The sequence below is a fragment of the Limanda limanda genome, chromosome 8, assembly GCF_963576545.1.
Source record: "Limanda limanda chromosome 8, fLimLim1.1, whole genome shotgun sequence".
Taxonomy (NCBI): Eukaryota; Metazoa; Chordata; class Actinopteri; order Pleuronectiformes; family Pleuronectidae; genus Limanda; species Limanda limanda.
Window position 1 is genome coordinate 16,566,391 of NC_083643.1, and position 139,764 is coordinate 16,706,154.

At 41.1% G+C, this 139,764-nt stretch overlaps 15 protein-coding genes and 1 non-coding gene across 21 annotated transcripts in view; 7 read left to right on the forward strand and 9 right to left on the reverse strand.

The window, feature by feature from the left end:
- Positions 1-30,587: 30,587 nt before the first annotated feature.
- kif23 (kinesin family member 23) lies at positions 30,588-40,186 on the reverse strand. Its single transcript, XM_061076884.1, has 24 exons — positions 40,132-40,186; positions 39,366-39,429; positions 39,031-39,159; positions 38,811-38,916; positions 38,244-38,380; positions 38,030-38,142; positions 37,762-37,932; positions 37,556-37,600; positions 36,494-36,606; positions 35,642-35,763; positions 35,418-35,520; positions 35,031-35,110; positions 34,831-34,950; positions 34,590-34,749; positions 33,955-34,116; positions 33,687-33,853; positions 33,435-33,608; positions 33,116-33,319; positions 32,392-32,736; positions 31,903-32,136; positions 31,328-31,416; positions 31,161-31,239; positions 30,801-30,871; positions 30,588-30,716 (listed from the first exon to the last, which is right to left on the reverse strand). Exons 1-24 carry the CDS (start codon positions 40,143-40,145, stop codon positions 30,701-30,703), a joined length of 3,018 nt encoding a protein of 1,005 aa, XP_060932867.1. The 5' UTR covers positions 40,146-40,186; the 3' UTR covers positions 30,588-30,700.
- LOC133009926 (Z30 small nucleolar RNA) lies at positions 36,342-36,438 on the reverse strand. Its single transcript, XR_009680624.1, has one exon. It is a non-coding gene; the product is annotated as a Z30 small nucleolar RNA (small nucleolar RNA).
- Positions 40,187-40,927: 741 nt separating the features above from the next.
- On the forward strand, positions 40,928-46,025 carry ddb2 (damage-specific DNA binding protein 2). 2 transcript variants are annotated; one of them, XM_061076788.1, is made up of 11 exons: positions 40,928-41,008; positions 41,083-41,223; positions 41,316-41,431; positions 42,336-42,527; positions 43,010-43,176; positions 43,396-43,495; positions 43,614-43,791; positions 44,331-44,476; positions 44,705-44,860; positions 45,461-45,506; positions 45,607-46,025. In XM_061076788.1, the coding sequence occupies exons 2-11, from the start codon at positions 41,091-41,093 to the stop codon at positions 45,849-45,851; spliced, it is 1,479 nt and encodes a 492-aa protein (XP_060932771.1). In that variant the 5' UTR covers positions 40,928-41,008; positions 41,083-41,090; the 3' UTR covers positions 45,852-46,025. The 2 variants fall into 2 exon arrangements, with proteins under 2 accessions (XP_060932771.1, XP_060932770.1); XM_061076787.1 differs by having other exon boundaries at positions 40,928-41,223.
- A 143-nt stretch (positions 46,026-46,168) lies between these two features.
- Positions 46,169-46,953, reverse strand: LOC133009690 (protein FAM180A). Its single transcript, XM_061077226.1, has 3 exons — positions 46,887-46,953; positions 46,621-46,694; positions 46,169-46,516 (listed from the first exon to the last, which is right to left on the reverse strand). Exons 1-3 carry the CDS (start codon positions 46,951-46,953, stop codon positions 46,169-46,171), a joined length of 489 nt encoding a protein of 162 aa, XP_060933209.1.
- Positions 46,954-48,312: 1,359 nt separating this feature from the next.
- kbtbd4 (kelch repeat and BTB (POZ) domain containing 4) lies at positions 48,313-51,859 on the forward strand. Its single transcript, XM_061076714.1, has 5 exons — positions 48,313-48,380; positions 49,387-49,856; positions 49,958-50,099; positions 50,231-50,337; positions 50,427-51,859. Exons 2-5 carry the CDS (start codon positions 49,392-49,394, stop codon positions 51,285-51,287), a joined length of 1,575 nt encoding a protein of 524 aa, XP_060932697.1. The 5' UTR covers positions 48,313-48,380; positions 49,387-49,391; the 3' UTR covers positions 51,288-51,859.
- Positions 51,860-53,140: 1,281 nt separating this feature from the next.
- rapsn (receptor-associated protein of the synapse, 43kD) lies at positions 53,141-58,796 on the forward strand. Of its 2 annotated transcripts, XM_061077199.1 has the most exons (8): positions 53,141-53,365; positions 54,034-54,372; positions 55,475-55,633; positions 56,872-56,970; positions 57,063-57,185; positions 58,254-58,307; positions 58,417-58,616; positions 58,724-58,796. In XM_061077199.1, the coding sequence occupies exons 1-8, from the start codon at positions 53,141-53,143 to the stop codon at positions 58,794-58,796; spliced, it is 1,272 nt and encodes a 423-aa protein (XP_060933182.1). The 2 variants fall into 2 exon arrangements, with proteins under 2 accessions (XP_060933182.1, XP_060933183.1); XM_061077200.1 differs by lacking the exons at positions 57,063-57,185; positions 58,254-58,307 and having other exon boundaries at positions 53,174-53,365.
- Positions 58,797-61,099: 2,303 nt separating this feature from the next.
- Positions 61,100-64,551, forward strand: LOC133009848 (zinc-binding protein A33-like). The gene is made up of 6 exons (XM_061077390.1): positions 61,100-61,492; positions 62,096-62,191; positions 62,346-62,576; positions 63,692-63,714; positions 63,796-63,914; positions 64,001-64,551. The coding sequence occupies exons 1-6, from the start codon at positions 61,100-61,102 to the stop codon at positions 64,549-64,551; spliced, it is 1,413 nt and encodes a 470-aa protein (XP_060933373.1).
- Positions 64,552-64,609: 58 nt separating this feature from the next.
- On the reverse strand, positions 64,610-71,969 carry ighmbp2 (immunoglobulin mu DNA binding protein 2). Its single transcript, XM_061077391.1, has 16 exons — positions 71,770-71,969; positions 71,273-71,355; positions 70,543-70,712; positions 70,254-70,449; positions 70,069-70,166; positions 69,804-69,967; positions 69,449-69,649; positions 69,214-69,364; positions 68,190-68,364; positions 67,683-67,865; positions 67,464-67,582; positions 67,284-67,378; positions 66,936-67,059; positions 65,995-66,819; positions 65,398-65,597; positions 64,610-64,989 (listed from the first exon to the last, which is right to left on the reverse strand). Exons 2-16 carry the CDS (start codon positions 71,347-71,349, stop codon positions 64,792-64,794), a joined length of 2,976 nt encoding a protein of 991 aa, XP_060933374.1. The 5' UTR covers positions 71,350-71,355; positions 71,770-71,969; the 3' UTR covers positions 64,610-64,791.
- A 719-nt stretch (positions 71,970-72,688) lies between these two features.
- On the forward strand, positions 72,689-77,956 carry chid1 (chitinase domain containing 1). Its single transcript, XM_061077392.1, has 12 exons — positions 72,689-73,053; positions 74,249-74,392; positions 75,373-75,505; positions 75,594-75,638; positions 75,737-75,843; positions 75,932-75,993; positions 76,099-76,188; positions 76,277-76,378; positions 76,474-76,623; positions 76,859-76,939; positions 77,024-77,066; positions 77,174-77,956. Exons 1-12 carry the CDS (start codon positions 72,946-72,948, stop codon positions 77,270-77,272), a joined length of 1,164 nt encoding a protein of 387 aa, XP_060933375.1. The 5' UTR covers positions 72,689-72,945; the 3' UTR covers positions 77,273-77,956.
- Positions 77,544-80,872, reverse strand: gatd1 (glutamine amidotransferase class 1 domain containing 1). Its single transcript, XM_061077393.1, has 7 exons — positions 80,692-80,872; positions 80,433-80,509; positions 78,812-78,917; positions 78,603-78,710; positions 78,423-78,514; positions 78,228-78,321; positions 77,544-78,105 (listed from the first exon to the last, which is right to left on the reverse strand). The coding sequence occupies exons 1-7, from the start codon at positions 80,738-80,740 to the stop codon at positions 77,990-77,992; spliced, it is 642 nt and encodes a 213-aa protein (XP_060933376.1). The 5' UTR covers positions 80,741-80,872; the 3' UTR covers positions 77,544-77,989.
- Positions 80,873-82,843: 1,971 nt separating this feature from the next.
- cd151 (CD151 molecule) lies at positions 82,844-87,861 on the reverse strand. The gene is made up of 8 exons (XM_061076137.1): positions 87,707-87,861; positions 86,766-86,850; positions 85,695-85,886; positions 84,732-84,806; positions 84,023-84,127; positions 83,745-83,900; positions 83,580-83,666; positions 82,844-83,462 (listed from the first exon to the last, which is right to left on the reverse strand). The coding sequence occupies exons 2-8, from the start codon at positions 86,847-86,849 to the stop codon at positions 83,403-83,405; spliced, it is 759 nt and encodes a 252-aa protein (XP_060932120.1). The 5' UTR covers position 86,850; positions 87,707-87,861; the 3' UTR covers positions 82,844-83,402.
- Positions 87,862-89,754: 1,893 nt separating this feature from the next.
- cracr2b (calcium release activated channel regulator 2B) lies at positions 89,755-100,065 on the reverse strand. The gene is made up of 18 exons (XM_061076676.1): positions 100,030-100,065; positions 96,865-97,115; positions 96,677-96,788; positions 96,418-96,565; positions 95,536-95,682; positions 95,348-95,438; positions 94,830-94,925; positions 94,559-94,746; positions 93,722-93,793; positions 93,517-93,571; positions 92,120-92,199; positions 91,907-92,027; positions 91,542-91,668; positions 91,382-91,463; positions 90,806-90,920; positions 90,441-90,548; positions 90,275-90,351; positions 89,755-89,984 (listed from the first exon to the last, which is right to left on the reverse strand). The coding sequence occupies exons 2-18, from the start codon at positions 97,111-97,113 to the stop codon at positions 89,900-89,902; spliced, it is 1,953 nt and encodes a 650-aa protein (XP_060932659.1). The 5' UTR covers positions 97,114-97,115; positions 100,030-100,065; the 3' UTR covers positions 89,755-89,899.
- A 1,028-nt stretch (positions 100,066-101,093) lies between these two features.
- On the forward strand, positions 101,094-103,948 carry tmem138 (transmembrane protein 138). The gene is made up of 5 exons (XM_061076995.1): positions 101,094-101,158; positions 101,715-102,168; positions 102,837-103,008; positions 103,130-103,205; positions 103,308-103,948. The coding sequence occupies exons 2-5, from the start codon at positions 102,041-102,043 to the stop codon at positions 103,418-103,420; spliced, it is 489 nt and encodes a 162-aa protein (XP_060932978.1). The 5' UTR covers positions 101,094-101,158; positions 101,715-102,040; the 3' UTR covers positions 103,421-103,948.
- Positions 103,949-104,266: 318 nt separating this feature from the next.
- tmem258 (transmembrane protein 258) lies at positions 104,267-106,761 on the reverse strand. Its single transcript, XM_061076717.1, has 4 exons — positions 106,685-106,761; positions 106,285-106,394; positions 104,513-104,641; positions 104,267-104,417 (listed from the first exon to the last, which is right to left on the reverse strand). Exons 1-3 carry the CDS (start codon positions 106,685-106,687, stop codon positions 104,515-104,517), a joined length of 240 nt encoding a protein of 79 aa, XP_060932700.1. The 5' UTR covers positions 106,688-106,761; the 3' UTR covers positions 104,267-104,417; positions 104,513-104,514.
- A 2,818-nt stretch (positions 106,762-109,579) lies between these two features.
- myrf (myelin regulatory factor) lies at positions 109,580-128,134 on the reverse strand. Its single transcript, XM_061076976.1, has 27 exons — positions 128,089-128,134; positions 119,822-119,912; positions 119,341-119,670; positions 118,711-118,772; positions 117,973-118,183; positions 117,732-117,832; positions 117,468-117,582; positions 116,439-116,634; positions 116,270-116,346; positions 115,275-115,385; positions 115,071-115,176; positions 113,818-114,018; positions 113,453-113,561; positions 113,126-113,235; positions 112,857-113,017; positions 112,662-112,734; positions 112,492-112,574; positions 112,329-112,391; positions 112,135-112,218; positions 111,836-111,897; positions 111,675-111,749; positions 111,376-111,603; positions 111,099-111,192; positions 110,712-110,774; positions 110,345-110,450; positions 110,040-110,114; positions 109,580-109,660 (listed from the first exon to the last, which is right to left on the reverse strand). Exons 1-27 carry the CDS (start codon positions 128,132-128,134, stop codon positions 109,580-109,582), a joined length of 3,114 nt encoding a protein of 1,037 aa, XP_060932959.1.
- A 10,690-nt stretch (positions 128,135-138,824) lies between these two features.
- Positions 138,825-139,764, forward strand: part of eps8l2 (EPS8 like 2) — an 18,039-nt gene continuing 17,099 nt past the window's right edge. For 2 of the 4 annotated variants that reach the window (XM_061075888.1, XM_061075889.1), the window contains exon 1: positions 139,125-139,392. In XM_061075888.1, the coding sequence (XP_060931871.1) occupies positions 139,299-139,392 (94 nt within the window). In that variant the 5' untranslated portion in view covers positions 139,125-139,298. Of the gene's footprint in view, positions 138,875-139,124; positions 139,393-139,764 lie in introns of those variants that run through there. The other 2 variants (XM_061075890.1, XM_061075891.1) reach the window with 2 other exon arrangements.

Sequence of the window (139,764 nt, forward strand, 5' to 3'; positions counted from 1 at the left end):
TAACCTAAGAGGGACAGTTCACCCAGAAATGAAAATGCACTCATTATCTACTCACCCTATATGCCGATGGGGGGGATGTGTGAAGTGTTTGAGTCTACAAAAAAACTTTTGGAGTATCAGGGGTAAACAGGGTAGCTGATAATCAGATCAGATGTAATAAAACAACAGAATAAACACAACATGCCACCATACTGCTCCTGTGGTGTGTCCCCCCCCCCCCCCCCCCCCCCCCCTATCGGCATAGTGGTGAGTAGATAATGAGTGAATTTCCATTTTTGGATGAACTATCCCTTTAATGTTACAGGTTCTGGCATATAGGTCAAAATTGCAATATGGCACCATGACATTGTGCACTTGCAAATGTGTACAACTGAGTTTATTTTATAGGATAGTTTATTTAATATTTGTATGGGGAAAAGTATATAACCAATGCTACGTACTGCAGATAATTAGCATTGCTCAAAAATTACTATGCTTATAGAACTATACAAGACAAACCATTGACAAACAATTAAAACAGAGACAAAAACACTGATTAAGTACCTACAGTCTTAGCTCTAGTCTCAGTTATAGTCTGTTTGACTGTATATTGGAATAGTGATGATATTTACTTTTTTTAAGAGTTTTGTAAGTCAATGTAAAGCATTTTCCAAGGTAATTGTTTATAAATGTTTGACTTCTTGCTTATTGTGACTCCAAAACATTTTTTACAGGAGATTGCAAAGTCCAAATCAGAGTAAGGTCCTTTTGTTTATATTTCTGACTTTTTCGCATTTTTTCTGGCACACCTCTAAAATATTCAAACAAATAATATGCGATAGAAACGTTTTTCTTTTGATTCATAGACGTGCAACATATGGAAACAGTGTATGAGTACAATATGGCTACATAGTAATCGCTCACAAGCAGAAACCATCGATCCGCTGCATCCAGCACATATAAAGAAACACTATATATATTATCTACTTATTAGGTTCTTAATGTGTTTTGGCTCAACCGTTTAAAGCACAACAGTCCTAGCGTTCACATTAATTATCAGGAACCTGTAAACAGTGACTTTTAACCTGGGCCTGGCTCTATTACTGCTGGACCAACTGTTCTAACGTAGACACAGACAGGGCTTTGCATATTCACTTAAATGTACACATGCATGCACACAGCTACACATAGACCCAGACACACCACACATATGACTCCTCTTTTGGACAAAGCCCCTCTCAGCTCCTCCAGGGGCCGATTTCTCGTCTCACCTTCAGAGTGAAAGGCGTACTGTATTAGTTCACATTTACTGCAGCTTGGAGAGAAGCGTGCTCTCTGCCAGCAGAGCAGAGATTTACCACATACGAGTGTGTGCCACCTGTCTGACCTGTCTGTCTGCAGCCACTGCTTCCCAGAAGGAACCATTAGTAGAGCTCTCTGCCACCGTCTCAGCTCTCAATGGGCAGGGCAGTTAACATGGCTCAGGTAAAATTACATATCATAGACTTTCCCTTCAAGGCTTCATCATGAATTAAGATATAATATTTTGTGATCTAAGTTAGCTTCTGTCAGGAAAATATTATATTGTTGAAGCTCAAATAGCTGCTCCAAATAGTCAGATAAATCTCAATAATAAATGACTTCCTGTAGCAGAAGGACGTCTCTGTTATATGTGACAGAAATGTGTTAGTAATGTAGCTGAATAATCACAAGTGTTGCTGTGGAGGAACAAGTCCCACTGGGAGACAGATGGCAGTGGCCACAGAAGTACGAGGCGTGTGCTGGCTCTGCACATTCACTGTTGGGCCAGATCTCAACACCTCACCCTTTTCGATTAATCAAGCATGCCTTGGTTATTTAAGGCCTCCGATTAATCATGCAGGATAACTGAGGTGATAGATTAAGGTTAAAGGAAAGTTTGGGGATTTGGAGATAAAGGGGGTTTATACAGGGTTAGTCTGGCCAACTGTCATTTGACCGAAAGGCTGCAAATCCGGGTTTCAGGGGCTTTTCTTGCGGTGAGTTTAGTCATCATTAGTAAAGTGATATTTTGACTTAGTGATACATGTCAGTTATGTGTGTTCAGTAGCAGACGGATAAAGGTCACAGACCACAGAATGAATTCAAGTTACCTCTCTTTCTTGGGGAAAAATACTTCTCAAATTCTTCTTCCGAGTTGGGGTGAGTGTTGATGAATTCAGTGGAGGAAGTGAGGCAGTGAGCCTGAGAGGCCTGTACTTCAGGCTCCTTGACTGGTAATTTAACTGCTGTATGTGAGAGGATATGCATACATCGACACTCAACACCTCAACACTCTCAACTGGCAGGGTCTGAGGGAATGTGTGAGTGTTTTGTATGAGTCTTTCTGCAGCTCAGCAGACTATTGGCATTGAATCAGCAACACCAGCCGTCAGGAAAACATATCAGTCCTTTATTATCGGAGTGGTAGAGGATTTTAAGAGAAGAGAAATCAAAATTACTTGTGTTTATGAAATTGTGTTTCATGCCTCATAGTGTGTCAATTATAGGCTCCTTTAACCAGCAGGTCGATTAGCATAATCACAGTATGGGGTCATACTGAAACAACTTTATTCATGAGCAGGCATTCCCTCTACACTGCAATAACAAGTCCTTGGTTTGCTAATGACCATCGAAAGTGAGACGGTCTGGTGTGCTGTTAAATGGCAGAGGGAGCTGCGAGGATCTTACTTAAAGCTGACTTGATCTTCTTCGTCTTTACTCCTGCCAGCTGCTCTTTGCTCTGACGGACACGAGCACATTCCTTGGAAAGAAGACTCTGGTTGAACCATTTACCTGCCAATCAAAACCGAGGGGGTCAACCCCCCGGATATAGCACGCTTTCTCAGCCTCCGCCGGTCACGCACCGAGGGTCTCCAGATGAACTGTGACGCATGTGTGTTGATGTAGGATCATTTGAGCATGTCGGCGTGTCGGCCAGCACACAGAGAGTACACCACATCTATAAGGGGCCACAGTTAAGTTTACACTAATTAATGGGGCTGAACTTCTCAAGGCAATGCATAGCTTTCCAAGCAGCAGGACCCAATTCTATATTTAAATCCTGGATGCAGCAGGGTTATTTAGAGAGGGGAACATTATCCAAATCTCTTTTTGCTGAATCCAAATGAAAACTGCCACCTGAGAGAGATTAGGAGACTTAAGGGACGCTTGTTTCTTCCCTTAGTATATATTTGTATTAAGTATAACTTAATTAAAACTACAGTAATATCTCTAGAATACACATCAAAATTTTTATTTAATATTTTTAGATTTTATTAATACAATAACTTATTATATTAAATATATAGTAGGTAAATGTGAAAAAATATTGTCTGCATATTTTAAAAGCTCTGCATCTTAATCTGCAAAGCAGTTCACCTTGATCGATAATTGACTTGCCAACACAATTTTCAGATATTGGCTTAACACAGATTTTATGAACATTTTACAGATTTATAGTTTCAATGTTTTTTCTAAACCTCCTACCATCTGTATTTATATAATATGTATATATATATTTAACTACTGTAACTAAATGGTTAAAATTATAATATTTTTTATAATTCTCAAACATTGACATAGGCCTCGAAAACCCATTTACTATTACAGGAACAAAACAAATGTATTTAATTACATAAAATGGAAATAATCAAGGTATCTCAGAATTAAAATTTTTTGATTTGTTTGTGAATAAACTAATGTTTTTGTTTTCTAAATGTTTTTTTTTACATTTTTCCTATTAGACAGCTCCTGGTTTGTTGTATTGTTCCATTTAGGTTGTATCTGTAATTCAATCTTTTGTGTTTGTATCAGAACCATTGTTATCATTGCATTTCTGTGTATGTCGGACAACTCTTGTGTTATCTTGTCATGTTATATCGTGTCGTCTCATGCTGTTTCTCTGCAGCACATTGTTTGTGACGTCTATCTTGGCCACGACAATCTCAATGGTTAAGGACAGGTTATATAATTTTTTTTTTTAGTACAGCACATGAGTAAATGCACTTTCCCACCACTGTATTTACAATGTGTACTGTATATATGTATGAACGGAAAGACACACAAGCGGAAGCACACTGTGACATTTCACAATAGTGGTCTAATCTGAGCTTAGGCTCTTAAACAATGTGGCACCTGATTGTTGGTTTACCGTGGGGCCTGCTGTCACTGTTGTGCAGCTGCACTGGGAAGCACTGTGGGAGGGAAGGGACTGGGGAAAGGTCTGCTGCTGTGAGGGGTGGAGTATACAGCAATGTAGGGGTGCTGAAATCTGTGCTGTCACAAGACTCTCTCCCTCTCCCCTTCTCAGCGGGGCCCTGTTGCCACCTCCCCCTCAGCCTGTCCACCTGCCCTCCTCCAAACCGCCCCCCCGCTGTACTCCCACATGACAGAGGAGCCGCCAGAGCAGCTGGGGTTAGGGATACTTGTCAGCAGGGCGATCGTGTGTCCTCTGAGTCTGTCCCCCGTCTGTCTCACAGCCACGTCGACTGACAGCCAGCATCAGCTGATTATCGCCACCGTGGCAGTAAAAGAAACCCACTTTGGCAGTGACAGGCTTATGACCTGCAAGACATGCTCATATTGAGTAACCAACACATCATCCAGGGGCTCAGCCTATGTTACCCTAGCCTTGAGAACACACTACCGGGCAGATAATCTGACACATTAGCAATCTGTTTAAGGTTAAAGGATCAAATCATAGCCACGGTCATAAACTGCATCTGTTACTCGTACAACATGTTTATGTGTTTGAACGCTGTAATTGAACTTTATTGCCTCTTTGATACACAGAGCTGAGCCATTCTCACAGGCTTAATGTGATTCTAATCATATCCACAAAAACAAGTCTGAGAGATCATTAAGCTAAAAGGTTTGCTCATCGTTAAATCAGACCTCTGCTATGTTTGAATAAGTTATATTGCTGACCGAAGGCAAGTGTGGAAACAACAGTATATGAGCATTGCACTCATAAAAGTTATTTTAATCCCCCCTGGCCGGTCGTGCTTGGTGTTTGTGTATTTTGAGAATCTCTGAGAGGTTAACACCCCCTGCGCTCAGAGGCTCAGACAGACTACTGGTGTCTAGTATCAAGCTGAATTAAAGCTATGTCAACACATTCAGTCAGCCAGGCTTACATTACAGAGGCACCCGGTCGTCTCTTATCTGAGGCACAGACATACAGTCAGCTACATTACACACACACACACACACTTTGAACATTAGATATTCATGTGTTCCTCGCGTTCATTCTCGAAATTTATTTTTGTGTTGAAATATAAATGAGTTTGAAAATCTTTCTGTTGTCTGCCGTGAGGGCTTATTTACCGTGTTTACATCACGCAAAGATTAGAAAAGCACTGAAATGTATTATTTATTGATGGAATCAAATTAAAAGGCTCATATTTGAAAGCAAAAGTATCAGCATTGAATTTTTTTTTTTTTGCGGGATAGTTGGCAGGCTGTTGTTCCAGAGTGGCAGACATGGTAACTGTCCTCTCCGACTGAGTGTATTTTTGTGTCTCTAGCCTCGGGCCCTCCTGCTTCACACTAACAGTAACTGACTAGCTGTGGCTTATGTTGTTATGTAAAGAAGCCTGGCCCGATGGGGAAGGCGGACTCTCGCCCGGTAAAGTAAGCATGAATGATGTGAAGTTGATGCTGTCCTCAGATTCTTGTTGTTCTGTTGACTGCCCGTGTGTGCGGCTTGTTAGGTGGCTGAACGCATTGTGTTTAGCCCCAGAGACATCTGTCTGGGAGGAAGAGGGGAAAGGAGAGGAGAGTTGCTGCACCATGCTGCTATAAATACGCTGCGGCCATGACAGCTCACAGAGGAAGCAGCTGAGAAGAGGGGCTTTGCTGGGCTGCATGCCTTCTAGTGACCCTGTCACTTCCACAGAGGTCTTAATTATTCTGCTCTGGCTGCTCCCCTCTGCTTACTGCTGGAGCCGTGACACACGGCCTGTCACACTGTACTCTCTCTAACGCACTGCACTCGCACAACAGGTAAACAGCAGTTTGGCTTAGTGTGGTGTCATTTCTACACAAATCTATCATCATTAGTATTAGAAATACCTTTTGTCGCAGCCTGATGCCACCTACACTGCCATTATTACTATAATGGCGGATTTAATTAATTATCTTATCTCTTAATTGACTGAATAACTTCAGTTATTCTCAAATATATTTTCTTTTCACCCAAATTTTTTATGGCCAAAAATTATATCAATATAATTATTTTCATTGCAGTGAATAGCGATACTTATTAATGTTACATTTTTGTTTCTTTTATGTTTAAAAACAAAGATGTTTATTCTTTATGGGCAGAGACAACATATTTTACTAATCTTGCGTACATACCTCTTCACTCACTGTGCTAGCACAATGCAAAACAACTACTATATCCATATGGGCCATTGATGGAACTTATATTGCGTTAATTATTGATATTGGTTTATTGCCCATCCCTATGTTTACACCTTTTTTTAATTGCTCTTTAGACGGTACAGATGTAACCCGACAAATTACTTAGTTTGATGTGCAGATTCTAATCTTATACTCGGGGTTGCAGTCCATAAAACAAGTCATATTTTAGCATAGTGTGAATGACCTTTGTTGCCCTGCGAATGACGCTCGTGGCTTAAACGGCTGGTACTGGAATGGAGGTACATCTTTATCACCTTTGCAGGCTTAATGGCAACTTATAAATGGGGCTAGAGTTTCCATGCTCCAGTTTCAGTGTAGCCAAGGTCAAAAACTAGTTCCTGTTACTCATGCACACACACACACACGTACACACACATACACACACAACACCAACACACACACAGAACAGAATACATCTTTCAATTTACAATACATACAAATTAAGTATGTGTTCTGATTTAAAATTGTCCTTGAAAATTACACATTATCATACATCACATAATACCAAAAAGCATTTTTGCTGCACTTTCAGTTTTACTCCACGATAAGTGCCCACCACTCACCCTGAAATAATTCCGCATGTTGTTCCTGCAGAGCCATAACCAGCGCTCTGCCCTGACAATGACTGATATTGTTGTGTTGCCTTTATCTGGACCCAATTGTGTGCTTATGTGTGAGGGTGTGTTGGTGTGCGACACTAACTGGCACCAGTGGATAGATTACCTAATACAGTCCAGGCACGTTATTAGACCTCAGGGCGCTGGCCAAGTCACTCTGAGTTCTGTTTCTAGCCTTTTAATTATTCATCAAGGTATTGCCTGGGATGTAACCTCAATTACTGTGGGCTGCGGGGCCAGGTCACGTGTTGTTAACACTGCGCCGTGATCAGAGCCACCACAGGGAAGGCTGCCAACGGGTAGAAGTGCTCTGTGGCTTGGCACTCCACCCACCGCCACTGATTGGCTCACATTTAGCAGCATGCTGGCTGCACTGAGGGCAGGGAGGGGAGGGGCATTCCTCAGATTCCCTTTTGCCACAATGGGAACAGGAGGATGGTGTAAATACTGTAAATCAAAGCTTGATTGGTGTGATCAGCGTGGCGTGAGCAGCCGCATGAGGCTGAAGGAGAGAGGGGAGAGGAGAGGGAGAAGGAAGGGGGGAACAGCTGAAGGTCTGAATGAGCCAAGAGGAGGGTGAGATATGAGCGCTCTCTTGGGCCCACCTGTAGTGAGCAGGCAGGCTGTGCACCTGCAGTCCTGGAGCCCTCAGCGCACACACAGCGGTGGGGGGGTGGGGGGGGGACTGGCAACCCGGCAGCTCTTGACAGGAGGACGTAAGGATGAGAGCTCTGATTGTGGCTGGAAGGTGACAAAACTAAGGGCAGTGATCATTAAATGTCCTGTTTGTTGTGTTGCCACATTGAAAAATTCAGGCATCATCCCACCTTTATTTTTTGTCCTTAAAAAAAAACTAAAATACATTCAACTGAACATTCGTGCCTCCCAGTTTGCACCCTAATAAGGCATCTGCATTTCTATGTGTAATATCCAGAGAGTCAAGCAGTCAGATCCAAAGTACTCTGTCAGATTCGGTGAGAGCGATCAGACATCCCATTTCTCGGCTGTTTTGTGGCGATCATGTGTAGCCATCCCCCTGTGCCTGCATCGCTCCGACAACCATGCCATGCATATCCAGGTAGTGATAATGAGAGATGCTGTCATGGCGATCTATGACTAACAGCAGTTTTACGCTGTGTTAAATGTGGCCCGCTGCCATGTTAGAGTCTGCTCCCTCAGGCCACACCTAACTTAACCATCTGATACCAAGGCCTCCAGATCCCATGAATTAGGATATAAAAAGCTGGTTATTATAAGGTGACAAATGTGCAGATATTTTTTACTGACGGTGTTATCAACACGTGTGCGTCCTCACAATAGAACAAATAATCCATCATGCCTTGATGTTTCATCACAGTGATCCGGGATGACACCTGCTACTTCTGCCCCTGTGAACCCTGTGCACTGGTTAGACAAACACTTTAATGAACAGCATCACAAAGCTAGTTATTAGCTCAATTGAAAAGTAATCAAAATAATTATAATAGTTTGTATACGTTGATATGATATCATCGTAAATTGATTATCTTTGGATCTTTGGTTTTGTACTGTTGGTTAGAGAAACATCTCCTTGGAGACACCATGGACATTTAGATATTCTGACATTTTGTAAATGATAAATTGATTCAGCATATTATTAATTAACAACACACAATTTGTAGTTTATTATATATCTAAAAAAAGTATAATTCGTGTTTACATTTCACTTACTTATACTGGACTGTTTCTTGACCAGGACCAATAATTTCTATACTTTATACAAATTGGATACATCATGTTAATGAAGCCATTTTCAGATATATGAAGAATGCAGCAGTAGATTGTCTGGGTCATATACAAGTTCACAACAACAGGAAAATGTTTGGAACATTCATGGGAGGGTTGGTGTCTGGTAAGAGCATGCAGGAGGAAGGATATGATGTATAAATTCTGTCTTTCCTTGTCGACATCTTTGGCTGCATCTTCTACGTTTGTGAAACCAATTTTTCACCGGAGATGTTTGTTTTTCCAGTTTTTGGTCCATGGCGCCATCAACGAAATGTCATCAACACACCAGCTCGCTTACTCTGAATTTTCTGGACATTTATTGTGGCTTTCTCAAATAGGCTCCCTTGGGACCTTTTCCGGATATATATGTTAATGTATTTGTATATATATGTAAATGTAGGATTATATATATATATATGTGTGTGTGTGTGTGTGTGTGTGTGTATTAAATAGAAGGAAATAGCAATATTCCATTATTGTTAGAAAGCTCTTATGGCAGCAAATTACTTAATTTAACAGTAAACCATATATTTGTGAATTATTCTCATATTGATATGTAATTTATTAACTAATCATTTCAGCTCTAAATGAAATGGCCCAAAATGCTAAATAATAAATGGCTGCAGCAAAACATCACATCAGCATCTCTGGTGACTGACGGATTTCTGCTGCAGGCTTTATTGCATTACACCCAGAGGAGAAGAGCAGATGTCCCAGAGAAGTGCTACTAGCTGCAGGCAGCCTGTCCTCAGGGGGCCATGCAGACAGGATGCACCTCCAGATGGGACATCCTGAGTCATAAATATTGTCTGAATTGTAGTGGCTATAATGGCACATGCCTATTTCTGCTATGCTTACAAGTAACCTTGACCGCAGATTTACAAGTACAGTCATGGATTGCGGAGAATGATTTAAAGGCTGTGAGACTATAAAGTGAAACACGTGGACAATGTGTAGAGTTACACCTACTGTATGCCCTGTTAATGGCATATTATTTTTTGATATTGCTACATGTTGTATTATGTACTGAATTGAAGATGCATCTTTTTAAATTTGATTAAATTCTGCGGATATAACGAGTGTCTAGGTGAAACTAAAATGCACATATTAATTTACTAGCTGACAGATTTTCTCCTCTATTAGTTTTTATCCGGAGGTTTAATAACGTCTTCTCCCTAAAGGTCTTGTTTAGATAATGTAGTAGTTGCTAATTAACCAGCTTGCTCTCCCACTTGTAGCTAAGGTCATGCTATTGCTTTGTTCGTGTTGATCCAACAGCTAAAGCCGTAGCTCTCTGCTTTCCATTACGACGGAAACTCCAGCACACAAACCTACAGAATGAATTCTGGGGCAAGAAATGCAAACGCTCTGCTAGCTCGTGAGCTGAGTGGATTATCTATAGCTGCAGTCCTGCTGCTTCTCTTGGATACTGCCTTTTATTATGGAGTGTTTTATTGCTGCCAGGAGTAAAGCTGACAAGGAAGAGGCAGCTATAAAATGAAAGCTCCCATTCTTGGTCGTCTGCCACCTCCCATGAAAGCTCTGCAGTCTGTATGCATGTTCATGTGCACTGGATGTGCATGCGGGGGATTGTTGTGCATTGTGAGCTTGCTTGTTTGTTCAGTTGGTGTAAGATGAGAGGCTGAGTTTCCAGAATAAATAAGGCATCATCGATTACGCGTGTCTTTGTAATCTTCGTGGCTCTGACACCTTATCTGTCCTTTACTCCAACCACAGAGTGCACACAGAAGATAATGTGCAGAACAACACGAGGGAGAAGTTTGAGAAATTATTAATTTTAATGTGTAAGTACATCTGTTTTGGGGTTTGACAGATGTTTGGCCAAAATGAAATATCTCAAATATTTTTCCAGGACCTTCAATTACATAATGCATGAACCCATCCATTAAACAATATGTGTTTGCTGTTTGTTTCAGTGATCAGTGAAATGTGTTTGATTTACTCCACATATCTCAGTCCAACAACATCAGGATCAGTAGATACAGCTTCCCGAGTGGACAGTGGGACACACCCTGGGACATTTTTTCCAAGCTGTGTGTGAGTTTGTGTGTGTGTGTGTGTCTGTGGAGGACCATGTTCACATGCCTTGCAGTGGGCAGCAGCAGGGATCAGTGGAAGTGGAGCGCTGACAGGTTGACCCATGCCAAAGCCCTCTGTCATTACAGGGATCAAACTGGTCAAGGCCACAGACTTTCACTTTTACCCCTCCCACTGCAAAAATGCTGCGCCTGCCCTACTCACATAAACAAATACAGTGACATGGTTAAAGGGACCATATTGGTGTAATTCTGGCTTCTCGCCATTAATCTAGATGGTCCCTGTTCATAGAAAATTGTTTGTGGATAAGTGTACAGAATGCATGCTTAGAAGACCCTAGATGCCCAACATCTATAAATCTGCCCTTGGGAAAATGATGCAGATACTAACATTAACATAATTACTGTTTTGCACATACTGTAAGTATTAAATCTCTTCTACTTTTATGCTTTCAAAAAAATATAATTTTTCTCCTTTCCTGCATTGCCTTTGGCCACTGCCTCTGGACTCGCTATCATTGTAGGTTCTACGCAGGAAAATAAACACAGAGAGAACTATGTAAATTTTCTGAATCTCTTTTAAAACCCCGTCTTTTAGAAATTGCACTAACATATTATATATACTTTTTGCCAAATTTGTTTAGAATGAAACATAATTGTTGCCTGGATTATGTTAACCGGCAACGTTTTTTCTTATAAAGGAAGTGGCACATATTTGTACCACATAGAAGTCATGATGAGATGGATTGTGAACACTGTGGTTCGTATCTTATCTTTAGCACCACGTGTGGTTATGTTTTGGCCTCCAAAAGATTGGAGTTTGGTTCAGTATTGTGAAACTACATGACATGTGTCATCCGTCTTGAATTTGTCTATGTAAAGCCCCAGATCATAAGCTTTTATATAACTTAACCAAGCTCTTTGAGAGTGTAAACGTAGGCAGGGTTGGTGTATTTGCTGGTTGAGAAAACAATCTCAATAATTTTACTCCGTAAAAGTGGATTCTGCCACAATAATACTGATAAAGTGATCAGTTATTTTCCATTTCTTTTGATCTGGTCTATATTTGGGTCAACAAAAGTTAACATGATCACTCTTGTGCTCAGTGTATGACAAATTATCGATATTGTTTAGTATAAAAAGCATTGTAATGATTTTGCTATATCACCAAACATTTTTTTGGTCGCATTATTGACATCCATGTTTACTTGTTCGCGATTTTCTTTGAATGCACCGTGTTGCCTTTCTTGTCATATTGCGGCATCTGTATGCAAGAATGCACATAAAAACACTGCTCCTTAGCACTACTAGTGGTCAGAAACGGCAAATGGTGCCTTTAACACATTTCCTCATTATGTTGTTGAAAAACTTAACTTTAGCAGCACTACACATTTCTTAAAACATATTTTGCGAATGCAGATTTCTATCATGTGAAAACATGAACATCTAGGGGGGCCTGTCATGTTTGACTGTTGCTAAACGATACAGCAACCTCAATGATGCGCCTTTGTTCAAAATGAGATGTGCGTGACTAATTTAACAGGGACATTCTCCAGTCAAGGGAATATGTCAAAAATCACACCAGGCAGTTCATTTTAAAATAATGACCTCAAGAAACCGACCAACCCATGAGTTGTTTGAGCAGTTCATCCGGTGCAACAACAGATAAGTTACATGTGTACGTGTGTGCTTGTGTTCTCCAATAGTGTAGGGAACAGGAAATTGTCTGTGGTGAGAAAGCGTGTTTTCTCTACGCTCTCCTTCTCTGATTACTGCTGTTTTGGCAGCTGACGCCCAGTAATGGAGACCTGGCTGTCAGGGAAATTTGTAGCTGTCTGCTGTAGCACAGCTCTTCATTCCAATCAGCAGCTGTCATCCCAGCCTAGGCCGTTATTAATGACGGCCACTAACTGCCTCACAAATTCTCAGCACTATTTAAGAGCCAGCGTGAAATAAGGTTACACTCTCCCTGTGTGCTGCTGTGGGTTAATGGAGAGGTTTCAAATATCAAACAATTGTAGAAACTACTTCTTAACCTTCTCTCATTTCTAAGGAGCTCAGACGTCATACGGAGATTAAGTTCTGCGACGGTTGAATGTAAACAATAATAAAACATTAAAAGTTTTGTCCTTGAGAACAGCTCCACAGTTTGCTTTTGAAGTGATTCTTATCGTGCTGTTGGCTGTCGTCATGCCACTGGTGCATTGTTGAAGTAGTCATCTTGCTTGATTAACCGAGATAACAGCATCATAAAAATGTCTTTATATCCTTGTATGGTCGAGGTTGCACTAATAGAACTGTGTGTGAGGCCATAAATGTGACCATGACAGAAAAAGCATGTGTTTGTCAGCTGTTGAACATGGGACATGGGCATTCTGAACGGCACACTGGGGAACAGCTGCCATATAAATCACTCACCTTTGAAATGCTGCAATAAGCTCGCCGCCCTTACCGTTACTCTGTGGGCGAAGAGCAGAGCAATTCATGGCGTTGAGCGGCTGACACCCAGGACGTGACACCCCCGAATGTCTGCCTGGCAGGCAAGGCGGTAGGGAACACCACCGGACACCTCTCGTCAGGTTGCTCACCAGTCACCACTTAAACTTTGCTGCGCCACTGCTTCCTTTTGTGCTCAAGGCAAAATGGTGGGGTGCAGCACCACCCAGAAAAACACAAAGAATTTGACCACGAGCGACTTCTCGAGCTGGCTCCTTTGACTCACACGTTTTTCTCTCTTATCTCTCATCTGCCAGATCACTTATCCACCCAGTTAGGGTGATGAGTTGCACCACAAAGAGGATCGATGCTCTTGGCTATTATGGGCCTTGTAAAAGAGGGAAGATTCCTGTCCTGTGACAGGTAGCAATTAAGTGTAAAGAAGGTGTAACAAGGGCCTGGATTATCCTTGTCAGAGATTATATCAAAGAACAGTATCTGTCTTTGTGAGTTGCTATAGAAGGATAAAATAGATGGAGTAGAGATTGTTGGGGATTTTGTTTTTGCCTGACCTTTGGTTCACAGGTAATCCTTATCTCAGGAATCTAGCGCCTCATAGGTGCGGCGGTTTCCTACCCTCATTCACAGGACAAACTTAACATCCCTCCCTGTTCTGTGAAGGAATGCTCACACCTGTAACACTTCACCCAAACGTGAAGTCTGTTGTGAGAATGCAAACCATCTGCAAGCACATGCTGATCACTCCTCAGATAACAAGCTGTTGTTGTGACCAACACCAGACTATCTGAGAAATGATAGAGCAAAAGAAGGAATGATGATAATGATAATAATACTAATAATAGTCTCTGTTATATGAGGAGCTGGCGCCCTGGAGTCCTGCGGCTGTTTGTGGTTCATTAAGACCTGCTCACCCCCCCCCCCCGGCTTTAGTGTTGAGCCACATTCACTAGCACGTTAAGTTGTCTGTAGGAGGCTGTGTCAGTTCACTGGAGATCGCAGAAAGAGATATGTGTGTGAGTCAACAGCTACACTGATGTGGGATTGAGGAGAGAGCTGCATGACATACAGCGATCTGCTCAATCACCTGTCAATCCAAACTCTTACCACCCTGCCCTCCAGGTGCATCACTGGGAAACCACTGACAATTACAGGATGCCATAGATACTGTTTCTCTAAGAAGAGGCGTGAACAAATATTAAAGTATTCTGTGGTATTTGACCCACACTGTCAGGTTTATGATTTAAGTGCCGTTGCGTCAGGTTCATGCTGTTCTGTGGAGTCATCCCCCTCGGGCTGCAAAGTGATAGAACAAGAGTGGCTGGCAGTAGACAGATCCAGATTGGAGATAACCTAAAAGTTGTTCTCCTGGCATTGATTTAACCTCTAAAAACACATCTGTGTTCCTCAAAATTAAGTTTTTAAAAGATTTTTCCGTGGCAAAAATCCCTTTATGGCCTTTAAATGGCCTGAATGTGACTCTACACCTTTACCTCATCTTGTCTTTGCAAATCTATAAATATATTTAATTAATTATTAATTAACTTCACCCAACCCTCAGCCGCTCGTCTTCTGCTGTGAGTTTGCTCATCAAACACAAACATGGTTTGTTTTCTGTTTTGCTAGCAGCCCCGGATGGCGTTAAGGCGTTTGTCAGAAGTCAGGCGTTAACATTTCAACGGTTACGCATTATAAAAAGTGGATGTAGCATTATTTCACCATGAATGAAACCCCGGCAGTCAGGCATGATGTCTTGTATCATATAAACATATTAAGAAGATGTACATTTTAGCCTGAGGTGGTTTTAAAATAATACTGTAGTGGCTTTGGGTTACTAACAGCCCTCACATTTGCCAGGACATAATCAAGACAGAACACTTTCACAAAATGTTGCAGGAGCATTCATTCACGCTCATTTGAAAAGAAACACTAGGTCTAGTTTCTCTTATGAGTTTATAGTTGTAGCTAATTCTCTGTCAATCAATTTGATTCATTGTTATTGTGTTACCAATATAAGTGTCTGAAGTTGTATGATCTGCATTTTGCTTGGGGTGTAAACACGGTCAGACCTGTAACATGATCACACACGTGAAGAGATGAAAGAGGCGATGATGTGAGAGTAGGTCAACGAGCCTGAGGCCGCTCTTGGTGGGTCACTTGTGATGCTTCACCGTTGCACCCTGTAATACCAGTTCCATGAATGTGGTGAACTTTGTCTTCATGACTACACAGTCATTACTGTGTCTTCCTCTGGCCTGTGTACAAACAGACAGGTAGTTAACATAACTCACTTATTTCTTTGTAATGTGGGGCCTGAATGATTATTGACATGTTAACGACCACTGGCTATTATTCTATACTTTACTTAAGACGCGTCAGCCTGCCAACAGTTGCCAATTTGTTAGAAACACAAAGGCTACATATACACATGAATACTTTTTTCATTTTAAAATGCATAATTTTCTACGTACACACCTGTCATCAACACTCCTCCAGACTTTTCCAGACCCTGAAAACAGAGACTTTTGGAAAAGCTGCCGGCCCGAGTTTAGTTTGAAAACTCTCTGACTGCGTCTGATAAAAACTAAGATGTTTGGAAACAATGACGCAATCACCTGCATTTGCTCCCTGATTGGTTTCACCATTGCTGTTCCTCATTTATATTATTTTCTGCAAAGAAATAATCTGTCAATCTCCTTCCTATTTAACATCGGCAGGTCCATATTACAAGATACAACCTGTGCCCACATTTTGATTAATGAATAACATGACAAATGTATCAGTTGAACAAGAGAAATTGTTAATATAATCAAATTTTTTTGGTCAAATTTCAAGCATAAATGTAAGAGGTTCTCTGCTTTCAGCTTCTTATATGTGAGGATTTGCTGCATTTCATTGTCATCTGATGGTGTGAATTAATCAGACAAACCAAGCAGTTTGAAGACATAAGGCCTTTAGAAAATTGCTAAGAAATCACTGTTTTCTGACAATATGTAGACCAAACAAATAATTGGTTAATCTTGCATAATCGTGCAATTATGCATTCATAATGTAGAAACAAGATGTATTTCTTTGTTCATTGATGATCTCGGTTCTGCTAAATCCATGAACTTTGTGAGCGTACCACGAGACAGGCGAAATGTTACACCTCACTTCTCTAAAACTAGCAAAACATGATGTTGCACAACACTAGAAGTTCATTTTTCCGATGTCTCGCTGCCACAGAGCAAGGCATCTCTGCAGAACTACAAGAGCATAACTCATGCGTTCTCTATAAACCTATCACTAGCTGGATTTCCTCACTCGGAGGTGAGGTTTCATCTGTGAATTTGCACATGAGCGGTTGTGAAATTTACACTGACTCGTATCCGTTGACACTTGAATAGTTGGTGAACCAAAAAAAAGGGATTTCATAAGGGAGCCGTTACATTCCCAGAGGCACTGTTCTTCGGTGCACTTTTATGGATTTAGTTTCAGATTCTTGATATAAGGTGTCTCTATCTGCGTGTAACCTAGACATACAGTAGGTCTATAGGTGTCAACACTGAACATCTGTGTGTCTGGGAACAACTTCCCAGACACTCACTTTCTCAAAGAGAATGGCCTCAGGAATAACTGCGTCAATCCTTCCATATACTCACATTTAAATTTGTTAATTTAATCACACAAATTGCACCTGCTCCTTATAGGGTTGTTTTCATCCAAACATTATTTTTGAACAGGATTTGTTTCATCTTACAAACCTTTGAATTTTCTAGAAACAGCTTCATTTCGAGAAAGGGTTTCTGCTGTCATTCATTCACCAGAGCAAAATGTGGGTCATACTGCAGATTATTCACTCTACACTAAACTATTCTTATGTTCAAGAACAATTGGAAACACCAGGTCACATCATTATATTATGCTGGAGCCAGGAGGCTCTAAGCTTCTTACCCCAAACGAACAAAAGTCTACTTACAATGCTCTGAGGAAATTTAAACAACTTCAACATTTATAATGTCTATTAGGTACACTCTGTTGGCAAGGATCATAGGATCAGACTTGGAGGTGAGATTGTTTAGTCAAAAATTCGGTAGCGGAAAAGTCAATAAAACTACTCAAGAAAACTAAAAAGCCCAAATAATAGGTCAAAGCCTAAAAGAATTAGAAAAAGTGAGGTTAAATCAATACAAATCACGAGTCGATCTCCATGATGTTTCCCCTCATTTTTGTAGCATCAACTAACTAATTACACTTGGACATACCTCTGTGGGATAAGAACTACCTAAAATGACAGAAACCACCATTTAAAATATTTTATTTAACATTTACTTTGACGTTTTAGTTTGTTCCATGTCCTACCTGCGAACATGGAGCAGGCAGAATTTTCTGGCCTGTACTGCAGCCAGCCACAAAGGGGCAATTGTATCTTCATATAGAATCTATGACTCGTTGGGCCGAACAACTTTCACTGAACATATAATTAAAGTGTTTTATTCATTCCATAGACTTGAAACAATTACTAAGTTATTTTAATCAGTGTATTACCCACAAATGTTTACAGGGATGTCCCATAGAAGCATGAAATGCACTAGACGGTGGGTTATTTTTCTCAAACTACCAGCTTCCATTTCAAATCCACTGCGGCCAATATAAACTAAACTGACTGATGGATAACTGCCAGATCTTAAAATCAGATGACAAATTAACAGAAATGGGTAATGAGGATAATGAGTCAGCTAATATATCTCCTATTTCTCGTTAAAAGTCTGGTTGTGATTAACCTTTTTACAGCCAAGTCGTTTCATGGACAGTATCATATCGTGGCAGCCCCCATTTTAAGTCACTCCTGTATTAGTTTTTTACAGACACATTCATCATAGATGGGGCGCTGCTGCAAATAAGCTGGTGTCCATGATGAAGTGTTGTGCTGAAATAGGCTTTGCAAAGAGGCCCCCTCCAATGTAGTGGCCTGTTTCCCTGACAGACAGTTTTGGGGGTGATGGAGCTGCTAAATGTGGGTAAGAAAATGGATCTTGTGCAGCACAGCATGCTGACAGGGTGACACTGCGGAGACAAAGAGGGATATCTGCACATTTCATACACCGAGAGAGAACTTTCCAACAAGCAAAGGGAACCATGGAAATTAACAATTTTGTGGCTAAGCTATTAGTGGCTTTTTGGCTGGCAATGCTAAAGATGGATAGCTTATCTGACTTTAATAGCTGGCACAGCAGCATTAGTGCTGAGCTGGAGCGAGGAGAGGAACAATACGGCACATTAGAGGAGCAGCCAGCACACGCCAGAAACTGCTCCAGACTTCTAATTAGCATTCATTAACAGTAGAGGAAAGAGCGATTATGGTCTTTAAGTAGTGCATTAGCTAATGTTGCTTTTTCTCATGTCAGCAGATTTAAATAGGAGGGCTGTGCTGCCACATCAGAGCCACTGCTTTGTGCTGACTGGGAGGTTCTTGTTGATGTTTGTGATGACCTTAAAATACACCACTGCTGTTTGTTTACACTAGTTATTACCACTAACAAGGCCACAGGCTCAGTCAAACATGACTGACTGTTTGCTGCCATCACGGCTGCTGCAGGAGCTTAGGTGAACGTATGACAGCCATCTCACTGTTTTCATGTTTTTAGCTTGACGGGTATAGATGAAGTGTAGCGGTGTGTGATGTATTAGCTTGATTCCAGACCTCTGATACATAGATCACATCTCAGGTTCAAATCGTAAGTAATAAAAGGAAAAAGACAATTCAATCTAAATAATCAGACTAGTGATTACAGTATAGTATATAATTAAACGGTATATTTTTTATGGAGAGTGTCTTATTTTTCTAACTTTTGCCATTATTGATATCACGTATTATAAAAATATTCCTTAGTTACCATATAAATGCTTAAAGCAGTGTTTAATTGTATAGTTGACTAATTTCACAAATCAGTTTCTCTGACAAATCTAAATCCAGTTTTCACTTGTAGCCCTGTTTAGGGTCTCGGTCTCCTCACAGAAATAAATGTGTTGGAGCCAATATGGCAGTTTTTTGGTATTTCTATTTGGTATTAGTATGCCACGCCACAAGGGGGCAATTAAACATGTGCTCACATCCCACAATCAAGTATTATTTAGGCACTGATGTGTAGTCTCAGTTTGTTTGGACATGGGAGAGGTCATGGTTCTTACCTAAAATATGAATTACACAATTACACACCACAAAATAATAGTCTCTAAATCGTAAAGAACATTTAGCGTTCATTCACTGCCATGACTATCGGCATTTGGCCAGTGAGTCACAACAGTTGTTAGCAACTAAATCCTCAACTATGTTGTCCAGGTAATTGCTAACGTCTGTTTGGTGCTCTGCAGGTGGTGCACAGTGAGTTTTAGATTTATTTCATTTATTTATTTATTGATGAAAACAGCTCCCTGCTGTCGCTGGAAACACGGCTGATAAGAGTAGTGAGAGTGTTCAAAAACAGTAAAGAGGAGGGCAAGAAAACCAAAACAATAAATAGAAAGAAACTATAAAGCTGCGTAGGGCAAAGGGGAGCTGCAGAATCTGGTGATAAAAACCATGAAGTGGGAAGAGCTGCTGGTCCTGGAAGTGTATTTCTCTGTTCTGTATTCCTATTTGAGTTGTATATTTTAATTGTGTCATCAATGTTGCTTAACACAGAAAGACAGGACTCTAAAAAAGAAGTATATACACTTATATTTTAGGTCCATCACCAGTTTAAAATTTGAAACTTTGACTCTGGGAAATCAGATATCTGTCAATTTTGTCATAACGGATGAGTCTAAATACTACAATCCCCATGAGGCAAGTAATGGAGAAGAATCCAGTCAGAGGTGAGAATCTGAGCAGTGGTAAAAATGCTCAATTGTTGCAGAAGCCAGTGTCATCGTTTGCGAATTCAACCAAAGTTTACACAGCAAATTAACTGATTTAATTTACAACACTAAAATCTTTAGCCTCAAACACTAATGGCACATTGGACATCATTTTAACATCAGGGATTGGATGTTTACTGCTACAATGCACCTAGTGAGTAGTTTAGTTCTATCTACCTATGTTTGTGCAAATAAAGGAACTGGATTTTTCCAACGCAGTTAATATTATTGACTAATAATTGAACTGAGTTTTAAGCTTAAGCTAATACGTGAGTCATGCAATACTGTCTGTTTATGTACAAACCTTTGACCATATTGTGACCCCCCAGATTGTTATTTCGCGACCCTGTGGTGGGGTCGAGAACCACAGGCTGGAACCCACTTAATAAGGGTAGCTGTTTGGTTGGTGGCAGGTTGGTGATCGATGCCCTTAGAACACCCTTCCTTATTCGAGACAGAAATGCAGTGCAATTCACCAGCCTTTTGATCAATTACACAACATTATCAGATGCGAAAGCTCAATCATTTTTTTTTGCTTCCCAGAATCTTTTGTGGATTAAACCCTGCAGAGCAAACAGAAGGTTCTGTTGACTGATTAGTTTATAATTTCCTCTTACTTCATAATTGCAAATGAGGCAGAACTCAAACATGATTCAGCTGCCCTCTTTAATTAAAGCTTTATTCAGCCACAAGTATGCTTTATGCCGCTGCATGTTTTATGTAGAGAAATCACAGTTAATGGCTTTTAGTACTGACTTTCACTTTGAGTTTATTCAACCCTACAACATTTATTACATGGAAGAACAAGTGAAGTGGCTGTGCAATCTGATAGGGACAATATCATAATCAGGCTGTTGATATTGGCAGCTGTTTGACCCGGAATATACCGAAACCAACTCTCCTTCAAGACTGAGACCTTCAGCTGAAGTGTTGAGCTGTTCATCCGGGACTGTCAGCAAGTGTTGTTTCCACTGCTCAGGGCGCCCTGTGAGGCCAGGAGAGTGTGGAATGAGAGAGGCCGACTGCAGGAGCTGTGACGTCTAACAATAACATCCAAGTTAAAAAACACACCATGAAAGAAACGTCTCCCTTGTCAAACATAGAAGCCACTGAGGCAATGGTAAGCTGGAGTTTGTGTCCTTCCCTTTTCTTATTATCTTTATTGTTGTTACTGCACCGGGAGGTCAAGGTTCACTAACAGAGCACACTTAACCATGTATCCTGTCACATACACTCCACCTATCACGGTGCGCACACACACACACACACATACACACACACAACTCTCTGTCTCTATCCCAACACCAGCCCTGTTCTGTGTGCTCAGCTAATATTGACTCTCCTGACTAACACTGCCTCTATTGAGTCAAACACAGAACTGTTTGACTAGAATTAGAACATCATTGAGATAACAGCCATGGACCTGTCCAGGCTGGAGCTGTGGTGCTAATGTAAAGCAGAGCAGGGGAACTGCTGCTGACGTTTGTCACTGAGTGAGCTGAACTCGCAATCTGGTCCCTACACAAACGTTTTCTCACCGTGCGACTTTTATCACCAGTGCACAATAACAGCCACTTGTGAAATGTCTTCTTGTGAAATCGCACTCAGTGTTCTTCTTCCGTGTGGGCAAGGCTGTGTTTATGTGCTTGTGGTTTTTTTTCTGTCATTAAGCTCGTTGAGTCCTCGGGGTTGTAAAACTGGCTTGTCACTGGGGCCATTGTGTTGTTTGTGTTGATTGTGTCTGTGATGAAACAAACTTGTTAGCAACAGGAATAAAAGCTTGAGTTGTGTGCCAGAGCACGTTTTTAATTTGAATGCAGGTATTAAATCCTTATCTTAGATTACATATTGCTGTTGTAATGTTATAAGCTTTACCTGATCATAAAACACACACACACACACAAAGAACACACAGATAAGCAAACCTACTCAACTTCTTACCACATGGACTCACTCACCTTATCTGTCTGACTCTCACAGTTCACAGACACTGAAATCACACTATATAGTCCTTTATCACTATGGAGTGCACTGTATCCACTATAGTTCCCTGAAACAAATCCATGACGGAATAACAAAATTAGCATAAATGGCATGTGCACTACTCTCTGACATTTTATACATGCAAATAGAGGCGGCGTTAGCATCCAGAGGCCTGTTTAAAGAGCTACCCTCCATAAAAGAAATGTAAAAAAGAGAAGGCAAGGATTTAAGCTGATTGCCTTCAGAAATGTTTTATTTCCAGATTTCAACTTAAATGCATCATGTGCACTTTTAGCATCATAGCCAGTTCAACATAATCCAATCCCCATTTATACTTTGCAATGTGTCCTTGTCTGCAACTGCTATTCTGTAATGAATAACACTTTGTGATCAGCTGATATAAAACAATTAAAGTAACATCATAAGAAATATTCTAATACTTATAGTCCAACACTACTAATCCTAATACTAGTCTCACTAGTTTTTTGGGACATTTTTTGTATTGTAGTGTAGAAATAATCCCAATTATATAACATGTTTGTATTTTTCCAAATCTTTTCAGCTTCTTAGCTTAGCTTGCCAGCTAAGCTGATTTATCAATCCTGACACTATTTCTGGTCATATCTTACAGCATCCAGCACTAGCTTCCATGAAGTGGGGAAAACTCCATTGTGGATTCAGTTGATGTTGACCTTGAATCCTGTAAACTAACAGATAGTAATGTGTTCCTTGGTCCTGCAAGTAGGCTAAGGCTCAGTTACTGCTGTAGATAAGCTATATAGCTTTGTGGTTAACAATAGAGCAGTTAAACAACACGTTTAACCCACTCCTTACATTTTCGTTCTTCTGCTCTTTGTCTAGATCCTCTGAACTTTACCAATTATTTCTCTTTCCACAGCTAATGCGCATCAACACATGAGGAACTCCAAATTATGACAAGGCTGATGCCAGTAATAGCTTAGCAACATCGTGATTATTGCTCAATCACCATCCGAGGGAGTTGTTTGTTGTTTAGGAAGAACAACAAAAAATTCCGCTAAATATTTCTTCATGTTCTTGTAAATCATCTCTGACTATGTTTAACTGACAACTGTTCTGAGCTCAGTCGTGTGGGTCATGGACAGACCGTGTTTGTCAACCACAGGAAAGAGAGAGGGCTGAATAAAAGGCTGCTGCAGATGGCAGTGCTGCCCATGTGGTTTCATTTTATCCCTACAGACCCTCATGGTATTTTAGATTGCCCTGGGTTACTCACTCGGTCATGTAAGCTAAATGAACCATCCATAATGTAAATGAGAAAGAAAGGGAGATTGAGAGAGAGAGACAGGGATGCAAATGCGTTGCTGCCCCTGGTGCTGGAAGTGAAGTAAACGAGACGTCAGCGTTTTACCACATTTCACTTTCAAATGAGCCACAGCTGACTGGAGATTCAAACCTTCGCACTGCTTACACCAAATAGTGCAATTACTTAGCAAAAGATTCAACAGTGCGTGAATTAAAAAAGTCAAAAGCATCGCAAATGTGGTTTAGTCTGTAATGAAGGTGAAAAGCTTCTCATCCTTCTCTAGGATTTGCATGAGGAGAAATGATTCAACGGTCCCTGCTCCATCATTTACAGAGTTGCTGACTCTCCTTGACTGGCTGGCAGGAGTTATATGCTTTTGTGTTTACTGTGGATTAACCTCCACCCCCCACCTCGTCTATACCCACTCTGTCCCACGCAAAGTCCCAAATGCACTGTTTTCCCATTTAGAAGACAGAAAGCACTTTTGTAAATAGTTAATAGCTTCCCAGGGACACAGGTCGTGTTTTGAGTGCAGAATAACCACGGCTGGAAATCCTTGTCTGCTCGTTCAAGTCCCAACACAAGGTAACCACATACCAGCACTGCCGCTGTCTGCACCCCATCTCATTTCAATCAGTAATTACCCAGCATATTTGCACTTGGCACCGAGAAACATGATGCAAGTTATTTTGTGTCCTTGATGAGAAATATTTTCTGGCGTTTCCCTGCCTCCAAAATGTTACAGCCAATTTGAAATTAGATAAATATTTGAGCTGGCATGCAATAAAGCGTATGTCCGATGAGCAAAAAAAGCACTGGCACTATGGATGCATTTAGCTGCTTAAAGGGAGGAAAAAGACATGGGAGAGGCCTTGTCTGTTCTCCATTAGACTCCACTCAGTTCTTCTACAAACAGAGAGGATGTTAGCCAAACAAGCTTATTCAAGGGGGTTCTGTGTGGACCGTGTTAGCTCAGCAAATCCAGCTCCACAAACATGCTTCAAAGAATCCTGCTATCTCCACAGAGCCTTTGATGTGTGTATTGATCATGCAGTGGTCGGTGAGAACGAGGGCTGCAGTGGAGGTTTAGTATTCTGTTCTGGCTCAGACGGAATAGATAATAGCGAAAACATGCACTCCCATCACGCCTTGCTGTGCTTAAGTTGTGACAGCTGCACAACTATTCTCTGAGGTGGATGCGATTATGGGTTAAAGAAAGGAAGAGCAGATTATGTTTACCACAGCGGAAGAGCCCTATCAGAATTAAAAATAAAGTCAAAACATGAGTTGACAGAGAGGAGCACTGCACCTTCAGGTTGCGGTGTCAATTTTGTACAATTTATCCACCCACTTTCGAAAGCATTTATGCGTTTACGTCTTGTAAAGGCCGCCTCAGTCACAGGAAGAAAAGAAACACGTTTTCAGATCGTTCCTGTTGTCGCAGTACAGTGGCAAGAACAGCAAATCAAACAAAGACAAAGCCAACACTTCCAGCATTACACAGTCACGCTGCACGCTATAGAAAGACAAACAAAGTCTGTTCTTCTAAGCATGGTAAAACAACCACCCACAGCCCTGCTCCTGTCTCACACTGAGACCATTAGTCACAATGATTTCTCTGCCAGCTGTCCTGGTGTTTGCTCAAGCTAGCCTCACAGGCAGGTTGAGCCTCATTTGAATTCTCAGCTCAGTTTATTAGGCATGCGCCGGATCATTAGTATCCAGTAAGGCTGACGCCGATGTGTTCCTCAGGTAATGTTCAAATGCAAATCTGTGCAGCCATTTATCATTTGGATAAACACACCATGAAAGTAGCATGCTCGGTGAATTATAGCAACCCACATTCATCCAGTGTGTTTTTGCTTCTTGGAACGACTGTCCCTTTTCACCTTGTCAACAGCAGTCTCAGCCAGCGCTCTAATCTTATTTGTGCACATGGCTGCTGTAATCTCACCCTTGATACTCATACCTGGTGTGGTGCGATAAAAGTTGCTGCTTTATTAAAATGAATGAACTTTGCAACTTAGCCATATCTAATGAATTAAATAACAACTCCCTAATGCACCGTGTGTAATTGCCCACCATTTATAAAGTGCAGTGTGCAAGGTACCGGATCAGAACAGCGGTGTGGCGGACTATTTTAAGATAAACAGCTGATGTGTGCGTTCAAAGCGGCTTTTGTGTTTCCTTTTTTTTTTGGGCAGTGGGAGTACGTGTATAGGGACCTGACTGAGCATTCTGAAGATATGAAAATCATGTGGTGCTATTTCACCCTCATCCAAATGCCACCTATGATTGTTCACAGATAAGCTGGTTCCAGTGTGAGTAATTTGCATGAAAGCGTAGGCAGGACAAAGGTTTGAAATAACATTATCCTTCCCTCTGTTGCAAACATGGCCTCAGATATCAGGTAAGCAGGTTAATAGGTGTTTATTCTTTCATGCGATGTGACATGAAAAGTTGAGTCAATGTCCTCTATGTCCAAGAACCATTTAGTCATTGTACACCATGCTACATTGTACCAGTGTCAGTACAATCATTTCTTGCATCTCTTCGCCTTTCATTTAATCAGCAACTGCTTGCAGCGCCACTTAAATAATCAGTCAACTGCACGCAAAGCCTGGTTACGCCGCAGCGTTAATTAGATGAGATCAACGACTTGTAAAAAAAAAAAAATAAATAGAAGAGAGCAAGAGAGAACGCGGTCCGATGTTTCTACGACGGAGACATTGCGGTTACAATGAAAGTGAGTCAACGGAAATCAGTCATGGCATACTGTCATCAGGAGTAAGGACGCAGCCAGCTTAAAGTGCAGCCAAGTCACATATACTGGGCAAAGAGAATACACTCAACTGACAGCTGCAAACACTTAGTGGGATGTCAAGAACAAAGACAGACAGGAAAAAACACCATCCAGCCCAATTTGGCTATAATGAGCCTACACAACAATGGCTTCCAATACTTTCAATAAGAAGTCAGTCATGACCCAATTGTGTTTGTCAGAGGTCGACTCTCTGTGTTGGTGTGTAACCACAGCAACAAGCCCATAGACAAATGGGTTCCTCATTACAAGTTGAGCTCGATATCACAACTTTGACACAAGGAAATTAAATACATAGAAACGACTCAAACATCTGTTGAAGTCATTTTTGTAAGAAGAAAAAAAGCAACTGCATAAAGTAAGAAATCATGAAGGTGAGATGTGTCCCTTCTGATCGCCCCTTTTCCACTTGTGAAAAACCCACTAACACCCACTAACATCTGGATTTGGTCTGCAATGGAAACAAATTCAATCAGCAGTCGCTCCCGGGTCAAATGTCTCTGCAGTAAACACGGTTTTTAATCTGCACTGATGGAAACGTGACACCCAGGTGAATGCGCTATTTTGGCAAGACAGCAGGTGAGAGAGTGAATCAGTTGTGACATAATGCACCGGGCGTTGGAGTGTAAAAAAACATTTTGTATACTTAATATTCTTTTTCATCTTTCATATCATGTGGAACAGGGATTTTTTTTCTTTTTCTTCATATCCTGCAAGATGCAACACTGGCAAGACAGCCAAGTGAGAGAGTCTCAGCTTCTAGCATGCTTGTGATGTCGAACATGATGCACTGGGGGGGAATCTGAACCCAAATTGAAGAAACCCTAGATACCCGCAAAGTTTGGTGTAAGGGAGTTAATATAGACCTGAAAGCAGAGCAGCAGGAGGAGGAGGAGGCAGCAGATGGGATGAGGTGTTCTGAACAACTAATCACAGGTGCCTGAGGGTCAGAGCAATTCTCATTCAGTATGCTTCTAAACAGCAAAAAAAAAAAAACACAACTAAACTTTCCCTTCGGGGGTCTCTGAGGGTCTGTGGCTCTTTGACCCATCTGCTCATCACCACAGCACCGGCAAAAAATGAGCGTGGGATGTTTTACTTCTTATTAACACTGAACACGGAGCCTTGTGCCGGCGCTGGTTGTGTTAGCACGCATTAAGGCACAGGAGCGTGAGGTGAGCAAGCAGTGAAGAGGAGCTTCACAAAAAAAGAAAAGACCAGACGAGTCCCAAGAGGCTGGGAGATGGGCTGAATGACAATTGACTGGCTGTCAACACTCATCTGCATTCGCATATCTTTCTGGCCCGACACGTTTAGCTGGCAGACAGCCACGGCCTTGACATATGAAGATGTAGCCGCACAGCTCCTGCTCTGAGCTTTGCTTTGGAATAGCTCTGCTCTCATGCAGTATTTACTCGTGTTTCCCCCTAATTGACTCATTGTCAGGGATTGTTATTGTCTGCACTAAGAGACGGCAGAAACCCTCGTAATGGACTCTGATTTAAAGGACAGCTGTGGCTGGGATTGGAGCGCTGGCTTCGATGTGCCCTTCACCAATCACCAACCGCTCAGTTGATATGGTGCAGCCCTGGAAGCAACTGAAACCGCCATCACCACTCAGATGCCACGGCCAAGTACAGAGCCAAGTATAGAGCGCTGCAGGATAGGGTTACACTTTCATCACACCTATTTAAACTCATGCCCGCATTTCACAGCCGGACTCAGCACAGCATGTAAATCATGTAAGCACAGAGAGGTCGTGACCCTGCGGCTCAAGTCAAATTTATCATAACAGAACGGCTACTTTAGAGCTACTTAAAGAGACTAAACAGAGCTAAAAACAGACGACTGTTGAACTAACGCCAAATGAATACTGATGATCTGTGTCTGCAGGATGTTTACACAGGCATCTGTTTCTAACAAGTTCACCATATCAACTTATGTTATGTTCAACACTTGTTTTTTTATGTTATGAAAGTAGAAAATATAATAATCATAGAAAACTCAAACAGATTTTTTGAAGTGTGAAAGAGTGGACAGTGTTATTGTGAATGAAAGAGGTAAAATGCCCTTCATTAGCATCATAAATTGAAGGGAAAATGATTTCCTCCTGCCTGTGCGGAAAGGCAGCATAAGACCTCTTAATCAGAGTCATTCAAGCAAAGAGTCAATAAAACATTGCAATTATGCTCGCTCTTTTAAAATATGAGATGGTCTAATTGACTGTGTGCATTTGAGTAGAACATCAGAATTCCCTCCAGCAAGTTTATCACTGATAAGCGGCACGTTGCATAATCATGAGCCTGAACTCCTGCATTGTAGAATGATGTATTCTTCCTGAGCGGCTGGATGAGTGAGCGCTGTTGTTTTTAAGACTTGGATTGTGCCTCATGCTCACCTTTGTGTGCAGTTTTCATTTATTTCTCTCAAGTGTCTCTTCGAGTCTGGTAATGTTGATCAGAGGCTCGACAGCAGCTCCATAATAACATCTTCATAATGCCCGTGCCGCTCGCTGGTGGAGGGCTCGCAGTGAGAAGCTGGGGATAATAGTGTGGTGCAGCACATCAAACAGAGGCTGGTCAAAAAGCAAAGCACTCAATATCTCATAGGAGTGAATTTAATGGCCACTGGTTGCTCTGGACTCTTGACCCTCTCCAAGAGGCTCCATGTTAGTCACTCTCCAGTGCTTTCCAATTGAAAGCCAGCCAGACTGGTGGTGGATGAGATTTCAACAGTCTACTCAAAGCCTGGATGACTGGACCACTATCAGCTGCTCATTCTACGAAAGTTATAATGAAAACCATAGAAAATTAGGGCAACGTATTTAAAAAAATCTTAAATTTAGAGAAAATTAATGGAAAAATACATTCACTATACAATAAAGCAGCAAGTAGAACCTGTGCTCCGCTCATTCTGGATACAGATTCTTCATTACCAATCGCACTGTAACCTAAGAAATGACAAAAACGCCTTGAATATCACACAGGTGATACCAACTCCACAAAAGTGGCAATTTCCTCCAAGTATGTGTCGTTGTTTTTCCAGAAAAGACCATTTCTCCCATATTGTTTTCAAAGTCCTGACACTAGTGATATTTTGGTGCTGACACAAAATTATTTTGTCATTTGTGAAACCCTTTACTTACATATCACTTAATAAGATGCTCCCCCTTCTTAATTTTAAAGCAGACAGACTGACCTTCTGATATCCACCCTCTAAAATGACATAATATAATGATCCTATCCTCAACATTTCTCATTGTTTCATATGAATGCCTAACTTTAGGAAAAAATGTATGGGTAATATTGCTACTTTAACTGTAATGATAATTATGAACAAAATTAAGCAGAGAACCACAAAACATTGGATGTCAGGACATACTGACATTTCAGTGTCGGGGATCTAGCTGACACTGCCTGATAGCAGCCAACCACACAAATTTAATATGGGTTTATATACAAGGCGTCTTGTTTAACATAATGAATATCTAATCAAGCATGAGCACAGGAAAACAATTTCAGCAAAGTAATTGAATGCAGAATTTGTTTATACGTGACAGATAATATCGCTGCAATCTTGGCACAGGAGAGCTCCACCTCAACATTAAACCTCTGAATAAGAGTGTAGTCGCCGCTTTGTAGCCTTATAACGCTGCTCACCACTAAGGATTGCATCGCAAAGTTAGTTCTTGTTCCTTATTCCTTGCAACAAATAAAATCTGCTATTCTTTGTAAACATTAATTTCATTAACATTTATCGTTCTAATCCCATAAAGAAGACGGTCCAAAGAGGGCTCTCTTCTTATTGCTGCAGGTCATCAACTGCCTGTTATTCCTGCAAATCTACTGAGCCCAGGTTCAATATTCATAATGTACTGCTATCCTCTGCTGCCATCTAGTGTTCAAAACAATGTTGCATCCTTGTGTTTGAATATATGCATACACAACAGAATAGAGTTTGGAAGGAATTTTATTCCTGAATATACAGCGATGACAGTTTTATATATTAGGAAAACAAAGAACGGGATTTTTCAAACTTGACGATCAATCAAGAGACAGAAACCACATGTAGCAAAGAACAGAGTCATGGCAGCTTTACAATCACAATTTATGTGCCAAATAACAAAAGTAACCACATCACACACACACATATGCAGAGACTCATCAGCCATTGACTAAATATGCCACTGTCCTCGATACAATCAAGTAGCACTTGTTTTCTATTGGTTCACATATAAAATATTTTACAAAAAAAGCTTTGGTGGACAATGTTTACACACTTGTGCATATATAAAAGGCATGGAAAATGTTTAAATATTACTAGAGCTAAATATAAAAAGGTATAGACTATTGCACAACAGCCAGGAGAAGATATAGAGGAAGGGAGTGATCATTGAAGCAGCGGTCAGCTGTGTTCAGGGTTTTCTGCGCCTGTGAGAGAGAACAGGGTATTATGAGAAACTCTACTATGTGTTGTAAAGGAAAACTAATGTATCTGTATAAGCAAAGACTTACTTGGTGATTCCCTGGTGCTCCAAACCTGGACCCATGTTGGATCCAGCCCTCATCTCCATCCCCACAGCACACTGAACAGAAAAGACAAATTGGTCAGACCTGGGAGGATTATAGACAGGATCCTCCTACATCAAATAGCAGTTTCTCATGGTTTGTTCAATTCTAAATGTTAGAAACACTTAGTATTACATTTTATTAAATTGTGTAAAAATATTCTACGTATCTGGATGTGTTTTAGGGCTGGACACATTTATCCTTCTAAATTATGCAAAATTGAATTCATCTCATTAATCCAGCTTTCGAAACCAGGACACAAATGCAATAGAAGCTAATGGAGATTTATCAATATTATCCTTTTACCCTTGTCTCCACATCAGTCCAAGCTCCATCTGATCCATTGCCATCGCCTGAAGTGCCTTCTGAAGATTTCCTCTTGCGTCTACAGGGACAAACAGTGATAAAGATGTTAAGCATTTTTCTGTAACATCTGGTGAATCAACAGCTATTAATCTGCAGTGAGCATCTACCCAGGGCCTCCAGCAAGCTCCTGTTTCAGAGTCTCGATGTCAGTGAACTGGACACTTTGTCCTCCTCCCCTGGTTTTAAGCACATCACCCTAAAAACAAAACAAAAAATAACATGCATGTTATATGGTGTTTACTCTGTCAGTTGATAAAAATGACATGAGGTGAGTGAGACAGGTTAAGCGCAGTATGTAACATTTGTCTAAAACAGTATAGATTGCAGCCAATGAATAGCTGCATATTTTGAAAAACCAAAGAAAACAATTTTATCCACTTTAAAAAGACAATCTGCAAAATATTGTAACCAATATTTAGGAGGGACTTCACATGCATGATAAAGACTGGGGACATCATCTCCATGTCCCAGAACCAGGAAAATCAATGGCAAAATGGATGGAGATTGTTGCAGTAATAAAGATTGGTTTAGTGTAAAAAACATCAGCTGATCGTACAACTAGTTTTCCTTATCATTTGCTAGTTCCCTCAAAAGAAAACAACTAGAATGACCATGATGCTTGACTGAGTAAAAATAATCAAATAGCAATTAGCAGGCGGATAATGTTCTGTGAAAAGCTTACCTTAATCAGTTTGGTCCTGATCTCGCCATCAGAGGCGATCTCCTGATGCGTTAACACGTATCTGTCGCACTTGGACAGGGCCTTCTCACTGGGTGTAGACACTTGAATAGCATTGGGGATGACGGGCTGCAGAACTGTCCCGAGGTCCAGGCTGGATGCAGGTTTATGATCGACCCACTTCTCCCCACCAGCAGAGTGGGAGCGACGGTGCATTGGGCGCACTGGCGTCGTTGTCTATTCAGATCAACAGGTGAACCAACATTAGAGGGGGCAGGGGGGGGGGGGGGGAAATCATGCATCTTGATCCAATGATTTCATAAAAGCTAACAAAAATGTCATGAAACTGGTAAAAGACTGACAAAACTGAGAAACCGTGTAAAATGTTCCACTTGATAATGAGAAAAATCTGCATAATACTAAAAAACGTGATGAGAGAAACCAGCTATCATTCTACAACTTCATGCTGCTGCCTGTGGCCAAATCACTGACCCTGTAGTTTCTCAGCATTAGGTCTATATCAAGCGTAGTGGGTGGGGAGTGGACTTCTTCCACCTCCCTAGCCCAACACAGAGCTCTCCTCTTGGCCCGGCTCACTGGAGGGGCAGCTGGAGACTGTGTTCTTGTGGGCGTACTAGGTGAAGAGTGACCCTGCCTGCCGTCCAGAGAGGAGAAGCTGCTAGTCACCAACAAAGGGCTACTGTTTCTGGGGAGGGGAGAGGTTGGTCTTGGGTCCATCTCTGACTCTTCAAATCTAGTGGCAGTGAAATGCTGAGGCCGCTGCACTGGGCTGACATGAGGAGAATCAACTGGGAAATGGGGAACCAAATAGCAAGACTGCACAAAGGCAAAGGGTTAGTTAGATTGAGTTAGTAATGGAGACACAGAAACCACATGAAGATTACATGTTACCATAAATGGTAGTAAAGTGCACTGCATTCATTCTACCAATGTGAGGCACTGAGGATTATGTGGCATTTTGGTTGCGACTGAAAGTTATTTTCAAAGCTCAACTAGTGTACTTATGACATTGTATTTTCTTCAAGTCAAAACATTTTTTCCTTAAACTGAGTATTTTTGTGACATGCAGCTGTTATTGGGTTAGGATTAGTAATGTTCGGTGTTGTGTATTAGTGCACACAGAAATATTTAAAACTATAGCTAACATGTCATTCAACTATGAATAATACGGAGCGCATCAGTCAAACCAACTTACAGGGATAGGTGAAGGTGAGGCCGATCTCTTTGGACGCTCGTCTCTGGAAGGGCGCTGAGGATGAGGCTGTGTCTGACGAGGTGGAGGATCAGGACGACCTGGAGTCTTGCCCTCTGTCACTATGGCCTTGAGCTGCTTGAGCTTTTCGTCTTTCACCCACAGCTTGTTCTGCATCTCCATCTGCTTCGCATTGACGCGTCTCTCCTGCACAGTCAGAGTCATAAAATACATACATGACGACTGGGAAAGAAAAGACAAAAAACCCAAAAGCCTGTAAACAACAGAGTGCTTGATCTGTGTTGTTAAAGGACCAACTCACACATTCTTTCTCCCATTTATGCTGAGTGTCTGAGACGACACCATGAAGGCGCTGCTCCATGCGTCGCTTCTCATTCAGCTCCCTCTGCAGCCTCTGCTCCCTGGTTTCAAGCTCCTGCTGCAGTGAGCGCTTGTCGACCTCATAGGTCTTAGTTGTTTTCTGCAGGATGTCAAACTGGAACAGAAGCATGTCGGACATGTGAGAAACTATTATAAATAAGCAAGCACCGAGGTTTAAATGTTGGTTTCTCACCTTGTGTTCTAGCAACTTGTTTTTCTTTTCCAAGCGTTCGATCTCTGCCTTGTTGGATTGGACGACTTTGTCCTTCTCCATCAGTCTGCCATTTAGTTCATGAATAAAGGTGTCTTTGGAAATGAGGTTGCTGTCCATGTTCTGAAGCGTAGACTTCATCATAATGGCTAGAACAATGTAGAGACAAAATGTGAGTTACGATAACAAATCAAACTATGAGTAAACCTGAACCATCAAAGCCACAAGTTGAGTTAGAATGAGGAGACACCTGCTTTGTTGTACTCCTCAATCATCATCTGCCTGATCCTGTGTCTGTTCTGCAGAGCTTCAATCAGCCTGGGCAGGGTGATTTCATCATGAGGGTCGGTCACCTCAGAGGAGGGCAGAGGTGGGAGACTGGACACCAGGTGGTTTAGAGCAGAGGACAAATCTGCAGAAGTCAACACAATCCATAGTTAAATTATTTTCAAATATCCCCAAGCTTAATTAAATACAATAAACAGCATTCTGTTAATTACGACTGCAATTAGAGAACTACATTAAATGTGAATTCATACAAGCTGCAGGTGCATGCATAAACGTCCATAATGAGGTTGTGAACATGAATCAAGGAAAGAGTGTAATGTCACTTATTCAGCTGAATAATGTTAAAGTAAATCAAACAAGTCAAAAAGACCTCACGCTGATTCTGTTTGAGATAATGTGATTAAAGCCACAAATATTCATGGGCTATGGTTTGACGTGTGCTGTGTTTATTTGAGATATGGTTTTCATCAGCTCAATCTGACAATGCACTTAGATGTTTTCTGAGTGTAAATATTACCAGGCTCATCTTTGAACACAAGAGTCTCATAAATAACCAGTCTTGTTTCGCATTTGACTTAGGACCATTAAGACCATTACCTCTTTCTATCGGGCCACCGCGCTCTTCCAGTTTGCGAGAGAGCTCATCCTTGAAGGCCTGGTTTCTGTTACGCCTGCCCGGAGTGAAGCCCCAGATGGGCTTGTCTGCTGGCCGAGCCACCTCCACCTCCTGCGTCATCTCTGCAAACCGCATCACCAGCTGCACAAGCAGAGCATTTGTGTGTCAGGCAAAATTTCTTTAAAAGAGTAAATGAGACAGTAAAATGTGAGATGAGCCTACCAGGGTTTCCTCGTAGTCGTCAGCCTTGGGATTAACATTAACCACCATCCTGACTTTTCCCTCTCCATCAAAGTAGTTCTTGAACAGATGGGTTACTTTAGAGTCTCTGTAAGGGACCATCTGTAAGATAAAACTTGTATTACCTAGATGGTCCATCAGTGAATAAAATGAGTGTTCAGCTTCAGTGTGACAACTCGTACCCTGTTTGTGCCACACATCTGGTTCTCCCGAAGTATTTCAATGCAGGTTCGCAGATTCAGCAGAGACTGATTGATGTTTCCTGCAAGTGGAGGTTGTTAAATCTCACATGACCTCTCAGCTAATATTAAAACCAAATATTTCAGGGATAGTTCACCCAAAAAGGAAAATTCACTCATTATCCACTCACCACTTTGGCGATGGTAGTGTAAATGACACCGTTTCAAGACGAATTTGAATGTTGGGGCTTACAAAGTGTTCTCCATTTACATTTATTTATATTCGATATGGCTGCAATGCTGTTTACACCTGAAACTCCTAAACTGTTTTGTGGACTCCAACACGTAGATAATGAGTGAATTATCCCTTTAATGTTCAGCTGAACAAACCTGCTTCACGGATACGGGTGCCTTCCGCCCCTGTCCTTCCAGTGCGCTCACTTCCTGCCAAGTCCACCAGGCACAGCTGACTGACAGTCACCTGGTTCTTATCCTGACAAATAGAATAATTTTAAATTCTTAGACTATCACCAGTGCTTATAGTTTATATAAAATATTCAAACAGAGCTGCACTCAACTGTAAAAAAAGAAGATCAGTTTCAATTTGAACTCACCTGGAGGATGTTGTCACCATCTGCATCCAGAGGAGCCTGAGCCAGTTTAATGATGAACACACTGTGGGAGCGGCTGGACTCTCTGTTCAGCCGGGTGTTCGCCACCTTTCTCTTCTTCTGACCTGTAAAAACATGGTAAAGGCAAAATGTCAACCATATTTGCGGCTTTTCTGCAGAGTTCACCAAGTAAAAAATGCATGACACTAAGAAATTCATACACAACGTATTTGAGATCCGATCACTCAGACCACAGTAAGGTGGTCTGGGACACATTCTTTAAACTGTGTAAACGCACATGTGCCATGGGTCTCACTGAGAGAATGTACTCAACAGTCTTCCTCTGACCCACTAGAGCTTCATAATGAACTGAAAATATTGGTCCACTTCTCTTATGGCCAATACATTGATTTGTTTGTGGCCTCCACCACAATATCCAATCTGACCACTTAATATTAATTTTCTATTTTGGGACCATTAGAAATGAATAAACTTATTTGTAGAACTGTGCACAGAGGATTGTTTCAATCTAATGTCAGGTGTGAAGTGATGTACTCAGCGCTGTCCACTTGTGATTGGATCTCTCCAGTCGGATATGAATATGAGGTGTGAACAGGTCCTTTCATAATGTATAGAATGCACAATGTGTTGATCACATAATGCATCTTCATATACAATTCAACTACTTTACTTTTTTAGGCTGTTGCTCAGAGAGAAGATTAACTGAAGTCATTTCCTGGTCAGAACCGACCCGGAGGCCAGAAATACCAGGTCAGTCACATCTACGGTCATCAGTGCAGTGTTTCCCTTCTTCCCTTAAATCTGACCCAGTTCATGTCTAAATGCAGACGTTACCTCTCCAGAACACTTGAAACGTCTCCTCAGCAGACTTGACTTCCACTTCCATACATCCAGCCACGTACATGTTGTGGTTCTGATCCTCTCTGAGGATTCTAGACTGAGGTGGTCTACAGTGAGAAAATATATGCGTTAGTCATTGAAAACACAAAACTGCGTCTTTCATGCAGTAGATTTGGGGGAATGGGGGCTACTATAGCTTGGGCCAGCCAGAGGAAGTAATCAGACAGTTCAAATCATGAAGCGACATTAGAAGCAACAGACAGCAGGTTTAAAGACATTCAGGGGCTTTGCCATAACAAGACTATGAGCAGCAGCAGTGGGGGGGGGTATTCTGATGATTTTTAGAAATTAAGAAATGCTCATCAACACTGGAGACATGACCTGGTATAACGAGCAGCTCTGTGACTCAACGTTCGGTTAGGGCCAATAATATTATTAATAATATTTATACTTTTTGACACTGACTGAATGTGTCAGTTCTATGCCAGACATCTGGCATTAAATGAGAAAATATTTTTTTAAGCCAATCACAAATTTCTTAAGCTAAGGTGACATCTTTGAATAACTTGTTCGTCCATCAACATCCAAAATCTTAAATATAATCACTTTACAGTTACAAAAGAAAAAGAACGATCCTCATCATGAATTGACTTGATCCAAAGAATATTTGGCATTCTGCCTAAATATACTTAGGTATACATTTAGTTAAATTGGCCTGACATTGCCTGGATTTCAGTTTCACAAATGATACATAAATCGAATTAAGTTACCTAGATAAAGGATTTGTTATTGTTATCGACACTGGTTGTCAGAATTTGAATTAAAAAAAAGTTATTCAAACCATACAATGCCCTATGTTTCAGGAATTTCTTAGTTTTAAACTGTGTTTTGTTTGGTTCTTCGACTACAAGGAATAATCAAAACCACACAAAACATATCTGTATGTTTGTCTCCAGTGTTGACAACATTTCCTTTACACTCTATTTGTGTGTTATAGGGAAAGTTAATCTAAATCAGGCTTCTACTCTGATATTTGAGTGTTCACTGGTCACATACATGAACTCAGTGTTCTGGCGCACAGGTGTGCCTCCACCATTCCACCTGGTAAAAAGAAAAGATAACAATTGCATCGTCCTGCTACTCTTAAAGAATCTCCTCTCAAAACCTAAAACCTGACAGTTCTTAACAGTTAAAACATGACACTGACTTCATATACAGAATTCTGAATTATATTCTGTCCAGTTTACACTGTCTGAACTCACTTTGGCTTGATAACATCATCCTGAGTTTCCTCAAGAAGATCGTAGATGTAGTTGTTGTAGATCTCTATGTAGGAGACGAAGACACTGTAGCTGCTGTCCTCGTCCACACCATCGGTTTTATAAGCCTCCTCCGGCTTAATCATGTCAGCAATCTCAGGTTCAACTTTTTGTCTGAAATGAAAATTGTGAATTATATGTTACATGTCATACTATAATGAGAAACATGTCTTATGGCAGTTCACTGCTGTTTTCCAGACAACAGACTTACCTGGAGGAAGTTGTTTTAGGAGCAGGCAAGTTGTTTTCCCGTCTTTGGCGCTCCAACAAAGCATCAACTTCATTCTGGATCTCCATTCCATTTTTATCATCAGTCTTAAAAACCTGAATTAACAGGAGGAATTAGATAAATACATGTACAGATTTAGTCAAATTATGATGCTTAAAAAGATGGATTAACACGTTCTTGAGTACTTCTCTCTTACATATCGTTTTGTCTGGTACGGGCTTATACTGTTGAAGATCATGTCGAGTGAGCGGGGTAGAAGTCCCCCCTGGCCTGGAGAGCCAGTCATGGTAAAAGTCTTCCCGCTTCCTGTCACGCCATAAGTGAAGAGCAGTCCTGCAACAATCAATCAAAAAAATCAGCTCCCCATTATAGTCTACAAGCTAAACAATTCTTGAGCAAATCAGGCAGAGGGCTGCAGCAGTGGTCTCTGAAAACGTATTCTTATGTGCTGCCTGATCACATAGGCATCAAATGTGTTTTTACTTTTACTGAAAGGCAGAGTGAAAAACTGGCCATGATGGAAGATGGAGAGACATATAAGACTTGGACGACAGCTCAGATTTCTCAATGATGATCCAACGTGCAGTGAATGTCAGATTATCAGTTTCAGGAATGTTCAGACAATGGTTGGACACAGACCAAAACAAAAGAGGTGTGGTGGTAACAGTGTTCCAAACTCTAAATGCCAATCTGAAGAGCTGATCAGTATAAAAACAGCTTTTCTGTTGCTTTTAAAATAAGATCAGTGTGCCTTTGTTCTTACCATTTTTTCCATGGATGAGGTCGTCAACAAGAGGTTTGGCCACATGCTCAAACAGTTCCATCTGAGATATTGAAACTCCAAAGACTTTTTTGAAGGAATACTGTGTCTGGAAAATCAAAGGAGATGGAGTTGTATAATTCATTAAAGACTGCAAACAAAACTGCTTGTACTTGTAAGAAATGGGGAACGAAAAACGTCTCCAGGTACATGGTATCATTACCTCTTTGTACTCTCCATTGCGGTTTGTTTTGAAGCCTTCGGGCGCGTGCAGCTGGATGGTGGAGCTGCTGATCACATCGATACAGCACTCCTCATCCTCCACACCCAGAGGACGGACACGACAGTACACCTGAGGAAGAAGTTCTGTTAAATGTACTCCAGGGGAACCCAGTGATTTTTTCCATCATTGCAACTTTTGGATAATTAAGATACAATCATTAACAAGCTTTACCTTAAAACTACAACTTTCAAAACACTCACTTATCATCTCACAAGTATAATTTAAGCATCAGTTTGCATTGTAAGTTCATTTTTAAACATCTCATTGACACTCACACCAACTGGGTCTTTCTGGCTGCTGGGAGGGTTTCTCGGAGGCCTGCGGGGGGTTCTCCCCTTCCTGAAATCAAAATATCACATTTATTAACGGTTGAGTTTTTGACTGATGGAAGTTCAAAGAAAGCAATTTGAAGACCTCTACATAGGAAGTGGGAGGCTTTCAACTATTTCTATGCTAATATTGACTTTCATAAACTAAACAAATGATAACAATGAAGAGATCTATTTATTCATTACTAAAGTAAAGTAACCATTAAGACATGGTTAGTTTTTTGAAAGATCGTCTTATGTTTTCATTTATTATTTTGAGTATTTTAATACATAAATACTCCCTTCCAGTAATATACCCAGTGACGAGAACCACACTATTGTTGGAACACATGGATTCTACATGTAAAGCTATGAGTTACACACAGAAACCATCATCTCTGTCTGCAGCAGACACGATACACATTCAGTTTAACATTCATTCATTCATTCATATAGACATTTAAAAGAAAGTTAGAATGCTTCTTGGGGACTTTGAACAAAAGCTTTCGGGGTCTTTAATACCCAGAGATCGGCTGTTGGTGTTAGCATTTTTCGAAGCCACTAGCTAAGCGGCCAGTTAGCCCCCGGCTAACGATACGAGCTAAGCTAGGTAACTTGTTTGTATTGTCTGTATAAGCTCGTAAACAGTGAATAAAACACTCGAGTCACTAACGAGTTCGTGTGTGAACATGTTTCTGAAAAGACATATTAGAAACAGGGAAGGTTTACTCACGCTTGTCTGTTCATCGTGATCCGGTGCTTGTTATGATTTTCTACCGGTTCTGTTGCTAAAGGTTTAAAATTTCCCTCCGCCTCAAATCAAGGGACCTTTTCAAAACGAGCCGGCAGTAGCCAATCAGATGCCACTACGCCAAATACGTATTTCCGCTTCCGTTTCACTTCCGACCCTTCTACGGAAATTACAAAGATGACGGATGTGTCTACAGATAAAGTGAAACATATTTTTTTGAATTGATGTTCGGTTTATTTTCGAAGTTGCCTCCAAGTCATCTAGTTTGTTATTATTCCAATTAATTATTTTTTATATAAATGGTATTTGTGAGCTTATCATGTGATCAGGTCTTAAATTAAACTAGATTCAAAGTAAACGTAGTTACTGCAACTGGCAGTCACCCGCACTTAATACATCATGTTTGATTATATGTGCTCCTTAAGAAACTTAAAATTCACATTTATCATCATCTTCTTCTTCTGATTATTTGTAGTAATATTATTATTATTAGTGTTTACAATGGTTAAAGGAAAAGTAGGAATATCTTTCTTTATTATTTATTAATTTATTGAGTTATTTTTTCTTCTGATAACCTTTTATTGGTTCCTCACTCTCCATTAGTGTCATAATGTCATAAATAAACCCCCTCAACTAATAGCTGCCCTGCCTGACGTCAGTTTGTAGTCCTACTAAGCACCACACATGGCGCCCACTAAGATGTGTTGTTAGATAACCACTGCCACCTAGAGGCCACACGGTGATACGCACAAGAGTTACAAAACATTTGCAGCCATTAACATGCTCACATGTAGCGCTGCGTTATGCAAACACTGAAGTTCCTGCCTCCACACGGCAGCACTGACCACTGAACACCACGGTGAGGAACTGCTGGATTAACAGTCTCAAAGCTCCCTGTGTGTAGCTCTGTACAACCAGGCTCGTGTTTTCCAGGAGTGGAAATGAAAAGAAGAGCTGCGGACTCAGAGGCATCTCAATCCAAGGGGAAAGGGAAGAAGAGACCCGCGGAGAAGTCTGCTCCGTCCCTCTCCAGAACACGACGAGGCAAGAAAGATGGAGAAACATCTAAAGCAGGTGTGCAGCTCTGAAAGTACAGATACAGATGTGATACATGTGAGCGACACTCCTCTGGTGACAGTTCAGATTGTGTGTTGTTGTTCCTGCAGGATCCCCCCCTCCCCTCAAGGCTGCAGGAGTCCAGAGGAGAGGCGTGCACGGGAGCATCCTGCACTACATTTATAAGAACACCCTGGGACAGAGTCTCCACTCACAGATGAGACAGGTGAGACCGCTGCAGGTCACAAATATGCTGCACAGGCATCACATATTGACACTAATATGAACAAAATCCATAAGTATATTACAAATACATGTGAGTAAAGGAAACTCAATGGACAGTTTTGACTAGAATAACACTCAGCAGAGGATATAGCTCTGCCAAGGTCCGACAGTCCCCTTATGAAACCACATTTGATTTTATCAGATCCAGATTTTAATTTGGATCTGCCCCAAATTGCACAAGCAGCTAAATATCAGATCTTTGAACATGTCTGATTTGTTTTATCGGGAAATCAAGGAAAATTATGAAAAACACACTGTTACAAAAGTGAATCTGAATTTGCTCCCTGATCAGGAATCTGGACCAAATGTAATGGATTCTCCTTTGACCCGTACAACATCCTTCCACCAAGAGTTGTTGTATCAGTCCTGTAGTTTTTTTGTTTAATCTTGCTTACAAACAAACAAGTCAGCCTAAAAAAAACCATACGATCCCCCAAGAGGAATAACCACATCCTAATATATGATAATGGAAACTCAGTGGACTTTCTAAAAAATACTTTGTCATCTAGAAGTTTCTCAAAAATTCACTCTTCTTTTGGCACTTTATTATGTTCAACTTTTCAATTTCATATGCAACATATCTGCCACAAATTCTACTTTTAGGAGATAGATGCAAAGAAAAGCAGCAAACAGGAATAAAAATGAAATATGAGGTTCAAACAAAAGTATAAAAAAACATGAATTACTAACATTAACATGTGTTATTTGTACCTGGCGTCAGAGCCACTCCTACCTTTTGTACCAGGTCAAGTCATCAGTCAGGTGTATATTTTATATCTTTAAATATAAATTATATTGTCATGACAAACAGACAGTGAGCAGCTTTACATTCATTTCTCTTTCAGTGTCTCCAGGAGCCGTTCATTCGCTCGCTATCGTCGTATCACTTCCACAGCGCCACCAGCCCCTTCGACCGCAGGATCACGTGTCTGGAGTGGAATCCTGTTCACCGCACCACTCTGGCCGTGGCCTCCAAGGGTGGAGACATTCATCTGTGGGACTATAAGGTCCCAGAGAAAAAGACTTTCATTCAGGGGGTGAGTTACTGTAAGCTGTTGAGGATTCTTTCACCTGATGCTTGAATGATAAACAGTGTTTATCTAGTTTTAAAATGTGCCTTTTAACCCTGGCGGCCAACAAATATTTCATTTTCACTCTAAACTGTTTCATTTCGGGTTTATGTGACTTCAAACTTGTATTGGTTTTCTTAGATGGGGCCTGGAGACTCAGTTACAGACATGAGGTTCAACCAGTTAAATCCCACTCAACTGTTCATATCGTCAATGAGGGGTACGACCTCACTTCGAGATTTGAATGGGGCAACTCTCACAGTGTTTGCCAACATGGACACGAGGAAGTAAGACTGAATAAAATATGAATCAAAACATAGTTCTAGTTCTTAGGCCTCATCAATCTGGCATCAGTCTTCTTCTCAGGTGGCCCTTATTGGTTTAGCAGTGAGCATGTGTGCGATGGTGCTGATAACTGCCCTGTGATCAGCTGGCGTTTGTGTGCACAGAACGGTGCAGGAGACTTTATCGGAGGGATAAAGTTTTGCCCAACAGACTCCTCCAGAGTGTACGTCGCCTCTGGGGAGGGAAACCTCACCATGCAGAGCTTTGAGGGTCTCACACCCACCACACTGTCCACAACTCAGGACTGTGGCCACGATCACCACAACGTTTGGTGAGGAAACTGCAAAGAAGACTGGTGCCCAGACAAGAGAGATACTGTTTTGTTCATTTGATGCTGACTTATATCACAGTTTATCTAAAATGTCAACACATTTATCTACAAGTTTATCTGTTGTTAATTTAAAGAAATATTTATCTCAACAAAGGTTTTTAAATAATTTTAACCAGTTCATTTTCTCTACTTCACCTTGTTCCTGTTCGTCTTCCACAGTTACTGGTACTGCTGTGTGGATGTGTCCGTGAGCAGGCAGATGCTTGTGACAGGAGACAATATGGGACAGCTGTCACTCCTCGGATTGGATGGACAAAAGGTGTGTGTCAGTTAACATCATAATTAAAGTGCTCAGAGATGAATCATGTGTCTGAGACGAATCAGAGCAAATAACAAGGACGAGATTAACAGGTTTTTCTATTTGTTCAACATCGTAGATTTTCAGCAACAAGCTGCACAAGGCCAAAGTGACCCATGCAGAGTTCAACACCAGATGTGACTGGTTGTTGGCGACGGCCTCAGTGGACCACACGGTGAAGCTTTGGGATCTGAGAAACATTAAAGACCAGAAGAGTTTCCTGCACGACCTGCCTCATGAAAAGGCCGTCAACTCAGGTAACACTGGCTTAGAGTTTGCTCTTCCTTCATATTTGGGGGGACCGATGCTGATATTAAGTACTAAGAAATTTCCAGCTCATGCATATATTTTAAAAATGGCACCAATTCCTAAGATGTTTGTATGTAATTGAGGCCTGATAATTAACCAAAAACTTTACAATGAATAAGTATAAAAAAAGAAAATAGAAATGCACAACTACGACCAAATGTAAAGAACTTGATAACATTTGACATCGAACTAAAATCTAATAAATTATTTAAAATGCACGTCCTTGTTTATTCAGTAAAATAAGTTTTCATATACACATATGAAAAGTACGCACACATATCAGTCAACAAAATAATATGTCTGTAAATGACTCTATATCTAACTATAATGTCCTGAATTTTGAAGGGACCTCAGTCCAGTTGTCAAAATATATAAAGTGAAAATAGTAGTTATTTGTATAAAATTCCATGATTTTCTTACCATTAAGCCCAAATCAGGTGGTAAAGAATTTTTTTTTGACCAAACTGTCTCTGTCGTCTCGTCACAGCCTCTTTCAATCCGTTCGACTGCTCCAAGCTTCTCACCACAGATCAGTACGACCAGATCCGCGTCTACTCGTCCAGTGATTGGTCGACGCCTCAACATATCATCCAACATCCTCACAGACAGTTTCAGCATCTCACACCCATCAAGGTTTGTTCAGTCTGTGTGTGTGTGTGTGTTGTGTCTCTGTGTTTCCTAACGAACTAAAGAATAACACCGTTTACAAATGTAATGGAATCCCTGTGAAACACTGTGGAGAGTTTTGATATTGACAATGCTGCAAAGTGATGAAAGGAGCCTAAAGCAAACTTGTTATCATAGAAAATAAATCTATTTTCATGTGACAGCCATCTAACCAAATTTCTAATTGTTCTGAAGGCAACATGGCACCCGGTGTACGACCTGATTGTGGCCGGCCGCTACCCTGACGAGCGCGTTTGCTCAGGTGACCAGAGAAGCGTCGACATCTACGACGCCAACACAGCAGAGCTGGTGTATCAGCTGTACGACCCCACGGCGTCAGGGATCAAATCTGTGAGTACAGCTATCAATCGATTTACCAATTCCACAAATCTCTGTCTCTCTGTCTGTCTGTGGCTGACATACAGTTTGTCAAGAGCCTCTTCATACTTTTGACTTCACAATTTGCATGTTTATTATTAAGGACCCAAGGAAGTGCAGTGTCGAATTTGATGTGATTTGGAAACATCCGATGTGTTCAATATTCATAAACTTTGTACAACAGCAGCAGCTAGGACCCCTCAACATCAGTGACGTTCTCCATTGTTATAAAACCGTGTTTGTGACAATTCGGCACATTCACCATTCAACAACTACTCATTCTACAGTTCAGGTTCCTGCGAACTGCGCCGAGCTTCACTGAACTATGAATAAACAGGCGACCGGCTTCGTGCAGAAGCAGTGGTGCAGCCTCAGGGTTCTGAGTTCCAATTCCTGCAGCACATCTTTACTTGCTCTCGCTCTATTACTGCAGGTCACTATAGTTTCAGATAGGCCAAGAAAACCAACTATTCCAAACAGGCATGATTAGATAGGGCACTGCACTAGTGTTAAAAGCACCAGAGAAAAATGTTAAGACACTTAAACTAAACACCTTCTATTTTGTATTTCCAGGTGAACAAATTCAATCACATGGGTGATGTGATTGGAACTGGAATGGGTGAGTTTTTCAGATTTTTCAGTTATCGGATGGTATGATTTAAATCACGATGAGAAACTGTTGGATTGTTTGTCTAAAGCCCCATGTTGTCGACCCGCAGGCGTGACGGTTCTAGTCTGGGACAGGAACGAGTCACTGATCAGCGATGGGGACACGCAGCCGCAGGAGGACACCTCAGCCTCCGTGGACAGTCTGAGACGGCCGAAGAGGAGTCGACAGAACTCCAACAAGGAGCGGAAAGCTCCGGCTTTGGATGCAAAGCTGAAGAAGAAACTGGCTTCTCTGGAAGAATGTGAGACCAAGACCAAGACCAAACCAAAACTGGCTCAGATGAGGAAGAAGTGAACTTTCAAATATTCAGGACTTTAAAAAAAACTCACGTTCACATTCCTTTGTTTACTGTTTGTTGTGTCTAACTGCAGGGACTGTTTAAATGTTTCAGGTTATTTCTTACAAACTGTTTTAAAACAGGAAAGTTTGTGTGTTTTTCAAAGATGTTTTTCTACTGTTTCGCAAATAAAAATTTACAGGTTTCTGTAATAATTATGTATTTTGGTTATACACACTGAGTAAGTTATAAATACACAATAATATAAAAGAAGAATAAAGGCAAGTGGTTTATAACATGCTCCTTTATTTCATAAACACTGGCAGTCGGTGTATTAAGCATAACTGAGGAGATGATTTCCTCTTAGCTCGTGGACTGTAACGTTGGCCAGCTGGAGCAGCACCTCTCCCCAGGCTGCCTGTTCCTCTCCTCTCTCCTGGTGCTGGGCCTGGTGGGCAGAGTACACCATGCTCAGGACCAGACTATCAAACTGCTTCTGAGTCAGTGGCCTCGTCCTCCGCTCCTCCAGCGCGTCCACCATCTGCACCATGGAGTCACGCTTTCTGGGAATGTTATCATTGATCTGAGACAGGAAGGCGCGCCCCGACCTCATCGATGCCATCTCCTTATCAAGCAGGAGGATGTTCTGATCCTGGTCGACCTCCACCCCGCCCAGCAGGAGCTGCACGTAGGAGAATAAAAGAAGCATCCGGCACTAAGTCAAGTAGAAGTTGCTCAGATATATAAAATGTATCTGCAGGTCAGGAAGATGTTAGTGCAAAGTACCTCAAACATCAGGTTTGCATCAGACACTTGTGAGTCAGTCATTTTAGAAGTTGGCGTTGTGCCTGCAGCCACATCTGAAGTAGAAAGTACTGAAGTTTAAAGACAACCTAAATGAAAGTACCTACTGCCGATTATCTATCTAAAGTGCTAAACACATGTTTTGAACTGTAATGCATAATACACAACATTTGCAGTTCTAAATGAAAAAAATGACATTTAAACTTTTTATCCACAGCTCTGTTAGAAAATCTTCTGTTTCCACTCACCTCGCAGCACTTGTTCAGACCAAAGCCACAAAAAGACCTGGAGGCAGATTTTAAGTTGCAGTTTCATCGTGTTTATTCTTCTTGATTATAAGCGACAGACGATCCACCACATCGCTCTCACCTCTCGCTCCCTCAACCACCTCAGTGAATCCAGGCAGAGGCACATCTCACTGAATACCGAGCATTCTTCCTTCTTGGAAAAAGGGAGCAGAAGCCAGTTGGCTTGTGATGCAAAGCAGACGATATTAATTTTTTGAAAAGGTCTCCTCCTGCTTTCCACACATTTTAGTTAGTAGGACAAGAAGTTCACAGAGGAAACTGACATTTTCACCCTTTACTGCTGTGGCCCAGGGGCTACAGTGGTCGTCTTCTAACTAGAAGGTCGGCAGTTTGATCATCCCCAAATTGCCCCTGCTCATAGAGAAAGTGCTGCACACAGATACTCTGTTCTAATGTGTGTGTGAATGGGTGAATGTAAAACTGTAATGTGAAGTGCTCTGAGTGGTCATCGGGACTAGAAAAGTGCTACATAAATACAGGTTGTACTTGAAGGAGAGATTTCCTGTGTATGCTCATAACAAACATCAATGAAAGTGATTTAGCTTAACAGAGTCTTTCTCAATCACCACAAATAAGTCAAAAAAAGAAAGAGAGTTAAGTCAGCAAGTATTATTTGGTTCCATAATTTTATGCAGAGGATAGAATTTAACATTAATAAATAACAATAAAATCGAATTATTTCTAACCAAATCCCCCATAAACACAGACAGACATTCAGAATGTGATGTCAGCTCTGAAAAGAAAGAAGCCTGCACTAATATAAACCTGGTAAAAAAAATACGTTTTACAATCTTACTTCGTTTTTCACTGAATCTGCAGTTGTCAGCTTCACAATTTAATATTTTATATCATGATTGATTAAAAGGATAACTTTGAGATTTAAAGATTTATTTTGGATTTGAATAAGACAATTATACAAAATCAAACCTCCCAGTTGGTGAATATTATAAACAGTATATACTGCAACAAACGCATTAGGTTTATGTGTCAGGTGCTCTGTAGGAGAACTACTTCACGGTATTCACCTTCACTGACTGCACAAGATTTAATTCTGCATTTTCTATATCAAGCTGGAGAAGTCCGAGAGGATGAGCTTTGAGCTTTCATGTCATTTCTGACCAGAACATTGACAAATTTATTATCGAAGAAACCTTGTTACTTTCTTGGAAACTCTGATTTTGTACATATATGTTATTGGACAGTGGTTTTGGAGAAGCAGTATTTTTTTTAATTTCTACCAACTAAATAAAGTCACTGGTGTATATATTTATTTATGTACTTTACGTAGACAAAGTAAACATTGCCCCCTGTAGTAACACAGCTCCGCCACACTGGGACGGTAGCAGTAGTGGATGACAGTCAGTGGAGTTTATTGACTTCCGGTGCAGTCTGTGGTCCTGAGTGATAAACTAGTGAAGAGAAAAGAAGAAGAAGGTAACTCGTCTTGTTTTCATTTCTCTGTGAAGCTTCACTTCTCCTGATGCTTGTGCACATTAGTATTAAAGTTTCTACTTCCACGATGTGACTGAACTTTCAGGCGAGAACGAGCGTTAGCCAGTTAGCTTCAGCCTGTGCTAACGCTAGCTAGCTAATCATAACATCAACATCAGTTCATGTTTAAACTGATACAGTCCAACAGTAAATCCTTCACTTATGATGAATGTATTCACTCTTATTTAAATAATTTCCGTGTGCTATTGATTCAACTGCGTCTCGATGTTAAAGGTTGTAATGTTGGTTTGTTATTATTATTATTACTACATCTAGTTTTACTGATCGATAATAGTTGGTCTCTCCCAGTTGATACCAACGGACAAATGCTTTATAACGCAATATGATTTAACAGCACCACGGACAGTAGCTTCAGTAATAAACCAACAACAAAGCAAGAGGCATAATTCAACCCCACCTACATTCATTTAGGAGATTTGCTTTGTTATATCAGCTGATAAGCACACAGGAAATTGTTAAAGATGGTAATAGTTTTCCCATTAAAGACCACAGGCAAATTCATTGTCTTCTGGTTAAATGTCTTCTTCATCCCTGTGTTTATAATTAAATTAGATTAGATTAGATTAGATTCAACTTTATTGTCATTGCACATTACAAGTACTTATACAACAAAATGCAGTTTATCATTTAACCATAAGTGCAATAAAAGGCAGTAAAAGTGCAGAGTATTGTGCATATTTAAAGTGGAATATGTAAATAAATAAGATCTGTACAGTAAGAAATATATATGGAATAGTACAGTATTAAGAGGTATTGTATGATATAAGAACGATGAATACACTATGAGCAAGATGTATATATAAATATGAATAAAACTGATTGTAACCTTAATGATTAGGGGTTTTTCATTTGACAGCTGTTTCAGTTCTGTTTCTCTCTCTGACTTAAGACCTGACCGGCTGTGTGTTGTTTTTTTCTTGGGGAGCAGTAAAGATGGAGTCCAGCGAGGAGGGGGGCCTCAGTGTGGGCGGCGGCTCTGTGGGAGAGGAGAACTACTTCCTGGGATACACCTTCACTGACCGCTCCCACTCCAGCCGGGTGGTGAAGAGCATCATGGACCTGTGCCGGGAGGACGGCCTGTTCGCTGATGTCACCATCAACGTGGACAGCAAAGAGTTTCACTTGCACAGACTGGTGCTCTCCGCACAGAGCAGCTTCTTCCGCTCCATGTTCACCTCCAACCTAAAAGAGTCGCACAACCGCACGATTGAGCTGAAAGATGTGAGCGCCACCGTCTTCCAGCTTCTTGTTGACTACATCTACCACGGCACCATTAAGCTGAGGGTGGAGGAGCTGCAGGACACGTATGAGATGGCCGACATGTACCAGCTGACTGCTCTGTTTGAGGAATGCTCCCGATTCCTCTCGCGGACGGTGGAGGTTAACAGCTGCCTGCAGGCGAGTCACTGTCACTGTCACAGATCCAACCATATTTAAAATGCAGCAATGATTCTGTCAGATCAGATTTATAATTACCATTTTTTTTTTTCCCTGTACAGGTGATGTGGCTGGCAGACAGACACAGTGACCAGGAGCTGTACACCGCTGCTAAGCACTGTGCTAAGATCCACTTGGCCCAACTGCATCAGACTGAAGAATTTCAAAATCTGCCTCTCTGTCTCCTCCTGGATATACTCAAAGGTATTACTGCCCGTTTGTTTGTTCAGTGGGTTTACTGGGTTACCTGTCTCAAGTCAGGTTTTCTACTTTTTGCTGTTAATTTAAAACGAGGAACTCCATGAATAAGAATCTGTGTTTGTGTTTGTGGTCAGATGGTGTTCCGAGCTCCCAGAAGCCAACACTGGCAATCGAGTCGTGGATAAACCACAACAAGGTGGAGAGAGAAGAGTTCTCTTGCATCCTCCAAGAGAATCTCAAGGTGATTTTTATTTTATTTTTCTTAAAGAAAATGCTTTAAATGTTTGTCTGTTCAAATAATTGATATCCCTTCATCTTCTGTGTCCACAGGAAATTGGTGAGAATGTCCACATCTACCTGATCGGTAAAGAGGAGTCGAGGACTCACTCCCTGGCTGTGTCCCTCCACTGTGACGAGGACGATTCCATCAGCGTCAGCGGCCAGAACAGTTTGTGCCATCAGATCACCGCAGCCTGTAAACACCGAGGAGACCTGTACGTGGTGGGGGGGTCCATCCCTCGCCGCATGTGGAAGTGCAACATGCACACCATGGACTGGGAGCGCTGCGCCCCCCTGCCCAGAGACCGCCTGCACCACACCATGGTGTCGGTCTCCACAGAGGACGCTATCTACTCCCTCGGAGGCAAGACACTGCAGGACACGCTCTCTAACGCCGTCATCTACTACACGGTGAAGGACAACATGTGGACAGAGACCAGCCAGCTGGACACTGCAGTGTCCGGGGCGGCCGGAGTCAACTTGGGAGGAACCATCTACCTGCTCGGAGGGGAAGAGAACGACATGGACTTTTTCACAAAGCCATCCCGTCTCATTCAGTGCTTAGACACCTCCAACCAGAAGTGTCAGATCAAACCCTACATGCTGCCGTTCGCCGGCTGCATGCACGCTGCTGTTCACATGGACGTGATCTTCATCGTGGCAGAAGGAGACTCCCTGGTGTGCTACAACCCTCTGCTGGAGAGCTTCACCCGCCTGCGCTTCCCCGAGGTGTGGAGCTGCATCCCCTCTCTGTGGAAGGTGGCCAGCTGCAATGGTTGCATATATGTCTTCAGGGACAAATGTAAGAAGGGGGACGCAAACACACTCAAGTTTAACCCGGCCACGTCTGTGGTCTCTGTCATCAGAGGGATCAAAATCCTGCTCACAAACTGGCAGTTTGTTCTGGCCTGACCTGTCCTCTGTATGCTCAGACTGTGGTCCACACTCTGACCGCAGAGAATCAGGCAAGACTGATGGATAACTGTCCATGACTTCACCGTTCAGACATCCTGGGTGAAGACCTGAGCTAAATGTATTTCCTCAGCTGGTTTCTGTGTCACTCATTCCATTCAGCCGACCAGTAAGAACCAGTGCCGTGCTGGGTGTCCCTCACAGTGTTTCTCATTGTGGATCTTTTAGCTGAGAAGATTGTGGCTGTGCTGTAACCAGTGATGATGTCATCAACATTGTTTCTCGTGCACTGCTCGTTATTAACACGCATGAACAACTTCAGCGTAAAGAACTTCACCGAACATCAAACATCCTTCAATGTATTCTGTGTGTGAACAGGTGTATCTTGATGTTGGCTGAATATCCTCCCATTTCAAATTTGAAGTCAACGTGCTTAAACGTGCTAACGAAGGATTTTCAAATTCTTCAAATGTTCACAGTTTCCTGTTTTAAAGATTGTATATTTTTTATGTAAAACGTACAATGTTCAAGTTAAGCTGTCGATGTTAATGTCAAATATATGGCTGTATCTACACGTTGCTCCTGTCCGATGATGTTTATGACCCTTAAGCCTAAATGCATTAACCATCTCTTACTATTAATACAATGTTTATTACCGGGGGTTTAGCATCTTTCATTGTTGCAATTGTACAGTAATGAATTTTTCGCCGTTTGGCTCGAGAGAGAAACAAAGTCACAACCTCCAGCGGTATTTATCTCTGGATTGCAAATGCAACTTGTGAATGGAGGGGGGGTAGAAAGGTGCCTGTTTGTGTCCTTGGGCGTGGGGGGGGTGCGATGGGGATGGGGGTGGGGGGGGGGGGTCTGTTTGAAGGAGAGAAAGCTACTACAGACAGGCACACACTCTGATCCCATTGATGTGTTTCAGGAGGCTGTGGAGACTGAAACCCAAACCCGGTGACATGTCAGACTTGGTGAACTATTCTAAGCATCAGTTGCTGACGCCGAGATGAGGGGTGGAGGGTGGGGGGGGGGGTGGTTCTGGGGGGCACATATGCGCCTCCATAAGAAATCCCAATTGGAGTTGACGGTCGCTACCAGCACCGTCTGACACGCACTAACGCCGTAATGCTGGGACATGAAGCCGTTTAAAGCCCCGGGTATAAAAGCCCTCAGTCCCACACGTGTGAGTCTGCTCAGATCCGGTTGTGGACGAGTGTTTTTAAAACGCCAGAAGGTCGAGATGTAAAAAGTTGCCGTCCAGCGTGTGGCCAGTGAGTGAGGTTTAGTGGGAAGGCAGATCGCTAGGAGCTGTAGTGACCTTGGGACGGCTTGCTGAGGGCAGGACGGAATTCCTGAAGGGACACATGGTCTAGAGTGACAAGGCCATCTGCTGTAGCGCCAGCAGTAGGAGGAAGGTGGAGGGGGGGGTGCTGAGATTCCTTTCGCTGGGGTGTGGAGGGAGGAGATATTCTGGGATATCACTGCTAGCACTCCGCTGGGAAACGTGTTTCTTTGGCGTTTTTCGAAACGGAAATCCGACGCAGAATTTTTGAACACTTGCTGGTGAGTAGGGATCGCTGCATGGTTAAATGGGGAAGATATTTTTCTGGCCCTCCAGCTCCTCACAGGGCGATTGGTGATAATGATCTTGGGGTGTCGCCGTTTTACTTCAACGGATCCAGTTTCCTTTCCACCTCGGCCCAGTCGGAGCTGAGCGAGCGGGACCCGGTCGGCCTCCTGGCAGCGTCCTCTTGCAGGATCATCTTCACGGAATCTTCGTTGGGAGTCGCGCTGTGCATGGCAAGGATCTACTTTCTTGCTGCCTCACTGAAATTGCATGGCCTAAACGAATGAATATTTTTATGAGGCGCCTTGCACCAGAGATGGGCCAGGACCAAACCAAGCAGCAGATAGAGAAGGGCCTGAAGCTGTATCAGTCCAACCAGACGGACAAAGCCCTGCATGTGTGGACTAAAGTGCTGGAGAAGACCTCGGATCCTGGAGGGAAGTTCCGGGTGCTGGGCTGCCTGATCACAGCCCACTCCGAGATGGGGAAATATAAAGATATGCTCAAGGTAAGCCTCTGGAAAAGCTGTACAATACAAACAACTCCATGCAATGCAATCAACCAAATAACAGCCGATGGAAGTTTCCTGTCGCATTTCTTAAAGGGTTTGATTTGGGAATTAAGCAGTGTTTGAATAAAACCTTTATTAACATCCTTACTCTGAAAAACTGGAATCTGTAAAGTCATCCCAGTCACAGTTTTAGTACTCCGATCATTTTTCCGTGTTGTGCAAACAGCAGTATTGCGTGTGTGTGTGTGTTTGAGTAAATGCCACTGCACATCTCCACAATATTATACGTCATCATATCTGCCTGGGATCGCTACGGCCAAATGCTGTCGTAGCAATATTTCTGCAGCGTCCAAGTGATAACAGTCGGAGAGGAGGTCGAAGGTCACTTCTCTTCGTTCCATTTACAATGATCTTGTGCAGCATGGGTTCATTTGTGGCTTCCACACGATGCAGAGTAAATAAGTGCCCTGCAACCTGAGTATCAGTGTGGGGTGTCTTGTTGACATAATCATCCCACAGGATTTTATAAAGTATCGTCCTTCTGTCTTTGACCTCATTAGACCAGTTGAACAACAGATATTTGCTTGAATTTAAGACTAAGACTGATTATTATTTGCTGAATGTTACTTTCCCACCGCTTCACACCTGATCCCCTCCCTCCCCAGTATGCCCTGGATCAGATCGACACTGCCAGAGAGATGGAGGACCCGGACTACCTGACGGAGGGCTACCTGAATCTGGCCCGCAGCAACGAGAAGCTGTGCGACTTCCAGAAAACCGTCTCGTACTGTAAGACCTGCTTGAACATGCAGGGCACCACCGTCAGTCTGCAGCTGAACGGACAGGTGTGCCTGAGCATGGGCAACGCCTTCCTGGGCCTCAGCGTCTTCCAGAAAGCTCTGGAGAGCTACGAGAAGGCCCTGCGCTACGCACACAACAACGACGACAAGATGCTGGAATGCAGAGTCTGCTGCAGTCTGGGGAACATCTACGTGCACCTGAAGGTACTCCATATCCTGCTTCCACTGATATGACACTGGTTCCTTGGCTGTAAATGTTAATTGGAGGATCTTAATTTGTGCTGCAACGAGAAACAGCCCTTGCCTTTGTTCCTGGATGAGACTTGTTAGGTCAGGAAGCGGAAGACAAGCTGGTTAAAACCATAGATATATATAAAGACTAGATGTCTCGTTCGACGGAGCCGGACGTCACCACATGGCGGCCATCTTGCCAGAGGTTGCTCGCTCACCCATAACATTGTGTTGGTAGTGGTAAATAACCATAACTTGCTCAATTTTCAACCGATTTTGAAACGGTCTGGATCGTTATAAACGTCAGAGATGTAGTTATGACACTGCATAAATTATAAAAAATGTTTAGAAAATAACATAATTATTCATAAGTATGCAGTGTCATATCTACATCTCTGACGTTTATAACAAACCAGACCATTTCAAAATCGGTTGAAAATTAAACAAGTTACGGTTATTTAACACAGTTGAGCGAGCAACCTCTAGCAATATGGCCGCCATGTGGTGACGTCCGGCTCCGTTGGCCGGCAACGCAGACGAGACATCTAGCTTTTATATATAAATCTATGGTTAAAACAGTCTAAAATCCTGGGACGCTTGCAGACGTCTGAGGTTTGTTGTTCAGGCTGCACGTGGGACCTGATCGTGCGATTGGTTCTGATGTTGCCAGTGGATTTGCAAAGTATGATAACACTGCAGAGCATCCGAAGCGAACATCATCAATGGTTAGCTCGTGTAGTGCAGGGCATTGTAAAACAAAGGCGGAGTGAGTGAGTGGGCTGGCTGCAAGGGGAGGAGGGGGGGGCTTTGGAGTACCCTTGACATCAGAGATTTGTAAGAGTAAGCCCTCGACTTCCCGGGGAGGATTGGTTTCAATGGGATTGTGATGAAGTGGGTTTTGGAGAATGCACTCATGCGTCACATTATTTAATGAAACAAAAAAAAACAAAAAATGCTTGTTAGTGATACTTTAACAAACACATGTTCTGCTCAGATTCTTTATTTGAACATTGTCAGTGTTTGACTCGTGGTAGTGGTATTTAGACTCTTACTCGTTGTTCACATCTGCCAACAGGACTATGAGAAAGCTCTCTTCTTCCCCTGCAAAGCAGCCGAGCTGGTCAACGACTACGGGAAGGGCTGGAGCCTCAAGTATCGAGCCATGAGCCAGTACCACATGTCGGTCGCCTACAGGAAACTGGAGCGCCTGCCAGATGCCATGGAGTGCTGTGAGGTATCGTTTCATAACCGTCCGACACACGACTGCCGTCCTGGGAGACAAACCTGCATAATGTGCAGGAGAATGTCACAGTTTTGGTTTCCTTTAGCAAACTCGCAGTCTCCCAGGACGCCGGAGCCGCAGGTCCTGTAGATGTTGTGCTGCCAACAGGTGCGAGCGCCAGCTGCTGTGTCGTACGAGGCCTCAGATCTGGACAGAAATATGCTCACAGAGGCGCTGGTTTAAAGTGTTAATGAAGAGGGCGGCTTCGGGCCCCACTCTGGTCTAATTCTGGACGCAGGGTGAAAAATAACTTGATGTCATTGCCTTGGAGCGCAGACGTATAGTAAGAAGACAACAGGCCGCGGTTCTGCTTTATTACATCTGCCCGACACATTTAGACAAACATCTTACACATCTTGTGATTATAGAACGGAAGAGTCCGACATCCCCCATCACTTCTCACTGTGGCTTATATGGAAATATGCTACTGAAAGTGCAAAATAAAAATTACTGGATGACATGTGTAACTATCGTTTATTACATTACATGTCTTATGATAAGTAACAATTCTGTTCTTAAAGTGTAAACAAAAGCATTTGAAGAATCGTTGCTTTAAGTAGAACAAATCCGAAAGGTTAAAGTCTTTAAGTAAGACTAAATTAAGTATATATTGATATTTTATAAACAGCATACCAACACCAACGTACAACAGTCGAAAACCACAGTTGAAACTACATTTAAATTCACTGCATCCAGACTTTTGGGCGGATCTGCACACACACTAATAAATATTAGTCCCCTAATAATTCAAGATCCATGAACTATTCTCTGAGAAATCAAAAAATAATCTCACAATGTTAAAGAAAGTGGAAAACTATTCCTGGATCTAATTCCCCGGATGTGGATCCAAAACAATACTTGATGAGATCTTATAGGGTCATGACCTAACCCTACACAACATGTGTCATGGAAATCTCTTATGTAGTTTTGTGTAATCCTGCTAACAAGCAAACAAATACAGGCAAAACTTGAGCTCCTTAGTGGAGGTAATGAGAAATCAAATTCAAATGTTTGCCAGGTGCACAGCAGTATGTGTGTGTGTGTCTGACTGTGTGTGTGTGTGTGTGTGTGTGTGTGTGTGTGTGTGTGTGTGTGTGTGTGTGTGTGTGTGTGTGTGTGTGTGTGTGTGTGTGTGACTGAGCTCCACTGTGATTAGTTTGTATCACATCTTGTGTCTCCTGCTTCTACAGGAGTCGATGAAGATCGCTCTGCAGCACGGCGACCGTCCTCTTCAGGCTCTGTGCTTAGTGAACTTTGCAGACATACACCGCTGCAGGCAGGACTCTGATGTGAGGAGCCACTCTTAGTGAAAAGTTCTTTAGGTCATTCGTCCACACGCAAATGTTTTTTTTAATTTGTTATTTATCTTCTTTCTTTCCAGAAAGCATTCCCTCGCTACGAGTCTGCACTGGGCATCATGACTGAGATCGGAAACCGTCTGGGACAAGCACACGTTTATCTGGGAGTCGCAAAGTGTTGGCTTCTGCAGAAGGAATTTGACAAGGTAGCTTTGATTAAATAAAAATAAAACTGGTTGGGTGTATATCAGGGGTGGGCAAACATTTTCACTCGCGGGCCACAATGGGTTCTAAAATTTGACAGAGGGGCCGGGCCAGGAACAGATGGATGGAGTGTTTTTGTGAACTAATATAAATGACATGGAAACATGAAAGGATTTGGCCTTTTCCAAGTAGCAAAGCACTTATTTGCAAGGCCATTTAACAAAAACCCGCCTTCAGAAAAAGGCTTGCTAGCCTTTGCTATTTCGAATCTCCCCCAAAAAAAATGCCTTGGTAGATGACTCTTTAATCGCAATTTGGTGAAAAAACTGTTGCTGAGTCTGTAAATTAGTCGCAAACCTCTGAGCTGCAGCCACCTGTTCTTGCGTTGACTGCTTGCTAGCGTAGTTAGCATGCTTCGTAGCAAAGTGACGGCTGATGTTGTACTCCATGAAAACTGCGACAGTTTCTCGGCATATCAGGCATACAGCCTTCGATTGGACATCAGTGAAAAAGTATTTTGTTGTCGACTCTGTGTTAAACACTCAGCACTCATTGGTCACTTTTCGTTTCCTTGATCTTCTCATTTTACAGAAGGGCTCACAGGGCAAAGGGAAAAAGTGAAGGGAGATCATGTGCCCTTTCGAGCCCTATACACCACACTCCCGGGCAAATTTAATTTAGCTGACGCTTTTATTCAAAGCGACTTACAATAAGTGCATTCAACCCCGAGGGTTCAAACCCAGAACAACAAGAATCAAGAAAGTATGATTTCTTAAAAAATAAAGCAAAACTACAAAGTGCTGTAAGTTCGTGCCATTTAAGTGCTACTAAAATGTTGGTTTCAAAAAAAAAAAAATTCAATTTTTTTTTTTTTTTTTTTAATTTAAAAAAAAAATAATTATTTGGACAAGTTCGGCGGGCCGGATTAAAAGCCCAACGGGCCGTATTTTGCCCATGTCTGGTGTATATGGTACAACGTTAAGAAAATATCCGTGTTGATACAGCTGTTTGAGTTGTTTCCTTGTATTTATCAGTATCTTTACAGTGCCTCTCTCACTTTGTCGTTCCAGGCTCTTGATTCTTTGCAGCGATCTCAGGAGCTAGCTGACGGAATGGGAAACAAGGTATCTGATGCTCTTTCATTTCAACCTATACAGGACAAATGGCTCAGGTTCCTTTCTGATAGCACAGTACGTGTCCTGTTAACAGTCTTCTTCCTGTGCTCACGTCCAGCTGTGCACACTGAAGGTTCACTGCCTGAGCGAGGGCATTCATCGGAGCCGGGGGCAGGAGGAGAAGCTCCGGGAGCAGGTGGTGAAGTTCCTGCAGTGCGTGGAGGAGCTGGAGCTCTACTGTGGCATGTGTGGAGAGTCCATCGGGGACAGGGACCAAAAGCTGCAGTCCTTGCCCTGCTCCCACATTTTCCATCTCAAGTGGGTGATCTTGCATTACGTATTCTTGTATTATTTTTGACTTGTGCATTTCGCAAATAGCTCAACCTCTTGCCTTGGGTTGACCCTTTGCTCTGTTATCTCCTCAGGTGTCTGCAGACAAACGGAACGAAAGGTTGCCCTAAATGTTTCAAGTCGTCCATGAAGCCTGGATTTGTTTGATTGGTGCAACGTGTTTGTGCGTTGGATCTGCAGACACAGCGTGAGGCCTCGCGGGCTCCTGACTGATCTGAGAGCAGCAGGCAGCCTCGGGATGTGCTGAAGATGTTCGAGGAGTAATGACGATTTGCTGCTCTGAAGCTGAACTGAACCCAGGGCGTCCCGGACTGCAGCTCTGAGGTCACGATCCAGGCGTCCATCTTACGTGCAGACATCACAGTCTCTGAGAGGCGGAAGCAAAGAGTTATATTTCAATATATAAGCAGAGGAAGAAAGAACCTACACTACCACATTGTTTCTGATGACTGAACATTTGGAGCATTTGTCCAAAGAGCATTTATAACTTAGTGTATTTGCTATTTTGTGTATTAGATTTGTTTTTGAAAAAGTGAGATAAAAAGATCTTTGGAGGAATTCAGTGAAATCTCAGTAATCTTTGTCGCAGGGTTTGTTGTTAAAATCTCTTTTTACACCACTTCATTTCTTTCTTTACACAACAGATTTGTTTTTTATCCAGAACACAGAGACATGACTGATTTCATACTTGTTATATTTATTATCGTATTCGTGTACATACTCTTTTGTAGTACATCTCTTTGTAGTATATTTTGTGTGTAAAAATCTGTCGTTGAATGAGGTGTTTTGTAAAACCTACAGCTAACTAAAATCTCTTAACCATTCAAAAACTAGTATGTCTTTACGAAACGTGTCCATGCAGCTGTTTTTTTTTTTTTTTCCCTCCTTCACAAAGAGTGAGGAGCAAGATCAACACACATTGTGTTCAATGAAATTCCTTTTCTGGAAACTAACTAATCAACTCTTAACTCTCACATCAACTGTCATAGTTTAAGGAGAAATACGGTTGAGAAGGAAACCTCTAAATAACCGAATATTCAGTGGAGTCACTGTTGTAATGGTGTGTTTTCATATTTGTAGTCGTATGTAAATATGAATTATTTGTCAACAGATCTCCGTCGTCACATCGAGATCATTTTCTTGCAAAGGCATTTTGTGATTTTGAGGGCGAAAGCCAAAAAGCTGAGCTATTGTGTTAAAATGTGATATTTACAGCGCCGAGCAACAAGGTTGGATTATATCGATCCCATCCTGTATCCATGTAACTGTATTTATGTAACTGTTTGTCATAGTATTTCATAATATTCAGTGGCTTTATCCTCCATATTCCTTTTTGTGATTTGGTTAAAAAGACGAGATCCCCGCTGCTTAATCAAGGTTCTTCATATACAAAAGGTTTTCTTGAAAAAGTGAATTACACTTGTATAATCAGAGAGTTCATGATACTAAATTTCTTTGTAGTACTCTTATAAAACATGCAATATTAAAATGCATTACTGTAGGAACAAAAAATATTTAAACAAACTATAGCATTTTTTGATTTATTGGATCAGGCAAAGTTGAGAAAAACAAAACTTTAGCTTTAAAATTTGACACGTATTGTTTTCTCTCTTACAGCCTGTGAGTCAGTCCACAGCTTTAGAGAGAGAGCGACACAGACACATTTACCTTTACTGCACCAGCACTTACGTTTCTCCCGCTAAGAACACAGGAACAGGGCCTGGTTCTCAGTTCGGGGGGGTCAGTGCATCCAGGTACTACGACTGTGTGTTTACCTGTCAGTGTAACATGCGGCTACTTTCTTTTCACTGTTTTTTCTTGAGGTGCTGAAAAGATTTTTACCGAAAGCACAGCCGCTCCTCTTTTAACAGTTTAAACTACCTCTGTTTTTAAAGTCCTCCTCAGAGGACTAATGCAGTAATAACTCAGTTTAATTCATGTAGAATTGTTGTTGTTTTTTTTCTAGACACATTGTAGCTGATTTCCATGATTTAGAGTCTTGACTAAAATGCATTTGTTAATATATTTATGCATCGAGTCAAACCATGTTAATCCATGTGTCGAATGTGGAGACATTTCAATATGGGAAATAAAGTACAAGTGAATTTAAGTGTCACTACTTTCTGATTTTAATGCCCTTTATTATTTGCACTTTGTTGTTTTTAAACATTCTTTATATAAACTCAAATATGTATTCATTAAGCATGTAGAGATGCTGAAATATGTTAATTCTTGAACCAAGCAAGTGGCATATGACGTGTCTGTTAACATACAGTATGTGGCAGTCTTGATGCCTTACTAACCAGTCGTACAAGTTCACCAACATTTAGGGAGGTTCCAGCTGAAGGGTTCGAGGTAGGACTAGTACCTGTCACTACACCTGAGGAGCAGGAAGTCCTTTTTGTTTCCGATAACCTCACTTCACAGGAACTCTTCGACTCCTCACCCCGATGGCAGCAGCGGACCTACTCTACGAAGAGGACCTATTTTGTCCCCAGTGCTCTGAGATTTATTGTGTTCCTGTTCGGTTGAAATGTGGCCATAATATTTGCAGAGTTTGTTTACACAAATTCTGGGAATGGAAGGGATGTCGAGAATGCCCGGTGTGTCGCACTGTGTGTGTCCCTGGGAGGCCTCCTGTCAATCTGACTCTAAAGATAGCAGCAGATGAATATCAGCTGCGACGGAGCAGCGGGGACCAAGACGTCTGTTGTTTCCACAATGAGAAGCTCACACTTTTTTGTCAGAACGACGAGGAGCCTGTGTGTGTCATCTGCCAGATGTCAAAAGAGCATAAAGTTCACGAGTGCGGCCCATTAGAGGAGGCTGCTAAGGAGAAAAAGGTAAAGTCAGAACAGAAGCCAGGGAGTTAATGTGCACAACAGAAGAAACCCAGGATTTAATTACTTGTTGGATGTAATGGTGGATTTGCTGCTACTGTGATTGTAGTTTTAATTTATAGTAAACAATTACTTTCTTTGTTATCTTCAAAATATGTAATTATCTTCTCAATGAATGTAAAATGTCAGAAAGCAGTGAGAGGTGTCCATCACAATGTCAGAGTGGATCTTCAAATGGTGTGAAATGGTAAATAGTCCGTGTTTATAAAGAGCTTCTCTAGTCCTGATGACCCCCCGCTGTGCTTTACAGTACAGGTTTACATTCACCCATCCACACACACATTCATACAGTGCATCTATGTAAAGCTCTTTCTCTATGAGAAGGGGCACTTTGGGGTTCCGTATCTTGCCCAAGGACACGTCAGCATGGGGACTGAGGAAGACCGGTAACAAACCACCGAACTCCTGGTTAGAGAACGACCGCTCTGGCCCCTGAGCCACAGCCGCCCAAATCATTTTGTTGAAATGATGTGATTGATTATCAAGTAAGTTACTTTTCTGTCAACAAACTAATTCCTTCAGTTCTCTGTTCTGTGACCATGCTAGACAGAAATTTCTACCATGCTGGAGTCCGTCAGGAAAAAGCTCAAAACCCTTAACAAGACCGAGGAGCAGTGGAGAGAGACAAAAACCTACATACAGGTAAGAAATGAACACATTCACTAATTTTAGCTTTCTGGGACCTCCATGTTACAGTATTTGGTCTAACTGTTCAAATGTGGAATCCTAGTGTGACCTGCTAGAGACTTTCAGCATCTTTCCCTGCTATAAACAAGACGCTTCCTCCATATCGCAGACCCAAGCTCTTCAAAACGAGAAGGCGATAAAGGAGGAGTTTCAGAAGCTGCACCAGTTCCTCTGGGAGGAGGAGAAGAAGCGGCTGAAGCTGCTCAAACAGGAAGAGGAAGTCAGGACCCAGGTGATGTGTGAAAAGCTGGAAAACATCAAGGACCAGATCAGAGGCGTCGAGTCCATCATCACTGACATTGAGGGAGCTCTCAGAGGGGAGGAGCTAAAGTTTCTGAAGGTAGAGCTACAGAAGTTATTAACAGAATATCATCACAGTTTACCTGTTCAGTCCTGGTGTAAAGAGAAAGGTCGGAACTCAGACTCCAAATCATGAACTGATCCAAGTGGACAAAAGTTCACCACACCAATGTATGTATGTACAAAGAAGCTAGAGTGGATTTGAAGAGCACATACATCTGAAATGACCTGATTGTGTCCTTGATGATCTTAAATATTCAAATAGTTTGAGATTCTGGACTTAAGATGTAATCATAACAAAATTAACTAATGAATCTAGATGACACTTTTAGAATTGAATTACAACTTTTTTTTTCATCAGTCCTCCTTCCAAAGGCTTGATAAGTAAGTCCCCTGAATTTCAATCAAGCTGCACTAAATACCACACACACAGATATCTGCTCTCTATACCTGTCTGATGTGTTTCAGTAAGAGCGATGAATTATTTCCACTCAGGTCGAGGAAAAGAAAAAGAAGTAAAAACGCCCTGTTTCGCAATGAAATAATAATAAAAAAAAGTATTTGATGTACTAATTTTGAGATATTGATTAGTTTGGGATCCTTGAGATCCTTGATATATTTTATATCTTATAGCCTCCATGCTCCCTTTCTTTGGGACTTTAACAATTGTGCAACTTTCCATTGTGCACTTCTTCAAATGTTCATAGCCGTGACATGTTTACCACCAATCATGTGTGTTTGATTTGATCACATCAGTCATCAAACATCCTTTCAAGCCTGTAGGTGTGGGGAGTTCTCACTCAAACAAATGTAGTACAAATCAAGTTTAATTAATCAAAGGCTTAACGTTAGCGTTGTAAACACCAGAAACAACAACAATGCCTTTGATTAACATTTTTATTTTGTTTATTTTAACAAAATAAAAATGTACATGAAGAATCCTCCCTTCATGTAGCTTATATATTCACTTTGGAGGCTGTTGATAAACTGCATTGTGTTTACACTAAATGTTGTTCCTGTCATTTTGTCCAATTGGATCACTGAGGGAACACTCACACTTACGTCTACATGCAATGTGGATTCAACTGTGCTGCCAAGTTTTTTTTCAAAGCCACGCTTAATTAACAAGAAGTATTTCTCTTTGTTCACATAAAGGATTACAAGAAGACAAAGAAAAGGTAGGCACACCCTACGCTCTGCTAAAACCAGCTCCACATCTCCTTTAGACAATCATCTGTAAAATCAATGTGATGTTTCAGGGTCCAATTCAACATCCGAGAGCCGGAGTGTATCAGAGACATCCTGATAAACTCTGCCAAGCACCTGGGGTCGCTCAAGTTCGCGATTTATAAGAGCATGGCCAAGCTAGTCGAATACGGTGGGTGAACAGACAACACGTTATAAAGTTGAATTTGCTCATTCTGTATCAACTTTCAATCTACTGAACTTTATTTACACTTTCAGTTCCCATCACTCTGGACCCCAACACGGCCCACTCCAACTTAGAGTTGTCTGAGGAGCTGACCTGTGTGCAGTACAGCAGGAGGCAGCTGCTCCCCGACAACCCGGAGCGCTGCACCAGCCGCCTGTGTGTGCTCGGAGCCGCCGGCCTCACGTCCGGAAAGCACACCTGGACCGTGCAGGTGGGCCAGAGCAAAGAGTGGTACATCGGAGTGGTCCGAGAGTCCGTCCAGAGGAAGAGCACCGTCTTCCTCAACCCCGCCGAGGGCTTCTGGGTGATCGGCCTGTGCAGCGGAGACGGGCTCTGGGCTCAGACCCAGCCTCCCACCAAGCTGGTGCTGAAGCAGAGGCCTGACAGGATCACGGTGCTACTGGACTGCGACAAGGGAAAGGTGGTGTTCATCAACGCTGCCGATTTGACGACGATACACACGTTCAGAGACCGATTTACAGAGAAGATTTTCCCCTACGTCTCCACAGGATTATATGCAGAGGACAAAATCTGCAGCCGTTTGACAATCTGTCCTCTGACCATAACTCTGAAATTAGAATAGACTCGTACAGGAGACACGTCTCTGTACAAGCAATGAGGACACTGTGTTTCCCATTAGGAGTGTGACAGCTTTAATATCTCACAAACAAGGTACATACAAATCCATGATTCACACACAAAATCCAGTAGCAAACTGAATGACACCAGATCGTATCCAATGTGAGTGATATGTATGTAAAATTTATAACACAAGATTCTTTCAAATATTTGAATCTTGAATTAGAGTTTTAATTCTGTGACATTAACTGTCCTTTTCTTTGGTTTTTGTTTTCCTGTCTGATGCCATATCTTTCAGTTTAGAATCCAGTTTTCTATGCAGATAAGCTTTTTTATTAGGGTCCATGGATTTGTCTTTCTTCCCGCTGCCGGCATAAAGGACGCCTTCTCTGCTTATTCTCATCCGGGCATGAGCCTTGGCTTTGTCTCCACATCCGTGAACCTGAAAAAAAAGAGTTTACAACCCGGTGATTAGATTTGCGGAGAAAACGCAGAACTTCACAATTTTTTGCATTAAAAACTGTTGTCGAGGTGGTGAAATATCAGTATCATTATGGATCTTGTTTTACAAAAAAAAAAAAATCTGAAAAGATGAACATTTATATTTACATCATATGTAAAACAAATCATGTTTTTCCTGATTAAAATAGTAAATATTTGGTTGTATTTGTGTTGTATATCTTATTTTTTATTTATTTATAATTTAAGTTTAGCTGTAAATATCCAGCCTCCTCCAATGTTATATATACTCATATATCAGCCGATATATCAATATCGGCTAAAATCCTCATCAGTCGGTCTCTTCTTATCACTCAAACACCACAACCTGGCTGCAGTTTGTTGCTCTTACCTCTGGTATGTGATGACTGAGACAGTACTGTCTGTTACAGAAGCTACAGAGCTGTCCCAGCATCAGCACAGATGCTTTACACCTGATGAAGCTACACACTCTCTCAGCCTTCACCACGGCGTTGATCAATGTGTCGAAGTCGCCGTCAAGAGCCGCGGCCGCAGCGATGTCACAGGCGCCGGCCTTAGTTTGCTTCTTTCCTGGAAGAAGAATGACAAAGATGGCTTGTTACTCCTGAGCCACAACAATCCAGAGAGAGATGCAAACTTATTGTTTTTTATCATCTTGCAAGCACAATATTTAAAATATCGACTATAATAACATAATAACGACTTCAGATACACACAACCACTGTGATTAATAGAACTCAGCTAATCAAGTTGTGTTTTTACTTTGGACTCTCATGTCATTGTCATTAGGGGGAATCTACATTAACATCAACACAAGGTTATAATCTCGTGCAACAAATTATTTATCTTGTGCACACAAGATAAAAACACATCACCTGTCAGGACTTTGGTGGCTCAGAATGTTACAGAAACAAAAGAGAAAGGTTTCATTTGGCACATGTTAAAAATGAGATGTTTCTAATCAAACCTTTGCTTTTCTTGGATGTTTGGCTCGGAGCTGCTGGGATGTTGTTTTGTTGCTTTTTCTGCTGAGCGTGTTCGTTTCTTTTCTGCTGTTCCCTCTCCATTCGATCTAAATGTATACTCTTCAGATCTAATAGAGGCGGAGCCTGCCGCTCACTTTGGGGATTCCGGCTCGTCTCCTCCTCCTGGATCGTTTCCTCCTCTTCTTCTTCTTCTACTTCTGCGTGTGTCGGCTCCTTGGCAGACGCTGAGTCAAGGGCCCTGGACACACTGATGTACCGGTCCTTTCCTTCACCTTTGCTCTCATGCACAAGGCCCAGTTCCTCCGCGATCTGGTGGACCAGCAGGCGGTCATGGGAGTTGAAGGATGCTGGGAATTGTACTTCGCTCTGATTTGGGTTCTTCCGAAACTTCTCCACTTGCTCTCTGATCTCAGCGTCTCTGTTCTTGTTCTGTTCCATCTTTGTCTGCGTTGACGGGAAGGATTTTGGGTGCTTCTCTGAAGCAGCAGTATTTTCCTTCTTGCTGCTGTTGCTGGATTTCTTCTGTCCTTGCTTCGTCTGATCTTTGACCCTTGGTTTGGTTGATGCGGAGCTGCTGGTGGACACGTTTGTGTCTTTGTGGTCACGGGTGTAATTCTGTGGCACGATATCCTGGAGGTACTCAAAAGCCGTCCTGACCTCACCAAACTCAGTCATATGATCGATCAGGGACTTCAGGAAAGCATGGTTCTTGACGGTCTGTGAGTCGCACACTACAGTGATGTGGCGTCTCGCACGTGTAACAGCCACATTTATTCTTCTGTCCTCCGCCAAAAAGCCAACTTCACCTAAAATTTAAAGAATGAACAAAAAAACGAGTATAAATGCAGATTGATGTTGCTTTGGTCAATTGTCTGAGGAAAAAAATACAACTTTACAGAAAAAAGAAAGAGAAGGAAAATACCTTTTCTATTGGATCGAACTAATGACAAAACCACAGCCTCTTTCTCTCTGCCCTGAAATCCATCCACGGACTTTATCTCCAGCTCTGGATGCCTTGCAGACAGCTTCTGACGCAGAAGATCCACCTTTACAGAGAAAGAGATCATATTTTGCATTATTAGGGCCCGAGCACAGAACGGTGGGAGGCCCTACTGAAATTGTAAGGATTCCGTTTGACTGATCTGATGTGAAAATTAAGCTGTTGTAACATTGTCCAATTGAGTGCTAGTTATATTTATAACATGGGTCCAGTAGTATCAGTTGAGAAAAGGTATACCTTAAAATGCAATTCCTCAAGTAGGTGACTTACTTGTAAATTGTAAGCGGCAATAACAGCTATGTCTCTTGCTTTAACTCCAGCTTCAGTCAAGGCCTTAATGTGCAGATCAACAATGTCGACCTCACCTGAGGACACAGTGCGCTCAGTTAGATCCCATACAAATCAAACAGTTTAAATATTCTGTATTTCTACAATTAAAATAAGACTTACCTTGGTTTCCTTTGGACTGCTCATCAGGGTTCTCCATCTCACTGAGGCCGCAGCCGGACGTGTCGATCAGGAGGAGCGGCGTGCTGGTCTCCTCAACACAGGTCACTCCTGCTAGATCTCTGTTTGGTCAATGACAGCGAATTAAAGAGTTATTAGAGTGAGTTGTTATAAACTGGAATAGAAATACGAGATGTTTTCTATAACTATGCTGCTTCTTACTTTAAGAGATGTTTCTCCACAGAGCTGTGAGCAGTCAGCCTTCCCTGGTACATCTCTTTGGAGGCCCAGTCCATGATGGCGCTGTTCATGCGGTACTGAACCGTCAGCATGCGCACCACCGAGTCCCCGTACATCTGGATGAGTCTCTCCATAAGACTGAGGGACAAGCCTTTCGATGCAGCGCTGCTCGAAACAGAAGGAAAAACGATACAAGTATTTTAACAAAATCTAAAAGCCCTGAAAACAAGTGATATAGAGTCATATCTTTCTCTTCATTGACTTAACTTAATTAACTTGATTAGAAGTGAAAAAGAAATATGATGACAGATGTGGTTTATAGTCCTTTCACCTGTTTGACTTCAACCCTGGCAGTTGCTTTTGAAATCATAAATACTTACAGCTAGGAATAATTGAAGAATAAGATAAATGCTTGAGATCCCAAACTGCTGTTGACAATAATAACAACTAAATCTAAAACGTATAAAAACATAAAAACCTGATCTTTACGTTTGTGATTTGATAGTCGGTGGAAGCTGCTTGTAGTCGCCGGCCAGGACGCACTTTCGAGCTCGGAGGAGAGGGATCCAGCAGCTGCTCTCCAGGGCCTGAGCACACTCGTCTATCACCACCCAATCAAAATGCTCCGCTGGCAGGTGCTTCAGAGGGCCGTCACTACAGGCACCTGAAAATGCAGACAAGTGCTTACTGATTGCCGTTCATCATCACTGCTATGACCAAAAGACATTATTGGGGCCCGAGAACCTCTGGTGGGTGGATTTCTATTGTATTTTGAAGGATTTCTATTTCCCTCTTTATTTTTTTTCAGGGCCTACACATGCTCAAATTCCGACCAAAGTTTGCGGGAAATTCAATACCCCAAAAAGTAATTGTATTATTAATTTGAAATGGGCGTGGCAAAAAAATCTATCGTCCGTCTGTCCGTCTGAATTTTTTATTTTTTTAACAAACATCTATCTGTCTGTTTGTATGAATATTTTTTTTTTTTTTTTTTCGTTGTTCTGTCTGTCCGTATTTTTAATTTTATTTTATTATGATCACAATCCTGACCTGAACAGCTCCATATATTAATATTAGTTCAGGGTCATAGGGCCACCTACTGATCAGTGTGATAATTAAGTTGTTCTAACATTATCCAATTGACACAAAATTACTCACGCTACATCAGAGCCCCTACTTGGACAGATCTATTAGTCTGTACGTAATAATAGTGATGGCGCCACCTACTGGCAACAGGAAGTAAGCTTTGTTTTACAACTATCATTCGATTTATGTAAAATGTTCACAGTGTGATGTGCAATTGATAGCGTGAACCGTAATGACCAATTAGCAGGCAAGGATCGACATCGCATGACTGACGCAGGAAGTGAAGTGTTTTTCCTTGCTGTAGTGCGCAAAACACATGCAACGCAGAGACTTGTGCTTGGTCATTGATCGCTCTCTCCACTAATCTGTGCTCGGGCCCGTTAGTGCTACAACGTAGTTCTAGTCTTCACTTGAGTCCATAACTAACCTGTGTTGGTTGATAACACGACATCAGCACTTTTCAGGATCTGGGCCATGGCTGTTGCTTCCCTGGTTCTCAGCTCTTTTCTCAGCTCCCCTATTTCTCTTCGGAAATTAAATCGCTCTCCTTTCTCATTTTTCTTCTTCTTCATAGTGCTCTTGAAAATAAATAAATTCATAAAATATTACAAATCAGTCGAGGTGGCATAAACAATAGAAGGAGAGCACAGTTAAATACTTACAAAAGCTTTATCCATGTCTTTACGAATGTCAGTGATGATGTTTGCGTTGTCGCTCTGAGCGAGGATGGCATCCAGTGAATGTTTCTGAATGGACTCTAGCAGTCTGGCAGGGTGACCCAACCTCAGGACTTTGGCCTTACACCTTGCCAACCTCTCCACCAAATTATCCACAGCCACGTTGGATGAGGCACAGCACAGGACCTGCACGGACACAACAACCAGATGAAAATAAACCTGTCTAGACGGAAATGCTGCATGGCAAATACAGAAACCCTGACCTGGACACATAAGTATAACTGACTGATCAGTGGAGAAAAAAATTCTTATTCACACTAACACATTTAACTTCTCTTACCTTTTGGCCTTGTTTGACTGCTTGCAGGATTATTTCCACCACGGTGGTGGTTTTCCCAGTCCCAGGGGGTCCATGAATCACAGCTACCTCTCTCTGAGACAAAGCAAAGGTCACAGCTTCTCTCTGGGATTTATCCAGGCTCGGGTTGAAGAATTCAACTTCATCTGATGACGTTTAAAAGAAAGGCAGCAAGAATTAGTCTCATTGATTTGCAAGGTTTTGAAATTATTGTTAACAGAGTGCAGCACAAGGAGCGACCACTTACTTGGCTGTGATTGAGAGGAAGGTTTGGAATCTCCAAAAAGAACATAGATCAGATTGGCCGCTGGTCCATTGCTATATCTGTTTAATGAATTCAAGGCCCTGCGAGCACAAAAAAAACACTTAAGTTGTTTCAAGGTTTCTCAGCAAACTTTTAACAGTATGTGCTAAGAATAGACTCTAACTCACTTTTTCATTCGTTTGTAGGTGACGTCATTTGCTAACTTTAAAAGGCTGTGAAGAGCATCTGTGTCAAAACTGAGCCCATCATTTGAATCATCAAAAGCCACACTGACAGAGGCCTGGCCGACCCTGGTCACGATCCCTGTGCCAATCTGAGAGGCTGCGGTGCAACCACCCGCGTCATACAAGCCAACAATATCACCTGTAACAAAAGACATTTGCAACACATTGAACTAAATATGAAACCAGAGTCACAAAAAAGACACGCATAAAATGTTGTATTTTTCCCTCTCACCAGGCCCAAAGCTGTTGCTCGGTAGAGATGAAAAACCAAGATGCTTTCTTGGCTCTAGGATGACGACTGTGCGGCCGTACAAGCCGGTGGACTGACTTCCTATCTGCAGTTTCAGCAGGCAAACACCTTTGTTTTGAAGATCCTTGAGAGAGATGTTTTCCCGCCATAACCTGGCAGCACAAAACAAGAATGTAATTTTAGAGTGTCAACTGTCAATAATAAGGTTTTGTTATTTTATATTTTGTGATGGAAACATTGTAGGTTATGGTTTGTGTTTAGTATGACCTCTGTCAAGATATTCACCAACATTTACAGTAAGGTCAGTATATAGACGACTTTAAAACAGACATGAAACATCCTTTATGGCTCTGTCTAAAATCTGATGCTTCAATTCTACCGACTGCATCTGAATGATGCTGTCATGTCATTTGCTAAGGCAACCTGAAATGCATGCAGCCCAAAACCCATGACTCTGTCAATGTAGACACCTGCATGTCCATGTCAGTTTTGTGTCTTGGACTTAATCCAGCTTTGGATAAACCAGCCTTGATCATGTCAGGCTGATGATGCATTACAAACTCCAGCTGTGAAGTTTTAAAGGCCTTTTTTATTTGTCAGGGATACACTAAGGAACGGTATTATGGGAAGCGTGGATTCCAATATCTATGGAGATGGATTCGTAGGAGGGAGTAATATGCTCATCGATATTACAGTCTGTTATTTGTCTTACCTGGTCTCCTCTATTTCAGCTTCCCTCTCCTCCTCTAGAAGCTCAAGTGTCTTTGACACAAATTCTTCAACCGCCATACCTCACTGTACAGATCAAAATGATTACTAGTGTAAAAGCACGGTTCCCAAAACATGTCACAAATAGTAATGTATAAGTTACAATTATCCACTAATATAACATTACACTGGTATGATTCTATATGAAGTAATGGCTGGTTTCTCTACTTGTGCAGTAAAATACTATTTGTAATGTATTTTAGTATGAGTATATTTACATTAGTATTACAGTTGACCTCTGTGATACTTCTAGCACCAGTAAGAGCCCTAAAGTAACATGGTACACCAGGTTATAGACGGCTCCAGGTTCATCCTCTCATTCATTCTCATTATGTTCATCTGTAGATACAGTGACACACATGCTAGCCTGTTAGAATGCTAGCCTTAGAACTCTCAGCCTTTTAACTTTAGCTTCGGTAGGAGCTCGACAGTGTCACTCACCTGTTAGTATTTATCTGAAGAGAGATAGACAGAGAGGAACAAGCGACTAGATCATGGTGGTGGAACTCTGTTGTTTCCTCTGGTCCCGGTGAGTTTGTTTACTAACGCTGGTCTCTCTGGCTGAAGAATAATCTTCTTCTACTTCTTTACTCATGGAGGGAGGTAGCCGACGTCAAGAAGCATTACCGCCATCTACTGGATCTACCTCCTCTTCCTGACTCCAGCTGCAATTCAAAACACTTGATTTGTCATCAAAGGGAAATTCTAATGCACAAAGAGCAAAACAAGAGTAAAAACATTAAAGAAAACAAGGATGACATCAGTGCAACGTCCACAGACAGTTAGATATCAGGGCAGTGTACTAAAATAATAAAGTATAAGTGTGTATGAAAGTAAAAGGACGGTGAACAAGATAATGGCTGTGAGAACATAGATAAACACTGAATGATTAAAGGAACAAAGCTCATTAATCCACTTGGGTGACACCACAGGAGCAGTATGGAGGCATGTTATGTTGTTTCCTTATTTTTGTTGTAAGGAGTGGTCACCATTTACCTGAATTGTATTGGATTTGACTGTAACCCTGTTTACAGCTGAAACTCCAAAAGTGTTCTGTGAACTCAAACACTCCACCCCCCCTCCATCAGGTGGTGAGTGGATAATGAGGGCATTTTCATTTTTAGGTGAACTATCCTTTCAACTTCTATGGTTCTGATGAATGTTTCACAATAACAAACCTTCGTGATCACCTTGGAAATAAACTCGCGTGTAGACGAGTAGACTTTATTTGAAGGTGCGATACAACTTGAAACAGTCTGTGCGCGCTCCCGAGGCCGGCAATCAGTTTCTTGCAGACGATCACTTTTTGCCACAACACCTCCCGGAAGTCTCCTTCGCTCCAAAACGTTTATTTTGAAAAGACCACAATGCGGAAGACGCCCAGCTCGGCTACAGAACACGTTGGACAAGTTGTCAGTGAGTCTGGCTCCAGTCGTTTGTTATAAGTTCGTGTTGACTCCGTCCGTCGGGATGAGTGGAGCCGGTGTGGCTCGTGGTTCTGTGTGATTCCAGAGACCATGCTGCCTTTCGATCAGTCAGTCCGGGAGGAAGCTGCCAACCTGCAGAGCTAAAACCCACCTACCACTCTCAGGGATCATTTCACTGCCTTCATCAGACATGAGAGCCACGTTGGTGCTGCTGCAGCTCGTCTCCTGCTGCTGCTGCCTGGTCACCGCCACTCTGTCAAAGACCGATGCCAGGAAGTCTCACAAATCTGAGGCCCAGGTGAGTAACTTCAGCTGCTCAGCTCCACACTGGCTGTGAGCTGCCAGGTCAGATCCTGCTCATGTCCCTGTGTCCACCTGCAGGTAGGACTGCTCATGTTCCAGTGTCCACCTGCAGGTAGAGACTGCTCATGTCCCTGTGTCCACCTGCAGGTACTGGTAGAGACACTCGCGTCTCTGTGGTCAAATCAGCCGACACAGAAATTCTACTGCGCGCATATACTGACATTTTTGGTAAACGCATCCAAAACGTTTTTTTTTTCCAAACTGTTGATATGGAGCATATACAAAATGCATAATTGAAAAGGAAATGGATTGGATTATATTCACAAGAAGTATAAATCGTCTCACGTTTCATTTTTTATGATAAGCATTTTGACTGTATCAATTTAGAGATTTTACAAAATAAGTCACACATTTTTAGCTTCAAGTAGCTAATTTCTATATATTTCAAAGTACTGTTAAAATACTTTGATCAATAATTCCAGAGAGGGACTGATATGCCTGTGTTCAAGACCTCTAAAACTATCAATGTCCTGAATATTAAACATTTTTACTGTATAGATTTGGAGATTTTTCAAAGGAAAGTCCAACATTTCAACTGTGGAATATATCATTTCTGGATATTTCAAAGTACTGTAAAAACTCTGATCAATAAGTTGAGAGAGATACTGATATGCCTGTGTCCAGGACCTCTCTGACTACCTACTTACTGAATACCAAACATTTGTACTGTATAGATTTGGAGATTTTTCAAAGTAAAGTCCAGCATTTTCACTGAGGAATATATAATTTCTGGATATTTCAAAGTACTGTAAAAAAAAACTTGTACTGCAATTAAATACCATTTGTATTTTGTTATGTATATGAGTATTTTTACAGCGTGTTATAGGTAACGTCTGTGATGATTTAATTTAAGTTAACTTTATAAATTAAATTTAAATCAACAACAAACGGTTCCCCCCCATTCTTTTCTCTTCTTTATATTTGTGTCATATGTTATTTTATAATGCCCTTTTTTATTTATCCTAACGAATATGTGTTTATCGATATGTCTGTTTATTTAACTCCACTGTTGCGTTAGCTGATTATTTCCTGTGTTGATCACATGCTTGTAATACTTGGATGTGTACATGTTTGTAAATAAAGTTGTTCTGTGTGCTCTCCTCTCTCCTCTCTCCGACCCGACTGTTCAGACGTCTGCAGCTGATCTATCTGTGCTGGACAGAGGCCTGGTTGTGTCGGACACGCAGTGGAAAGACATCGTGAAGGAGGAGAAGAGACACTCTGCTCTCATCAAGAAAACATTTCCAGGAGCGGTGCTGGGATATGTCACACCTGTAAGTCTGAAATCCATCTGCCAACATAAAAGTCTGACTTGTTACAGTCCTCACTTGTGGCCATGAAAAGTGGCCATGAAAAGTATCATTTCATTTCAGGATGAGGATATATCGGAGGAGAAATCCTCAGTACTCGTTCGGTGCAAAATGCATTTAAAAGTTAGCAAAGCTTCATGATTTAATCATATGACTTGGCATTTATATTAAAAAGAATGCAACATTGATAAAGCTGAAAATAGTCGAGAAATCTATTTTTTTTGGATCATTTCATATTTGCTGATTTCAGCGTCTTCACTGTTTAGAGTGTCGTGGCAATTTCTACAATCCCACTACCAACGAGGAAACGAGACACATAATTCTCTTACAGTATTGTCACACTTTAATGCTCAGAGCATGGTACATACCACAGGGTTGAGTCTGTAATATGCAAACCGATAGAAACCAGTTCACAGTCTTTATACATTTGGCTGACCACTCCCATGCTGGACGGGGTGTGTTAAACAGGAAAGGTTGAGATTCTTTGATCACATGAATACAACAATCTAGCAATCAGGCCAATATGCATTCAGTAGTAAGGGGCTGTGTCGAGAGGAAATCAGGTAACAGTGTCTATGTTATCAGGCCAATAAACATTCAGTTTCTACAGGAAGGACGGCATGATCAAAGAGAGGAAGCAGTCTAATGAATTTAGTTACTACAGGAGACATAGCATAATCAAAGAGAGAGAGGAAGCAGACTAAATGCATTTAGGTACTTACAGGAAACATTTAGTGTAGGGATTTCTAACATGATCAATCAAAGGGGAAATAAACATTTTATTATGGTCAATTGTTATATTTCCTTTACAAGAGCAACCACGTCTTTCATTGGAGTTGTTGGAGGAGGAATAACCGTAGCATCTAATACCTGAAAAGACGTGCACCCGTCCTCGAACGTTTGTCTTGTATCTGAACTGCATGTTTTATTCTCCTACCCTGCAGTGGAATTCTCACGGTTATGACGTGGCCAAAACGTTCGGCCCCAAACTGACCTCAGTGTGTCCGGTGTGGCTTCAGCTCCGCCGACGTGGACACGAGACCTTTGACGTCACGGGGATCCACGATCACGACACAGGTAGACGGCCCACAGCACTGACCTCACAGATACTAAACACTCCTGTTGTCTTCAGCACTTAGTAAGGGATTTTTTTTGGTCTTTGCAGGATGGGTCAAAGCTGTGCGCAAGTCCAACAAAAAAGTCAGGATGGGTCAGTAAATATCCAACCCCACAACTCGTATCTGTTCATGTGGGTCAGCCTGTGTGCTTTAATAACTCATTGTAACGCTCCATGTTCTGTGTCGTCAGTGCCTCGGCTGTTGTTTGACGGCTGGTCTTACCAGGACTACATGAGCGTGCTGGGGAGTGAGGAGGAGATAGAGGAGCTGGGCAGTGAGCTGGTGGATGTTGCGAAGGTGATAAAAGTGTCACATGTATCTATAACTCTCATATCTCAGTGTGCAGTGTTTGTGCAGTTTATCTTATGATGCTGTGTCCTCGCAGACTGAAGGATTTGACGGCTTCACCTTGGAGCTGTGGAGCCAGCTGGGCGGCAACAAACGAAAGTGAGTTATTCTAACAGCAGCACAGTATTCTCAAAAACTGTAATAACACCTCTGAGGAAGCGTTAGGGTTAATGACACTAAACGTGTTCAATCTTCTCCGAGCAGGGAGCTGGTGCATTTAGTGAAACACATCTGTGAGACTTTGAAGGCTAAAAGATTGGACTGCATCCTCGTCATCCCTCCTGCAGTGACAAGGTGAAGGAAAGAAGTGTATTTTCATTGATTATAAATGTTAAATTCTCGCCGAATAACCGTTGCATTTTAATTGTTCCATCCTGATCAGTGAGGGGCAGCCGGGTATGTTCGGCAGGGAGGAGTTTGAACAGCTGGCTCCAGTAGTGGATGGATTCAGCCTCATGACGTACGACTACTCCAGCGGTGCCAGGTGAGCGCTCATGTGACGTGGGTTCATGAGGGAGAGACGGAGATGTTACTGTAACTGAGGAACTGTTTTTTCTTATCTTTTGTTTTTTTCAACAGGCCAGGGCCGAGTGCTCCGATTGCTTGGGTGAGAGACTGTGTTCTCCAGCTCGCACCCGACACCCAGTGGAGGCAGAAGATCCTGTTGGGACTGAATATGTACGGACTTGATTTTGGAAGTCAGGGAACAGAGCCCATCCTAGGAGGAAGGTAAGAAAACACAAAGACTGCTGGAATAAGTTGACATACAAGCAATCAACATGTTCAAATCTTAAAAATGTAGAATTCTCCACTAATTTGCACTTGTAAAACAACAAACTTTTTCTTCTAAACCTCGTTCTTCCTAGTAAAAACTTGACGTCTACATTATTCACATGGTAAAAGGTCAGAGATGAATAACAGATGCCAGAACAGAGGCCCAACAATTCTCTTTGATTTTCCGCAGGTTCATTGAGCTCTTGCGAGAACACAGGCCCAAGCTTCTGTGGGATGAGTATTCTGCAGAGCATTACTTCACTTACAGGAGGTAGTAATAGTACGAAACTTTGAATGTGCACATCTTTGCTTCTGGCATCATTTAACAATATATGTCTCCATTCTTTGACTTTAGGAGCAATGCAGCTAAACATGTGGTTTACTATCCCACACTGAAGGTAAAACTCAATCTCATTTACTTTCTGTGTAAACAGTCGTAACATTATGTCAAGACTCAACAATTTAACTTGTGTTGGAGGTTAACAATACTTTATTTATTTTACAGTCAATCTACCTAAGAATGTCTTTAGCCTCTGAACTGGGAACTGGAATTTCCTTATGGGAACTGGGACAAGGACTGGATTACTTCTATGATCTCCTATGAGAGTTTGAACTTGTGAGTGAAGACTGAGGCAACTCGGATCATCAGCACGAGGATTTTCTTTCTCGGGAACACGGTGCATCAGAAACACTCTTGCTGGTGCTGGTATTGTTTTTCTTTTTTTCCCCGAGCAACAGGAAATGAAATGAATCCTGAAATGAGCCGCTAACAGGGTTCAGTCAACACTCTACCAGTACTGAAAGTGTTGACAGGTTCTGCCTTTATGAATGAAACATGGGTTTGTTTATTAAAACGGTACAAGCAGCAGCCGATAGGTACTTCAGTATGTTTTATTCCTGTTAATCTGTGATGGTGCGTAAATTAAATCAAATCGTACAGTTCAGTGCAATAACACATCTCCATCCAGCAGAAGGAGCATGACCATCAGTCTGTACAGAATTTAAATGAAGGGGTCTATTTTTGTTCAGAGACCTGTGACCAACCATCCTGTGTCATGCTTTAAACATCCACCATCAATAAGCATCTGCTTCTCAAAAAAGTTTTCTGTTGTTTCAAATCTTCAGATCAAAATGTTTAATTGTGCAAATTTTAATAGATTTATAACGACAGCATTGACAAGTGATGAAGTTGTATTTACAGTGTGACCAGACGTCTGTACTGACTCTTCCAGTATTGGTCTGAGATGAATGTTTGTTCAATGACTTGAATATAAATGTGAAACAATAAGCTGTTGTCCTCCGGATCCACATGTTTCTGTTTTTACTTGGCGCTGCAGAGCAGGATCAGATTGTGGACAGCGAGTGAGGTGGACTGCAAGTTCTGACCCGTTATCAGGTGTCTGTCTATGACCACATGCACAGCGTCTTCTTGACTTGCTGGAAAACAGGAAATAAAGAAACAAGAGAAGGGGGAGGGGGGTGTTAGTGTAGTTTTAAAAAAAATGCAGATTAAGTATTTTACCATGTTAGTTTAGTGTTTGCTCTGCAGGTCAGTGCACCTGTGTATGATCCTCCACTGTCTTTCACAAAGTCCTCAACGATCAGGGGCAGGTTGGCGAAGTCAGGCCTCCGCACCAGCTCAAACACTGATGGCTTCAATATAAACAGTTTTTGTTAATTATTACACTGGAGGCATATATATATATATATATATTTGAGTGTATAGTCTTCATGTTGACTTATGGAAAACGAACCCCTGTTAAACTGTAACCGTCGAAGATCCACCTCTGTCCCTCTGTGGCACAACACAGAGCCGACACTCCCTGTCCCACCGCACAAACAGGCTCTGCACACACACAAACAACAACCAGTATCTGAACCACCATCTCTGCAGCAAACCCACAGTTTAATGCCTGACTGAGCCTCACACTCACTCTGTTGAGAGATGAAGTGGGTGAGGATGCGGTGCAGGGAGCCGCTGTGTGCCAGGTCGTTCAGCGCTCCGGGGCAGTCTGGGATGAGCAGCGCCTGGTATCGGGCACCTGCAACAAGGTCATGTGATGACATGTGAGTGAACTGAGTCCAACCAGCAGCAGCAGCAGGAATGAAAACAGACACGCGGCCATGGAATGAATCTTCTCACCATCTATAGATTCAAGTTTGGCCGGTGTTGCATAAGGTTTCACGTTGAAATCCTGCACCCATCTGGCAGTGGTTTCATCCACTCCAACAAAGTCTATTGGCTTCCCCTGAAGGTCAGAGGAAAACACGGATATTCATCACGTCAGTAAGATCGATGATGTCCAGGTCTAAAGTCTATAATGATGAAATATTTACTTGAGGTGAAACTACTGTTTAAAACCAATATTTTATTTATCTTAGATAAGATTAGTGTTTCTGTAATAGAAGTACAAACATGGATGCACTATTCTAATATATTTAAAGGCTATTCAGTTTTCCAAAAGGGATTTAAAGGGAAGTAGATTATTTTAGTAAGACGATAAAATTGGACCCTAAGCGTGCTTGAAAATAAGGCAGCTTAAGAAAAACTGCCAGACTGATATTTTGAGCTCCATTATTTTTTAACAGTTTAATAATAAAACTACTGGTGCTGGTGACATATTTTAATATCATTCTATCAGAAGTATATTTACTGGTAACTCTTCTGATTAAGGATTTCCTGCCTGGTAAAACTGGGTCAAACTACAAGAAACCCAGCAGGAAATGTCTCAGTAAACGGTGACCACAGAGATCAGCTTAGTGTGCAACCATCCTTATTTACACACAGTATGTAACTTATTCATGTGGATGTGAAGAGCTAAGACAATTATTTAGATAATCCAGCCTGTTGAGGTCTCAGTACAACAGAGGACGCATTAGAAGAATTTACTAATTAAGCAATACAATTATTAACTAAAAATATCTGCAGAACAATCAATGAGTACATTTAAAAAAGCAAATAATTAAAAAATACACATAAAACTCTTTTTGAAATAACAGTCTCTACAGAAATAAATAAATAACTGGATTCACAAATTACATTAAGAATAAAGATTTTAATCAGGCCTTCAAAGGGGAAATTTACTTTCTTTTTCATTTGCATTCATTATCCTACTATCTATCTGATTTGCTCACACATTGAGCATCTCCCTTTACATTTACTCCTCAGAGATAAAACTAAGCAAATGAACCAAGCACAATGGATATGACAGCTGGTGCATCTAGCAAGTGCAGCTCTCTAACCAATCAGAGGGCTTGTTACTGATTACAGATTGTTATTTTGTAATTCTTTAAATTTCCCATGAAATATCCAAAAATTAATAACAATTTAATATACACATTTACATAGTAATATATTATATTGTTAACAACTGTCTTGAATCTTATTTTTCTTTATGGTATGAGGAGCAATTTTTGGGACAATTGTGGCTTCAATACATGTTAACTCAAACATTGCTTTAATAATGGCTAATGACTGATCTATTAGACTTAAATTATTAAATACATCCATTAATTACAGCTTATAAACTCTTTGAGACAGCGGTAACCCCGTCTCACGTTAATCTCCGTATTCTACTGCCTGTGTGTTAGTGTTAATTTCTTATTTGACACCTAGAGAATGAGCTACTTTATTTTAGGTTTTTCATATTTTTTTAATCTGCACTACAGACACACATCCCTGAACATGATGAAAAATAGATTTAGCAGAAGTTAACATCTGGTGACTCTGTACTGTTTTAAATAAAGTTATAACTGAGTCCTACCCCCGGTGTGGCAGTCTGGAGGTTAAACACCGAGCTGCAGAGAGTGAAGCACTGATGGAAGGACTTGGCGGAGACTCCTGAACAAACAAACAAACAAACAAACACACACATCAGCATCAGGAGGACATCTGGAAACATAAACAGCTGCAGACTGTTCAGCCACATGTAAACAAGTAATCACATGAAGAACAATTGATATGTGGCAGTGTCCGTTTGGTTTCTCTTCCTCATTGTGCAACACGTAAGGAGACCCACTCACCCTGAGGAGAGGAACTGGCCACGATCAGACACGTTGGCTTTGCGGACATGTCGATGATCTTTATCTTCCCTCCTCATGAAATGTTTCTGTCTCTTTGAAATGAATAAGAAGAGAAATGTCGGGGGAGTGCTGCAGGAAATAATTAAAACACACGAGGAAGAAGTCCTGTCAGCTGACAACAACATCCGCTCATGGGATTTCAGAATAAAAGTCAAAGGAAAGGGAGTAGATGAGATGTGACCCTGACAGGGAAGTGGAAACAAACCTTCACATGATTGTCTGATTATTACAGCAGAAATGTAAGACAAGTATATCTGATGATTTATTTGTCTTTAAACATTGTTAACCCTTTGATACACAACATGGGTCAAAAGTGACCTGATGGAGTTTTAATTGTAAATATCTTTGCAATTAATTAGTTTCATCATTCAGAATTCCAGGAATTCCTCAATTAACTTCTTTTTGATCATCACAAATTCTTATTTTCATTTGTCCTTTTTTAACCCTTTGATACACAAACCATGCAAACCCCTTCTAAGGCACAACATGGGTCAAAAATGACCCGTATTGACCTACTATGTTATTTCATTTCACGGCTGAGTGTTTCTTTGATATATTTTTGGGAATCAATTTATTTCATCATTTAATATTCAAAGTATTCATTAAATATCTTTTTTTGATAACCACAAATCATTATTTTCATTTTATCTTTCTCAATTTATGAACTAAAATATTTATTGTATTTTTACATAAAGTTTACGCATGGGTCAAAAATGACCGAGGTATGCAAGTGTGATAAAAAAAAGACATTGTAATAATTATTTTGTTAAAAAATATTATTTAAGCAATGATTTGGACCAAAGAAATAAACATTTTAAATGTTTAAACTGACCGTTAAAAAGCGGCATGAAAAAGGACAACTTTTCTGCCGTTAAAAAGCGGCATGAAAACGGACAACTTTTCTGCCGTTAAAAAGCGGCATGAAAACAAACAACTTTTCTGCCGTTAAAAAGCGGCATGAAAACAAACAACTTTTCTGCCGTTAAAAAGCGGCATGAAAACGGACAACTTTTCTGCCGTTAAAAAGCGGCATGAAAACGGGCATTTTTTCTGCCGTTTAAAAGCGGCATGAAAACGGGCATTTTTTCTGCCGTTTAAAAGCGGCATGAAAACGGGCAACTTTTTTGCCGCTTTTTAACGGCAAAAAAGTTGTCCGTATGAGTTTATTTAATCAGTTTTCTTTCTTTTATTCATTCATTTTATACATTCACCACAGTTCAACATCAGTTTTATCAATTGTATGGTGTATGTTATGTGTAAGTACGACAAAGTGGAAAATAAACATTTAAAATATTAAAATTCTTTGGTCCAAATCATAGCTAAAATAATATTTTTTAACAAAATCATTATTACAGTTTGCCTTTCTTATCACACTTGCATACCTTGGTCATTTTTGACCCATGTGTAAACTTGAATTAAAAATACAATAAATATTTTAGTTCATAAATTGAGAAAGATCAAATGAAAATAATGATTTGTGGTTATCAAAAAAAGATATTTAATGAATACTTTGAATATTAAATCATGAAATAAATGTAATTCAAAAAATATAGCAAAGAAACACTCAGCCGTGCATGAAATAACATTGTAGGTCAATACGGGTCAGTTTTGACCCATGTTGTGCCTTAGTAGGGGTTTGCATAATTGTGTATAAAAGGGTTAAAGAAAGAATTTTTTTTCATTTTTAATTCCCTATTGCTCCACTAAGTTTCTCAGCATTCTATTAAGTAAGTTTGGCACAATCCTTCTGACAAACAAATAGACACATGTGAAACTCGAATGACAGTTGAGCTCTACCTCTGCCAAGTTCCAACAGTCCCCTTATGAAACCACATTTAAATGAACTAGATCCAGATTTTTATCTGGATCTGCAATAACATGTCAGATTTTTCATCAAGATCCATGAATTATTCTCTAAGAAATCATTGAAAAAGTTGGAGAAAAAACCCTGACTAAAAAAGATAAATAAAAAGTAATTCAGGTTCCTACCCTTGATCCTGACCTTCTTCAAAATTGAATGGGTTCTTCCCTGAACCAATAGACACACAAACGTACACAGGTGAAAACAAAAACCTCACCGAAGGTAAAAATGTGTGGTTACTATTTTTATTTGCATTCCAACAAACAAACAATTATATTGTTTGATCACTGACATACATTAAAAAAACAATCAAACAAAAAAGATAAACAATAAAGCACCAACATTGTTTGCAAGATAAATAATTAAAAAAATATCCAATCCAAATCCAAATATAGGTTGTGTTAAAATACATCTAAAAGAGCTGAAATCATGCATTTGAGTTGAAAGAGAATTGGAACAGAGTCTTCAGCAGCACTACAGTGTCTCTATTGTTTGCAGTCTGACAATCATCATTTCATAATTAGATTCATATTATTATTATTATTATTATTATTATTATTATTATTATTGTCACTTTAGATAAAGCGTTTATACCCACTTAGGAAAACATGCCATTCTGAATTATATTCATGAGCTGGATGCAATGTAGTTTAGTTCTACTGTGCACTTGCCTTGTGTTTGGTCTGAATTACAATAAAGTGAATATTGAATCTCTTGAGCATCCACAACTATGTAAAAAAAATGAGAGGCATCAAAATGTTATGTGAAACATGTTGTGATATTACAGAACTCAGTATGGATCCTCTTTCAAATTTCTATAAAGGCAGCAAGTGAACATCATACCAACAAGCTGAAAGAGAACAGAGAAGAGGAACGTGTTAGTTACAAACCACAGGAACAACCATTGTCTACAGTTCAGTACTTTGCAGAACGTTAAAACAGATTAATATCAGACAGTGTGGTTTACCTGAAGAAATGCAATGCCAATGCCCACAGCCCCGAGAATATACAACTGACTCAGGATGAATTCCTCTAGTTTCATGATGCAACCTCCCTGAGAGCAGAAAGGGGGAAAGAACATTTAAATCCTGCTCATTCAACCTTTTATCCAAAGGATCAGCTCTATACCCACCTCCACTTTGTAGATGTTTGAGGGATGGTCCCTTCGGCCACAGAGGTCACTGGGAGTTTTACAGCAGCTATCAGGAACCAGCTGCCTGTTATCTGGAGCCCGGATCCACGCGCTGTCCCTCCAGTCTGAGAAGTTGTTACTGCCACAGCACTTAAACTGAAAGGGAGAGGGAGGAATAAAGGAAACAAAGAAAGATGAGACAAATGGTGAGTCAAATTAAACTGCTTCCACGTGCAGAAGGTCATTTCAAATTTTCTGATGCAGTACCACTTCCGCACCTCCTGCTGAAGCCTATCCACCGCCTGCGTGACGCTCTCCTCCCCCGGCTGCTGGTATTTCTGCTGCATGGTCACCTTCAGGTTCTGTCTGAGCTCGTCGTCCAGCTGTGAGAGGAGATGCACTTCAGTGTCGGCTCAGGAAAACAATCTGTCACCGTCCATTTAAAAATGCCCCCTGTCAAATTCCCTTCCTCCCCTGCTACATTCCACTGTACCTGTGACCACCACATATAACTCACAGCACAGGAGAACAGGCCCCTGACCCCACAAGCATGCTTTAAACTGACTCACCAACATAAATAGTTTTGTTTCTCGACTGACAAATGTGCAAAGAGTGACACTGAACCATCGTTTATCAAGATGTCAAAGGGAAACAGTTTGATATGAGATGGAAACAGGAGGCAGCGGATTACCTGGTAGCAGAAAGGGAAACACTGGAGCCAGAGAACAGGGGGAGAAAGAGAGGTGTGAAAAGGATGGAAACAAACTGTAGAAATTAAGAACATGCACAGAGAGGCATGCAAAGAAGATCTGCCAGCAAAGACTGCAATTTCATGAGTGGAAGAAAAAACAGAAAGGGGAAAGGGAGAGAGGAAAAGTGACTACATGAGGGCAGAAAAGGTCAGATTTGTAATTGCTGCAATACCTAAAGTAAACTGGCGCTAACAAGAGTAATGTAAAAGAACAATCACAAAGTAGAAACATTTACCCCCAGGTAGTTTATGTAGGCCAGCACTCCAGCTACGACTTCCAGCAGGAAAATACACAGCAACAAGACCAGGTACTGGAGAAAAAGTCAGGAAATATATACAAACACATCGGTAAATGAACTTCAGCGGAAAAATATAGAAATGTTTTTATGTTCAGATGGTGTTTCAGTACATTTCTGTGCTAAAATATGACACTTAGGGATTGAAACTATTTGTGCACGACCCCAAAACCAGAATGACAACTATGATGCAGAGAATACACTGTGGGAAAGGAAGTTAGTAATCACAAAGGTCGTGGTAAACATGCATACAGACACAGGGTCACAGAGTGTATGGAGCTTTTCAGTATTATATCCTCTCTCTGCATGCGTCCGTCTCTCTCTCTCCCACCCTCCTCAGTCCACGCAGCCGCTTGCGATGCCCCTCATTCCTCTGGCATGAGCCGCTCTCTAAATCGAAGCTCTTAAAGACACACTGTGCGTGACTTTGTCCGTTATTTCTGACAGCCATGCCCGTCTGACATAATCAGGAGACAGAAGGTCACCAGGGATTAACTTTCAATACACGTAGACCCAGACTAGGTTGTGTGTGTATAAACAGGAACTTATAGTGACTTCCCTTGGTTTCTGATTCCAGATACAGTAATTATATACTACGTCTATTATGTATTCACATGTGTCTGTGTGTTGGTTTATTTGGACTACACCAAATCTACTGAGCTGATTTCCACTATACTTGGTGGAGTGATGGGGCCTGGGAAGAACCTAATAAATTTAGGAGTGAATGTAGATAAACAGGTGGATTTTTTGACAAATAAACTATATAGATAATAATCACACAGAATCATGTGTAGGTTTGTTCAGACTTGGTGGAGGTATGTGCTCTTCTGAGTGTGATTCTAATTAAATGGGGTTAATACTTTGGTGGAGTGTAGTGAAATAAACATTTTTGATCAATCTCACCACAGCCAAAAGACTCTTCATCTCCTTCAGAGTGGCACAGCATCCGATTATCCCGGTCACTATGACAATGACCCCGGCCGCTATCAGGATGTAAGCTGAGGCCGAATAAAAGCCGGAGTTGAGTAAACTGATGTAGTCGCTCTTTTCCACCAGCGTCCACACTCCCACTGCCAGCACTGCTCCTCCTGCCAGCTGAAAGAACGCACTGTTATTCACTCAATGCCGGCCAGATGCTTGAAATGTCAAGAATGAGCCACAGCATTTTTTAAAGTCTTCTAAATTAGCTGCTAAAATGTGATGGTGATGCAAAGTAGGCAACGCCCTATTCTCTCACCATACGCCTCCAGAGACGGCAGCGAAATGTGTTTTCATATGGTTGTCATATCTGAATGGACACTTTGCATCATGGGAAATGAGTAGGTGACTAATACAGTCCTAACGCATGAAGGTAAAAGTAAAAGTTTGGATGTGAATAAACTATCATTAAATTGTCTCTCAAGAAGAAACTGTTCAATATGTCTTGGCACAATATTATCCCTTGCAAACTGTGGAAGGAACAAAGTACAGAAACATGTGCGTATATGTTTACAGGGTAAGTGTGAGGAAGACTTTCTTAACAGTGAGAATACAGTAGTTTCAGTAAAATGAAAATCTTCATTGATATATGTAGTATTAAGCAAAGAATGAAATAATGACATGCTCTAACTAAATGCTAACTATTACCTTTGCTAAGAAGGTTATGTTTTAGCCCCTGGCTGTTTGTTTGTAAGCAAGATTAGGCAAAAACTATTATAGGGATAGAAGGAAGGAAGGAAGGCAGGAAGTAAGTGGTCTAAGTCAATAAAGAATCCTTAGAATTTTCGAGATTCAAGGGGCAGATCCAGGAATTTGTATGTTTAGGACACAAATTTCCATACATGTGTGCAATTGGTGCAGCTTGATTGGATTGAAGGGACTGTTGGGCCTTAGCAGAGGTTTGAGCTCGACATTCTAGTTACAACTAGAATAAATAATCATCACAGTGTCTGTCTTGAATTCTGTTCAAATGTGAACACTTCCTTGGGAACTTACCCAGAAAAGAATATTGAATAGAAACAGTAGATATTTCAGACAGATTGTCCCACAGGTGTGAGCTTTGTCACCTCGAGTTTCCATTCTGAAAAAAAAGAAACTCAGATATATCAGTATGATGGCAAACAGAAAGGCTCAGTAATGAAAAATGACTAGAGAACATCAGATTGCAGAGAGAGCAGGTCGTTACCCACCGTAACACAACCTTCTATTACTAAATTTGAATGAGGGTGAGTTACACACACCCACACACCCACACACCCACCCACACACCCACCCACCCACACACACACCTGTCAGTTTGGTTTTGTTCCCTGTGTTGATGATGACGGAGCTCAGACATTACTACTGGGAATTTGAGCTGTACAAGCTGACAACATGTCGTCTTTTTTAAGGTTTAATGTGTGTGGCTTTTGAAAACAGTCAACCAAAAATAAAATTCACTCCCTGATGAAATCAAATATGTTGTGGGGTAAACATACTTAACACCCTGAGTCACGTGTCGTCCAGCTCACAGATATATATGTCCCCTTCCCAGTAACTCAACCTGCTCTTCTCACACCCCAGTGATATACTGTTGACTGTTAAATATTTACCTAATGAATTAGTCAAAGTCTGTTTTTATCCAAACCTCAACTGAACTTTCTCATTCTTTTTTTAGAAATGTGACTCCGAGCATCATGAGTGACTAGAAATTAGGGCTCACCTCTTTAAAAACAAAAAGGGTAAAGACACAATGGATATAAAACCATAACCACATTAAAACATGCTATTCTATGTTAAATATAAGCCTCTTTAGCCATAAGATAAACCGTCCGCTGCGTCAATGTGATCTTTCAGCAAAACACAATCTCCCGATGATCATATTCACAGTTATTTTTAACTCATTGTGTCATGGAAAAAACTGCTCTGCCTTTCTGCTGAGACCAGAATACTCCTACCTGATTTGCGGTGGTGGACCCTGGAGGATGACGATTATTGGGGCAACGTCTTCCCAGCTCCTGCTAACCCCAGTGTCAATGTGCTGCTGTCTGAAGGTTAACTGAAACAGGGTAAGTTTGCAGTTGACACTCAGACCCGAGCGCCTGAGCGTCTGTCCTCTTTTGGCACAGCAGGCAGCTCGCCCCTCAGCCAGCAGCTTATAGAGTACATGTCTGCCCCCAGCTGGTTTCCCATGCATATAAAAATAATAATAGTAATAATAATAATCATAGATTTTATTTGTATAGCGCTTTTAAAAAGGTACTCAAAGGCACTTAACAGGGTAAAAAGAGTGACACAAAAAAACAATAAAATTAAGGTAACATTATAACAGTTAAAAGAGTTATTTTACATTAAAAACAATTATAATACATACATATATCACTGATTAAAAGTAGATTTAAAAAGGTGAGTTTTGAGTCCATTTATGAAGGAGGTGAGTGAGGGAGAATGTCTGAGGTGTTAGGGCAGGGCCGGCCCTGGCAATGTTGGCACCCTAGGCGAGATTTCAAATTGGCGCCCCCCAACATACACACGCAAACTGTCATGCATCCACAATAACTTTTGGACTGCATACAGATGCACACACAGGCAGACAAAATTGTAAGCTATAAAAAAACAATAAAAATATATAAAAAAATATATAAAGAGTCTGAAATCAGCTGTACTGATAGCATATCATGTTGACAAAAATAAACATTAATGATGTCCACAATCAGGGTGATTCTTACCTCTATATTGTTCTTTCTTCTCCTCCTCTACTTTGCGGTGCTTTCTGAATTGTGCACCTGATAATTTAATCTTTTTTTGATTCATCTTTGAATCTTCATGCCTGCAATATACTGAACTCTTATAATTGGCAGGATTTCAATCACCTATTTATTGCAAAATATATTACACTATGTAAATTTAAATTAATTAAATATAAAAAAAGAAAAAAGAAAAATTAAATTAAATGAATAAAACATTTTTTTTTTTTTTAAAACCTGCGCGCGTAATTCCTCCGCAATGGGCTTCTGCGCAGGACGTGCCCGCGCAGTTTTTAAATTTTTTTTAATTTAATATATTTTATTTGAAATGGTTATGGTTCATTTTTGTTTTTAAATTTACATATTATTGGTTAAGCAATGATGCTGGTCTTCACAGGTGACTGACCTATGCAAGCCTGTAGCCGCACCCCACCCCCCACATGGGTTATGTGCTTGTGTGTGTGTGTGTGTGTGTGTGTGGCTGAGGCGCTTCCCGGTTCTTCCCGGCATTACGCTGCCGGTGCGAACATGGGCGAGGAAATGAGGCGGGCCGCTTTTCGCGGCGCTTCTACCTCCGGTGCGTCCCGGGGTTAGAGGTTGATTGTGATACGTTAATATATTGTTTTACATTGCATGTGTCCCGTCATGATAATTCAGTCTCTTGTGCAGCCCTCTCGGCATTTTTCACCCTAGGCAACCGCCTACGTCGCCTGTATCAGGAGCCGCCCCTGTGTTAGGGGAGAGAGTTCCAGAGGGAGGGGGCAGCGGTGGTGAAGGCCCTGTCCCTTAGTGCTTAGACAGGCTGGTGTTGGTGGATCTGAGGCTGCGGGTGGGATTGTGTCTTTGTAGGAGGTCAGAGAGGTAAGAGGGGGTGAGGTTGTGGAGGGTTTTGTATGTGATGAGGAGACTTCTAAACTTCATAGTTTGTTGAATGGGGAACCAGTGTAGGTTTTGAAGGACGGGGGTGATGTGGTCTCTGGTGCGGGAGTGGGTGAGCGGGCGGGGAGCTGAGTTTTGGACGTATTGTAATTTGTTGATGATAAAAGGTAAAGGATGCTATTGCAATAGTCGAGTCTAGGGTGATGAAGGTGAATATGCGCTTTTTACCTCTAAAAACAAATGTTATAAGTTACAAGTTTTAAGTTACACTCACTTATAATACATACTTTTAAGTTATGAGTATACATTAGGCAAGTTAAAAGTAATTGTGTTTAAAAAGACAACAGAGGAGTCATCAAAAAATAATCTTTATTCGGACGGATTATATACACAACATAAACAAACCTTACAGTCACTGCTCAGTAAACTTGTTCACAGAAAAATGTGTGACCACAGGACAGGAAGTGTAACCATGCACTGAACCTTGGTGTGAACCACTTTTTTTTTTTGTCTTTTCTTCTCTGTTTATGTACAACAGCCTTTTGTGGATGTGTCCTCGCTCAGTAAAAGGGCATCTACACACTGTCGATCATGCTGGGCGAGCAACATCCTAAAATTTAAAAATATCAAAATCATTGTACAGCGGAAGCCACAGTGTTTGAGAAGAGAAATTAATTTGTAGTTTACAGCACTGATCAATCATGGTTGAGTAGATATAATGTAATGTATGTAATTTATCGACCAAAATATGTTTTTTCCAGCAACACAAACATTATTTGAAGACATCTCCAGCGGCTTTGAATAATTGTTATGGGACTATATTGTTTTAGTTGGTAAATGAGTGTGGCTACAGCGACTGGTTCATTGTAATAACACAATGGACAGTAGAGAATATCTTACCTTGCCAGGTGAGTCATCAGCTCCTCCATGTTACGTCCGGTCTTGGCACTGCACTCGTAAAACAAAGCTTGGTGCTGCTGTAAAAACCCAAAATGTATTTCATCTAAAAAACTATAATGAGGAAAATCACTGAAGAAAGTGGTTTGAATATTCAAATAAACCTCACCTCAGCGAGCCTCTGCCCCTCCCTTGTGGCCACCTGCCTGCTGTGTGCGTCTGCCAGATCCAGCTTGTTCCCCAGTAGCATTAACACGGCACCTTCACACATCTTCTCCTGCGACAGAGAAGAGGTGACACAACACTTTCTTTATTATCATTATCATTGATTAGAATTAAAAACTGAGGTAAACCTACAAAAATAACCTAACGAATAATTCAAAGCAGTACTGAAATAACTTCTTCACTTCAAAACTCCAATGACATCTGTGTTTACTTAGCTTCCTGTTGTACTATGGTGGTAATAACTTGCACATGTTTTCAAATCGTTTGTGTTTTTGCACCCAACCCTCCGTGACACCTCCGCCTGTTCACCTTCACAGAGTCCATCCATCCTCTCAGCGCTTTGAAGGAGGGGGAGTGAGTCACGTCGTACATGGCCAGGATACCGTCGGCCTTCCTGTAGTACTGCTCAGTGATGCTGCGAAACCTGGAGAAGGAATCAAAGTTTCTCTTTGAGTCCAAGCGACAACAGGTCAAGATGTGAAGAAATTCCTTGAAGATGTTCTTGAGATATCATGTATTGTGAGGTCGTCGTGACCTTGGCATTTGACCGTCCAATTCTAATTTGTTAATCTTTGAGTCTGAGTGAACATTTTGAGGATTCTCTCAAGATGTTCTTGAGATAACGCTTAGTTGAGGGAAAACAAATAGTTTAGTGAGATCTTCGACCACTGAAATCTAATTAGCTCATCCTTGAGTTTAACTGAACATTTAAAGCAGGTTTGAAGAACTTTCCTCAAGGTGCCTTAGAGATGTCATGTTCAAAAGAATGGGACTGATGGGCCAATGGAGGTATCACAGTGCGCACGGCCACTGTTACTGTCACAGAGGCATTAAAACAAAGAAACATGGCTGGTACACATGAGAATAAGCTGAGTCATATCTGACCTCTCCTGTCCTGCAGTGTCCCACAGCTGCATGGTGACGGGGGTGGAGTCCACAGTTAAGGTTTTCATCTGGAAATCCAAACCTACAAAACATCAGAGGAGTGACACACTGACACATTGAGGAGCGAGTTAATCGTTGACTTAATAAGTGAAACTCTTACCGACAGTAGAGCTTGTGTTACTGAGGAAGCTTCCTGTGCAGTAGTGCTGGATGAAGGAGCTTTTACCCACAACTGAGTTACCCAAGAATACAACCTTGAACACTCGCTGACGACTGACAATTTTGCTCTAAAATGCGGGTAAAAGACCAATTTAATTCAAACATATATACTTTTTAAATGCTATTAAGAGATAAGGTTTTTTAAGACTAAGAAATATGAAAATCTCTGTGTCGTATTTGTGCTGTGCAGACCACAAAAAGCCTATTATTACTTTCTCATAGCCTTTGTTGCTCCTGCTACTATGTCATTACATTGATAATTTAAGAATAAAATGTGTATATCTTCATATGTAATATTTTCCCTACCTGAGTTTGAGTCTGTTCAACATTTTCCCCCCTGACTCTACATGTTGGCTGGTGTCTCTTGGATGTATTTGTCCTCTCTGTGTCTTTGTTCTGCTCCAACTCATCAGATGAGCTCAGCTGTCTTCAGGATCCACAAACACACAGAGTTAGTGTCTTCCTGAGGCAATACGACTTTTACTGAATGTAATATCAGATGCAGGTAGTCAAACAAACCTTTTCAGTGGCTTGTCTTGCAGTAAGTAGTTACCTATGACTGAGCCTCTCTTCTCCAAAATCTTTTTGACATTTGGATTCTTTTTGTGGAAAGTGAGGCAAAAGAAACAAGTAGCATTAGGTTTCTAATGTTATAGATATTTATAGTCTGAAAACATGTTCTACCAATTATTTCACACAGGCAGATTCTTTTTTAATCATTTAAAAAGTGAGGGTTCAATCCTTTAGTGTAATTTTTAGTTTATCATGATCATCAATTGGCAACTGATAAATAGAAAACCAAGAGTAGTTATTGTGTTATCCATACAGAGAGATCCAAACACAAGTGGACCCCTTATGTTTGTCTGTTTGCACCCGGTATAAAAAGGTGTCTCAGGGTTAGGGTTAGGGTTAGAGTTAGGGTGTACAATTATGATCAGATCTCACGACCCTGATCTATAAACACTTCAGCTCCCAAGGACCTATTTTTTAGTTTTTACCCAGTCTGAGTTTACAGATGTGTGTGATGTCACTGTGTTTTTGTGTCTGTGTGTTGGCATGAGTGAGGAAGAGAGAGGTAGAAAGAGATCACAATGAGGTGGGGCTGTGAAGAAGGATTTAACCCATTTAAGAAAAGTATCAACAACTATATGTCTTAACAGAGTGAAAGGAATGTGTCACAGAACAACCTGATGTGGTCTAAGAGATCAGATCTCAAGATGTATTTGGGTGCATTCAGACCTGAACTTAGCATTGATCCCTTGTGATTGGTTCACTCAGGACAGATGTTACCACCAGGTCTGAACAGGAACGAAATTAGGAGAGTTTCTTGAATAAATATTTCGTATCCTTTGTTGGCCTCTTTGGTAAGAAACCTGAACGGAAGCTTGAATCCAAAAATGACTGTAATAACAGCTTTGGCAAAACTTCCACCTTGATTTCCTCAACAAACGTGAACGGGATAAGAGGGAACATTCTAATAAATGGAAGAAGTGCGATAAATGAAAGGGCTTTATTGGTTTGGTACCGACCCACTTTAGTTAACTGCATAAATATTGTAATGTACAGAATCATTAATGATCATTTACACATATTACACTCTGTCCATCACAGGACAGAACAAATGTCTTTTCAGCAAAAATCCTTCACTCCACTAACCAACATCTACGGAAAAAAACAAACCAAAATTGCTGACATGCACAACTCCCAAACAATGTCAGTGACTTTAACACGAGTTCAGTTAATAACCAAACAATAACAGCTGCCCATATAAATATTCATTGTCCATAAAGCATGAAGTCTTTCCAGGACTTAATTTAGGGCGGATAAACCTCCTGATGTGTCCACGGCGTACAAAGGTCCTCACTGAGGTAGTAAGTTAGAGGCAGAGCAGGAAGAACAGAGCGTCTGGGACTAACCCTCTTCTGAGAGTGTTGAGCGTCTTTTTCATCTCGCAGCCGTTTGTTCATATCCCTGAATCAGAAAGAGGAAATCAGTTAGAGACATTCTCACACTGACTGATCCATAAGTGGAATACACACACTGGAAGAACGTGAGCTGATTCTCTTTACACAATTCTTTAAGAACTTCTTGAAACATCGAACAGCAGCAGGTTGGACTCACTTCAGCAGTTCCAGTTGTCTGAACAGGCTCTCCTTCTCTTTCTGAATGTTCTTTGACACCTTCACCACATTTCTACAGAGAAACAAGCAAAATGCAATTTCTGTATTTGGGATAGTGTAATCTAATCTTATAAATATGACCCAAAAAAAGTAAGTGCTGCATAGTAACAGACCCATGGGCACCATCCTGCCACCGTAAACCCCAGAATATGACAGCAAATTGACTTCTTTTGAATGATAAAGTTACAGCACCCAGCTGTTCTAGGTTTTTACATACCAACCTGTTAAAAATATATTTAACTATATGTTTATGAGCTGTTTTATTTTAAGATGACTGCCACCAACAGAGTGAGGAATTCAGAGAGTAGGAGTAAGAGAAAGTAACAGATGGAAAACCACTAGTTTTGATCTATTTGTTATTAGTTAAAATAAAAGACTTGCACCTTTCTTCTTAATTATTTCTTCTTTATCATCAGATCATCTTCCAGAGTCAAAAAGATTCTTTGAAGTGCTCTTATTTCCTCCACTTGGAAAAGTCATTGATTTGATTTAATCTCACATCATCTAAAGTGACATGGTCCTGAATCTCCCAAAAAACGTTCGCTGCCCGCAGCAAGTTTGAACTCAAAAGGAGGTTATAAGACTCTCATGTGTTTATTGCTGTTTTTTTTATTTTTACAGCAAAGCAGTCACGTACTTTCCTTCTCTCAAGAACTATTATTGAAATGAAGATTTGATGAAGAAGAGATTTGTTTTCATCAATATACATGAATTATTCCCTGGTCAAAAGGTGTAATTGTTGACAAAGTGCCCGGACAGGCAGTTATCTGTGCCTCACCTCTGTCTGGCCACTTGTTCCTGGGCAGCGTTGAGCTGCAGCAGGCTGAGCTCACCCAGAGCGGCCTGCAGCTGCTCTCTGCTGTTCTCCATCTGGTCCTGTAGCTGGACGTTGAGGCTCCGCAGCTGCTGGTTCTGCTCCTTAAAGTTCACCTGCTCACAGCTCAGCTGCCGGACTCTGGTCTCCAGCTGAGGACAAAGACCGGTCCTGTGATTCTCTCATCAAACTATGGCGTTATCAGACCTAACATTGCAGTCATTTGGATGCTTACCTCTTTCTGTTTGGTCATTGTGTTCTCCAGCTCCTGCTCCCGCATCTTCAGCTCCTCTTCAAGTTGCTTCCCTCTTTGAATCAGTCTAATACCGTCCTTGATTTCACAATAAATTCATTAAATGCTGTGATGACATCACTCTTATTAAATGGCACAAATGTTGGACTAAGGACATTTTCATAACTGTAAGTAAAGACCAAGGTCAGAACAAAGGTCTTTGTCACATTGTTTACATTTGATCTGATTAGTTTTTGTTTCACATTGTAATTTTAGGGAGTTGACAAAAGGAATGTGTATGACATACATGTGTCCTGTCATCATCATGTACATGAGCTGCGTCTAACTATAATTTACATTTGATATCAGTTACGTTTGTGCACCGGCGTACACTGAAAATGAACTGAACCATGGTCCCCTGGTGCAGATGAGAGGCACCTCTCACACCTGTTATTTTGGTTTGTAGTAAACTGAAAAATCAGAAGGTCCAGATCAAACAACCAAGTTATTAAAATCTGTACCTGAGCCTGATGTTTCTGTCTCTCCTCTCTGAGTTGACTTTCCAGGTCTTCATAAAGGGACCGAACAACCTGATCGTGTTCGCTCTCGCGTCTAAACCAGAAAAAGAAAATCAAGTAAACAGTTACATTTGGCAGAGTTGATGTCGTGTTCAACGTGCAGAGGGAGACAGCGGTAATGAAGTGTGGACCTGCGAAGAGCTTGTTCCAGACTGTCTCTCTCTCTGATGGAGTCCTGTAAATGGGACACTGTGTGGACCAAGACACTCTCCAGGACACTGAGCAGCTCTGGTCTTTCTCTCTGTAGCTCACACCACATGGAACAAAGCTCCTGCTGACTGACACACAACAAAACAACAACACAAGGCAGTTAAAAGACTGAGGATATTCAACCTTAAAAGTCTGACACTGACCCTAAACATCACTTACCATAAATAAATATATCAAAGTTTTATGACAAAGTGTTTGCACAGCACGTTGTTGGTGTTGTTTAGAAGAGGAGATACACGCAGTATTAATGATTTGACATTTTCAGTTTTGTGTTTTTGACAGTGGCGTACAATGATGACAAGCAACTATGAATGCAATCAAAAATTGATTTCATTGTAGATTGATATTTTGAGTAATTTCTCCAATATCAATAATCCTTTAATCTATAAAACTGTTAAAAAATATGTACATTACAATTTCTCAAAGCTGGAGGTAAATCCTTCAATGTTATCTTATATCTGATGAGTCCAGTACTTATACATATATAGAATAAGGAAAATATTAGCATTTGAAAAGCTTGAAAAAAGAGAAGTAGGGAAAGTTATTGATAAATTATCAAAAAAGTTGCCAATTTACTTTCTGTCCCTTAAGTACGCCGTGTAGTGTTTATTCATCTATGTAATATCTTTTCTATATTGATACATTCATTCAACAGTTGACCAACATATCCATCCAACCAACACATATGTGACAGAATGTGTGCTAATTGGAAACAAATATAATTATAAGTAGTATATAAACTAGTGTCTGTGGTTTGTAGAAAGATATGGTCACCGGGTGATAAAACAGTGGTTTCTTCTTACTCTTTAAAAAGTTTGTCAGCACCCAGCTCCATCAGTATGTTTACAAATCTGATTGCAATGGGATCCTGGGACCATTGCACCTGGTCCGCATCCTCCTCCGCTTCGCCTGGACTCGACTCAGTCGTGTCCTCAAGTCCCACAAACTCACCTGAACCACAGAGTGAGGAATAGCACAGAAGAATTCATTAATACTGTCGGAGAAACCTTTTGTCCGCACATCACAGTGAACTGTGGGATCACATCACTCCAAAACACTCACCGAGTCCAGTGTTGAACTCAACAGGAGTGAGGAATCCATTGCTCTCTCGGTCCAGACTCTCAAACACCGTCTCCAGCTGTTCAGGAGACAGCGGCAGCTCTCTCTGTAGCCTCTGATCAGAAGAAGATGGAAGTTGAAGTCTCTATAATCAGCCTCAAGGTTTTCATCCTGTGACACTCAACGCTCACCTGCATGTCCCTCTTTGTGATGAAGCCTTTCCCCTCTTTGTCACAGAGCAGAAACAGCTCCTTGGCCTTGCCCATGGTCTCTGTTTGCGGACTTCCTGCTGCTGCCGATCTTGGTGACACCAGTGGGCTGCTTCCAGAACTGTGCCTGGGGCTCCCAACAGTAAAGCCCCGGGGTCTGGGGCTCGCTGGCACGGCCTCGCCACTGCCCTGACCCACCAGCACCTCGCCATCATTCAGCCACTTAGACATGACTGGACAGAGGAACATGGTTATGGATGAGGAATTGCTATACATCTGTCCATCAGTCTACATAGACAGCAAAATACTATTTTCAGGTACTGAGGTGATACATGAATATAGATATATAGATATCAGTTTCATATATATGCAGGATTTTTTTTTCATCAATATCCAATTGATGATTCCATGGGAAATCAGTGTAAACGTACTAAAAGAATTATCCAGATTCACCCCAAAAAATGAGTGGGTTCTTCCTGACCCATAACGTATCCTTTCACCAAGTTTCATGGTAAACTGTCCTGTAGTTTTTGTGCAATGCTGCAAACTAACAGACAAACAAACACAAATGTGGCGACGCCGGCGAGCTAGTTCTGGCAGGCAACTCGAGCTGCGCCAATCATGTGACATACATCATGTGACATACCTCACTGTCCACAACCATCTATAATACACACCCACCTTATCAGGTGGTCCATTTAACCAGAGAGACATTTCCCATCATCATCATCATCATCATTTTAACCCCTTTTGCTCGCACTGCTGCTGCAGTATTGCCACCAGTTGCTTCAGCCCCTACACCACCTGTAGGCTCTAACGGGGGGGGGGTTACAATATTAGCTCATCACTCCCATCATCACAGTGATTAAGTTGGAGCCTAGACGCCAAACACTAAATCTGTTGTAATGCTGCAATAAATGTTCAAACGTTAGTCTTACTGAAATGAAAACATAACCTGCTTGGTGCAGAGAATGAAAATAACTTTGCCCTTTAGTCCGCTTTTTCTCACAAGTATTTAACATTTTAATTTGTCTGTTTGAAGCGTAATCTTTGCATAATTTCCTGATAAACCACAGTGAATTTATTGACACATCGGCTCTTCTCTCGGAGTGTTATTAGATATTGGGAGAAACTGGCCCTACAGGTCCTCCCTTGTCAAACACCAGGTGACGAACAAACTAAGCTGTGACTGTGCACAATATCTACAGCTGCTGGGACCAGTTCTTCACTATAGGAGATTCCATTGTTGTTTGAAGAGACAAATATGATGGAAATTTACATATATATATATATATTTAAAATGTCAACATTTGCAAACACCGGTAGTGACTAAGACACTTTTCTTGAGACAGTGGAGTCAGTCGTCTTCACTGTTTATTCAGATTAGGTAGATATAAAATAACAGCTTTGCAGCCAGAAGGCTCTGTGGCTGTGCACCAGGATGTGTAAAGGGTAAAAGAACAGGATGGTGTCATGTGAGAGGAGTTACTGTGTACTTGAAGTGGGGGGGTGGATGGCTGCGGGAGCGAGGAGATGCAAATGAACGTTTGCAGTAGTTTGCATTGTCGGGATTACCAACAATTACATACAAACGCTGCTCTCAGGAGCCATGGCGCTCATGAAACACTGATTTGTGACAAATGCACACATCATACACAATCAGTCCTCAGGTTAGATGACATTTCTGTTGCTTCAGAGGAACATATCAGCCTAAATCAGAAATGGTTTCATTCAAAAAGAGTTTCTAAATCAATGAATCGGACCTTGGGCGACTGAGCCTTCTCCATTTACTGCCCCCTCCCTCTGAAATGCTCTCCCTAAACAAAAAAGACCTGTCAACTGTCAAAACAAAATTAAAAACCACAACTGCTGTTAATGTGTGATCACTAATATGTATTTTATATCTCTAGGGATTTACATTTCTATGTTTTTTACAGAACCTGAGCCGTATACTTTCTGACCACAACCAAAAATCCCTGCTTACTCCTGCAATAACTGTGAATATCCACATCTTAAATTCATATTTCATTTGTCATACTCCTACCTACATCATTACATTATCTTTAGATCCAAACAACTACTGAACACTCCTATTCTGTCACCTCTTGTGACCGCTTATTCGTGGTTCTCTTGCATTAGGTACTTTACTGTGTATTCTAGTACTTTATTATGTATCATTTACTTAGGGAGTACGTACAGTTTTTAGTACATTTTGTTTATAACATTCTGTTTTGAGGTATTTTGATCCTTTGTATGTTTTATTGCTACTTCGATCTATGTGCAATGCCCTTGACTTGCTGTAACACAGTAACTTCCCAATTTGGGATCAATAACTTACTGATCTATCTATCTATCTATCTATCTATCTATCTTTACATACATATTTTGGAGCATTGCTAAAAACGTTATAAAATTAAAAGAATTATTTTGATCATTATATTTGACAGATATCCTTGCAGAATAGTGGGATAAGGTACAAACTGAACTGTGCCTCAGTATTAAATGAACAGCATATCTCCGTGTCAAGGCACAACACCTCTAATAAAGTAGGTTCTGATAAAGTCTAGTGAAGCATCCCGCTGGTGATTCGTGGAGCCTTCAAAACGTCCCTGAATCGTAAAGATATGCAGGTTTTCCTGGTGCTGGTCTTGTGTAAACATTACACGTTAAGGATTTTGTGTGTCTGACCAGACTCCACATAAACGAGCAGCCACGCAAAGGTCAAATAAACTCAAACACACCTCAGATACACACTATTCATCAGCAGGGACACGAGGACAGTGGCTTTACAACGTGTCGAGGGCAACTAAACTGTCAAAGATAAATAACACAACCCTCAATGGGACATGTTGCTTTCGAACACAGTTTTCTCCACGTTAAGGCAGAAGGTGGTTTTGAAACGTTGCCCTCAAACGCACCGTGGTTTCCCACAATGACTCAAACTGTGATACGACGACATGAAGCAGCTCTGCACATAACGAGGTTATTTAATATTAACGGAGAAGAAGGACTCAGACAGCCGCTGGTCACACGACCTCACACTGAACTCAGAGTGAACTCAAACCCGGCTGTGTCTCCGCAGTTCGGACTAAGTCCCATTATTATATTTCTGTGAGTTGAGAGAAGTTTGTGGAGCCTTGAACTCACCGTGTGTCGGTGCAGGTGTCCCACCACCGCTGTCCAGCTCTGCCACTGCAGCACGTACCGGCCACAGCCGCTGGGAGGCAGTGACGAGCCTGTGCTGCTGACCTGTACCGTAATGATCAGTGTAGCTCGCTCACACTCTTCCACTCAACAGTGTTGTCATTGGCCCCTGCTGACCTGCAGCCACTATATGTGAAAGTGTTTTAATTTTAATCCATCATGATCATCTTAGTTAGAGAATCTAACACAGTAGATCTTCTATTTACACTATACACATTCTGTTTACTTTGCATTGGTTCTTACTTGATTGTTTTTTTATCCTTTTCTTTTGCCATTGCTTTTAAATGATGTTGCATACAATATAAGTTTAGATTTTGTATTATATTATTTGTTGTCTTTAATTTTAAATAGCATTGTATTCATAGCTTGTTCCTTTTTGTTGTCCTCTTTTTGAAGCACTTTTCAATGGCTCCTTTAAAAGGTGCTATATAAATAAAGTTACAATTATAAGGTATTATCATTATTGATCATTCAACCTGAAATTACACAGGTAGATCTAATAAAAACTGTTTATCTCTCTTTTCTGTAAAAGTGTGTTACAGAGGACAGGAAAACAACATTTTATAAACCAAATCCAAACATTTAAAACTATGGCTGCCTGTTCTTATCCTCAATCAAACCACAGTTAAATCAAACCACAATGAAATAAAAGGCAAGTCAACTCTAAAGTTGCAAACCACAAATAGTAGACAAGAAGAGTAACAAATAACAACAATAACGGGCAGTTCAATGATCAACCTAGTTGGTAATGAAAGTAAATGTTTGAACCAACAGCTCCTTTCTTTAACATTTAGAAAAACACATGCAACCAATACATCTATATCATAAAACGGAAAGTCTGTGCTTGGGGCCACATTCTGAGGAATATCTTGAGAACCCGTACACTGGTTATTACGGTAGCATCACGAGGCAGCGTTACCATGGAACTTGCGGAAATACGTTGCTGCTGAGAGGCGGCGGTGGATGCTCGGAGAAAACTGCGCCGTTTGTTTGTGGAAAAAGAAGAAATACGAACAATTTACGCTTCCTGTTTGTCCCCATGTGACTCGTTTTCCTCCCTCGCTTGTTTCCGGTGAGTAGAGGCGATTCAGATCATATCTCTGGAGCATGTTTACACAACTGGACGCAATCAAACAGCGTTGTTGTGGTTCACGTAGAAAAACGTGTGTGGGCAGAATCTAGGAGTTCAAATCTGAGCTGTGCCACCGGCTTTGTTGAGTTCAAAGTACATTAGATGTGTTACTGATACAAACTGTAGTAATTTACTACCATCGGTCTACTACACGCTTATCTGCAGCCAGAATTAAATAACCACAGGCTCCCGCCATTAGAAGAGGAGTTGAGTAGAAACGAGAGAGTTTGTGCGGAACACAATAACAACAACTGGAGGAGTCCACGCAGGACAAATTAATCCCTAATCCCAGCCATGACCTTCCCACGGCGGCTGCCTGTGTAACATGCTTTACATGGTGACGTTCACCGCTCATTTATCCGTCTGAGGCAGACGGTGAATCAGACACACAATGGAGGAGCTCGAGCGGCACAGGGGACACAACTTAGCTGCGAGGAATAAACAATTCAGGTTTCTATCACACGATCTAACCGCGGCGTCTCTTTTCTTCCTGCAGCAGATGAGGAGACTTTCCACAGCCAAGATGTCGACCTGCAGCAGCTGAAGAGGTCAACCCCAGTTCATCCGACATCCTGGACTTCCTGCATCTCAGAGATGTTTTATCCCTGAGGACAACACACAGCATGGTTCTCCACAGAGGAACTTTCTGGAGCCCCTTGTTGATGGAAAAGCTCACCACTCTCTGACTATGTGAATGGACAAGTTGTGACTCAGTGGTGTGTGTCTGCTTCTGGAGCTGTGCAGTGATTTGGCACCAGAGCATGTGGAGGTGTCCAACGTGTGTTTGGGATCTGTGAAGAGAAGGAAGCAGGAGAAGAGAAGATGCTGCAGACTGGTAACTACTCACTGGTGCTGCTGATCCAGCTCTCACTGTTGGCCTATGACCTCTTCGTCAACTCCTTCAGTGAACTTCTGAGGGAGGAGCCGGTCATCCAGCTCGTGCTCTTCATGTAAGTCATCTATGCTCAAAACATCAGTTCACTTATCAGAACGTCAACTGGAAAGAAGTAGATTCCAGCGACTGTTATCAGTTATTCATCAATTAAATACACTATACACAGTTTGTTTACATATTCAGGTGTCAATTTATCTTTGCATAATATTATTACATTGTATTTTTAAAATATACATGTCAATTGGAGTGTTTAAAAAGTACTTTTTTATTAATCCCATAAATAATAACATAATGGAAGTTGTGGCTTTAATCTCCTGACCCAGTTTGTGACCAAAACTAAATACAGTAATAAGACAAATTTGTAATTATTGAGCTAATCAGCTAATTTACTGAGATTTACATTATTCTGAATATTACAGGCAGATTGACATAACTCAAAGAAAGCCTTGACACTTTGTATTTTAAGAGTTTACTCAAACAACCATGTCTATTTTTCCTCAAAAATATTGAGGTAGTATAACGCTATTCAGCAGCTTATTCTTTCAGTATCCATTTCATCTGGCAACATTTAAACAAGCAAATGGTAATGCTGCCTCATTTAGTGAAAAATCCCACTTGCTCGGTATCTTTCTCTCTGACATGATCATGTGTATGTTGTTGACATCTTGCTAAATGTGCACCATCAGAAACCAATATTTAATATAATCTGTCACTGTCTTGCAGAATCCAGGACGTTGCCATTTTATTCAACGTGATCATCATCCTGTTGATGATGTTCAACACCTACGTGTTCCAGGTCGGCCTGGTGTCTCTGCTGCTGGAGAGGTTCAGGGCTCTGCTGGTGTTCTCCGCCCTTTACCTGACCCTCAGCATCTGCTTCCACTGCTGGGTGATGGTACGCTCCGTACACCCTGCACTAAAACTGAGACATATTAACATGATTCTGACTATCACTGAAAATGATGCACTAAAATATTAACTGCCCTATAATCTGATTAGTATTTATTTTCTTCTAGAATCTAAGATGGCTCGACTCAAACCGTTTTGTTTGGACCGATGGTCTTCAAGCTCTTTTTGTTTTCCAGAGAACAGGTAATGGTGTGATTTCATTCATTCAAACATTCTCCATCACAGCTCATCAGTCTTCTGTTGTCCCACTGATCATTGAGTATGTGTCCGTCTCTCTGTCAACAGCGGCAGTGTTGTATTACTACTTATACAAACGCACAGCAGAGTACATGGGGGACCCCCGGCTGTACCAGGACTCTCTCTGGCTGCGTGACGCCTTCGCCAAAGCCCGTCAGTGACAAAGAGACAGTCTACAGACATTATAACACTGAGCATCACCATGTGCTACACTGAATTTTGGACTATTTTTTCTATTTGAAACTTGCACAGCCTGACACTACTGAACAAAGCAATATGGCTGATGATGACTTTTTACAGGTAAGAGGATGAAGCAAAGTAACAGTTTGTATTAATTGGTTCTTCGTAGCCAAGTGGGCAGATCAAGGCAAGTGTAGCTTTGTATTTATCTGGATTGAGTGTGTTAATCCATGTGGCCTTTGTAAATCAATTAGAGTTGTATACAGAGTGCAACACATTGAAAGAATGTCACAAGTTTGTTTCTGTTCAGATATAGATTACCTATTTGAAGCTTTAATTATATGTAGAACTACATGTAAACATAGTGTTGCTGGAAAAGCTGTATTCCCCTGCAAAGGAAGAAACAAATTGGTTTATTTTGCCTTTTTTTTTAAAGACTAGTACGTGTTGTTTACATGATAAATAAGCCAATTTCCATGATTTGAGTCCTGAGACCTTTCGAATTGTGTTCCCGCTGTTTTTTTATTAAATAATCCTTCTGTAATCCCGGTGTAATCCTTCATCTCTAAGGTGGTCAGTATTATCCTGGAGACAAGGTGAAACAGACTGCTCTATTTTTAACACAAAGATAAATCAGGGATTGAGGTTTTAGGCTCTACTAGTGAAACGCTATAAATAGTCTTTAGTGGGTCCAAATAACCTTCTATTCCCAAGAACTCAAGGGTTTAGTCGCAGGGCACTTTGGGTTTGATCTTAGTAAAACGGTTAAATATTTAATATAAAATTGAAGACAGTCACATCTTTAAATGAAAGACAGGCACAACAAATTTGTACAAATCCCCTTTACTTGTGAAAACAAAACAAGACTCCATATGACCCCCAAACATCATCAGTGCAGTCCAATTGAATCCAGATTCAGCTCGTGTTTATGACGCCCGTAGTTCCACTGGAATGTGTCATATTATCAATCCAGTCAATCTGTAGGAAAACAATAGGGGGTGCAGTAAATAACCACAACGCTGTTTCAGTGATTTAACATGAAAACCATTAGACATTAATTATATTTAACGTACCTTCATACATAGATGCCAACCCAGAGTAACAAGAACAAGACACCGAAGCCCATGAAGAGCGAAGCAACGAGGGAGATCAGCAGCTCTTTGTAGACGTCCCTGGTGTATTTTGTTGAAGTCACTTCATAGCTGATGAAATGTTAAGGAAAGCTCATCAAACAGGTTAATGGTCTACTTCTACGTCATGATTTACAAGTGTACCTTATTGCACACTTGTCTGCAGTGGTAGTATACTACAGTACAATGTGTATACTGTCAACCTGTATTCTTCAATCTCATTTACATGACTCAGTATTGAAAAGGGCACACTGACAATGAAGATAACAAACTTGCAATTTGTAAATCCATTAATTCATAATAAAAAAATTTACTAATATAATCAAGGTAGACAAACCATTTAAAGCATTAAAAATAATCACAGAATTTTATTTTGTTTTGGTTCCAATCAGGGATTGAAAATTATCTCTGCTTTACATTTTGATCATGGTGCTGCACCACGATGTTGACGTTAAGCATCAATACCACCTCGTTTCCTATTTGATACAGAAATGCTTAGTAGCAGTAAACAAGACAACACCCCTTGCATGAAAGGAGCAGAGTTAACATTTAAGTTAATGCAAAAGTGAATGCACCTACAATATCTTATTGCACAGGAAACTTACAAAGACATCCTTCTCTTTCGCCAATACAACTGGAGTTACTGGCGACTGAGTCTTCAGACGCAATAAAACAGAATAAAAACATAACATACCTGCATCAAAGTGTCTTCAAGCCCCTACATTCAAATTCGACTAGAAACAGTGTCATTCACACCTTGTTTTAACCCTTTAGGTCATCTACCTGAAGTGGCGACGTTGCTAGCATTCACGGCACACGCGCCTTTAGACAACAGCTTGTGTGTGTGTGTTTCCGTGCAAACCCGGCTCTGGAGGACAATTAGGCTACAAACATGGTGTAAATGCCGCCGAGTTGAATTTGAATGTCGAGGCTTTTGGACACTTGGATGACTCCCCAGGTTCAGTAAGGAGGCATGTTATGTTTTTTTCTGTTTTAATACGTCTGAAGAAGAGTCAACAGTTACTTAAATTGTATTAGATTTGGCTGCAATGTTGTAAACCCTGCATTAATATATAATGAAAGTAATAGTCAGTAGAAGGTATGGCTGGACGAGGCCGGCAAAAATGATATTGAGGTAAAAAATGTCATACGAGTCAATATCAATAATTATCATGTTAAATGTCACAATAACTTGAAAAAAGTTTTATAAATGTAAATTACATGTCACTGTGCTTGCACAATGAATATACTATATATCAATATATTAGCAACGTTATATTACAATAGAGGATTTTTTTAACGATCATTGACTATTTTATTGCCCAGCTCTAGTTGCAGCAAAAATGTAAAGCAATGGCCCCAGTGCTTTGACTATTACATGATCCCATGATGGGATAGTTCACCCAAAAAGGAAAATTCACTCTTCTACAGCCAAATCCAATCCAATTGAAGTAAAAGGTGACAAAGTCTTCAAACGTGAAAATAAAACCATGGAATTTTATCTATTGGATTTGGCTGCAACGCTGTTTGTCCCTAAAACACAAACATTTCCCCCGCCCCTCCATCAGCACAGTAGTGAGTGGATGAGTGAATTTTCATTTTTAGGTGAACTATCCCTTCAATTCCCTCAGGTCCTTGTGTTTTACTGCAGATTACTATTTACAGAATAATCTGTGGTACGACTCCTGTTATGATATCTCCATGCGGAAGGATACACGAAGAACCAGGCGGTGAAGAACATGCCGATGGCCAGCAGCACCACGGTGAGGTGGGGGAACACAGCCGGGTTCACCGGGCTGGTGTATCTGGTCATGGCCTCGAGTTCCTGCCGAGACAGACAGAGGAGGAAGAGGAGGAAGAGGAGGGAAGAGGAGGTTAGAGAGGAAACCCAGAGTCCACAGTGTGTGGCCCCTGATCACTGCTGGAAAACTGACTGCTTCGGTTTTTATGGAGCGGCCGAAGCGATGGATTTGACACAAGAAGCGAACGATCCTCAAAAGTCTGATTCACACAGACAGCGCCATGTTTTATTCATGAGATTAAAACTACACATCTCTGTACAGGAGATGTATAAAGTGTTTATCATATAAACATCATAAACCGGATGAATCTCACCATTTTGTTGTATTGTGGAGCTCCGGTCTCGACGATTCAAGCTGAGAAGGCCACGTACTGATTAGCTCTTCCGGGTTTCGTCATCACGTAGCAGGCGTACGTGACTCCTGGGTCTTTACTACCCTCGGTTTGGTCTGCCAGGCGTCTCCTGCTCCGCATCGCAGGCTCAGGTTTTCAAAGTGTTTCAATCCAAACTCAGTGTATGGAGGTAAAGATGCAATTGCAGTCGTTATTACTTGAGTCTTCAAAATTTCATATCATATAAATATACATATATATAATGATCTATTATCATTTCTGTATTTACTGAAATGTGAAGTCTTTAATTGTGTCAAAACTATTGACAACTGAAGTCCAATATTTAAATAAATTTTGATGAATTTAATCCATTATGGTAATTCAATTTCATAAAATGACATTGTGTTACATAAATTAGATTTATTTATGGTTTTAATTTACTCAATTCAATGAAGTTCTCCAATTTATCTACTGTAGTTGCATATAATATATTGAATTAGGTTATTTAAATTTAATTAACCCCTAACCGTTCAATTGAATGACTTGAATATAATAAAATAAATGTAATTATTTGAATTATTAAGTTATTCAATTATATTTATTAATTGAATTTACCAAGTCAGTTTAATAACACACACACACACACACGCACGCACGCGCACGCACGCACGCACGCACGCACGCACGCACACACACACACACACACACACACACCCACACGTCCACAATCTACTGTTTATAAATATTCTGCTGCCATCTATTGGACAAAGTGAACAACTGGCATGCAGCTCAAACCAGGTGGACAATCAAACACAACACAAAGATCAATCACAAATGTATTTACTACATGCAATCATAGTATTACAGCATATTTTTTTGGGACAAAATGCTTTGAAAATGTAGCGATAAAATGGGCGAAAAAGTAGTGATATTAAAATATGTTTAAGTGGCATTGCATTTCTTTTCATAACAAACAGTGCTAAAATTAGAAATGAAATGTGTGTCGTCTCTTGCTTATCAATCACTTCTGGGCTCCAAAAGCTAAAAGTTAATATATTATTGATAAACAACAACCAAAAAAGAACTATAAAAACAATTACATAAAACACATCACATAAAAATGAGCATTGGTAGTAACAAAATGAAGCAATACAGTTACATGCAATGCAGTTCTACCAGATAATGTGAAACCAATCTGGTGCACTGGAGAGAGCAGAAGCAGTTCATACCGTATATACAGTGCAAAAAGTGCTACAGTGGTTTCAATATGCTAGCTGGTGCATTATAAATAAGCTGAAATAGTACACTATACCCACTGAAGTCATCATAATTATACTAAAAACATTATACAGTGTTCATATTACGACAACTACAACAAACTTTTGACGGATAGCTGTTCATCCTATATTCCTATAATATTGATTTTACATTGGAGATACACTATAGTGTTTTTTCTTCTTCTGAATGCATTTACACATGGAATATGGATTTGAAAACAAAAGCAACAAATGGATGGTGGTTGTAGTAGGTGAGTTGAATGTGTTTAAAACATGAAATTATAACAAAAAGAAAACAATTTATAATTCACTCGTATGAAAAGTTAGGAATGCATATTCTTAATCGAAAAGGCACAAAAAAGTGAAAGTACTGAAAACCTCCACAGAAAAACATGAAAGAGTCCAGTGTATCATATCTTATTTTACCTTTGCAGTGTACATAAGTACATGCAGTTACACAGAGTTGCCTCTGAGCTGAGATGTACCGTCTTAGAGAAGTGATTGGGCGTGCACCTGAAATGATATCAGCCATTTATTGCCTCACCAGCATTCTTTCCAGTTAGCAACATACATAAGCTATTCCAGTGTTTCTTGAAATATTGTCAGTGTTGGACTTTTTCCATTATCAGATACGAGAAGCCGTCAGTGTTTCTACATGTTCATTTCCAGTAGTTTTTTTACTTCTCCAGTCTTATCGCATGTTATCCAGTGAATGTGTTGAAAGAGGACACTTTCGTTTAAGGATCGGTCATGATCATTTATTTTTTAAGTTTAATTCTCTGCATTAAAATTTTATTCAGCAATTTTATATTTGATTTGACGCCACAGCTGAGATAGAAACGCTGAACAGTATGTTCCTCTCTGTGTGCAGTGTTTATTCTGACATTGTGTGAGGAGACAGTAGACGGTCTAGTGGCTGTAGCAGTCTCAAACACAAAGCTCCACTGTAGAGACCCCGGGTTTGCCAGTGTTCACTACTGAGGTATATTTTCTTTGTGAGTTGCAACCATTCACTGAGGGCCTTCAGCCAAAGCCAATCCTCTTCTCTCCAGTGTATACAATTATTGAACAGTGTTGTTGTTGTGTTGTTCTGTGTCCACACAGACACACACTAATACAAAACTATACACAAACATGTGTGCAGTGTCATCTACAGTGTCTTAGCGTGGACTTTAGATTTAAAAACGTGAAATCCGCTAACAAAGTAATATGGCTTACATTGACTATAGAAGACAAGGTGGTCAGTAATGAAGTGAGCTCTAAACTCATGGGGGTTACTTTCACAATAGCAGTGAACAGTGACACCACTCAGTTGTCAATTGACAGTGATTTAAAACATTTTCAGTGACAGAGATTAAAAAAAAGAAGGTGAAACAGTATTTGAAAATCCAGTGATCACAGCAAAAAGAGATGTCTGAATGCAAATATATGTTGAGGACATTACAGTGGGACGGTGGTATATAGTTTGTTCTGTATTAAATCTCTTTAAAAACAATATACAAGAATGATACAAAAACCCTCTCCCACCACAACAGTGTTAAAATGGAAGGAGAAACGTGGTGTGTTCAAAGGCACTGGGAGCAAATCGTCCTCCTCCTCCTCACACACAGCTGCTCTGGATGATAAAGTGGTAGTCAGAGTACGATGAGGTTTCTCCTTCAGTGGCACAACTCACTTCACTCTGTCAATGAAACACACACAGGTACATAACAATCATTAATCCCAGTGTCTTTAATAAAAAAGTACATTCAATTAAATTTACTTTAAGTGAGATAAAATATATGTTTTTCTTCTTATTTCGTTGACTTTACAGCTGTTTAATTTACTCTTTTACACAAATTATTCAATTTGCTTAATTTAGTTGAAATAGCTATTTTTTGTTTGATTTATTTTATATTATATGTTTAGTTGAACTAACTGTATCAAATTGACTACATCAAATAAACTAATACATTGTAAGTACATATTGTGATCACCATAATCATGTTTGTAAAACAATAAGTGAAGTAAGGAGCAGTGGAATCCACACGCTACATATTTGGAGGCAGAGTTTTACTCACAGACAGGGAGACACGGAAGTTGTAGGTGACGTCCTGGAAGGACAGCACAGGCACTGACCACAGGTGACGAGTCCCCTTAGAGAACAGCAGAGAGCATAAAGTGAGTCATTTACAGGAAGTCACCTGTGGGGAAAATATCTATACTGAATATCTATACTGCTTATCCTAAGGGCCGTGGGGGAGTTATTATTTAGTTTATTTTATAAATAATGATGCATGTTTCACATACTTGAAGGAAATCACACAAAATGAAAATATATGTTTACATTTTATGGGAGATCATGTATACATATATTATAATGTACCTTTGTTGATGTAGGCTGAGCCCTGTAGAGCTCTGCCTCTGTGTGGTTGGGGCATAACCGTCCCTTGGTGGCTCCACATTGTTGCACCCACACGTTCTTTGTGGACCTACAACAAATAAGGGATGCGTTATGTTGTGGGTCTGTTATTACACAACAAATTTCCCCAAAATTTCTGGAAAGTTAACTGGAAATAATAAAAAATGCAAATTTAGATAGATATTTGTTACTAATTGTTAGTCACTAGTTGTGTTCAATTTAAAAGCAGTAACCCATTCCTTTCAGGCAATCCTCCCAGGAAATGATTTACGGCACTGAAACAAAGTGTTCTCGTTGCATGTATTAGGTAGATGGTGTAATGAATACTCACGTCATGTACAAAGTAATTTGTGAAGTGGAGGAATTTCTTTTTCCGTGGAGCGATATGGTGTAGCTAAAATCAACGTAGAGGGAAACAAATGAGTATCAGCAAACATGGATCTGTATTCAAACAGTAACTAACCATTAAAACAAAACACAGACGAGTCACTGAATGCTTCGATGAGTATAAAAAAATGACTCATTATTAATCATTTCACTATGACGTTCACAGTTACCAGACTTTAACACAACTGAACAGCTGTGGGAGAATGAAACCAGGTCTCTCCACCATCATCACAGAGACACAACATGAGGGAACATCTTTGGAAGAGTTATGCTTGACACTTTATCTTCCTTTAATGTGTCCTCAGTCTGTCCAACATCAGTGTCTATTTACCTGCAGCTCTTGGTTGTTGCACAACTTTGCACTGTGATCTCTTGGTTCGTTTCCACAATATGTAGACTGGTCAGAGAGGGAGCTGGCCTTCCTTCTGCAAAAGCAAGAAAAGCTGCCTTATGAGCCTTATGAGCCACAGTACCCGTAGCATTCCTTTGTACAGTATGTAGCAAGCTTTGTTTGCTGCTGTCAAACAAATGGCTTTAACTGTGTTTGCATACTGGATATTATGTGTGTGAAGAAAGTGCCATGTCTAGGCTGAGTTTGTGGATTTTACCCTTTGTGGGTAGGCTCCGCTGTCTACGTGGCACCGGCTGACCCCCGGGCAGACGGTTGGTGGACCCTGCGCTGCCCAGGTCGGTCGGTGCCGGCCTTTTGGACTTGGCGAAGTACAAAGGTGCTGAGGTGTGACTCAGGCGGTTTCTACTGTGGCCATCCTTGTCCATCGCTCTGGACTTAGCCTTCTTGCTGATAACGCCTGGGGTGGGAGCCAGGCTGCCTAAATCTAGAGGGGGAAGATGATTAGCCTGCACTCAAGACACCTAAAGAATACACATCTCCTATTCACTGACGTACCTGTTGTGGATTGGTTGTTACTCAATGGCAAAACTGTGGTTGATTGGTTGTTTGTGTCTGGGGTTGAACAGCAACCTGCAGGATTTGAGACAGAAAAGGGTCAGATCCTTAGGAGAACATGTTTATATTCATGTTTAATCCTGCAAGTCATCTCCACTCACCAGGTGCAGGAGTGCTGGACAGTGATGCACTCTTGCGTGAAGATCCCAGTGCTGCCCTGGACCTGCACCATTTGCACAGCACAGTACAACAGGTCAAGTGCATGCTTTCACTAAAACACTGATGCACTTAAAAGCGAATTAATTTTTTGCGTGTTTGAATAAGTGACGCATGATCTCGATCCCCTTTCAGACGGGACAGAAGAAACACCCAACTAAGCAATCAGAGATAAGGCTGAAAGAGAACAGTAGGTCAGGCAGTGAGAGAAGTTGCAGGAAATAGACAGATGTGGAAAGCGTACCAGGGGCAGGCAGGTGGACAGAAAGTTACAGTGGCAGTGAAGATGGGCATCCAAGAAATGTAGAGAACACAGGAAGGGACATAGCTATGGAAAGTGAGGACAGACATCATTATTCTGAGAGATATTAAAGAGGAAAAAGTTTTGATTTCTTTCTACATAAACCAGAAGTGTGTGATTTCATCCAAAGGACATACCCATCTGTGGCGTCTCCTCTGTGGTGAAGAGTCAGCACATAAAGAACAGACATGGAAATGACACTGTGGGGAGACGAAAAAAGATGCAATACATTATAATTTCATCTCATGAAGTACTTTTTTCCACCAGTGGCCATTCAAACACATTATATTTCAGTCTTACCTGAAGGCCATGACAATGACCAGTGCCAGGATGGTGCCCTGCATGAATTTCTGACTGATGCAGCCCGGATCTGGAAGCGAGTTCTGCAATTTAAAAATAACAGATAACATACATTAAAAGTTGCTACATTAGAAGCTCTCAAACATTTAAAATACACCATCACCACAGACCTTGCTCCCAGGTGTGACCGTCTTCTTCTTGAGCGGGCCACTTCCTGTCCGGCTAAAATAGCTTCCTGATTGGCTGCATGGGCAAGAATGACAAAAGTAATAAATCACTTCTTGCCACTCATGCAAGTCTCTCTCCGTCAACATGCAACACGCGTGTTAAAGTGTAAACCTGCAGCGATCGGTCCTTGTTCTCACCTGACAGTGCCTCCACTCACGGTGCTCTTCATGCTGTCGAGACGACGCAGCTTGGCCAGCTTGCGGCTCCAGCGCTCCAGTTCGTCTATGCGTGTCTCCAGGTTGTCCGTCAGCTTACAAAGCTCCTTCACCGCCCCCACGTTCTCCATGAAGATGCGATCCTTTGAAGTTAGAGGGAGAGGTGTCAGTGCGTCTCGAAGTAAAGTCCATCTGTGCTGCATGTACAGTATGTGTGTTTGTGTATGCTTGTGTGTGTGTGAGGTCATTACCTTGTTAACAACTAACAGTTTGGGGATCATTTCTCCATTGGCGAACACTATATCCCCCCCCTCCTTCACGGCTTCAGGCAGGATTTGCTGGACATCTTGAGCGATCACTCCTGAAGTGGGATACAAACCAGTACTGAAGTTAAAAAGAAGCAAAAGCATGACAGCATGCACAGATATGGGACAGGCTTTCATAATGATGCACATGGAGCTAAACACAGACCAAACATGAAGACATTGAGATGAAAACATGGTAAACAGTGTACAAAGAGATGAGATAATGGAGCTAGACATTAACAGTTGATCACAGGTTATTCACAAGGTTGTTACCGGTCTCTGCAGTTGTCTCTATGCCCACGCTGGCGGCAAACTCGGGCTTGAACTGATAATGGACCAGCCTCATCTGAGAGATCCGTTTCAAATTGCCTGTGGTGTCGACCTACACACAGGCAGAATGACAATGACATCCATGCAGATGGCGTGAAAACACAGTGTCCATGTTGCAGATGAAAATGCTCGGGTCAAGTACAATGAAATGACAAAACTCAGAGTTAAACTGCCCAGTCAGGGAACTGTGAGGGCATGAGTCATGATGACGAGCATATGAGGCACACTGTGACACGCTGACAGTTTGAAAAAATACACACACACACACACACACACACACACACACACACACTGAGTGTCATCCTAACCTCCTGGACATTTTCTTTGGCCCTGATGTCAGACGGGTGCACCACAGAGCCCATGACCTTGAGGTTGCCGTGGATAACGAGGGCCTCATCGGGCCTGTCGGTGTTGATGCCGACTCTCCCGTGGTGGTAGACTGAGTCTGATAGTTGTCCGCGCTGCCACAGCACCTCGTTGTCACTCTCAAACTGGCCTGGGTTCGATGCCTGATACAAAAAGTAGACGGCGCACACAAAAACCATGGTTCGGACGTTTCTAAATAAACATCTGGAAAAATTAAAATGACAAAAATATTGAAAGGAAAGATGATACTTTTGAGAAAAGAAGATAATTTTGATGCGGGACCAATGATTTGATGTTTATGATCAGTAAATTGTGATTCTGATTGAGAGCAGTGTGTGGGATCTTCTTTTCCAAAGACACACCTGCATCTAAGAGAGATGGATGTGCAGATATCCAGTTAAATGAAGGAATAGTTTGACAGTTTATTTTCTTGGTACATTATTATAAATATCACAGATATTAATTATGTTCGTTTTAGAGGTAGTGACATATTTGAGTGAATTGTCATAGCCTATTTTTGGGGGGGACAGAGATTTTGTTGTTGTATGCTAAGCTAACCAGAGGCTGCTATTGTAACATTACGTATTGATTATACAGATATGCGTAATGTCTTATGTGTGAAAGATTTACTTAATATTGAAGATTTTAGTCCCTGTTCAAATAAACTGAAATATATTACAAATTATATTATAAATTGCTTCGGCAAGCACAATTAGCTAAAACAAAAAAATGAGTGCTTTTAATATCTCTGATATCTAATAATCTTAAGCAGTCAACAATATTGTCTTCCATGCTTTACACTCCTGAGATCAGTGCAGTACAATTGCTGTTCAGCGAAAACCATGTGTCTGTAAATTTGCAGTTTAAAATTTTTTGAAAATGGTCAATAATGCTTAATATGTTGAAAAAAATCCTAAAAATCTTAAACTAGATAAATTACTTAAAAAACCCAAATGTTTTAAAATACATGTTCACAGGACGTCAACAATATTCCTTTCTTTCCTAGTTTAAATTCTCCTAGGCAGTTTATTCTGGAGTTTAATTTTGATATTAGAAGATCACTTAAAAGGCACCGAATGGAGATGTTGGGATCTACACAGTGTTTCTGAAGTGCATGTACAGTAGGTGTGTGCAGCAGACTAAGAGAAAGGTACACATTAACAAGGGATATGATTGTTGTAGGAGGCAGACAGACATGGCCAGACGTTACCCTGACGATGATCCTCTCAGACGCTTGAGCAGCCACAGTGTAGGTCTGACTGTGGGACTGAGCGTTCAGCGCCACCACCAGCATGAAATACCTGCCAGGGGGAAAACATCAGGAGAAAGTGTGATGACTGGGGCTTTAAAAGGGAGGGTCAATAAAGTGACGATGATGAGGTGATGACATGTGCCTCACCTCTGGTCAGGGTTTGGTTTGCCCTTCTTCCTCATGTTATTGGCCGTGGTCTCACTGAAGTGGAGCCGCCCCACTGTGACCTTTGTGACCTGCTCTGATGGCAAGGTGATGCTGTGAGAAAACACATGGCAGAGACATAAATACAAAAAGATTCTCCGACAACTGCAGACTGCTTGTGGTTCAATTAAAGGACAGGCCAACACTGAAACAGCTTGTATCTTCAGCCATCTGTCCTTCTGTTCATACTGGCCATTAAATTATCTCTTTCTAAAGCGATTTAAGTGAGTCTAAGTGCTGAGTGTTGTGGATCTATTTAGATGTTTAACTCTTTTTAATATGAGTCCTTAGAAGTATGAATTAGATGAATCAAGTGGATTTCTTTCCAAGTTAAAGTCTCCGTGATGCAAAATCTCCTCTTCTTGCCTCGATACCTTTAATGCAGCTCAACATGGAAACAAAAAAAACGGAACATTGATATCCACTTTATTTACAGTCTCATATTAGCTCCTGGTAAACTTCTGAACAAAGTACTGAACAAAACAAGGACTGGGGATTTTGCCAGCTATAAATTTCCCAGAAGGAAATGCCTCTTTTAAAGATGACGGAAATAAAGAGAAGTTTCACTGGACATAATGGGACTTGTTGTTATCTCCACCAAGGTAATCATTTCACCCCTGTCCATTGTATTGTTTGTTTGTTAGGATTAGCATTTCCATGAATGTTGGTGGAAAGATGGAAGAGGAAATGTTGGCATAGACCTGGAAAAAAGGAGCAGATCAAGAATTTTGTAATCTTTTTTGGGGGATTGAGAAGCATTTTTGACCAATTTACCAATTTCCTAATAATTCATGGATCACAATGAAAAGAACAAGTCATACTCATGGGTTAGATATCCATGATTGTGTGAAATGTTATGTGGCTTGATTGAATCTAAGGGATGATTAGGCCTTAGATTCCGTTTTAGTTTTTTAATGGTTTCCGGTGTTCAGACTCACAGCACTGGCTTGAACGGTCTCTTGCTGCGGTCAGATTGTGACTGCTCCACACTGATGGACTGATTTATGGCCTCCACCTAGCAATGAAGACAGAAATAAAAAACACTGGTCACACTATAGAACTTACGATTATCTGTTATGTTATTCCTCTTGTTTTTGCTTCACTCACCTTTACCCCGTTGAGTTTGAGATAGAAGCAGTCGATGGGCTGAAGGCCATCACTGGTCTTGATGTACTTGGGGTCACCCAGCATGCCTACGTACACTGTGACCTGGAAGTGGTTCTTCTTCTGGCAAACAAAGGCGTCGTCAGACAGGGAGAAGTTGAAACCCTTGTCTGCATCAACGCGATAGGTTGGCATCGGACTAAAGACAGGGAGAGAGATAACGGTGTGTGAATAATGGGATGTCAACACAGATGAAAGGGGGGGGGGGGGGGGAGACGGGACTCTTAACTCTTTTACACAAGCTTCTCCATGTTTTTTAGGTCAAAACCCCCAAAAGAGAAACTCATATAAATAGAGCATATCCAATGTGCGCTACCTAATAAAAAATGACATAAAGGTTGTATCAAAATGTTAATATTTTTCTTACAATTAGTGGTATAAAATACATTTTGCATCTTTGCTTGGGAGCCTTGGAAACCTTGCAGCCCCCGGAGGGCCCCTGAGCCTCTATTTTTGTGACATAACTTTATAACACAGATGACTAAGATCCTCTGAATGACCTAAATCTAGTTTTAAACAAATAAAAACCTCCTGTTCTTTTTTATGTAGGAGTGGTGTCCTCAAACCTTGCGATGGGCAACCAGGTGGTTTTGATAACATATCTGGAAGGTCTTGTGAGTTCATTCTAACCTCCCTCCCTACCTATACTTCTCTCTAGCTTGGCACTGGAAAAGCCCGAGTAGATGTACACTAATTCATCCCCTTACCCCCTCCTCACGTTGTCTTTCTAAGCCGAAACCCTGTGCTCGTTCACTCCCCCGCACAGCTCACCTCTGAGGAATTCGTGGACCTCTCCAACCCCGCGATTCCTTTACCACTCCCACTGTAAACTTTGCTGAATTATCCATTCAACCAATTATAGCTGCGTTCATTTTTTTTTTTTTTTTTTTGACTCTGTGTTCTTTCAGCTGTTTCTGTTCCAAAATAAAGACCTGAGGATGTGAAGATGTGCCAACGTAAATTTCAACCCACAGCTCTTTGCAGTTTGCGTCATAGAGCGGTGTCCACTTGTTCTGCAGGTGAGGTTGCCACTTGATGCACTGATAGTTTGGGTCCAGGTAGCCATTGTCTGCATCCGACATTAAACCTGCGACAAAGAGTTTGAAATGGCGACTATTAAAACAAGACACAATAAACAATAAGTCTACAACTGTTCTGAAAAACTCTTCATTATCCAAGAGCAGGTGAGCGTGAGGTACAGAGGAGATGGAGGAGAGAAGAAAGATGCCTGCCTACCTGGTTCTTGCTTGATGATACCTGTGAGGATTTGGGAATTGAGGGTGCTGTTGGGAGAGTCGGAGTGCTTTCTCTTCTTGGCCTGGTGAGCAGGGATGCCACTGTGTGTGAGAAAATGGAAACACGGTCAAAAAGTTCATATTTTCCCATAATTCTCTCTGTTCCATATGAACTGGACAGTACTTCTCCCTCCTTCCCTCCCCTCATTCTTCCCTCCCACCAGTATATCACCATGACTCACTCTTGCCCCTGAGGATGCTGCAGCAAGTGATGGAGCATCTGTGTCTGCTGCATGTCTCCACCTCCGCTCGTGGCTGGGCCAATGGGATACTGCGAAATCATGGGCTCGGGCTTGGGGTACATGTCCCGATGCATGCTCGTATAGAGGATTGGTGGCGTTGGGGTCATGTGACACATGTTTTCTGGTGTCATGGTCCTGATCATGTGAGGATCTGAAAGACACAACGAGGATAGAGCACAAGGTTTTCAGGATCTCACCCGGAGTACAGACTCTTCCTCCTCGGGATTGATCTTTCCACTTCACACAGTTTCCTCCAACCTTGCTTAAAGGCACTTTGCACTGTTTCAAACTGGAGGGCTGCCCATCAGATAACACTAATCCACACCTTTTTACTAATGGGCAAGACCAGCACAGTGGCAAGAAGTACACAATGACTTTGAATGCTGTTTTGTTCAAGTTGTGTGTTGAAACAAGCCACTGAAACACTGGTCCATTCTTTCCGGAGGCCCTTGAAATGAGACTTAAATAAATCCAATTTAAATGACGAAATTATTTTTTAGACAATGCATGAGCACTTTAGATTAATAAATGACAGATACACTGCCTTTAAATATAGATTTTATTTTAATCACAAACTAAGGAACCCTGTTCTAATAGAATTAAATGATGAGTAACAGATATTGACTCAAGCAGAGACGTTACAGTTACCACCTTGAATAAAATGTGTGTGTTACTTACCATTCACCTGCTGTGGAGAGTATGGCTCTGAACTGGAGTCTGGAGGGGACTCGGGTAGAGTCCTGAAGGAAAAAGGGAAAGCAGTAGATTTTATATCCACAAACACAATAATGTCAGACTTTCAAAAATAAAGAAAGTGCTCAAATAGTACCATGCTTCAACTTGGACATCTCTCCCTCATTTATCCTTACTTATATACAGTACAATCCCATATTGTTTAAACTGCCGTCACTTTCAGGGAGAAACTCTCCTTTAGGTGTTTGTTTCTAGTTCCGAGTTCTTTACACAAGCATGTGTGCGTCAGGATTTTTCTTTTGCAGGATGTAATTTGACTCTCTGTGTCTGTTATCAGTCTCCCTCCCCCTCTTGACCAGCTAATGCTTTATTTGTACAAATGACGCTTAATCAAGTATTGATTGCATAATGGACCTGTAGTAGAGTGTGAGTCTGGTTTCGCTGCAGACTCAAAAAAAGAAAAGAAATACCCCGTCATCCGTTGTAACTTTTATCTGATTTCTTGTTTAAATGTGAATCATCAATAGCAGTTCTTCAACATTCCTAAGTAGCAAGTCATGCTACATTCTCTCCGTCTTGTACACCCTTCCATCTACCTCCTGGTATTGTGCTCACCCTGGAGCGTAGAGGCCCCTGTGCTCGGGCTTGAGGTGTGCCTGCTGTTGCTGCTGTTGCTGTTGATGTTGCTGTTGCTGCTGATGTTGCTGCTGCTGCTGCTGCTGCTGCTGCTGCTGCTGCTGTCCCAGGCAGGGGTAGTTGTGTCGGAGGCCCAGGGATGGACCTGGGGGGTAGGTGTTCTGACAGTTGGGGGGCCCAGGCAGAAGGCCTCCTTGGCGTAGTGGGATAGGGGGGCTCACACCACACACCAACCCCCCAGAGGAGGACCCTCCTGCCTGGGGAGATGAGTAATTTGGTCCCGGGGCGCTGTGGACCTCTGAGAAACAGCTGGAGGGGGGGAAGACGAAGAAGAACAAGAACAAGAACAACAAAAAAAGGATTAGCCTTATCAGAAAAAAACAAATTCCTGTGTAACGACATGATCTGATTCAGTTGGTGCATGTTGTTTTGACGTTGCTGGGTTAGTGTCCCCACTGACATGTCAGTGCTATCGTCCTCCTTGCTGATGTACTCTTCCAGGATACTGGTGTCGATGTTGGCTGGCTCCAGAGAACTGGTAATATCATGACCTGTGGTGAAGGGAGGGTCGGGAACACAGAGGAGGGAGATGGAGAGCATCTGGGAATTAGCAACGGGAATCTTTCAGCAACTCCACACACTGCCACAACATCTCCACAGTTTCAACACTCGCTTGTGTCTTTATAAATCCTTGTAAGAATAATCTAATAACACATATTCAAATTCATAGCTCCATCTGCATAAATACCTTGATTACAATAAATGAAAGCATTTAAATCAGAAAGTAGAATTTGCTGAGAACAGAGAGAAAATCATGTCTGACTGACTTGCAGACGATTTAAGGATTAAGGTTGCAGGAGTGACGAACAGCCTAATTATGTTAGTAGTCCACACAGCAGGTCGCATACTACACATACTGATGATTCAGTGCCTCTAGCTGGTTACACATAAGGACTGGAATGGCTCAAGTTGATGGTTACCACCTCAGTTATCATTTCCCCGTTGCTGTGTCCCCCAGAGCATTAATGTAAAGGAACCACACCACAATTACTAAATTGTGTTAACATATTTATGAATATATATGAAAATGACCCCAGGGTCACTTTCACCCTTTGATAGCCAAAGCCTCACAAATCCCAAACACATGACCCCACTTAATCTTTAAAACACCAACATGTAGTACAAGCACTTGCCTCTGCATATATTTGGAAAAGAGTAAATCACTTTATGTAAACCAGCGGCACACAGAACGCTCAGCTCCAGTGTTACGACAGAAAGTGATGAAATTTCTTCAAAGCTGTCACCGGTCCAAACTGTGGACACTGGGGATGGAGTGAGTGTGTGAGAGAAGAAGAGAGGAGAGGGGGAGCAGAATGGAGGGTGTGAGGGAGCGGGTGTAAAGTCTGTGGGCAGGCGAACCCCAGTCTTTCTCTCTCCCTCTCTCTCACACACACACACACACACACACACACACACACACACACACACACACACACACACACACACACACACACACACACACACACACACACACACACTTTCTCTGATAGATTAAGCAGCTACTCAGCGGGGAATGCAAAGAATTTTTGTGTTAGCATTAGAAAAAGAGTCTCTTTTCCCTCCTTTTGTGTTTGTAATGATGCTTCGCTTTTCATCAGAAACCCAAAATAATCTTAATAGTTAGTAAGTGTTGTTGTCACAGTCTCTCTCCACACATTGCTACCATTTACCGCAAATGATTTAATGGATTTTATCATCCTGTGAATCAAGATCTTTGTCTCAGCCTAGCCCAGAGTTCCCAGTTTACAGCAGCACAAACAATAACGTCTTTCAACCATCAATCAATAAATCTGCAAAACAATCCACCTCTCTCTAACCAGTCACATTTACATCAACTCCCAATGTAACATTCAACATTGTAAACCCTCACATAACCTTGTTCTTTTAGAAAACCATCATGTTTACACTGATTGACTTTCGTTGCCGGAGAGACGCAGATGGTTAATGTCTCTTGATACGTGCCAATGTGAGGGGAGAAAAGCAGGATGGTTCCCTAAAATAAGATCCAGATGTGCACCCCACCCAAATAGGCAGTAAATTTAAGCTGGCAGGCCTGATAACGAAAAATGGAGAGATGGAAGGGGAGGGTAAGGTACATAGATGGAGAGAGTGCAAGAGAGAGAGAGAGAACACAAGTTTGATGTCCAGGGACGAAAATGATAGAGGGAGAAGAAGCTAAAAGGAAAACAGGGCTGAAGTCAAGACAAACTTTGTGTCCAAGAGATGTCAAACAGTCGAGTTTAAAGTCAACCACTGTATACATGTTCACTCAGGACAATATGTAGATACAGGCATCAATACAAAATAAAAACATAGCTAAACTCCCTCCAAAGCTTCAAATAGAGATGTACTTTCAGACTGAGCACTGAAAAGTTGTGATTCTCGTAAATACAATGACTTGACCTGTCATAAGTATAGTTGAAGGAAAAAGCAGATCTAAAAAAAATAATATATGAAAATATTCACATTAAGTAATTGATGCACATTTAAACATTTAAACATTTAGGGCATGGGAATGTTTCAGATGCTGATTTTACACCTTTCAATAATTCAGGCTTTTACCTAGCATCCATCCATCTTGTCCACCTGCCTGCAGCTCAGTGTACTGGGTCATTTGGGCGCTCAGTTATGTTTAATTTATCTTAGAAAATTCCAACACAACCTCTGATGAAAAAAGCCATTGTTAAGTGACTTGTTCACTGTGTGGAGGCTGAGGTAACAAAGCTACCAGAAAGCAAACAGAACTAAGTACACTTTGCTGGTAAGACAAAATCACAGAGAACAAAACTATTTAAAGTCAAACTCTGTGTCGAAAAAATAAAAAAACAACAATATAGAAATTGCTTTAAGACTGGACTCTGTTTCTCAAAGAGTATGGTCACCACACCACACACTCTCTGTCTTAGGCATCCTGTAACTTTGCAGTTGATGAACATCTGTAATAATATGTTTTCGTCGCCTCTCCACCTCTGTAATAACCTTCTCACACGAGTGCTGCCATGTCTCCTCTGAGTTTAGGTGAGTTATGGTTAATTCTGTCATTAACTGTTATTCTTGTGTGGCTGGAGAAGAATAGAAAGATAAATTATTCCACGACAAACCCCTCGGTCAAGTTTAACTTGCTGTGAACTGGATGTGTAAATTTCGCTGCCCTCTATGTTTCTCTCCATCCAGCTGTGCTCAACAAGAAACAGTGAAATGATTGTCAGTCCAACTTCGATACAGACCGGCCTTTTCAGAGATTAGGGGCTGAGAGCGGTGTGTGTGTGTGTGTGTGTGTGTGTGCGTGTGCGTGTAAGCATCCGCGTGCATGTCAGTGCGTATACTTGTTTGTGTGTGTATGAATGCGTATGTTTGTGTGTGTTAAGCCACCATTTCAATGCCTGAGTTGTCAGCGCAGTAATAATCTAAAATGAACACAAACAGAGGGTTAAGTGTGTGAGTGGCCATTAAACATGGTTTGACTGTACATCTTTTCCTCTTCCTTCCATGTTAATTCAAATAATAGATATACTAAAAGCACATATACTGTAATTGTCTTATGTTAAAGTTTAAACACCAAAAATGGACAAACTATTGTTATTAAGGCCACTGACAGTCCACAGAAAAACTACATTAAACATAAAACCTGAACAAAACTTCTGAATTGAAACTTTTCACAGATTTTTGCCTCTAAAGGAGATTCGTAAGTTTTCACGTGTGCGTTAATGATTAAACACCGACTAAGGAGGAACAAAGTCCATGTGATTATCAAACAATTAGACCAGAGTGAACTTGTCCGCACACCCACAACACACACACACACACACTGTGGATATATTTTCTGAGAGGAATATCTAATTACAAACTGAAATCAGCTCTAAACATAGCATAAAACTCTGTAGAATCATTTAATGACGGATATTTGATAGTAAATTAATCTGTCTATGTCCTGACACTTGATGTACTTTGATCTTAATCAAGCTCTCTATTAAACTGATTATCTCTGTAGTATTTTTGCAGAGACTCTTATACAACAACCCACAAAAATAACTAGTATGACACTTCAAATGTCAGTTTAACCAATACAAAGGCACACAATCTAAGATCTGGTCTATAGTAATTGCTCGGCAGTCTAGAAACACATGAATATTGTGTATCAACGGTTCACATTTAAACATAGATGTACCACAAATAGACACAAACGGTAAATCAAAAAAGTCTACAGAGGAAAGTGTCGTAGAGGTCGAACACAGGCTGAGAGTCACAGACCTTCTCCATTTGTTTACTGGTAGAAGAGTGCAGAGCATTGCTACGACACTATGAACTAATGAATCGAGAATAGAGAAGCGGAGCAGACAGAGCGGCAGAGTACCTGCGCGTAGCCAAAGCATGATGACGTCCTTGAGATGAAAGCACCTGAAACAGAAGATGAGAAGAACAAAATTCCTCTAAATTGTTCACATGTTTCTCTGCTCGGGGCTGAAAGACTTTCTTCTGCAGACCTGAGAGCCTCAGATCAGTGTAGCAAGAGAGTGTGTGTGTGTGTGTGTGTCTGCGCGTGCATGCCTATGTGCAAATGCATATTGTGTATGCATGCGTGCGTGTGTGTGAGTGACAAAGGCTGAGAGAGCGTTATAATGAGGATTATTCCCCAGTCATGAGAAAGAGCTGTACCAGGCTACCACACACAGCCCTTGTCGCACACTGGTTGCACCGGTGGACCTGGCTCAGGAGATTACAGGGTGACGAGGCTGGGACGGGGACAAGGAGCCAGGCTGGAAAAAAACGAAATTAAAAACTGTAAATGTGAGGTCGAGTGTGAGGGCCTGCGCTGGAAAGAATGATAGAGCATCTAAGAAGAGAGGTTAGAAGATAATGAGGGAAAAATTGAGGAGTAAGGGAGAGAAGATGGCGAAGCAGTGGAGGAACTCGAATGCCAAACTTCAGCCAAGGTCCTCTTAAATTCTATTTATTTATAGAAATCCGTCCCTTAAATAGGCCTGATTGTTTTTTCATCGAGATCCAGTTAATCGTTCCCTGGGAAACCAGTGGAAATCTCTTGCCCTATGTCACAATGTTGAAAGTGTAAAAAAATAAATCCTAAATCTGCCTCCTGATCCGTACCTACATTCAATGGGTTCTTCCCCGACCCATACCACATCCTTCCACCAAGTTTTGTGGTAATCTGTAAAGTAGTTTTTATGTAATCTTGCTCTCAAACCAACAAACAAACCGAAATAAGGACAGGGGATAACCTCCTTGGCAGTGGTCAGAATAAAAATAAGAAGGCGTAGAAGGGCAGAATTCCAACTTGAGAACAAGAGTAAACCTATGTTAACCAGACACCATATTTTGATCACCTGTTTAATTTCAGCAATTAAGGCAGTGCTTGATATATACAAAGATATTTGTAGCAATGACTGATACAGAAAAACATCCTGTGACACTCTGCACCTCAACTCTTTCACCTCTCTTTAAATCATTGCCCACAAACGTGAATACAAACAGCGATCAGTCCCACAGGGTCCAGTTTTCTCATAAACAACATTTACTGGCTGCAGATTACTGATCTGGCAGTCCACACTGATGGGAGTGAGGCACAGCCATGAAAAACTTAAAACGCACTCGTAAGCACTGTAAGCCTCGCTGCTCAAAAACAATATATTTCTCTCACCGCAATCCACTAACCGTTTCGATTCGTTAACCCCGCAGATCAGAGCAAACAGTCCAGATTTACAACCGCTGTGGGAGTACAGTGAGACTTCACTGGAATCTTGATATAGTATCATGGGTAATGAGTTGTTTGCCCTTCCAGAGGCAAAAGTGACGTAAGAACGTGATTATTTGACCAAAAGATAGAAGGTTAGGAGGTGAATGTGCTCGAAGTTTTATTTCTGGCAGATACGGTTCGAGAGTCTCGATAATTAACTCAATTTAATGGCTCTGTCTGTTGGTTGAGCCACAAGTTTTATAAAATATCTCAGCAATTCTTTAGTAGTAACACATTCGTGGTTTGCGTGAATCTTAATGACGTCAATTAACCTGTGACTTTTGCTCTATAGCGCCACCATTAGGTCAACGTTTTCTCTTATTCAGCTACGTTTCTCAACATCTTTTCACAAGTTTGAAACTTGTTGAAATACTCACAGTATCTACGTATGGAATATATTCTCATGACTATGTCGATCTACTGATGTTTTTCTGGGCATTATCATGTGGTTTTTCACTGCTCACATTCCAATCAGCCACTGCTGCACTTCTTTGTTTTGAACCGAGGTGACTCGACGATGTCGTTAAGATGCATGGAACACGTGGCGGTTTGTTAGTTTCTGAGTGCAGCTAAAATAATCAACTAGATGACAGGAAATTTAACTATTTAAATAATCGTTTGGACATTTGGACATTTTATGCACCAAGCTATGAATTGAGAGGATAATCAGCAACTGTATTGAGAATGAAAAGTGAGTTTCAGCTTAAAGTCCAACCCTCACAGAGCCACTAGCATGACTGTCGACAATAAACACTTATGTCTGCTGGACCTGCATTAGCTTCAGTGGCATTTGTCTCCATTCAATTTTTCTTTTCCATTTTCAAAATATCGTACATGACCATTTCAGTTCCAATGTATTCTGCCTGTAAGACAAGCTGGAAGTGTGAGCTGTGGGTTAGGGTGAACTCAAGTGTTTGGTTGTCTTAGAATTGGGCATTGGATCGAACAACAACAACACAACAGCAGTAAACGTGATGATCCTTTGTCCTCTCCGAGCAGGAGACAACCATTCTGTGTCTAAAGTGAGTCAGAGCGGGGAAGGTCAAGTTTTGAGGGGGTTGGTGGTTGAGTTGGGTTTCTCTCAACAGGCCCGACTCCCTCCACCCACCCAGAGTCTGCGCTATCTCACCTCCTCACGCCGTCTGCTCACTGTCACTCTAATGGAGTCAGAAAGAGGGAGAGCCCGGGGAACGGCAAATACCCGAGGAGACACACCGCTCTCACCTCATTGTGTTTCAACAGCCACCACAGGAATGTACACCATGCATTAGTGTGAATGTATACATATTTCACTAATCCTATTAAAACACTGTTTACCGCTGCCAAAATCCTTTATAGTGCTGTCGGCATGTGTGTTTTAATGTGTCTCTTTCGGGTAAAGGGTGAGTAAACATGAAGATTTACGGACTAATTTACTAATATCTAAAATTCAAGACTTACTGGATTTGACGCCAATGCAAATTAAAAGTTGGTTGCCTAAAGACCTTAATTATTCATATCAGAAAAATAAGATGACTATGAAGAGTTTTATACCAGAAAATAGTTGAATCGGAAAATATTCATCGGAGGCCGCACCTACTGTGTAATTTTAATGGACAAGTTGACATTTCAGTGCGAGAGCGGCTGAAACAAAGCCAAAGTAGGAACATCTCTCCAACTCCCAAAAGCAAGAATGTAAACACACTAAATTCCTGTCAGAGTGGCAGGGATCCTCTGACAGTCATGGATGGCTGTGTATATTTAAGTCAACACTCTGTGTATACTATAATAGAGTGTTAACTGGTATACATAAAGCACACTGTGTGTTGTTATGCACGCTTGACTCCTCCTGAAACACTTGACACTGGAGTTTCTCTCAAATAAAAAATATATACAACCTGTAATTGAGAAAGACCTGAATTAGGTGGCGAGCTCTAAATCACAGAACACAGTGAGACGTCCTTATGGTGACAAAGATTTGATTGTGGTGCTATATGGAATTTACAGCATGGATATGATGGATGGAATAAAGTTCACAAAGTTAGATTTATTCCCATTTTCAAAGCACTTAACTCCAATTTAGTCCAGACATTTAAGTCGACAACCAGAACTCAGAGGAACTAAAAAAGGTTAGTAAATTACCAATATGATTCAGATAAAAACACACAATCTCTCATATATGTGTAAAAAACTACAACCTCACTGTTTTAAAGACACAATCAAAAATGCTGCATCATGATTTGGATTTTTCTTGAAGCACAAACACAATTTTCTACTTTTCTGAACTGACTTTCTCTGGGTTTGTTTCCCTTTTGATCGTCAACACCACATCACTGGTTCAGATCCCATTGCTCACGTCTGTCTTTCACGCACACACTGTGCCACAGGACCCTTGCAAAACACACCATTTATCTTGACTTAAATTCCTACACCCTTTCCAACCCTCAACCCCACCTCCTCCACCACGTTTTTTTTCTCCCTCTCTCAGGATTCCCTGTTTAATGTGATCTGTTACCCATCACCAGCACTTTTGCTCCCAGCACCAGTAAACCCTCCTGACTTTGCTGGCATTTTTTAACTTTTTTGTTATGATGACCAGCCTGCAGAGAAAACTTTAAAATATGATGCACAAAAAATGTTCGAGTTAACTTTCATCAAAAAGCTTACATGTTTCACGCCAATATAATCTGATCTCAGTGACGTTAACCACCTGTCATGTGTGCATGCAACAGATTAAGCTTAAACCAAACCACATCGAGGTTTAACTCAACTGGAGCTGAGACTTTCGTTACATTTTTTGTCATTAAAAATAAATTTTCACAAGTCTAAATTGTTCTAAAAAGCAACCAAACGGATCACCTGAGTGAGATGACATCATCCTGTATTAAACCACACATATGTTGCTTTAATAAAATCAATACTAAGTGAAATCTTACCTTCAAAAAATCTCTGTAACGCTTCTGATTCATCTACCACGTCCATCCTAGCGGGTCCCACATAAAAAATCCATTAAAGTCTCCCGTCGTCCGAACCAAATCAATTCGGATCAGGGAAAACTCTTCAGACGTACATCACTGAATCCGGATTCTAATGGTCGTGACTTTTCTCGATGTGGTTCAACGTGAACCCACCGCTGCGAGGAGAGCTTCTTCTTCTTCTCTTCTCCTGCTCAGCAACTTGGCGCTGGATTCACGTCCCTTATGGCCAAACGCTTCCAGTGACGCTGCGCACACTTCGACTCTCAAACTTCAAGTCTCTGTGAGACGTGTTTTAATCAAAGCGACAAGAAAAATCTACACGAGAACGGTGTCAGAGCATTTTTCCTTCAGGCGCACCTTCACTTCAGCTCCTGCCAGCTGCATAATAAACTGAGGGTTCCTCGCAGAAAAAGTTCCATCTGCCGGAGGGAAACTGCGTTAAATCGACTGGAAAAGGAAAAGTATCAGGTTAAAGAAAAGGGTGCGTAAAAAGTTGTATAAAGTTGCTTCCCGGGGTTGAGGAGTAGTTTCTCTTCCTCCTCTGCTTCTCTCTCTCTCTCCCTCTCTCTCTCAGGACAGGATGAAGAGTCGGAGGAGAGGCGCTGAGGCAGGTGAGGGATGTGCGCCAAGCTGCTGCACTGAAACCACTCTGCTGGATGAGGACGCACAGTGACGGTATATTCAACACGTACAGTTTGTGTTTATTATCTTGTACTATGCATGGTATATTCTATTGTAAATACAATACTTATACTGTTATATTGTACTGTATTCAACACAGTAACCAACTTTTTTCTAATTAATCACGAAGCCCTTTTCTTCTATAAGAGTGGCATTGATTGATTGAGTCCATATTTTCCACAATCAATTTATCATTACAGTGATTTCTCAGACAAACATGCAAATCTTCCATTTCTAGTTTCACAATAGTTGATTAAATGTGCTTCAAATTTTTACTTTATGTCTTTCCAGCCACATCTGTAAAACATACATGTTGTAAAAACACTTAAAATTCATTAGTAATAATACACACTTAATGCTCATAAAGTGCAATCAAAAGCCTGAGTTAATATGATTTGAATAATTGTAAAAAGTAGGATACTATTGTTTAAAAAATAAAGGTATCTTGTTGTTATGAGATAATTACGAAGTCTTAGTCTTAGCAGCCTGTTCGAAGAAACTGTTTTCTGGCTGTTTTATTATTTGTAATTAAAACAATTTTTAAAAATTAATTATTTTATTTTGAGCTACTTAGTGTCAACACTCTATGCAGTCATCCTCGGCTATTCCCAAGCCTAACCTTTTACACAGTGATCCATTTACCTTATTTAAGTAAAGATATGTAAAATATGATGTTTTCTTTTACTTAAGTTTGGAAACTTTAGTTTTTCTAAACTCTGGCTCTTTTTAATCATGTGAAGAGATCAAATAAATCAACGTCACTTAGAGCTCTGGAAAGCGATCATATAGTTTTCTACTTTTCAATAAAATGATGAACTATTGCAGTCATTCTTTAAGCCTATGTTTATATCTAGTAAGTAAGTAGTACATGTTATCAGTGAAATGTTCAACATGAGCTTTACGCTGAAATTCTTTGTCTTTCCATCTGGGGAACACAGATGTGAGAATGTTGTGCTTCCCCTGGTTTCTCATCTTTTCCTCTCAAACAGTTTTATACTGAGTTTTCACCTGATCCCGACAGAGTGAGGATATATGTTGAATTGACTTAAAAGCTCTCAGAGGCAAATTTAATGAGATTCACTTGACTTGTGTGTAACTGAATGAAAACACTAGATGTAGGAGAGGATGCATTTAAGTTCAACATTTGGGATGTTCCATTTTTTTAACCAGAACATTTCCTCTTTCCCTGTTCCACTAAAAATATCTGTGAACCAAAATAAAATACCGTAAAATTGAAAATAACTTTTTATATATAATTCCTTTATCTCAGTCAGCCATACAGCAACAGGAGTGGTTTGTGTCAAGGCTTCCCAGAAGGGAGGATTTGAGGGAATGATCCATTTCTCTCAACCTTATCAGCTGCATCCCACCCCCCCTTATAACAATGCCACTGTGTGCAGCCCCCGCTGCACTGGACACCCACCCCCCTCCCCCACACCCCTCACCCACATGTGAGATGCTGTTGTGTTGTCTTGTCCCCCCCACAGCTGGAGCATCTCCCTCTGCACCCCTCCACCCCTCAGCTTTTCCTCCATTCAACCCAAACAACGCCACCGTTCTTTCGGCCACACTATGCAGATTGTTTCAGAGGACAAGCAAGAAAGAGAAACAGATAGAGGCTGCGGGGGACAATGAAACAGCTGGCTACGTTAAAGCAGTTCATTTTGGTATTCTGTATTTCTTATCTCATGTCGCTTGGTGACTGCATGTGCATGAGTGTGTAGCGTGTGCTTGTGATCATGCACATTGAGAGAATACACACAGTGAGGCTCAATAGTATGTTTAGAGTCACTTTCTATTTGGGGACAAAATGCAGTCATCATTGTGAAATATGAACCCATAATACATGAAAAATTGTAGCCTGCACATGTACTTTATATTAGCATACACATTGTTTTATTGCACTAATGTTACATCATGACTACTTCCCATAAGATCCATTATTTAAAGCTGCATTGACAGATTTTTCTTTTACAACCAACATATAAACATATTTTTCAATTAGCAATTTCAGAAAGATATCAAACACTATTAGTTCATTCACCTGTAGAAATAAATATTAATTCCACTTTTGATCTGCTTTGGTCTCCACCAGAGACTCTATATAAAGATGGATAATGCGTCTCCTCTTCATCCAACTCTGCAGAAATGAAGCAAAAATAGCCCAGACAAAAATATTGTTTTCTTGTGCGTTTTGAGCCAGTATGTGCAGTAACGATCAGAGGAGGCAGCCGCAGTAGCCGATACACACCCTCGACCAATCACAAGTTAGTCTCAGCAGTTGAAAAATTTAGCAAATGGACATACATCAGTGTGGATGGAAATCTGATGTGTGTATATCAATTTTTTGTTTGGTCCCTGGCCCATCCACTAACATGGAAGAGGCAGGATTTATGACCTAAACTGCAGCCAGCCACTAGATAGCGATCAAGACACAGTCTCTGGTCTAAATCCACTTAGACATTGAAAGACCTTGTGGAGCTGATGCAGTCTTCAGGCTTTATGGATTCATAATGTCTAATTTTACACTTTTGATCCTTATGATATACATATTTTGATTTGTTAAAGTTTAAGATTTGATTATTGTTTTTTGTTTTAACAGTCTGATTTAAAGTGAAAGTGTAAAATCTTATTTTGCTCTTTTGGTGAATTTTTGTATATTTTGGTTTTGTGGTCATTAGTTATCAGTGGGAGTTGAGTGTACCACACCTTTCTGTTCATTATCATAAACCCAAACAAGCCAAGTTTCTTTTACATTAAGACCACAGAAGTGACTCCTGTAAAGTAGTTTGGTTGCCCTTTAGATATATTTAAAAGTCTATAACCAGATTATATTGGGGTCATTGGCTGTGTTGCTCTGTTCTAGAAATGTGCTCTGCTCGGGTCCTATGTTTTCAACGTCCCATTTCCCCAGTTTCCTGTGTTCACCAGCTCTATAGCACACAATAACCAAGGATTATTGTGGGAACTCATGTTTACTATTTTCCAATAGGATATTAAAAGTACATTTTGTAACAAGATCAATGTTGAAGTGAATCGCACTCACACATCAGACATATGTGTATATAGTATAAAATAAGAAAATACTTGCATGGTAAAAAACAACATGAAGGGTCAGTTATGAGTCTTAACACAGAGGATCTTCCATATTCTATCATTATTATTGTTATTATTAATATTATTATTATTATTATTATTATCTAAGAATATATGTCTACACAATTCCCAATGCATTGAACACATTTATTTAAAACACAACAAATACAACAACAATGTAAAACAAATTAATCTAAGATATCCCCATCTTCTCTGGTGACAGGTATGAAGTTAACAGAGTCAGGGCTAAACCTCATGTGATGAAGACGAGTAATCTGCTACGAGTTGTACTTCTGTAACATAGTGAAGATCTGCCTGGTCCAGGCTACTTCCACTGTCATTGGTCATTAAGGAGCTTTTAATCATTTAACTTCACCAGTAGTGATAAATAACAAAGCTTTTTATCGATTATGTGATCACATGTCGGCATAAATAAAAGACAGGATGGTAGTTGATGGTAGAATATCTGCCAATCATAGATAACTGTATCACACAAAGAGACTGATCAACACTTTAGGCTCCATTTATCTTGATAATCAAGACATGTGAAGTTAATTAGCGTCTTTAGAAAAGACCTGATCTTTCCGTTCATTCACTTGTTTGTAAATGAATGAAGTAAACCCTGGCTGTAGGACTTGTTTGAATTATTGATATGTGGGACATTCATACAAGTGATACTGTATACCTTCACATCACGTCCCAATTTTCCTCCAAGCCTAGATTCAAGGATCATCCAATCTCTCCCTCTGAAAAGGTGGAGTCTGTGTATTCAAGGGGCTGAAATAAATCCATAAATCAATGTGGGTGAAGCTTTATGAGGAAACACCAGACCAACAACAATCCAGATTGGATTTTGAACAACGCGACAGAAATATCTTCTGTGTCTGTTGAGGTGCAGAGTAAAAACAGACTTTTACCTTCTCCTCTCTGTATCTTTCAGTATTTATTCATTAAGAGACCCTCTCTTCATCCTCATCTTCATATCTTCATAGCAACCATCTTTTTTATAAAACCAGAAACTTTAACTGTAATATTAGTATCATTACTTATTTTGTATGATATTTGTATGAAACTGATATGGTTACTGTTTTCTCATTAGATTAATTATCATTGTATTTCTTCAATATATTTTCAAGTGGGTTCAAAAGTTATAATCCTCATTTGTGTTAGTACTTAGAATTTATATCGACACATTAATTTTTCCTCCAGCAGAGGGCAGAATTGTTGTGATAAAGGTATGAACAGTGGCATCAGTTAGTTTCGTTCTCAATGGGAACTTTCCCTTCTTTGTTTTTAGAATAAACATTGTTCTCTTTGTGACTTTGTAGTCATTTGTATCTCAATAACTTAAGCTGAATGGAGTCTGATCACACTTTTTCAAAAATATGTGCACTGTATCAGTTCATAGTGTTTTTGTACTAACACCACAATACCTCAAATTTTAACGACCTCACACAAACGCAATTTCCATTGAAAAAGAAATTGGGTTTTTCATCTAAATTTCACCGTACAAACTTGATTTTGGATCATCAGTGGGCTTCAGTGAGCCTTCATTTATTCAGGTAAGATCTCGTGTTGGGAACGGCCCAGCACTTCCAGGCCCACATTGTTCAAATGAGTGATTTCTCCTCACTGACAGCTGAAGTTAATGATCAAACCCAATGATCAGGTTTCCAAAGGGACCGGATTCTAAACAAATCAGATTTCACAGGCCCTGTGCTTGAGCAACAGTGAGGCACACAAACGCTCACTGTGGATCAACCATAGTGAGTGTGTGCAAATATTAGTTCCCTTTATAATAGTACACTTTTCATTTTTGATGAATGACAATTATTCTAACTGTTGATAATCCAACATTGTATACACAAAGGCTTGTGATTGCTTTATGTAGCTGATTTTATTTTTGGATGTACTGCACACATCAGCTGGACAAAGAGTGGACACACTCAGCGGCCTGACACTGAAACCTGGGCAGTGTTCCATGCTGCTGCTCCTCTTTCATACAACCTGTTGAGTCCAGCTAGTTTAGACAAGGCACATCTCTGCACAAAGTGAAGTAAGATGTAATTGGGTCTATCTTGTTCGTAAATCATAAACAGAATTTCTAAATCTGCTATTTTATTATAAGTATTTCACTTGGGGGGCATGTCCGGTCAGAAAGTTTACAGAGTGAATAAAGCAATTAAAAGTCATTTCTGCAATTGTTTTACAGATAGATAGATAGATAGATAGATAGATAGATAGATAGATAGATAGATAGATAGATAGATAGATAGATAGATAGATAGATAGATAGATAGATAGATAGATAGATAGATAGATAGATAGATAGATAGATAGATAGATAGATAGATAGATAGATAGATAGATAGATAGATAGATAGATAGATAGATAGATAGATAGATAGATAGATAGATAGATAGATAGATAGATAGATAGATAGATAGATAGATAGATAGATAGATAGATAGATAGATAGATAGATAGATAGATAGATAGATAGATAGATAGATAGATATATAGATGGATGGATGGACAGATGGATAGAGGGATATATTATTACAAATCAGAAAAATGTGAAGCTTAAAGAATGTATAGAGAAAGAATTTCAGAATTTTCAGAACTTCTCCGAAAAAATAAAAAACACCTCTACTCCTACTAACAGGCTATAGATTATGGAGAGAGGTTTCAGTAGAACCTTAATGTTAAGTGGTCATTGCCCAAAAATATGAATCATTTCCAAAAAGATGAACAGCCCTTATATTTCAAATCTTAAATCCTGTTTTTTTTTTGTCATGCACAGGCTTGGTTGTCAGTTTTTAGTTTTTTTCAAATCAGACTGCTTGTGTAAATTGTTGTGTTGTTGCTTTGTGCCCTGCAGGTCACCTAGTGCACAGACCAGCCCACCCTCAGGGAAGTGTCTGTGGAGCTCCTCCCCTCTCAGGTAGAGTTACCTGCTGTTCCCTGCAGACTCACCTATCACTCACCTGCTCCAGAGACGCCTCCTCCTCCTCCTCCTTCTCCTCAGTGACTGTCTCTGACAACCAGCGACACACGTCTGCTCTGTGTCTCTGTGTTGGACGACTAACCGTGTCCCGTACAGTGGACCAACCCAGCTGACAACAGAGGACTGACATCTCATATCGATTATCTCCAGGGGAATTTATCAGTGGACCAGCTGCAGTGTGTGATGGCAGACTGATGCTGCTGTCCCCCCCACGTCTGTCACACTGAGCATCTCATCCGACGACACCACTGTGAGCTCCTCTTCCTTTCCTTCTGTCTGTTCAACTCTCAACTCTCCATTTTCCTTAGCTGCTTAATGATTCATTCATGTCAGGTCATGTGTGTGTGTCTGGTCCCTATTGAGTGAGGACAGTTTGGGAAGGACTTGCTGTTAGGGGGAGGGTCGGACATTTAGTTGTGATGGTTAGGATACAGGCCTTGGGAATGCATTATGCCAATGAGTGCCCTCTCTAAAAAAGAAAAAGTGAATGTGTGTGTTATGTATGGGACCATTAAAAACATACAAAATATACGATACAATAGTGCAACATACAAAAGGGCGATGGACGGGTGACAGGAAGTTGCACAATCACATAAACAAAGAATTATACCTGGGACTACATCTTACAGAACGGTACAAGTGTCCCCGGTGCAATTATTCCCTGTTCATTGTCTGTTTGGCACAAGGAATAAAAAAGACTTATATAAGTTTCTGGCTGAGCCGTGGGTCTCTGTACCGATGACGAGAGGGAGCAGCTCAAACTGATTGGGGGTGAGGCTGTCCTTCGTTCAGCTCTGTCAGACATATCGCAGAGTTGTTATGTCACTCGCCAATAACCTTCACTGCAGCTTTAATAATCTTGGAGAGCTTGTTTTGGCTCTTGGCACTTGGGTAACCATACAAAGCGGTAATGTTTAATGATAAGAAGCTTTCAACCAAAGTCCATGTGTGCCGTTTCTAGTCTGTGCCGGCTCTTATGTTGCATGTATGTATGTAGAGTTGGTTAAACACATGTAGGTTAAGATTGGTGTTAGGTAATACGTAACATTAATGTTGCTGCCATATAGGTACATTCGATATCGCTCAAAACGTTAGTGCTTTCCATTTGGTTTCAACAGAAAATCTCACTTACTAAACCGTCTTTTTGTCGAGTTGACTCCTTTCACGTGAGATCGTTGTTGTCATTGTGGACTAACAGAGATCATGTCTGTGGAATCTGAGCTGATTTGTCTTGCGCCGCGTGGTTCTCTCTGTCCTGATTCGGGGACGTGTGCAGTGTCAACACTGTACCTGAGGACCCACAATCCACCTGTAACACTGTCGCCAGCCATCATGACAACATCAATGTGACTCACACAGACGACTGAATGTCTCCAATAACATCAAATCTGATAGCCGTTATCGCCCAATAATTGTGGTGCACATGACAAAGTGCACGTTGCTTCCCGGAAAATGAATGTCTGATAGGAAAGAAATACTCCCACCTGAGGCTGCTGATGAGCATATACAGAAGATTATTTCAGCATTAATGGTTCAGTCAGTTCTGATTTATGTTGTCTGCGTATCTCACTGTTTTTTTGTGAATCCTTTGTTTGAAGCTGCAGGTGTGTTACGGGGTGTGTTCTGTTGGGCAGACACGTTACCATAGATAGATTCGGTCCGAACTGTTGCTATGCTTTAATGTGTGCGTTGACAACATGTGGTGGTGCTGCTGCGTAACCGAGGAATTGTGTTGTGTGTTTCACAGACTGGAAGCTGCACTGTTCCTCTTATGGCAGCTTAACAATGGTGGCACATTTACGAAAGGGGAAGAATCATTTACAAAAAGTTGAAGTCGACATAGTAAAGTCGACCAAGGAGGTACACTATGTGTTCAGTGCAATTTGTGTGTTTGTTTGCAAGCCACTAAATCTGAGTGTGTATCTGGATCAAGGGGGGAATGTGTATCCCTTTCTGACTGTGTGCAATTGGGTGCAGCTTGATTGAATTTCAAGGGACTGTTGGGCCTTATCTGCTGAGTGATCATGTGTATGTCATTCTAGTTATACATCTGATATCAAAGTTTATCACACAGGCTGTTGTGATAGAGAGATGTAGGTCAGTGTTCAGAGTCAAACTTTGCATGAGATAATTCCGGGAGTTTCTTGTGTGTGTGTGTGTGCGCATGTGTGTGTGTGTGAAGATATGACAAAAGCAACAACACTTACCACATGACTGATACGGAAAACATCTTGAATAAGACAACACTTGCGTAACCTTCCTCTATTAAAACATGAAAATCAGAACAGGGAGATATGATCAGTTGCTTTGAAAACAAGCCAAGCATTCTGCACACACTACAGTTTTTGGGCATTATTATTGTTCTAATATCTTAATAAGGGGTTGTCATTATTGAACAATGAGCACTGTAGGTCGAGTGGAGGAGAGGCGTGCAGACGGCCTCCTGCCATGAGGTTGACAACACATGACACCCAGTTTGTCCTGATCTGCCTTCACCTCCATCGTGAAACCTGGCGACGGTCCACAGGCTGGAACAATAGCACGGAGAGGAGATGACCAGAGAGATAAGGGCACAAAGAGGAAGTCTTATCTTTTTGTGCTGACTCGACTCACTAAAGTAAATCCGACTGTAGTTGTTATTGGTCAGTTTAGCTGCAGTATTCTTCGGGGGCATCATGGGATGGTTGTATTCGGATAAAATCAAACATTATCACACCATAACTTTGGCCCAGCTTCGGCCTCTCTCTTTGTTTCAGAAGTACACAGGGGGATTATGGGTCGAGAGAAGATTATGTTTATGATCTGCTGCCAGATAAGCTTGAGTGACCGCACCTGCAACCTACAACTGTCCGTGTATTTACTCTGTGCATCTGAGTTTGTGTGTGGGGGTGTGTCTGTGTGTATGCGTGTAGTATGCAAAAAGTTTAAAATTTCAGATTGTAGGATAAGGCATGGCCTGAGGAAATGGGCCGTGTTATAGCTGTGTATATAGTAGGAATCCATCCCAGTGCAGTTAAGTGACACAGGGTCAGTATCTTACAGATGGGCCCGGTCTTGATGAACACTTAAAATGCTTACTGGAGACACAGGATCCTAACCTCTCGCCACCGATTAATAATACAAACTGGACCGGTTTCTTAAAGCGATACATGGCTCCTCGGAGTCTAAAGTCACGTGTAAAAGGTAATTATTGTATCCAGTGTCAGAGACAATTCAGTTTAGCAATTAACTGAGGGAACTTTATGAAGTTGCCTCACCTTTTGTTTTATTTCCGTTTATATAATCAAACAGCTAAATGATTTGTTAGCAGAGCTCACTTTCTTGTGTAACATCTAAGGTCCAGTAAGAGTGTATACTGATACTGTAGTCCTGTGCTCAAGGTGTGATTGTATATTACACAACCTCGCCAGTGCATGCTTTGACAGACCAGTCTCCAGGATCAGAGCAGAAGGTGTGGGAGACTTTTGTTCTCTCATTTCCTGCTTCCACATAATCTCTCAGATTTAAAGGTTACACTCGTCTCCTTTTGACGGCCCGGCTAATTATCAAATGGATGTCTAACAGTTTGCATGTAAAAACACAACCAGATTAAATAATTGCGGGTATTCAGATATAGTCATCCATAGAGGGGATCTAATTACACAGTGCATATCAGCCTGCTGTCCTCTATTGTCCCAGATCAGTCCCTCGGCTCCGGCTAGTGCAGGCCCAACACCTGGCTCTGCACTGAGCAGCAACAGGCTGTTTAATGGACTACACCACAACTTTAATCAGGTGTCTCTATTTTATACACCATGGTCTGTGTCCTATAGCTCGCACAATCGCAATTAGAGGAAAAAAGATTGAAGCTACTAGATGTTGCACGCTTTCAGAAGGTCACCTAATTAATTTTTTTCCTTCTTCTTCAGGTGGATGCCTTAAATCATGAGTGTCCTGGGACCTCAGTCGAGGCCAGCCAAGTGAGTGTTGCACATTCCTGCTTTCCCCTTGCATATTTACCTTTCTGTGAGTTAGCTAATCAGATCCTGCAAATGTACTGTCCCACAGTCGCAGGCGAATCACTAATCCAGCATGTGGAAGGAGGTGTTGGTCAGGGACCTTGGGCACAGAGCGCCTCTGTTGAGAATTGTTTGCTTTGCCTGGGTTCCTGGCTCCATCCTCCCTCCATGCCTCCCCTCCTCCCTCTTTCCCTTCTCCACTCTGCCCCTCTCCCTCGCTCCCTCTCTCTTTCCTTGGCCCCGGCTGGTCCATATGCTCAGTGTTTTAGGCTAATCTCATCCAGCGCACGCCAGTCTGTGAGTCTCTGTGTGGGACCTTGTGGGACAGTGTGGAACATTCAGAGGGTTTGGGACACTGGCATCCAGAGGTGCAGGGGGAGAGAGAATGAAAGGTGCACAGCGTAACCCCGTCTCCTCTTCTTGTTATTGCAGTGGAGTGGCCAGGTCGGACAGCAAAATCAGCGCCAAGGCCCTCTACGGTGAGTAACTGCATGGGAGTGTGTAGAGGAGTTGGTGTGTTTTTGTCAGGGCGAGTATTTTATGGTTTGACCGTTTTTCCAGAATGTGCCTTAACATGCCTTTATTTCTGTAGCATGAGTCACTGCAGACTGTTAAAGTCAATACTGAAGGAGATTGTCATGGAATAGCTTCAGGCAAAATTGCAGCTTCAAGTATCTAGTTTATGCAGTTTTTGTGTAAACACTAAAAAATATTTGACATGTTCCTTTAAAATGATGAACAAGGGGCACTGTATTTTATTTTGAATCGATCCAACATACACTCTTCTGTTTGTTATATAATATACTTTCTGCTTAGAAAAAAAGTATCAATAACCCACTATAAAAAGGTTC

Bases quoted from the DNA above. Each gene is read 5' to 3' on its own strand.
- kif23 (XM_061076884.1), bottom strand. The intron at 34,750-34,830 runs GTAGGCTCATCT...CTGCTTGTGCAG, and splicing joins ACGACTACGAGGAAACCCTG to CTGGTGATGCGGTTTGCAGA. The intron at 33,320-33,434 runs GTGAGTTGGTCC...CTGACTGTGCAG, and splicing joins ATAAATGGGAGAAAGAATGT to GAGAGACGCGTCAATGCGAA.
- cd151 (XM_061076137.1), bottom strand. From the start codon at position 86,849: ATGGAAACTCGAGGTGACAAAGCTCACACCTGTGGGACAATCTGTCTG. The intron at 84,807-85,694 runs GTGAGATTGATC...CTTTTTCTCCAG, and splicing joins TGAAGAGTCTTTTGGCTGTG to TACCTGGTCTTGTTGCTGTG. The intron at 83,901-84,022 runs GTGCGGAAGTGG...TCTCCCTTTCAG, and splicing joins TGGATAGGCTTCAGCAGGAG to TTTAAGTGCTGTGGCAGTAA.
- chid1 (XM_061077392.1), top strand. From the start codon at position 72,946: ATGAGAGCCACGTTGGTGCTGCTGCAGCTCGTCTCCTGCTGCTGCTGC. The intron at 75,639-75,736 runs GTCAGTAAATAT...CTGTGTCGTCAG, and splicing joins CAACAAAAAAGTCAGGATGG to TGCCTCGGCTGTTGTTTGAC. The intron at 76,189-76,276 runs GTGAAGGAAAGA...CATCCTGATCAG, and splicing joins ATCCCTCCTGCAGTGACAAG to TGAGGGGCAGCCGGGTATGT.
- tmem138 (XM_061076995.1), top strand. From the start codon at position 102,041: ATGCTGCAGACTGGTAACTACTCACTGGTGCTGCTGATCCAGCTCTCA. The intron at 103,009-103,129 runs GTACGCTCCGTA...ATTTTCTTCTAG, and splicing joins GCTTCCACTGCTGGGTGATG to AATCTAAGATGGCTCGACTC. The intron at 103,206-103,307 runs GTAATGGTGTGA...CTCTGTCAACAG, and splicing joins TTTTGTTTTCCAGAGAACAG to CGGCAGTGTTGTATTACTAC.
- myrf (XM_061076976.1), bottom strand. From the start codon at position 128,134: ATGGACGTGGTAGATGAATCAGAAGCGTTACAGAGATTTTTTGAAG. The intron at 116,347-116,438 runs GTGAGTGAAGCA...CTTCATTGCTAG, and splicing joins TCAAACTCAACGGGGTAAAG to GTGGAGGCCATAAATCAGTC. The intron at 115,386-116,269 runs GTGAGTCTGAAC...GTTTTCTCACAG, and splicing joins AGACCGTTCAAGCCAGTGCT to CATCACCTTGCCATCAGAGC.
- ighmbp2 (XM_061077391.1), bottom strand. From the start codon at position 71,349: ATGGCGGTTGAAGAATTTGTGTCAAAGACACTTGAGCTTCTAGAGGAG. The intron at 67,060-67,283 runs GTAAGTCACCTA...TTCTCTGTAAAG, and splicing joins TTGCCGCTTACAATTTACAA to GTGGATCTTCTGCGTCAGAA. The intron at 64,990-65,397 runs GTAAGAGCAACA...CTTTTTTTTCAG, and splicing joins TCAGTCATCACATACCAGAG to GTTCACGGATGTGGAGACAA.
- gatd1 (XM_061077393.1), bottom strand. From the start codon at position 80,740: ATGTCCGCAAAGCCAACGTGTCTGATCGTGGCCAGTTCCTCTCCTCAG. The intron at 80,510-80,691 runs GTGAGTGGGTCT...TTGTTTGTTCAG, and splicing joins GGCCAGTTCCTCTCCTCAGG to GAGTCTCCGCCAAGTCCTTC. The intron at 78,918-80,432 runs GTAGGACTCAGT...TCTGACCTTCAG, and splicing joins TCCAGACTGCCACACCGGGG to GGGAAGCCAATAGACTTTGT.
- ddb2 (XM_061076787.1), top strand. From the start codon at position 41,091: ATGAAAAGAAGAGCTGCGGACTCAGAGGCATCTCAATCCAAGGGGAAA. The intron at 41,224-41,315 runs GTGTGCAGCTCT...TTGTTCCTGCAG, and splicing joins TGGAGAAACATCTAAAGCAG to GATCCCCCCCTCCCCTCAAG. The intron at 44,477-44,704 runs GTTTGTTCAGTC...ATTGTTCTGAAG, and splicing joins AGCATCTCACACCCATCAAG to GCAACATGGCACCCGGTGTA.
- cracr2b (XM_061076676.1), bottom strand. From the start codon at position 97,113: ATGTCTAAGTGGCTGAATGATGGCGAGGTGCTGGTGGGTCAGGGCAGT. The intron at 94,747-94,829 runs GTAAGCATCCAA...CTTTGTCCTCAG, and splicing joins CAATGACCAAACAGAAAGAG to CTGGAGACCAGAGTCCGGCA. The intron at 93,572-93,721 runs GTGAGTCCAACC...TTTCTGATTCAG, and splicing joins AGACAACTGGAACTGCTGAA to GGATATGAACAAACGGCTGC.
- kbtbd4 (XM_061076714.1), top strand. From the start codon at position 49,392: ATGGAGTCCAGCGAGGAGGGGGGCCTCAGTGTGGGCGGCGGCTCTGTG. The intron at 50,100-50,230 runs GTATTACTGCCC...GTTTGTGGTCAG, and splicing joins CCTCCTGGATATACTCAAAG to ATGGTGTTCCGAGCTCCCAG. The intron at 50,338-50,426 runs GTGATTTTTATT...CTGTGTCCACAG, and splicing joins TCCTCCAAGAGAATCTCAAG to GAAATTGGTGAGAATGTCCA.
- tmem258 (XM_061076717.1), bottom strand. The intron at 104,642-106,284 runs GTATCCTTCCGC...ACATTTCATCAG, and splicing joins TTCACCGCCTGGTTCTTCGT to CTATGAAGTGACTTCAACAA.
- rapsn (XM_061077199.1), top strand. From the start codon at position 53,141: ATGAATATTTTTATGAGGCGCCTTGCACCAGAGATGGGCCAGGACCAA. The intron at 57,186-58,253 runs GTAGCTTTGATT...TTGTCGTTCCAG, and splicing joins TGCAGAAGGAATTTGACAAG to GCTCTTGATTCTTTGCAGCG. The intron at 58,617-58,723 runs GTGGGTGATCTT...TTATCTCCTCAG, and splicing joins TCCCACATTTTCCATCTCAA to GTGTCTGCAGACAAACGGAA.
- LOC133009848 (XM_061077390.1), top strand. From the start codon at position 61,100: ATGGCAGCAGCGGACCTACTCTACGAAGAGGACCTATTTTGTCCCCAG. The intron at 61,493-62,095 runs GTAAAGTCAGAA...TGACCATGCTAG, and splicing joins AGGCTGCTAAGGAGAAAAAG to ACAGAAATTTCTACCATGCT. The intron at 62,192-62,345 runs GTAAGAAATGAA...TCCATATCGCAG, and splicing joins AGACAAAAACCTACATACAG to ACCCAAGCTCTTCAAAACGA.
- LOC133009690 (XM_061077226.1), bottom strand. From the start codon at position 46,953: ATGAAACTGCAACTTAAAATCTGCCTCCAGGTCTTTTTGTGGCTTTGG. The intron at 46,695-46,886 runs GTGAGTGGAAAC...TTTCTACTTCAG, and splicing joins GTCTGAACAAGTGCTGCGAG to ATGTGGCTGCAGGCACAACG. The intron at 46,517-46,620 runs GTACTTTGCACT...TCCTACGTGCAG, and splicing joins ATGCAAACCTGATGTTTGAG to CTCCTGCTGGGCGGGGTGGA.